Source organism: Pyrus communis, chromosome 6 (assembly GCF_963583255.1).
Source record: "Pyrus communis chromosome 6, drPyrComm1.1, whole genome shotgun sequence".
Classification (NCBI taxonomy): Eukaryota; Viridiplantae; Streptophyta; class Magnoliopsida; order Rosales; family Rosaceae; genus Pyrus; species Pyrus communis.
The window spans coordinates 28,987,102-29,127,342 of record NC_084808.1 but is presented as its reverse complement, the minus strand read 5'-3'; the positions used below and the strand labels follow the sequence as shown (position 1 = coordinate 29,127,342).

Below are 140,241 nucleotides of genomic sequence, written 5' to 3'. Positions count from 1 at the left end.
GTAAGAAAACGAACAGTCATTATTCGTCACACTGTAATTTTTTTTTTTTTTTGGATCGTCACACTGTAATTGCATGAGGTAATGCATACCCTCTCAGATTACCCTCTTCCACGTGAGCTCTCATCCTCCCCTCGCGTGACCCTCTCTCTCTCTCTCTCTCCCACTACAGAAACGAAAAACAAAAAACAAAAAAAAACAAGAGGTAAAGTCTGGGATAAAAAAGAAAAAGAAATAAGAAGTTACTGATTAACTGTTCACATGCTCTGGTTAAAATTTAAAAAAAAAAGGAAAAATTAGAATACTCTACATCTTTTCTATAGTTGTTAGATTAAACATTCATCCATTTTAAGGATTTGATTAAGGTGCTTTGATCAATTGTCACCTCAACAATTTTCTTTTTATTTAATTTTCATGTCATTAATTTAAATGCACTTATATAGAGGCATAAGGTAGCTTAGCAGTTAATTGCTTACAATATAGGAATTTAATTTCGTCGATCCCCTTCTATGCATTAAATGACATTTTTTTAATAAAATAAAATAAAAAATTAATTAACTAATTCCTTATTACCTTATTATCAGTATTAAAAAAAATTATCTTTCTATTAAAACTGTCTCAATAAAAAGTCCTCAATACATATTTTTTCACGTATAGATATATAAAAAAATATACTTAAAATTTATGATACATTTGAAAACAAAAATATCGGCTTTTGGTACGTTTAGATTTCAAATGTACCGAGAAACCAAATGTATCAAAATTTCAAATGTACCATAAAACCAAAGTGCCCATTGTCAGGTAACCCTTTTCGTACGTTTAGATTCCAAATGTACCAAATGACCAAATGAACAAAAAATCACAAATGTACCACAAAACCAAATGTCTCTATCTGATAACCCTTTTGGTACATTTACATTCCAAATGTACCGAGAAATACAAAAAATCAAATCCACTATAAAACTAAATGTGTCCATATTATAGGTAACTAGACATAGCTATATAATCAAACAAATTTTATTATGTGCTGGGTATTCTAAATAATAAAATTTGACAATTTTTTTATAAATATTCTACTATATTCACAAAAAAAAAAGTAAAATTATAACAAACAATAAAAAAATTCATAGAGATGGATAATAAATGCATAAATATAGGGATAAGAGGACAAAAAAAAAACAAAATGTCTAGGAAAAGTCGTGAAAAACTAAAATTTTAAACAAAATTGAACTTATGTAAAACTGAAATTAATAATCAAAATTTTAGAAAAATGTTTGATTAAATTTTCAGAAGAAATGTATGTTTAGTCTAAAATATTAAAAAACGAGGCCTCCTGTATCAAAATGCCCCTTTAAAAAATCATGATGCCTAAGTTAATCCGGATTAACATGTTTCTTGAAGCAGCTTTTGGAAAGGTAAAAAGTAGTAGCACGATTAGGGATTAGTCATTTTCAAGAGGGCTGCCAACTGCCGTAATCATTTCTCTAAGTTGTATTTAATTTCGGATTTTCCATCTTATGTAAATAATTATATATGTAAATTGTAATGGATTAGCATAATTAACAATATTTCTTTCATGTATTCATTATTCACTTTTTGAAAAATGCTCAGAAAACACATGTCAAATTAAAGTTTTCACCAGAGAAAGATGGGGGTTTTGATGAGTGAATAATATATGATGAAGGTGCAGTGCCGGGGTTTTAAGAACGAATAATTAGCAAAAGGAGAAGATGCTTTATTTACTTGTTGGGTTGGAAAGGATGGGGAGAAGGATTCTCATCACATGCTGGCATGCATTGCTGCGTCAAAAAAAAAAAAAGCAATCATCCCTCCCAAGTGTTTGTGATTCCAAATCTAATCAACTTTTCTTAAACTAATCCGTTTCCCACGCTGCAAAACAAAGCTTTAAAACTTTCTGTTGACTTAGCCCTAAAGTCCGATTAACTAATTAATTAATTATCATAAACTTAATTCTTAAGATTTAATTCATTTTTATTTGATTAACATATGGAGATCGAGTACCAGTACCACTCCCATATCTCCTTGTAATAGATTTGAAATTTTCTTGTTTATTGTGTCACCATGAATTGAACTATTTCAATTGAATTGAACTTGTGCTCTATTTACTATTTGGTGAACGTATAAATATTGGGACTAAATTATTGTATTGGACAACACTCCAGCATATTTTGTCATGTCCAATCCTTATCCCGTCACATCGACTAAACATTTTCCTAGTTCTTCGTTGGGAAGTGCTCGAAAACTCCGAATTGAAAAGCAATGCACGATCAAATCCAACAAATATCTGAGATTATATTAGCAATAGTACGGAGATGTGTTGGTTTTGTTCAATAATTTCATGATGGGTAGGGGCAAATAATCGTATGCTAAATTGTACTCAGCACGGCATACCACGAGGCCGAGGGCCTGAGGGATTTTGTCTGGTTTACTTTTGTTGGTATTCGAAGAACTGAACCAAAGTTGGCATCGATTCCATTCTTTACTGCTGCACTGAAAACAGAAACGGAGAAAACAACAAATTAAAAATAGTATTCATTTTAAAAGGGACAGGTTCGAGGGTGCATTTTTGTTCACCACCTTCAACTGGTGCTAAAGTTTTATACTCTATTTATTATTATTAAATGAGTTCAAGCTTGAAGATTTGTGTCTATTTAATATACTAATCTCAAAATTTAAATTTATTTAACAGTAATAAAATAAAATAAAAAAATAAAACATTACAGTTTATGAGTTCGAAATTCGAAACCACAGTCACAGTGCTAAACTATCATTGACATGCCCATCTACATATACATCATTTCTTTCCATTCAAGCCACAAAAACCGCATTGAATTGAAATGACATATTTGTTTGTTTTCTTTTTTCCACCTTCCAAGAACCTTCATCTTTTATTTCTTGCATTAATCTGCGTGTTTTGTTTTACAAGGCTACAGAGAGTATATAATACACCTGCATATCCCTCTGCTAATTTTCTGTAACTGTTTTTTTTTTTTTTCTTAACGTTGATGAATTATACGATAATGTTAGAAAGATACTATAATGCTTATCTAACTGTTTTCAAAAATGTAAATTATCATGGTAAAACTATCAGCTAATCCATCTTCAAAACAAAAAAGCTAAAAAAATTGGTGGTGTAGAGCTCTCCTATACTTTTATCTAAATTTTTGCTAAATGATATAAGTCAATGAAAAGTTGTTGCCGTTTCAAAGAAAATGATCCTTGTAAACGAAGGGAATGTTTCCCTTTTTAGGCGAGTATGCAACACGCCAATTACAACCAACCACAAACATAAATTTGGTCCGAAGATCATTTTCAACAAGTTTCTACTTTATAATATATATATTTTTTTAATTAAAACCGTTGCTTCTGCTTTATAATAAGCTCCTAATTTAGCGCTAAAGTGTAACTTAGCGATTTCGATATATAAACCAAACTCAATAATTAAGGCTTAATTAGTTGAACAATCACACATTTTTACTACTCTATTCTACATTAGCGGAAAAATAGAGAGTTTGAACTCGTAACACAATAAAATGAATAAAAGATCTTGTTCACCAAAGCAATCCACCGTCTGCATCGAACAATCACATTTGAGTTTACTAATTCAGGAATAATTCAGTAAGAATAGAGCCCATAAGTTTGTCATCAAGATCGAACTCTCTTGTTTGGCTAGGGCCCAAGGCCCAAAACAAAACAAAAAATCTTAACTAATTAGTAAGAATTCAGTACGGGCATTAACTCGTCCGTCTTCACACCTAAACAGGTCAAACCGCCCGATAAAATAACATCACCACAAATTGAAGAAGATGATACTACGGAGAAGGCAAAAGTATGATTTCTCGTTCACATCGGTTGCACAGAAATATATGAGGAACTTGTTCGCTGTTCAAAGCATATGCTGCCGAACTTCACAAATGTCACACGACACCATTCTTTCCCCGTCGTCTTCCTTTGCTCCACAGGGACAGTGCACGAGATAGTTGATTGCTCCACATTCAAACATCTCACTAACTCCACCCATCTCTTTGCTACACCTACCCTCAAGCACAATATTTTGACCCACCTCAACCATGCCAAATGCCAAATCTGTCCCCTTCGCATTGTTCAGGTGTGCAACTGAATCCACCACGAATCCCCTCAGCCCCCAGTAGATCTCCTTGAAATTCCTCTCCACTTCTTGCTTCAAATCATCAATTGTAGCACTGTTTTTCAAGGTCACGCACTCGTACGGTTGCAATATTATTGCATTGTTGTTTATAACATTCTTATGGTTATCGTCTTCTTCTTCGGAATTGTTTCTTAGCATTACTGTGCAGTAATGTTTGATTTTCCCTCCATGCCTTTCAAAGGCACCACCTCGCTGCAGTAATCCTTCACAAGGTACTTGGAATCGAGAATGATCCGTACAGCCATTGGAATCGCTGAAAAGATACCTGCATTACTCATCTTTTGGTCCTTGAGGACGTACTTGTACAAGTAGAAAATGTCCTTCATTAACTGAAACTTCGAAATCTTGTACCACGCAGCCTTTGCCTTCTGATTGTTCATGAGCAAACCGTCCTGATGGTTAGGGGAAGCATGATTTGAGATATCTTCTAAGCAGTACTCGAGAACTTTAGTCGCCAGATTCAACATGCGACAAACCAAGTAATTTCCTACAATGTGGTTTCCTAGTAACTTCAACACAAAATCTAGCAACCCTATGTCGCCTATATAGGCACGGGCGGCATCCCTAACTTCTTGTCTAGATACCCACCTAAACTGAGCCCTCAACAATCACTCGAGTCACCATCCCAACTCTTTTTGGAGACCATCTACAATTAGTTTCCGCCAACACTCCCGTATTATAGATTGAATCAATACATGGATTTTGATGATTTGTGGGTGGCAACCGCGACTTGAGCTCTAGCATGAAGTGGAAAAGGTCACCGATTGTGACCAAAGAATTGTCGGACAATGTGCTATACCTTGAGAAGATGAGAGGGATTTCATGGTTGGACGTGACGAGATGGTTAATGAGCAAGCATAAGGGCATGCCTTGTAGAGCTTCAATGGCTTTTTGGTACATTTGTTGAGTGACACAAGAAGTCCCGCGATCAAATTTGTAACCCCAACGACCAAACCATGGCTCGCTGTATGTTACTACGTGGATTAGCCTCAACTCCATCCCTCTTTTATGTGAATTGTCGTTCAAGCTCACTTTCCTACCAAATATGCAACAAACTGTTTCATGCAGGATATTTAACTACAACTTTTTTGTAATGTGAAAATACATTAATCACAAATTTCCTTAGTAAATTATGAGCACATAGTGGATTATTTGATATTACCTTGCATGCAATCCAGTGCATAAGCGGTCCCAAAAGTCGAGGATCTGGCGGCCAGCCAAGTCGAAACCGGTTTCCACCCCATTGACACACAGCAAATGCCCGAAACCGTTAGAGTGAAAGACACCATGCATCATATGACCCTCTAATTCCACTAAATTATTCGACGACTTACGCTCGTTAGGATTATTTGTTGTCGTCGGGTTCGGCAGTAGCAGGCCACCTTCGGAGGCGTTGCCACCTTTGCCATTCCAGCAAGCTGCCACCATTGTGTCCGAGGAAGGCAACACAAAATGGTACTTGTTATTGCATACCATATGCTGCCCCCAGCCTGAGCTATATACATATAATTTTAGTCATCATTTTGCATGGCCTTTATTAGTACACAAAGGCCGCCTCATGTTTCAGTAAGTGCGGTTCAAATAGCAGTATGCATTTTCAAATTAGAAAATGTAAATAAATTAGATGGAGGGACGTAATTGAAACTTTACCGACGTCTTGACATTCCTTGCAATGTCGATTCAGTGATGCCTCGATAGGTTCTTCGACGACAAGGAGCACGACATGGGCAGGAGCATGGCTATGAACTTGTAGCTGAAACGACCAGCAGTGCATGCCTTGGCCAGCTAGGTTACCCTCAACCTGCCCATATTCAAGGAGAGCCTTCACATTTTCCCTAAACGACGATCCAACTAACCCTACCGGATACTCGTTTTCGCCGAAACTCCTAAACCTAAACACCCTCTCTTCCTCTTCTTGCACCCACTTAAGTCCAAATGGGACGCCATTGATGTGCTAATCAGGATTAGGCAAGAAACGAAGTTTATATAGGCATATGTATATATGAAAACGAAGAAGAAGCATTACAGAGCAATCTCATTAACATATTATTATAGGAGGTCCTTGATCGTTTAAGGAAGTAATTAAACTAGTTTAGATGTACTGCAACTAGATTATGCACGAGATTTGTGCCTGGAAATAAAATTGGGGAATGGAGCAACCCAAAAGAGCCTTTTCATCAGCTCATCTGCATGATATATTTTCGAAATTAGGGTTGCCAATTCCGTCGCGGCGACATTTGCAATAAATTAAAGGAAGCATGCTTTCGACAACGCAAAGCGTTTCACCATTGGTGTATGACTTCCGCCAATTTCTATGCTCACCTGGGATTTATGCATGTGATTGTTATATATTAACTAGGGATCGGGACGAACGCAAAAGTTCTTTCCTAACTACCCTAACAATTATAATTCATAAATTAATTTGTTGGCTTGGTAATTTTTTTGTGTGCTTAAAACTCAATCGAGTGATATTATTTCAGTCAAATTATCGCCTACAATTATTATAACAAATAATAATACATTACGTGACTTATATTCTCAGTACCTGAAACAATTAATAGCAAGAGAGATGCCTAGGTGGGCAACATTTGACAAGGCATGCCGGTTAGTCCTACAGTAACAAATATGCTATCAAGGTGTGAGTTGCTGTCATTTTTTAAGAGCTTTCGCTACACTGGGCCCCTCCCTCGTCGTCTTCAGCTTAATGGTCTTCACTCTTCCGGGCTGCTAAGGCCCAATTATGTTCTGAGTTTGGTCTTGTGTGGTTTTGGGCTTCATTTTTGCCTATTTTTTAAGCCCAATATTATCTATATTGTTTATCGCAATGTTGTTATATATAAAATATTACATGCGTATTCGGTTCAAAATCTAATTAAATTTTTTCATACAATATATGAAAAGAAATGACTTGATTAGTTAACACATTTGAGTTCCTTTACTTACTAATAATGAGTATGTTGTGAATTGGTATCAGTCTTTTTTTTTTTTCCGATGTCATTGCTAAGTTGCTAACACATCGAAAAAAAAGTATCTCTCACATTAATCAATAATCTTATTCCTTTTTCTTCAAACAATATTATACTCGGTAGCTCGATATTAGACAAACCAAGTATTTTTCTAATTCATGACTTCTTTTATTTTAAATAAATCTATCACTAGAGTAGGTAATTAGTTTCCACCAAACTTTTTCCATATGTATGTCAACATTCCAAAGCTGTGGATATACCAAAAGAAAAGTTTGATTTTAAAAAAAAAATATATCTTTGAAAACTTTCAAAATTTTTTGCTAAATTGAACATATTAGTTAACTTCCTGTATTAGATAGGTTTGTAAATTTATAGCACAACTCAAACTTTTTATACAATTAATTGCTTTAATTTCCCTACTTAGTTACAAGTCCACCTCCTAAACTCGATAAAATATTTGTTTAAAAACAAAGCGAAAATAAGTAGAGAGAGGATAAGAATTGGGGCTGTTCAATTCAACATAAGATATAATATACATCATATTTATTATTTTTGACCGAACATAAAAAAGCATTATCAAATTTAATTAATTTATTTATTCATGAGGCCTTTCCTTATTTTAAAGTGACAGCTATAAGTTTGATGGATACCCCATTTCTAGGTTTTCTTTCTGTCTCTCTCTCCCCTCTCTCCTCTCTCCTCTCCTCTTTCCTCTTTCCTCTCTCTATCTCATAAGTTTCTCTCTCTCTCTCTCTCTCAGGTTTCTCTCTCCTCTCTCCTCTCTCTCTCTCTCCAGAAGGGCAAAACCCTAAAGAGCCGTTTACACCCACCTAAGTAAGTTTTCTCTCTCCTCTCTCCTCCCTCCTCTCTCCTCTCTCACTGTCTCTCTTTCTCTATCTAAAATTTGAATATATGGGTCCTTGTACTATTATCCTGCCATTTACATTCTTGTGCATGTTTGTATATTTAAAAGCTTCAAACTTTATTATGAATTTGTTATTTTTCTCCTTGTAATACCCAAATCTCAGATCCCAATTTCTCAGATTACGAAACCCTAATTTGTTGTATTTGATTTTGGATGGAAATTCAGATCTGGGTGTTGGTCTGTTTACTTGGGTTCTGTTTGGTTGCTGAGAAACTGTAGGAAATGCACAGAATTTTTTATCCTGGGATTCGCATGTTTATTGATTCGGATTGGAAGGATGTTTCAAATCTTTAGAACTAACCCATTGGATGAGAATATGTGCATACTCATTACCAATTGCATGTTTGCATCTTAAATTTTTGATCTTTTAGATCTGAGAGTATGGGGATTAGGAAGGATCGATAAGATTTGTGAATTTGTAATTTCCTTCTTGTTCTCAGCTGTCAAACAATTGCTTGATCTTTGATTTAATGTGAAGATCCAATATTTTGCAGATGATATTGTTTACAATTTTGCCTCATAGGCCCTCATTTGTGATTATCTTGAGCTATGCTTTGTTTCTCCCTTTGTATCTGTTTTGTTTTTATTGCTATCCTTTTGTTTTCGATTTCTATGGCCTCGGAGGGCTATCCGATGGTAAGATTTATTGCTGTTCATGCAGTTTCATTGGAGGGCCTAAACGATGTTTGTTTGTCTGCTGATTCTGTAGCTCTCATGGATGATGATGCATTGAACATGCGCAATTGGGGCTACTATGAGCCATCTTTTAAGGGTCATCTTAGCTTGCAGCTCATGTCAAGCATGGCAGAGCGCGACACTAAACCATTTGTCCCTGGGCGCGACCCTACAGTCATGGTTAGCGCCAATGGAGCCTATCACCCTCGGGATTGTGTTGTATCAGATGCTCAGCTTCCAATGAGCTATATGAGGGAGAGTTGGGTAAACCAGAGAGATAAGTTTCTCAATATGATGCCTGCCAATCCTAACTATGCTGCTGTTCTTCCAGAAACTTCAGGAGCCCATTCCTTGCAGATCTTACAGCCGCCGGAACCATCAAGGGATGAAAGGGTGGGTAGGATTGAAGAGCCAGTTGTCCCTAAGGAAGTTGGCACATCCAAGAAAAGACAGGGTGGGGGTGCACCAAAAGCCCCAAAAGTGAAAAAGCCCAGGAAGGCAAAGGATAATACCAATCCTTCAGTTCCTCGTGTGAAGCCAGCAAAGAAGAGTTTGGATGTTGTGATTAACGGGATTAATATGGATATCTCTGGTATTCCAATTCCCATCTGCTCATGCACTGGAGTTCCACAACAGTGTTATAGGTGGGGGTGTGGTGGTTGGCAATCTGCTTGTTGCACCACAAATGTATCTATGTATCCTCTGCCAATGAGTACTAAGCGACGCGGGGCACGAATAGCTGGAAGAAAAATGAGTCAGGGTGCTTTCAAGAAGGTGTTGGAGAAGCTTGCAGCTGAAGGTTATAATTTTACTAACCCAATTGATCTAAGGTATCATTGGGCAAAACATGGTACCAACAAGTTCGTCACTCTCAGGTAGAGTTACTGTGTTGGTGTGACTTCCATTGCATTTGGTCTATTTCACCTGTATATATTTATGTGGCCTCTTGCAGGAGATCTTTCAGATAATTTGTAGTCATTCAATTTTCAGTCAAGACGGATGATACTTGTTTTTAAAATCTGGACTTGTTCTTTTTGTTAATTTTTTTTCCTTTCGGCTTCTGTTTAAGGGCCGACTTTTCTGGCCACCAGGATTATGTGGATGAGTTGTTATTTATTGAATTGTTGTTGGATAGCATTCCATCTCCGTTTAATCTAATGCTCGCAATATTTTGCACTGAATGCTTGTTTTTTGTATTCCTCTGTTGTATTCAAAAGTAGTATGTTCAATGTGCATTGCTTCTCTGGCTTATAACGACCGAGGTCTATATCGTGTAGCATGCTACTTACTAGTTATGGCTATATAGAAAGATCGTGGCACCTTTTGATGCACATATGTATCTATGCTGTGAAAGTCATGCTTGTTCCGTTTTTTTGTTTATAATCTTGGGTTTGCCTTGTTTGAGAAGCTGCAGTACTTGTGTTTTCAAGTGTTGTACTCGTAGATTTGGTATGTTTTCGCTCCGAGAGGAACATACTTGATACAGGTTTTGTATGAAAGAAATAGTCATTAGAGAAATGACTAGATTTAGCATGGGGATTTAAGAATCTACATAGTTGCAGCATTTCTGTTTTCAAGTGTTGTACTCGTACATCCTTTATGTTTTCGCTTCGAGAGGAAAATGTTTGATATAGTTTTGTACGAGAGAAATAGTCATTAGAGAAGTGACGGTTGCTTAGGAAACGGATTTAGAGTCTAATACGGGAGGAATAATCATTAGAGAATTGACAGAAGCTAGGTGTCGAAAATCTTCGGAATGTTCTAAATTAATTTGTGTCGAAAATGTCTGGAGTGTCTTAAAATCAATCTTAGGAAACATGTGATGGGACGAGGATGACTCGAATTTTGGCTTGTAATGAATCTTGTATAAATTCTCATCAATTGGAAAATGTGGGCTATAACTTACAATTTATGTGCAAAAGTTGAAAATTTTAGTTTCAGCAATTTTTGCGGAGTTAAGGAAAATGTAGCAAGACCTGTGAATGTGATCATACCATGTATTAGTCCCTAAATTATTTTAATTAATTTTCAAATCTGCAAAAATAGAAAAAAAATAATGTAAACTAATAGTGGGCCTCCAAAGAGATTTGTAGGTGTCGAAAATCTTTAGAATGTCTTAAATTAAATTAGAAAACATGTGGTGCGATTAAAATAAATCGAATTTTGGCTTATTATGAATCTTGTTAAAATTCTCAAAATCGATTGCAAAACATGGGTTATAACTCATAATTTTTGTGAAAAAATTGAAACTTTCAGTTTTAGGAAATATTTTGTGAGGTGTAAAGGAAAATGTTCCACGACCTTTGGACGTGATCTTACAATTTATTAAGTCCCAAAATTATTTTTTATTGATTTTTAAAGTTGAAAAAATAATTAAAAAATAAACTAATAGGGGTCTCCCAAATATAATTTTATGTGTCCAAAATCTTCGGAATGCTAAATTAATTTTAAGAAACATGTGTTGTGATGAGAATGACTCAAATTTTGGCTTAAAATGAATCTTGTATAAATTCTCAAAATCAATTGGAAAACGTTGGTTATAATTCATAGTTTTTGTGAAACAAATTGAAACTTTTAGTTTTAAAAAATATTTTGCGGTGAAAAGTTTTAGGTTTGAATCTCGTGGATGACGAATTCGATACCTAATTAGGTTGTCTATTGTGTGGCTTAGCCGAATTCCCCCTCCCCTTAGTGTAAAATATATCATTGTACTAAAAAAAAGTAAAATGTTACAAGACCTTTAGATGTGATCATACCATTTATTAGGTGGGGAACTATTTTTTGTTGATTTTTAACATTGACAAATAGATAAAAATAATATGAACTAATAGCGGGGCGCCCAAAGAGATTTGTAGGTGTCGAAAATCTTCAGAATATCCTAAATTAATTTTGGAAAACATGTGGTGCGATTAGAATTGTAACATCCCACATCGCTTAGAAGAGTGAATCATCTATGCCTTACATGTATATTCCATTCTCTACCTAGCACGAAGCCTTTCGAGAGCTCACTGGCTTCGGGTTCCATCGGAACTCCGAAGTTAAGCGAGTAGCGCGCGAGAGCAATCCCATGATGGGTGACCCATTGGGAAGTTCTCATGTGAGTTCCCAGAAACAAAACCGTGAGGGCATGGTCGATGCCCAAAGCGGACAATATCATGCTATGGTGGAGTCGAGCCCGAGATGTGGTGGGGGCTCGGGCCGGGATGTGACAATTTGGTATCAGAGCCAATCCCTGGTCGGATGTGTGCCGACGAGGACGTTGGGCCCCTAAGGGGGGTGGATTGTAACATCCCACATCACTCAGGGGAGTAGATCATCTATGCCTTATATGTATATTCCCTTCTCTACCTAGCAAGAGGCATTTTGGGAGCTCACTGGCTTCGGGTTCCATCAAAACTCCGAAGTTAAGCGAGTAGCACGCGAGATCAATCCCATGATGGGTGACCCACTGGGAAGTTCTCGTGTGAGTTCCCAGAAACAAAACCGTGAAGGCGTGGTCGGGGCCCAAAGCGGACAATATCATGCTATGATGGAGTCGAGTTCGGGATGTGGTGGGGGCTTGGGCCAGGATGTGACAAGAATGACTCAAATTTTGGCTTATCATAAATCTTGTTAAAATTCTCACAATCGATTGGAAACGTAGGTTATATATATATATATATAACTCACAGTTTTTGTGTAAAAATACAAATTTTTAGTTTTAGGAAATATTTTGTGTGGGCATGATGGAAAACTTTGCAAGACATGTGGATGTGATCCTAACATTAATTAGGTCTCGAAATTATTTTTTATTGAATTTTAAAATTGATTTTTTTTAAATAATATAAACTAATAGGGGGTCTCCCAAATATAATCTTATGACACGAAAAATATTCGGAATGGTCTAAATTAATTTTAGGAAACATGTGATGCGACGATCGAATGACTCAAATTTTGCTTATAATGAATCTTGTATAAATTCTCAAAATCGAATGGAAAACCTGACCCACAGTTTTTGTGAAAAAAAATTGAAATTTTTAGTCTTAGGAAATATTTTGTGTGGAAGTTAAGAAAAATGTTACAAGAGCTTTGGATGTGATCCTACCATTTATTATATCCTAATTATTTTTTAAAACATGTGGTGCGATTAGAATGACTCAAAATTTTGCTTATGATAAGTAAAACTCACAGTTTTTGTGAAAAAATTCAAATTTTTAGTTTTAGGAAATATTTTGTGTGGGCGTGAAGGAAAACGTTGCGAGACGTGTGGATGTGATCCTACCATTAATTAGGTCCCGAAATTATCTTTTATTGATTTTTTAAATTTGAAAAATAAAAATAAATAATATAAACTAATAAGGGGTCTCCCAAATATATTTTATATGTTGAAAAATTTTAGAATGTCTTGAATTAATTTTAGGAAACATGCGTTACGATTAGAATGACTCAAATTTTGACTTCTAATGAATCTTGCAAAAATTCTTAAAATCAATTAGAAATTTTTAGTGTAGCAAATATGTCGCATCTTGGCCCAGACCCCCACCACATTCCGTGCTCGACTCCACCGTAACACGATATTGTCCACTTTGGGTCCCAACCACACCCTCACAGTTTTGTTTCTAGGAACTCACACGAGAACTTCCCAATGGGTCACCCATTATGGGATTGCTCTCATGTGAACTCGCTTAACTTCAGAATTCCTACGGAACCCGAAGCCAGTGAGCTACCAAAATGCCTCGTGCTATATGGAGGTGGGCATGTACATATAAGGCACATCACCCCCTCTCCGTTGGTCGATGTGGGATGTTACAATCCACCATTCTTAGGGGCCCGATGTCCTCGTCGACACACTCGCACTTCACGGCAAAGTGGCTCTGATACCAAATTGTCACATCTCGACCTGGACCCCCACCACATCTCGAGCTCGACTCTACCGTAGCACGATATTGTCCGCTTTGGGCCCCGAACACACCCTTACAATTTTGTTTCTAGGAATTCACATGAGAACTTCCCAATGGATCACCCATCCAAGGATTGCTTTCGCGCGAACTTGCTTAACTTCGGAGTTCCTACGGAACCCGAAGTCAGTGAGCTCCCAAAAGATCTTGTGCTATATGGAGGTGGGCATGTACATATAAGGCACATCACCCCCTCTCCGTTGGTCGATATGGGATGTTACAAAATATTTTGCATGGAAGTTAAAGAAAATATTGCAAGACATTTGGATGTGATCTTACCATTTATTAGGTCTCGAAATTGTTTTTTATTGATTTTTAACATTGAAAAATAGAAGAAATAATATGAACTAATAGAGGACACTCATAATATAAATTTTTGTGTTGAAAATATTCGGAATGTCGTAAAATTAATCTTAGGGTGTGACGAGAATGACTCAAATTTCTGATTATAATGAATCTTCCATAAATTTCGAAACTGATTGGAAAATGTGGGTTAAAATCACATTTGTTGTGAAAAGAATTAAAACTTTTAGTTTTACGAAATATTTTGCGTGGAAGTTAAGGAAAATGTTGCAAGACATTTGGGTGTGATCCTACAATTTATTAGGTCCCAAAATTAAACTATTTTGCTCGCAGTACTCTTCCGGGTGATCATCTCCTATACGGGAAATTATTACACTAATCACTAAACTAATAATAATTAGTGCACTAAACTTAATTTCCCCGAGTTTGCACAAGAATTGGATTTTTGTCAGAAAATTCTAAAATAACACAACCGAATCCTTTCTCAACCATTTTACGCACAAGAGGTATCAACACGAAGCTTGGGACGAGGAGAGCATTTTTATACCTCTTGGGGAACAAAACTAAAGTTAAAATATAAATATAAATATAAATATATATATATATATATATAAACTAATAAAGGGGGTCAATTACAACCTCATGCAAATTTTTTATAACATTTCAATATCATACATTTATTTCTATTTTTTTTTCAATTTCATACATTTGTTAAAGTACAGCACTAAGTTTTCTAAAGTTCGGAAAGTGAATTTCAATGACCCAAATTTGGTCAACAAAACCAAATCGAGATCAAATTTTGCCAATTCCTTCAGCTTCATTTTTTTTTTTCCCCTGTTGCAGATTGTTTTTTGAAAGGGTAAAACCATTGCACTCAAAAATCTCTCGCCCGGTCCTTCACACATTTTTTTTTAATTTTTTATCAATAATAGAAGCGCAACAAAATAAAAGAAAGAAACACAAGCAAAAATTGAAATTTGTATTTTCATAAATTCCGGCAAATGTCTGAATATAATAAAAACAACTCAGGAAGAAATTAGTGTAATATAGGATATATTCCAGCTAACAATTCACAGTTGGCATACTTGCACATACGTAATAGTAATTGATCAAATTAATATGATGATTAACAAGTAAAACAAAAAAGTAGTGACGAAGAAATCAAGCTCAAAAAATGAATATCAGTAAGGCCCAAGGGGGAAGAATATAAGATCCACAAAAATTGGGAGAATATGATGATGAATTAAGCTGCGCTGGGGAGCAAGGGAATTAATCAAACGCTGTCCAACATTTTTTTATTCCAACAAAAACATCAAAAACAATAATTATCGTCAGAAACTAATCAAATCTGGAAGAACTTGGTGGTTATATGCAGTAGGTACAGGATGATGATACGGTATTATATTTTTTGACGACGGCGCAAAAGGGTTTCTATATTGTCCTTGTCCCCCGACACCGATAGCACTACTGCTCGTAGTATTGTAGCTGTATCCGCTCACATCGGAAAATCCAGATGTATCTGCGCTCACCCAGCTGATCAAATCCTCTTCAAACACCTCCCATTTGTCCGTAATTATCGTCTTGGATTTCTTCGTCGGTTTCTGCATGGCCACGATCGCTTTGTCCTCCTCCATCTGCGCCGCCGCCATCCGGTCGCATTCCACGAAGCTTTCCTTCCTTTTCGACGCTTGGTTGATTATCCGTTCGAGGTCTCTGATATCCTCTTCCGGGATCTGTTCGACTTTAGGACAATCCGCCGCGCTGAGGATCCCCATATCCATGCAGTATTCGAGGTACAATGAGAGCTCCTCCCCTTGAACCCCCGCCTTCTGAACCACCCCGAGCGCCATCTGCGCCTCCTGCTTGCCTGGGGCCGTGTAAATCCTCAACAGCGCGCCGGCAATCGCTTTGCAGACTCTGCTGTACACGTCAAAGATCTCCGTCAGCAAACATATCATTGCTTCGGAAATAAGATAAACCTTGTTGTTATTGTATGTGTGATTATTAGTGCGATGCGGACTAATCGCTTCCGGCTTGATCTCGAGAAGCAAGTCGAGCAACGACTGCCACTTTTGCAGTCGCCCGAGCTCCTCCAGCAGCGGCGGCTCCTCCTGGTCGGACTTGCTGTTGTTCTTCTTCACCAACGTGCTCAAAAATGCGGATCTCTGATCCAAGTACGTAAAATAAGCGCGGACAAACGCGTCGTACGCCCACGTCTTGCTGGGCTTAGAATGTTTGTCGCAGAAGTTGGAAAGGTCGAACGGCAGCCGGCCGATCTTTTGGACGGAGAGGATTTTGCAGCAGAAAATGCCGTGCATGAGCATTAGGCCTTTGAGAGCGACGACCCAAGAGTGAGTTTTCTCCATGCGCGTGGAGAGCGCGTAAAGGAGGGGCTTGAGGTAGAGCGGAGAGGTGCGGACCCATTGGTACACCCTGTGGAAATTCTTGTAATCGACGGTGGCCTCGTCGTGGCTGGTGGCTTTGATGATGATGGCCTCCAAATCGGGGTTGCGGAACGACGTCCGCCGTGAGATGGTGGCCACCCAGATGCTGTTCCGGTCTTTGATTAGCCCGGCAGCCTTTTTCCACAGTTTCATTTCCCTCCTCTCTCTCTCTCTCTAATTCTAACTTGTCACCAGCACTTTCTCATGCAAACCCTCCTTTCCCTTATTTTAGCTCTCTAATTACATTGTTTTTGTTTGTTTTTCCAATTGGACAGACAGCCTGTGGCTATATTTGGGAGGTGAATAAATTGGGAATAAAATATTTTTTGAGTGATTTTCCAAATAAAACGAGTGATGGAATCTCAACGAACAGAAGAGCAGCACTGGCTGGCTGTTATTTTTTTCACCAGAATAAGAAAGATGCATACATCTAGATGTATTTGCTTTTTTTGGACTTGTTCCAAAGGTTTGTTATGCTTGCAACAAGTTAATTAACGCGTTTCTATTTTTAGGAGATATACTATATACACCAATATGCCAGAAAGGATCCATTAAGAGAGTTGTGTTCATATACTCAAACACCGAAAATTTTTAGAATGGCCGCTCAATAACGGGAGTCAATTATTCAATAATTAAAGATTTAACGGTCACAGATGTTGGTCTATATTGCGTCCATGCTAAACAAACTCACTTATAAACGATAATGTTGCTTATACATACCAAATTGACCACATCTCTCATATAGGTTAAGACAATGATTGTAGTTAGAGAGAGGAGGTTTCTAATATAATCAGTTTTGTTTGTCTACATGTTTTTTATGAGCCGCTTCATCATAAAAATTCAATAATACTTGTTGAAATCGACAAATTGTAAGATCTAAAAAAATTGAAAAATTAAATTTCTTTCAAGAACTGTAAGCAATATGACTTACAATTTTAGTTTGGCACGCATGTTGAAACAAGTCGTCAAAGCAATAATAACAACTTTTAAGCATATTTTGACAAACTATGTATGATATATGATTAAGACTACTAGATGAGACAACAAAATCTTCTAATGATCAGGTTGTAGATACGCTGTGTCTTGTGGAGAACAAATAGTAATTTTTTGGTAACTTTAGAAAACTACGGAGCATAATGCTGATTGCTTTTGTGTAGGGTACTGCATAAAGTATTATGTATTGCAATTTGCGTTGAATGAACAAATTAAGCACCTACAAAAATAAAGTGTCTTAAAATTTGGGTCAGTATGAATGTGTTTGTGAGTATGAGCCTGCATTCCTAGCTTTTCATTCCTCCTACTACTCTATAGCCACATCTCTCTCCTCTCTCTCTCTCTCTCTCTCTCTCTCTCTCTCATGCGTTTGCTGGCTAGCTGCTTAAGTTCTGCAAACCAATGAAAAGCAGAAAGTAAGGTTATATTTTTAATCAAGCAAGCTGCATAGAGTTACTACAGTAGAAAATGTCCCTAAAAGCAACAAAGTGAAAGGAAGAAAAAAAGAGAAAGATAGCTGCAATTAAGGGCAGGTCCCAAACCCAATAAAGAAAAGAAAAAAGGGTTCAACTAAAGTAGCTCAGTAAATCCAAAAAGACGAAAATGGTGGGAATCTTCATTCCACTGTGCAAAATCATCCCATACCGCCACCTCTCTCTCTCTTTTACTCCTCCTTTTCATGCCCCTCAGCTTTCTCTTTCCTATATTTTCCTCTCTCTCTCTCTCTCTCTCACTCTCTAAAATTTTCTCAGCTTCTGGCATGCAACAACACTACTATGAACTACATCTCTATGGGATTTTCATGTGAGGATGATTTTGTAAGTCCTCTCTTTCTCTAGCCACACATACACTTTTCCATGGGTAATGGTTTCGATCCGCACTCATTTTCTCCTCCTGCCCAGACTTGTTTAGTGTGCAGAAATCACTTCCCTTTTCTATCTTTTCCTTGAGTAGTACTCATTAACATGAATGTTTAATTAGGACGGAAGGGAAGGCGAAGCTCCACTTTTATATGAAACGAGGGAGAATCAACACAGAAGCAGCAGGTGCATGGATGTTCATAATCATGACCATCATATGCAGGTTGAAGTCGACTTCGAGTTTTGGCCGGTGGAACATCCTCTTGAGCCACCTGATGAGGATCGCCCTGTCAAATGCCCGATGCCCGACTCTTCTGTCATTAATGTGAGCAAGTAATCTGATAGATATTTCATTCCTTCTTACATGACATTTCACCTTATATATGCCTTTTGTGCTTTTGTCGGTAAAATTTCGTAATGAACACTTTCTCACCTCAGTCACTAGCATTACGATCGGGTAACATTTCTCCTCACTTGTAAGTGAGAGACGTTCCAAGCTAAAACGTTTCTTCCTCCAGTCATTGCCTTTTCATATATATATATATATATATATATATTATTTTGTGTGTGTGTGTGTGTGTATGTAGATCTTGATGTTATTTTGTTGCTCGAATACATGGACTGAATGGAATTTCAATACAATTAGTAGTAAAAACTTGAGGCGTATATTTAACCTCTGGCAGTGTTATATATGCAGATTGATTTTGTCTCACGTAAAATGCATTTACAGGGAGGAGGGAGGAAGGAAAAAAGGCTTTCAGAGAGCAATAGCATGCGTAAGAGGACAGAAGCATCATCTGCGCCTGGAGCAGCTTATAGCAATCAAGGATTAATGAATCCGACGGTAGCGGCAGTGGCAACGGCACCTCCTGTTCGAGCAGTGCGTAAGAGGCACCACCACACACTCACCCGCGGCGACCATATGATATCACCTCTGAGAAGGATGCCACCTCTTCCTTCTCTCCCAACGCAGAGCATCACCGTCTTTCAAATGCTCCAGCAGTTCGACAAGTTCGACTCTTGAACGAAATTAAACCCAGTTTTCGTTTTTATTCAGTGATGAGAAGATCCTCTTGATATCACATATGTTGTAGCTTATAGTTAGCCCAAGCTTGGACTTTTTATGATTTCATTGGCACGTTCATAGAATCGTCTAGTTTTTCTCACTTATTTTAGGAAAAGTGATTTCCGCACACTTGCTCACCTCTCTGAGAGACTCTTTTAACTTTCTCCATTGATTTTCTTTGGTTTTATTCAATCCGAGGACCAAACAAAACAGAAGGTGTGCAGGAGGAGAAAAGGGATTGCAGAAATCAGTTTCCTATTTTAAAGGAAGGGGCATAGCATATGATAACTTCTCTTTCATTGCAAAAATCACGTCCTATATATAGTATCTGAAAGGAAAAAGACATGAAGAAACTGTAATCTCCTAAACAGGGGAGTAAAAAAGAGCAAGTTCACCGTCTTCCTTGGAGAGTTGTCCGCTATGGTATCACCCTTGAGAGTTTCCAGAATAATACCGCGGCAAGGTTAACCACCTTCATCTTCTCTGTCTTCCCGTCCCTTATCCACATTCACCGCACAATTATCAGCTGTAAAACCCTGATGCCTGTGCAGTACATTTGGATGGTCGTGCTCCGGTTTCTAAACAAAGTTTCATTCAAAAAGTGATATACATAGGGCAACTCCCATGCCAAGTATCAATGCAGTTAACTGTAAAGCCGTGCTTTTCAATGATGAGCCGCCATTGTTGTTCGTTTCAGCAAGCACTCCAGCAACAGCAATGTATATAAATCCACCAGCTGTAAAACCCTGAAAACAGATTCAACAAAGTATAAAGATAACTACTTGGATCATGAAAGCCAAATATGAACCGAATATTTAACCAGAACATTCCCAGGCTACATTATTGTCACCTCAATCAAAGATGACTGTCCTGCATTCTGTCCCAAAATGAGAGCCTGCATCAATAGCAACGGATTACTCTCATTTCAATTATCGAAGATACTAACTAAAATGGAATAACCCTACAACAAAGACAATACTTTACCACTGCGGTTCCAAGTAGTGCCACAAGTGCTGAGAGAAAGTTGAAGAACAGAGCTTTAGATACGCTGAAACCAGACCTTACAAGAATACCAAAATCACCGACCTGAAACAAAGGTAAAACAAGCTATAAAGTTATATACCTCCAAGAACTAAGACAACAAGACTCAGATTGGATGTGACTGTTTAGCCAGCCCGCCTATCTAGACTACCTCATTAAATATTAACGAACAACAGAGAGAACTCAAACCTCTTGAGGAATCTCATGTGCGAGCAAGAACAGAGTTCTAGACCACCCACCAACAGATCCATGAAGCAGGAATGCACTTCCTAAAGCCATCCCATCCGTAAAATTGTGCTGCAGTGGCAATACAAATATTTCTGTAAATAATATCTATCATGAACCACATTTTGGTTAAAGATATACAAGCTTGAAAGTAAGCAATAAGTCACATACAACACCATCCGAGAAGAGATTGAGATAGCCGAACACAAGATTTGAGGGTGATTGAGTAGTTTTCCCTTTTGTGGACTTGGCCTCAGAAGTGGAATCATTTGTAGCATGTATATGTTGTTTATCATCGCTCCCACCAGTCCTAGTGTTTCTCTGCATGATGGAAATATGGCCATACTTAAATTGCAGTCCAGTATTAAAAGTTGATTAACAAAATTAGATTGGCCACAAAAATCAGATAATAGTAAGATTCATGCAAGATGCATATAACCATATAAGCCAGCAGATGTCAAGCCTGTGCCGACATTAAACAAAGATGAACACAAACTCTCTGAAAAACCAACAAGCCAACTAAACTGCTTGCCTTACGAATATGAGAGTCCTGTTGAGTATTTTCGATCAAAGAATCATTTAAATCATCAGCTGTAACTTCTCCGTCAGATGACTTCTTCAGTTTCCTTCCATCGTTTCCATTAGAAGATTCTGACAGCAAGTCATCATGAGAATCATTATCATCCTTCAATTTCTTGCTGTTCTTATGATGATGATGATGATGACCATGACTCCATGCATTAGTTCCTCCAGAGTTTTCCTCAACATACCTCACTGTCTTTTCTACCAGAAGAAATAATACAATTCCCACTGCAACAACCAATACAGTACTATTAAAATTCAACTAAAACCAATCAGGAAGAACCTTACAATAATCGGGTACAATAACAAGCTCAAGGAAACCAAAAACACTAGGAAACGAAAGAAGGGGTTACAGCCTATGGAGTTGTATGGAAGAAGTGATGTGCACGTAGAAACATACACCACATGCACCTGCTCTCGGACAACCACACAAACACAAATTCATGCAGACACGAAGCATGGTTAAGACAGCATGCAGAACACAGATTAGAACTAACCCAGGACAGATAATCCTACTGAAAGATCTTCCAAAGAATGCGAATGTGAATGCTTATGCAAATGGGAATGGGAATGGCCTTCATGGTGGTCATGCGAGTCGGAGTGCCCTCCTCCTGCAATTAATATAAGATTCTGGGTGAACTGCTGATAAATGTAAAAGACAAGCATCTTACACATTATCATTTATTAAGAAATTATACATTTTTAATTAAGGAAATTGAAGAGTTCACTTACACATTGTCATAATTTAAAACTACTTTTTTAAAGATGGATCGTTATATGCTCTTCGCAAATTAAGATATAAGAACTTAAGAAATAATTAAATACTTGAAACATCAGATTATATCAGGTGTAAGAAGATTATATGGTATAGATTTGTACAGTGTAAGGATGAACTAAAAGATGCAAATCAACGCAGGCTTCATAAACTAGTTCCAGATTATTGTCATACCAAAAGCATGTGGTAATTGATGAAGAAAAGCATCCCCCAACATTGCTCCAGCCTGCAAATGAAGTACAAATTAGATTGTCAAATTCCCATTCCCATCCACATGCTCCAACAATCTACTCCAATGGTCAAAGTTCTGTAAACTTAGAGGCATAATTCCTAAAGCCTAAATTGGGTATTTGAATTGATGACGATCTTAACACGGATACAAGAAAACTTAAGAGTATACATATCAAATTGGTACTAAAGAGATGCAAACCATATACAATTGGATTAGATTTTAAAACTAGATAAACAGGCCTGCAGAATCTGACCCCAAATAAAGCCAACGAATCAACAACTGCCTTGGATGGCTTCCCCTGCACTGCAATAAAGCAGTAAATTCAGTCCTGATCATCGGCATAGGCTTCTTGAAGCAAAAGTCATCGGCAGCGTCAATAAAAAGACAATGTAAGTAACAATTGAATCACTTACCAAATACCACTGGCAAGATAATCAGGCAAATGAGGGAGGCCATGCTCACCAAAAGCGAGCACCCCAAGGAATGAATCCAGAGACCTATAAAAGATAAATAAGAATGCGGTTACAGACTCACACATTCGAGATCAGCTTATTTTGTATGACACAAACTTTAGGTGCAGCGAAGAAGAAACACACAATCGGATTTGGAGCAAAATAAAACAAAGGATTTTTAAAAAGACTGAATCTTGTGTTATGGCTAATTCAGCAACACAGATTTCGCACTTTCGACGGTCAAATCAGATTACAAACCAAATAAGCATTGTGCTTTTCGCCAATTCTATCAATACCAAAACGAAAATTTCCCAGCTTTTGTACTCTCCAATTGGCCTCTTCAAAAATTTCAATTCGTTCAATCCACATTCGAAGCAATCAAGCAGTATAACGAAAATTAAACCAATAAAGTGCCTCACACATTATACACAATTTCGAAGAAATACCAAGAACCGAGAGCTGCGGAGCACCAAAATGCTCGTGATCGTGACCGTGATCGTGCTGATGAAATTCAAATCCGTACAACTTCATGTCCTCCTCCTCCGCCAATTCCTCGGGAAGCTTCGATGTCGCCAACAATCTGTCCTCTTGGTGGCCGTGGCTGTGGCTGTGGCTGTGGCTGTGGCCGCTGCTGTGACCGTGACCGTGGTCGTGCGCATGGCTGCAGCCGTGGTGGTGAGTGTGACGCTCGTGAGCGGCAGATGCAGAGAACCCAGAAACAAAACTCAGATCCGAACAGCGCCCAACAACCAAAGCAACAGCAACCAAGACGAAACCTTTCTTACAAAGCGCCATTTTCTGAGAAACCCCAGTTGTGAGTTAAGGTGGGGTTTTATTGTAATTATCGAATTTAAGGTCGGTGTTGGTGGAGGAGTTGAAGTCTGTTTTGTCGGGAGGGAGGGCTTAAGAAGGACGGCGCTTGCAAGTGCCTTCGATGGTCATGACAACAACAGCAACAAAAAAGAGGACGATTATGCCGATTATAATGCCGAATGTCACCACATCCATCCCGGACTCTCTCTCTCCCTCTCCTTTTTCGGGCTTTTTTTTTTTTATCCTCTTATTTTGTTCTCGGAATCCCCAAAAAGAAACTCTGACAGCCCGGTCGCTTTTCTCTCACTCCACACTCTTTGCTTCTCCCGCAAGTCCACAGTCGAGAGACTCGCCTTTCTGGATTGGATTGGCCGCTCAACAAATCCACTACTTTCTGTCATATCATCCAATAAGTCCAAAACTTTGCGTCGTATCATATTTGAGTTTTTTTGTCTGTTGGCATTCGAATCCAGATTCTCGTTGGATTTTCTTTGGAAAGATTTGTAAATCTTCATTATATATCGTGTGATCAGAAATTATTATAAATATTTTTATTTAAAATGAAACACAAACAGTACTTGACAAAAACTGACCGCACGATGCATGATAAACGACATGATTCACGAATCTCCAGAACCATCTCCGTCATTAAAAGGATCCGAAGAGGATCCTGTGGCATTGCACGTGACTTTTTTGTCAATAAAAAAAATTTATTTGAACAAAAATGCTCACATTTTTTTATTTTATTAGCACAAATATCGTCATAACGGAATACCCAAATTATATAAATTAATGGGAAATTGTTTGAGACTACTTACTAGAAGTGTTCCCATCCCTTAAATACTCCTATTGGTAATTTGGTATTGGATTCCAACACAAGAAATCTTCAAGTTTGTCAACCAGATGTAAATTGAAAGATTTACCAGCACAAGAATGGCATCCAAAGTGGTTTTGCATCTTGTTTGCACAAAGAAACGAAGAAAGCTTTCAATGAAATCGTACTTAACGTACCACACCATATTAGTTGCTCTGTTCAGAAGTCCTATCTAGCGAGAAGCGTCGAAAACGTGCTTAAGAATGCCTGTGACAGTATCAAGAATAAACTCTTCATCGCATCCTGTTACAAACTTAACTGCAATTAAAAGGAATAAACTGAATTAGTACCAGTGCTTTCTTTCAATTAACTGAGATGCTGCAATAGCGGTGTAACAACGCGAAATGGTGAATAAACAAAACCTCCACAAAGCACACCACGAAAGAAAAGAGCGTAAGGAAACTAGAAATCTTACCCCAAGGAAGAACAGGAAATTCCAACATCTGTTTAGGTACCGTGATGATATATGAAGCAACCTGCAAAACAACATAGAAACAAAATTAGAGAACAACAAACCAAAGTTAGCAACATTTACTAGTACTAAGATTCTGTTTTGTAAACATGCCAAGACTGATGCAGCGAGAGAGCGAGGATTGGTGTAGAGCATCGATGTCTCCTCCTTTTCGTAAAGAAGATCCATGATGTCCATGCCTGCTTCAAAGTTCACAAGTTCCCCAACTTTTGCCACCCCCCTGAACTCAAAACCCCACGAAAGATGTATCGAAAGGAGGCTAGTAATCCTCGAAAACAAGTCATGAAAGGAAGAAGCTAACACTAATAGTACAATGAAAGTAACGAAAACTCACTTAAATTGGAGCAGAAGCTCTTCGAAGTGTGCAAAAGCAATATTGTTGATGCCAATCTCAAAATTCACTTCCTTTGATAAGGAACATAGACAACTCTCAGCCGACTAGCACAATACAAAGCAAACAAAAGAAAGAACAGAAGAGAAATTCCAGAGCTTTAGAGTTTACCTTCATTAAAACCACCTCCTGTGACATGATAAACCAAAATGTAACGCACCCGATAAGAAAAAAAAGATCAAATTTTTATGTGGAATATAGCACAACATATTTATGGCTTACCGCTTCCAAGTAATCTCGAACGGTGTAGTGTTGCTCCTTGATGATGCTGTCCCCCAAAGACTTGAATATCTTCACAGACAAATGCAGAGAAGTGTGTATCTAGCGATAAAGCATCAAATGGACATAGATTAGGATGAAAAGTCCAAGAAAATTTGCAGAGAAAAAAGATCGAAAACCTACTTTCGTTGAAATCCACAGCGAAACAAGCGCAAACAGCTGCAAATTGCTTTCTCTCAAGGGATACAAAAGCCAGTTTGCCACATCATTTGCCCGTTCCTCCAACCTTCAAATGTACATCCAAGTCAAGTGAAGCCCTAATTTTACTTGAAGAAAAAACAGAAATTGAAAAAAAATTATATCGTATTACTTACCGGGATAAACATCGAGGGTAGAATCGATGAGCGAAGAGGGACAGTGCGGTGTATTTCACTATCGGAGCGAGTTGGAGTTGCTAAATTTTACATTCGGGTGTGAGACTTTAAGGAAATTGAGAATAAAATCGATTAAATTCACAGCGATAAAGTATTCGAAACCGGCGTACTTGGGCAGATTCGATGAGCAAGTGAAGGAGGCGCGCTCGCAGAGGCAGCGCCGCCGCAGCGAACTCCCTCTGCATCTCTCTACGCCGCCTTTGGAGTATCCAGTTTTAGGGCGCGCGTTTTTGAAACTGGATAGTTTTGCTTACTTCTGGAAGCTAACGACGGCGTTTTGGACATACGATTATTTGGGCCTAGTACACTAATTCCGCCCCGTTTCAGTTGGGTCTCAAGGCCCACGTTTTCTTGCTCTCTTGCTGGGCTTCGGCCCTCCATGTTATCCCTTTTTTTTTTTTTTTTTTTGGGTCAAGTTATCCCAATTAGTTTTGCTAATAATTGTGATCTTACGTCGGAATGGGAGGTGATGAGGAGAATGCTGCAGCGAATGGTTGACAAATATGAGTGTGCGTCTTAGTTTGTGTATAGGGGTGCAGGTTGGAATAATTCCGATTCTGAAAGTAAGGGTTTATCGTTAACATTTTGCGAAACAGTTTTTAATATTCTGAAAATTCCGAATTCGCTTATGAAATTTTAAAGTGAAAATTAAAAACGTTGTTTCTTCTCTGATCTATTCAAAAATCACCCGTATTTAGATCTAAAAACTCTATCTGGTGTGGTAGATATACTTTGACCCTTTCAGGTACTAAAGAAAACGATTGTTATATCATTGTTTTAATTTGTTTTCTTTAAATTGATCTTGTGAGTATGCCCTAACGCTGATGGTGAGAGTAGCTAATCTCTTACTAAACTTTTTTTTTAATCTAAAAGAAAAACGAATGAATTATGGTCGTGATTGGGGAACCATGATCCATGACAATTAAATACAACTTGCTAGTCCATGTATGGCTTTTCTTTTCAAATTTATCTCCTTCAAATGAACTGCATTATTTGTTTCAATTGAGACTTTGGATGCAGTCTCTAACTATAAATATTCTTTGACTGAAATCTTGTTGGTTTTCAATTTTTTATCGAAGTCCTTGAAATTAATGTGATAATTTATTTCTATGTATGTTACTATATTTTTTAAATTAAAATTTGAAATTTATAGTTGTTTATATTAATGAGATTTTAAATAAAAAACCATAATTTGTGGGATTAAAAATATTAAAATATAAATATACTATTGTGTGTGTATAAACATGGGTACATTCATCAAAATTCCAAACAATTATTGTACCAAAACATGGGTACATTCTTCAAAATCACAACAAAAAAAAAAATGATATTAGGCTTAATAACATTAGTAAATTTCTTTGATTAAACTTGATAGGGATACATTATCAAATCAAAGAAAAAAGAATGTACCCGTATAAGTTTAAAACTGAATAGATTTTATGTCACATCCCGGCCCAGGCCGCCACCACATCCCAGGTTCGACTCCACCATAGCATGATATTGTCCGCTTTGGGCCCCGACCACGCCCTCACGGTTTTGTTTCTGGGATCTCACACGGGAACTTCCCAGTGGGTCACCCATTATAGGATTGCTCCCGTGCGAACTTGCTTAACTTCGGAGTTCCGATGGAACCCGAAGCCAGTGAGCTCCCAAAAGGTCTCGTGCTAGGTAGAGATGGGAATATACATATACGACTTATATGATCCACTCTTCTGGGGCGATGTGGGATGTTACATTTTATATATAAAAAAAGGTACATTTTAAGATTAAAAATTTGAAAAAATTATATGAATGGGTACATATAAGATTAAAAAATTGAAAACATTTTTTAAAAAAGCTAATGGATACAAACTTATTCTAATTTTTTTATTTATTTTGGAAATGTTTTGAATTGAAAATTAGTTAATAGTTTAATAAAGGTGTGAATATTAAAGGGGCTTTTAAATTCAAGTCGAAAAACATAGATGGTTTTCAGGAGTGAGTCCAATTACCTAATTATATGTATTTATTTTTTTAATGCTCATTTTATATGTTCTAAAATATTAAAAATCAATTAAAATCTTCTAATATTATGAATTTTCAACCCCAAAAAATATAATTAATATCTTATAACAAAAAAAATAATATATTGACATAAATTTATCTGCAAATCATTCTACCCTAACTCAAGTAACAAATATATGAATGTATATCATACCTATAAGTAAGATATGAAGCTTAACTAAAAGGTAGAAAAAACATAATATATCTACAAGCAAGACTGACACACCCCGACCGAGATCGGAGCGTGCTGGCCGTCACTCAAAGGTGACGTAGCCATGTGCACGTGCGGAAGCTAGTAAGTAGTAATATAAAGGCACGAATAATTAAAAAAACTAGCATACAAGTACTAGAATAAGTGCTAGTTAGTGCGATACAAATTCAGAGCAGGTCTATAGCAGTCCAAATAAAACGACAACAGTAGTACGCCCGAAGGCGACCCTACAATGTGGAGTGTCTGTCAGAACGCCGGAAAGCTCTCAAGGGAAACCACCGCAACGGCTAAGCAACTAGAACCTGGAGGGGCGCAAAACAAAAGCGTGAGTGGGCAAAAACAAAGCTCTTTGAAAACCATTTCATAAAATACATTCTAACCCCTCACCGTAAAACCTGTATACTTCCCAGAAAATAACCATATGTACGTATGTATAGATATGCCCAACATGCTCAAGGGTATGCCAATCATGCTCAAGATATGCCATGTCAAAACCTCGTAATGAAATGTATGTGCTCAGGTATGAATCATATCAATAACATAACATCTGGCAGCCGGAGTCACCTAACGTGACCTGTACGGCTGCATATAGAGCTCAACCTCAAACTCAACAACTGAACCTGCCCACGAGTCGGAACCACTCTATGTGGTCTGTACGACAGGCCTGGGTGTAATACATATATACGCTCTAGTGCTACGATCACGTGAAGGCTGTGCGAATAATCGCGGGTCACCTACGAGTCGGAACCACCTAAAGTGGTCTGTACGACAGGCCTATGCACCTAGCTTGGATCCAAGCTGAGCGTATGGTGCGGGAGGTGAACAACACGTGAAGGACTGTGCCCTACTCTGGGCGGGAGCACTAACACCGGGGGTGCAGGTTATGAGCTCTCTAAGCATCTCTAAACACTATGTAATGCAATCGTTAATTAACGCTTACCTGGCACTTACCTATACCTCCACAGCACCCACATATAAATATATATGACATATGCATATGTATATGTATGCCACAAATAATGCATGCAAAGATGCATGAACGATAAATAATAAAGTGCATGGCATAAGGCAAATAACCCTTTTTAATTCAATTTCTGGGAATATAAATGTATATAGGTATATACGGAAAACAAAAGCCCACTCACTGGTATGTAGAAGGGTCGTAGCCCCCCTGTCTCGCGTGTGCACGCTCGTCCTTTGGGTACGTGTCACCTAGATGCGAAACAACTATAAAAACGTTAACTTTAAAGCACACAACCCGTTTCTCGTAATAACTTCGCATACATTGCTCAAAATGGACAAATGAATATACCCACGTGCTCTACACAACCTCAGGATCACAACCATATTTTTAGAAAAAATTTTGGACCCCGCACGCGCCCCCACGCGCCAGCACAGGCACGGACCTACGCGCCCCCCACGCGCGGCCACGTGCCAGGCACACTGACGGTGTCAACAGACGCCGTCAGGAATATTCCGTCAAACTGACGGAATATTCCGTTAAATCTAACTGGTTCCGTTAACGGCGTTAGGAATATTCCGTCAGAATTGACGGAATATTCCGTCGCCTTCTTCCTTCGATCGCCGGCAACGTCGCCGGCGCCGGAAACTGGGAAAACCTGCAACTCAGGTTTTCTCACTCATTTTTCAACCGTTTTTCGTGATTTTTGGACCAAATGAAAGCCCTAGACTAGAAGAACAAGTCCCAACAAGTTTTAAGGGCTAAAACTAAGAGATTATACCTGCCCAAAAACTCCAAGTTCGGCCAACTTCGAACCAGGCCTTCCCGACGTCCAAAATCGTCCAACGAGCTACTCCGACGCTCCTGGGAACCTCACAAACACAACCACGAGCTCAGAAAACCCAAAAACTTAATGTACAAACTTTGCATGAACAGTACCCAAATCGGCCATTGATGAATCGACGTGAAAATCAAGGATTCCTCACCTGAAAATGGTATGGCTGAGCTCGCCTCGACCTCACGAGTCGAATGGTGTAGTTGGTTCCTTCGATCTGTGATGGTTTGAAGGTCCTTGGTGTGTGTCCGTACTCTCACAGAAGGAAGAAGAAGAAATAAGGGAGAGAGAGACACGGGACAGGGATAGAGGGAGAGGGAGAGTGAGTCAGTGTGTGTGTGTGGCCCTCCACTTGCCACCACACACAAAATAACCCCACAACGTGACGAAAAACATACTAGGGGCAAAATCGTAATTTCATACATACGTTTTCTATAATTCCGGGACGGGATGTCACAAAGACACATGAATCGTACTTGATTATAAAAAAGAATATGTCATATAGGTAGATAAATATAATTAACCTATGATATAGGTTGATTATAAAAATAAAAACTAAAATCTATAAATGAGGTTTAAAACAGGATAAAGAACAAGAAGGAACAAAATAAATAAATAATCAAAGAGATAATTAGGAAGAAATTTGATTTTTATAATAAATCTTATCATTTAAGAGATAATTATTGATAATAAAATAATAAGATTTAAGGAATTGGACTTATTTTAATAAATTGGACTATTCCTACTATTGACTCAAAAAATTAGACCTATATCAAGTTTCCCCATATTAAAATTCTAAATCAATTATTAATTTTTATTTAAAAAAATTATATAACTAACATGTAAATTCATTATTATATTAATGCTAGGGACTTGGATCAAAATCTGAAAACTAATAAAATTTCAGTCAATGAACATTAGTAACTAGGAACCGAATACTAATTTTTCCTTGTTTCAAATTTATCTCCTTCAAATGAACTGCATTATTTGTGTTCCAAATTGATTCTCACGTGAGGAGTGGGTGTAGGCCACAAGGACAAGCAACCTGTAATAGTATTTTCTTTGAACAAGTTGTAGTTTTTCTTCTCGATCATATCTTTGGTATCTGGTATATATTCTTGTTTATTAAAAATGAAGATCAGATATGGATGATGGATCTTCCACTTAGCCATGCTCAAAGATATGCTGTTTTCACTACAAGCTAGGGATATTTCCAAACTTCCCAATCATATATATCATCATGTGTTCCATTTCCATCACTCCTTTCATTTTATCTTTTTCAATAATAAAATTGAATTTCCCGACAAATGATCATCTTTCAGTGCATTCATTTTAGAGAAACGTTAAGTGATTCTCTCAAAGTGAGACTCTCTGACACCTTACAATTTAATAACAATTTTCGTGCTAACATTATAAAATATTGTGTAAAATGTAACATCCCACATCGCCCAGGGGAGTGGATCCTGTAAGCCTTATATGCATATTCCCATCTCTACCTGGCACGAGACCTTTTGGGAGCTCACTGGCTTCGGAGTTCATCGGAACTCCAAAGTTAAGCGACTAGCGCGAGAGCAATTCCATGATGGGTGACCCACTGAGAAGTTCTCTCGTGAGTTCCTAGAAACAAAATCATGAGGGCATGGTCGGGGCCCAAAGCGGACAATATTGTGTTATGGTGGAGTTGAGCCCGAGATGTGGTGAGGGCCCGGGCCGAGATGTGTCACAAAAAATATGAGGTCGCGAATAGCGAAGGAGTCAGGATTTTAGCTTAAGAGGGGCTCAAAAGTCTCAATCCAAAACACTTTCTTACTCTTACAAAAATTACTTTGATGTATGGTGAGCAACCAACTATCCTCATTTGGGTCTGGTATGATATCATTCTCATCATATATCCTCTTCCTTAAACCTAAACCTGAAGCCTCTCTGACTTTCTTCCTCTCTCCCTCCACTAATCTCCATACCAAAGTTCACATCAAGGCTCAACAATAGGTTGTCTGAACTCCATAGGAGCTACCAACCTCAAATTAAACCCGATAAAAAAATTAAAATAAAAACATCTGATTAGGGCTCCGAACCTACGGAAAAACCTTGAAAATTATAAACATAACACTAAACATTTATGCGTGAGAAAAATGTCATGATGGGCTTGGGACCATCGATCTTAATCCCTTCATGGCTCCGCCTTTGGTAGCATAAAGTTCATGGAGAGTCCCACTTTTAAGAGTCTCCTTAGCATTTATCAGCATTTAATTTGTAAGAGACATTTTTATAGATATCTGAAACACAATTCATGCAATGTATTATTCACGTGTTATAATGAGAGTGGACAATAACTTTATACGTCTCGATTTTAGAACAACGTTACATGACTATATTTCAAATACAACGAAAAAAATTGCTCAATTCTTAAGCTGCACTAATCATTAGTAAGTTCGATTAAAATATCTGCCACGAGATGTATATGGGTGCATGATGGTTAGCACACAAGACCCTGGTCCCCGGTTGGGAGCATAACACACACACACACACACACACATACATGTATGTATATGTATATATGTAATTAAATTTGTATTATATATAATGATTGGACCAAAACAAAAACCTTCAATTTTATAATATTCGATCCAAATAGAAAGCGTGCTTCTTCACACCAACTTTTACTGTACATTCATCAGCCGAGTTATGTAAGCACAACTATATATTTATTATAATTATTACAAGCTTCTTAAGTAAACTAACATTTTTATGCTCAAAGTTTCAAGCTTGTTGATCTCCCTTTCCATACAAAATTATGGGTGGTGGATACTTGAAACTTGCTTGATACTCTGTCTAACTTGTCTGATAGAAAAAAACTATGATATCCTCTCAATGTTCTTAAAACCCCAACTTCGGCTGTAAATATTGCATTCACAGGTCTGTGATCAGACAATTTTGATTCACCTCTACTGTATACATGTTGCTTCAACCCTTCTCCGTGCCAAATTATCCGATCACACCTAAAAAAACCAATAATTAAAGACAATTAATTTTATATCACTTGTTATGATAACATCACGTGTCGGTATACATGTTGCATATTACATGTAATAGTTAAGCGAAACTTACCATGCAGGAGCACGCCTCTTTTCACCTTTCTTTCCCGGAGGACATCCATAATATACATCAGAATTTGGACAATATTTGTAAGTGGGAGCAAATTCAACAGCTCCTTCATTCCAACCTTCGAGTACTTGTCCCTCTTTGAGCTGCACCATCAGCTAATCCCAATGAAATTTGATGTCAAATTTTGAGTGAAAGAAATTAAATTCAAGTTTTTTAAATAAATATTTATATAAAGGGTACAGGACTAACGATTAAGTGGTCTACCTGATCATGTTTTAGTAAGATATTCCATGCTCTTATATCCACTAACGAACGCGTTGTTGCTTCCGGAAGGGAAATTCTATAATTCAAGTCTCCGAGGAAAATTACTCGACTGCAATATTTTTGAACCAAGCAATTAGTCGCCGCTGTTGAGGTATTTAATTTACAATAGTACTTCAAAACATATTATGTATATCTGTAATTAATTAGCTAGCCTTTATATGATATTAACTTTTGACTATATATATATATATATATGACAAATGCTAATTAGGAGACTCTCAAAATTGGGTTTCTTCATGGACTCTCTGCCACGTCATATTTTTTTGGCACAATGTTTTACAATGTCGACACGGTAATTAACCTTAAAATGTGAGGTGACAAAAAATTCATGAAGAATCTCACTTTTAAAAGAATTCCCTTTAACTCTCATATATACATATATGAAGTCAATGTTTTAAAAACCCCATAGTTTGAATGACATGATCATATGACCAATAGACCATTTACTGTTTACTGGTATAGAGAAGTCAAGCCTTTCATGTGGTTAACATAATTAGTCCAACATGGCCATATAAAATTTGGTTAACAGCTACTTAATTGTAAATAATATTATATAGAACAAGACAAGTAGTAATAAAGATCAACAACACTACAGGTTTGTCGGCTCTATTAATTAGTTATTTGTCACGACAATTAAAAGAAGAAAAATAAACAATAATGGTGCTTAAGCCTTAATTAAATATATATTAATTGTAGTTGTAGAATTGTGTTATTTTCATGCTACGTACATATATAGTGAAAAATAGATTGATTGATTAATGAGATTAATTATATATTATGTATAATAAACTAATGCAATAACGAATTGGTTTGGGCGGTTTCAAAGTTTAGTTAACATACTCATGATCTAAGATCCTTTGTGGCAAATCAAGCAAAGGGCCTCTGGGAAAACTTGTTCTGGAAAATATATCGGATATGTTAGAATTCCTCAGTTTCTTATCTCCTTCTCTACCCCCTGAAGCTAGATGAGTGCACACGAAGCAAAAGCTTGTTTCATGTAATCGAAATCTAACAGAAACCGAACCCTGCATGCATACCATAATTTTAATTAAGATAAAAAAAGTAATGTTCCTTTGATCATTATTATTATTTAGATCATGTATAATCTCAGGCTCTGGAATATCGATCATGAGGCTACAATATTACAAAATATCAATATTCTGCCACTTAAGAGTCTTTAAATTCAATTCAGCAGTTGTCTCTGTGTATTGTAAATTTTTTCAAAGCATAAAGTATGTAATAATGTTAAGTCCACGTACCTTATTTCCTAGGCATCCCATGATCCCACAGCCAACACAGGAGACACTTGGATTCCGAATAAATGGACGAAGATTACTTCGAATCCAAACTGATATTAGTATCCCCACCATTTGCTTACTTACAATACAGTGGAAGTCCGGTGGATTATTAATATTGTTGTGTCTTTTCTTGTTTAAAGCTTCTCTGATCAAGGAATTCCATATCATGCAGATCTTACTATTCTCAGATCCTAGAACATTGGAGGCTTTCAGAGGAACGATTTCTTGAAACCTGAACAACATGAAAATAACGTATGCATCGTGAGTAATTACAACTTTTTTTCTTTTAATTTTTTTTTTCTAATTTAGTATGGAATTATGTACGTACCCAAGAACATAGATGTCAGAGGATGTGTCAATCCAATCCTCCATATTCATATCTTCTTGTGGTTCCACCCCACCAACATTCCATGTACTAACAAAAACCCTAGATGAAGAGAAAACAAAACCATACGTATGAGATGTATAAAAATAGATTTTATTAAAAAAAGATACGTACTAATTGGAGTACTGATCATGGTGGACCAGGGAAAACAATATCGGGATCGAGTTGGTATATAAATACATACTTGTACTTGTGTGTGTTAGTGTCCTTGTGATGATTGAAGACGGTAGAGGTAAGGTTTGAAGACGGTTGATCAACACTTGGTGTTTCCAGTATTAATTCCTCCGAGACCTCGTTGCTTGGAAAATCTGCTACAAAATTGTTGCTTCCCAAATGCTTTCTCAGAATCTTGTTTGCCACTAATCTAGGCCACATCACCTGATTAAGGGAAACATAATATATTAATATTGTTATAAGCATTTTTATGCATGTATATATGCATATATATATATGTGTGTGTGTGTGTGTGTGTGTGTACATATACATACATATATATATGGAGGAGGAAAAATATCAACGGGATGCCTAAAAGGTAGAGAAGAAGGTGCTCACTTCTCCTTGCTTACTAGCCATGGACAGAGAGAAAGAGGCGAAGAGTTGAAGTATTTGATGCTAGAGAGGGAAGGAGAAAGTTCGGATAGAGGATGCCAAAACAAATAAAAATTAAAGAAATGCAGAGAGATAATCATGCATGCCGCGAGACCACTGCAAGTTGGGGTGGTTTGGAGGAGTTGCTCTTAACTAAAGCGACGTGGATGATTTCAAGGATAGAAAATGCAGCAACCGTTAAAAAGAAGTGGCTGCATTGCTTGTGTATATATATATATATATATATATATATAGAGAGAGAGAGAGAGAGAGAGAGTAAAGAGAAAACACGGGTCTCTGCAGGCATGAATTTTTTCTGTTGCCTTAAGGCATAACTTGAAGGACATGATATGCTTTCACAGAATTGTTTAAGCAAGGGGTGCATGCAAGTGGGCGTGCTCCGTCATCAACCATTATGGAACAGATGAGCATCAGTTAAAAAAAAAAAAAAAAACCTAATTTTTTTTCTAACGTGTCAACCGCTTACTGGTGATCAAAATGTCCTTACGTCATGGATGCCACCTCCTACTCCAACTCTGAAATTACCTTGCAGTCATCACTCTCTAGGCTCTAGATTGGTTTCTCATCCCGATCATCTGGTTAAAACGGCCAATTGCAGTCCCTCGCAGCCCCCTCCTTCAGCCTCGATCTGCTCCGGCTCTCTCTCCTTCAGCCCGTCTGTTCAATTCCCAATCACAAACCCGCAACGCACCAAGGGTATAGCGGTCTAGTTATTTTCTTTTTATTTAATATAATTTTTAATAAACTAGATGCCATTTTGTGTGATATTGGTTTGATATTAGGGTGATATTGGTTTTTTTTTTTTTTTGTCAAATATTGTTTTTATTTGTTTTCATTTTTCTAGAGATATAAGGAGTATATCTCTTTTTCTATTTTCTATTTTCTATTAGGGTTAGATTGCTTTCTTATTAGTTTGAGAATGAAGTCTTTATAAACACACCTTGTAACTTAATATTAAAGTTAAATCGTTATACGATGTAGTCCTTTTGTTATGTAGTCGTCTTGACCATATTGTGGTCTTATTCTTTATTGTAGTCAATTAAATTGGAATCAGAGTTTGTAATTAGTTTTTCTTCTTTTCTAGTCCTTTGTTTTGTTAACAGTTTGGCTGCTATCTAGTAGCCTTGGGGAGCAAGGCAGCTTTTGTTTTGTTTGCTGCGGGTAAAAACTAATTGGATTGAATTATAATTTTTGAAGATATATATAAGGAAAAATTAGGTTCTCATCCTTTTTTTTTTTTGCTATTCCATTGATTAAAATCCTATTCCTTTTCAATTTTTGATCAAGGTCTTGGGTATTAATAACATCATTAATTATTTCAATAATAAAATATTTTTTTATTTCTAAATATATTCATTTAATGTTAAAAATGTTATAATTAGTATATTTATATTTATGATTTATCATATATTTTTAGTTTTAGTTTTAGTTTTAGTTTGTACCCATTTTTAATTTGTAATTCTTTTTTAATTTGTACCAATTTTCTTTTCAGTTTAATTTGTACCCATATATTAATTACTTTTTGTGCCCATATTTTTAAAGTTTATTTGTATTTGTACCCATATATATATTTTTTATTTGTACTTTTTATTTTTGCTAAATGTACCCATGCTAATTATATGTACCTATTCATGTAAAACTTTTTATTTTGTTATATGTAGAATGTACCTTTATATATATATATATATATATAGATAATCTATTCAATTTTTTTTAATCCATTTTTAAACTTATATGGGCACATTATTTTTTCTTTGATTTTAAAATGTATCCATGTCAAGTTTAATCGAAGAAATTTACTAATGTTATTAAGCCTAATATCTTCTTTTTTTTTTTTTTTTTTTTTTTTTGTGATTTTGAAGAATGTACCCATGTTTTGATACAATAATTTTTTTGGTTAATTTTGATGAATGTACTCGTGTGTGTGTGTGTGTGTATAAACACACAATAGTATATTTATATTTTAATATTTTTAATCACACAAATTATGATTTTTTATTTAAAATCTCATTTATATAAACAACTAAAATTTCTAATTTTTAATTTAAAAAATATAGTAACGTATCGTATATAGAAATAAATTATCACATTGATTTCAGGAACCTCGATCAAAAATTAAAAACCAACAAGGTTTCAATCAAAGAATATTCATAACTAAAGACCACATCCAAAGTCTCCCTATATATAATTTAATTTGCAAGAAGTCAGATACATACTTTTTATTGTATCCAACTAGAAAAAAAATATATATATATATATATATGTATATATTTCACATATAGACACTGAGAAGACACATCCAAAAAAAGGGGCACTCAGTACTGTTGACTCTTCATTGATAGCACAAACATGTTTCCAAAAAGCTGATTTAACTAAAGGTATGGTCTGATGTATTCGGCTGGCTGGAATATCATATCAGGGATGGCCTCAGAGCATGCAATATGCAAGTCGTTTGTAGAATTGTAGTTTGAGTTTTTCCAGAGCCGCCGGCAGAAATTCACAAGTTGGTGTATAAAGAAATTAAATGGATTTAAAATTAATGGTACGTGACCATCGACCAGTATCTTAACCTAACATTGAAAGCCTTCCAAATTTTCAAGTATTTTTTTTAAGAAGTGTATACTACACTTTCCAATCACACTGCAACTTGTTCACAAGATTCCAATTTTAAATTATCCGGCAAAAACAGCAATTTTAACAACTCCAATCAAATAAAAAATTTGTATACTATCGTAATCAACCAATATTAATGAGTTTATAATTTACACACCATGCGTATTTTTGGGATTTGATAGGCACTAATGACAGCCACAAGAAGCAAACCACCAATCCAATTTTCTTATTTGGATGGATGGTGAGCCCAATGTTTCCAATAAAAATGTCATCTTTTTGTCATATTGAAAAAAACACAATATTTTACGCTGTGTTTTTTCTGAATGTTTGTGTGTGTGTTCTTGTACCTCCGCGATTTTGTATTAATTAATATGATCTCCTAATGATACATATTAATTATTAGCATATGTGCTCATAGTTGTTATTTAGGACATATATATTTGGTGCGATATTTGGGCAAATTGGGGCACAACAAGCTAGTCACGTCTGACCGGCCCGATCCTAGTTAACATTAAGTGATGCAGGCTTAGCTTCATCTCATCAGCTTGAAATCAGCAAATTACATGCACGTAACAATTACATATCATTGCAATGACGCGTTTCTTTACACAAAATCCCACATATTTTTTTTGTCTGAATAAAACCTATTTACTAGGTTACATATAAGCAAATTCATTAATTCTGTTTGTGCCACATCCCGGTCCGGGTGGAATCACTTCCCGGCCCCGACTCCACTGTAGCATGATATTGTCCAATTTGGGCCCCCAGCACACCCTCACGGTTTTGTTTCTGGGAACTCACACGAGAACTCGTGCTACTCGCTTAACTTCAGAGTTCCCATGGAACCCGAAGCCAATGAGCTCCCAAAAAGCATCGTGCTAGGTAGAGATGGGAATATACATATAAGGATCACTCCCCTGGGCGATGTGGGATGTCACAATCCACCCCCCTTAAGGGCCCGACATCCTCGTCAGCACGCACGCGACCAGGGTTAGGCTCTGATACCAAATTGTCACATCCCGGCCCGAGCGGGACCAGTTCCCAGGCTCGACTCCACCGTAGCACGATATTGTCAGCTTTGGGCCCCCAGCACACCCTCACGGTTTTGTTTCTGAGAACTCACACGAAAATTTCTCGATGGGTCACCCATCCTGGGAATGCTCTTGTACGCTACCCGCTTAACCTCGGAGTTCCCATGGAACCCGAAGCCAGTGAGCTCCCAAAAGGCCTCGTGCTAGGTAGAGATAGGAATATACATATAAGGATCACTCCCTTGGGCGATGTGGGATGTCACAGTTTGACTTTCCACATTTTTCATTTTTAGATGTCTAAAATACCCCTAATTACTTATTTGGTATCTACAATTCATTATATGGATATTATGTGTATTAATATCATGAATTATTTTTCAAACTATGCAAAATTTAAAAGGCGAATTAATGATTTTGCGAAAAAAAAAAAGAGAAGGTATTAATGCTATTCATCAGCACATAAAAAGGAAGACTGCATTTTTTTTAGGGAGACTTTGGATGCGGTCCCTAACTATGAATATTCTTTGATTGAAACCTTGTTGGTTTTCAATTTTTGATCTAAGTCCCTGAAATTAATGTGAAAATTTATTTCTATGTACGTTACTATATTTTTTAAATTAAAAATTAAAAATTTTAGTTGTTTATGTAAATGATATTTTAAATAAAAAACTATAATTTTTGGGATTAAAATATTAAATATAAATATACTGTTGTGTGTGTGTGTGTGTGTGACATCCCGTCCCGGGATTATTAACACGTACGCGTGGAACTACAATTTTGCCCTAATGTGTTTTTCGTCACGTTGTGGGGTTGTGTTATGTGTTGTGGCATGTGTTGGGCCACACACACACCTGCACACTCTCTGCCCTTCCCCTTTTCCCTCTGTCTCTCTCTCCCGTCTCTCTCTCTCTCTCTCTTCCCTTCTTCTTCTTCTTCCTTCGACGTACGGACAAACATCAAAAGCACCCAAACCATCACAGATCGAAGGAACCAAAGACACCATTCAACTCGTGAGGTCGAGGCGAGCACAACCATACCATTTTCAGGTGAGGAATACTTCGTTTTCACGTCGATTCAACAATGGCCGATTTAGGTACTGTTCATGCAAAGTTTATACATTGAGTTTTTGGACTTTTAAAGCTTGTAGATGTGTTCGTGAAGTCCTAAGGAGCGTCGGAGTAGCTCGTTGGACAAATTTGGACGTCGGGAAGGCCCGGTTCGAAGTTGGCCGAACTTGGAGTTTTTGGACAGGTATAATCTCTTAGTTTTAGCCCTTAAAACTTGTTGGGATATGTTCTACTAGTCTAGGGCTTTCATTTGGTCCAAGAATCACGAAAAACGGATGAAAAATGAGCGAGAAAACCTAAGTTGCAGGTTTTCCCAGTTTCCGGCGCCGGCGACGTCGCCGGCGATCGAATGAAGAAGGCGACGGAATATTCCGTCAATTCTGACGGAATATTCCTAACGCCGTTAACGGATCCGGTTAGATTTAACGGAATATTCCGTCAGTTTGACGGAATATTCCTGACGGCGTCTGTTGACACCGTCAGTGTGCCTGGCACGTGACCGCGCGTGGGGGGCGCGTAGGTCCGTGCCTGTGCTGGCGCGTGGGGGCGCGTGTGGGGTCCAAAATTTTTTCTAAAAATATGGTTGTGATCCTGAGGTTGTGTAGAGCACGTGGGTATATTCATTTGTCCATTTTGAGCAATGTATGAGAAGTTATTACGAGAAACGGGTTATGTGCTTTAAAGTTAACGTTTTTATAGTTGTTTCGCATTTAGGTGACACGTACCCAGAGGACGAGCGTGCACACGCGAGACAGGGGGGCTACGACCCTTCTACATACCAGTGAGTGGGCTTTTGTTTTCCGTATATACCTATATACATATTTATTTCCCAGAAATTAGTATAAATGCTTCGTTATATGCCATTTCTTTTATATAATTGGTGGTTATGCATGAGTAGTGGCATATACGTTTAATTACATATTCAAATATTGCATATGTCATATATATTTATATGTTGGTGCTGTGGAGGCATAGGTAAGTGTCAGGTAAACGTTATTTAACGATTGCATTAAATAGTGGTTAGAGATGCTTAGAGAGCTCATAACCTGCACCCCCGGTGTTAGTGCTCCCGCCCAGAGTAGGGCACAGTCCTTCACGTGATGTTCACCTCCCGCACCACACGCTCAGCTTGGATCCAAGTTAGGTGTATAGGCCTGTCGTACAGACCACATTAGGTGGTTCCGACTCGTAGGTGACCCGCGATTATTCGCACAGCCTTCACGTGATCGTAGCACTAGAGCGTATGGATATGTTACACCCAGGCCTGTCGTACAGACCACTTAGGGTGGTTCCGACTCGTGGGCAGGTTTAGATATTGAGATTGAGATTTGAGCTCTAGATGCAGCCGTACAGGTCACGTTAGGTGACTCCGGCTGCCAGATGTTATGATGTTGATATGATTTATACCTGGGCACTTACATTTTTATTAAGGCTTGGCATGGCATACCCTTGAGCATATTTGGCATACCTATACATACGTACATATGTTTATTTCTGGGAAGTATACAGGTTTTACGGCGAGGGGTTATAATGTATTTTGCTAAATGGTTTTCAAAGAGCTTTGTTTTTGCCCACTCACGCTTTTGTTTTGCGCCCCTCCAGGTTCTAGTTGCTTAGCCGTTGCGGTGGTTTCCTTTGAGGGCTCTTCGGCGTTCTGACAGACACTCCCTATTGTAGGGCCGCCTTCGGGCGTACTACTGTTATCGTTTTTGTTTGGACTGCTTTAGACCTGCTCTGATTTTGTATATCACTTACTAGCACATATTGGTACCTCGTATGCTAGTTTTGAACTATTCGTACTTTTATATTACTACTTTACTAGCTTCCGCACGTGCACATGGCTACGTCACCTTTGTGTGACGGCCAGCACGCTCCGATCTCGGTCGGGGTGTGTCAGTTTGGTATCAGAGCCTAGGTTTGGCAGTCCTGTGTCTGTGTGAGTATTCTAATAATTTTGGTGTCTTCTGTCAGAACTATGCCGCCTCGTCGGGAACCCCGTCGCTCTTCTGAGCCTAGTTTCCCCGATATTACTCAGTTGGGGGAAGCTTTTGCTACAGCCCTTCAGGCAGTGATGCGCCCTCCCCAGAGGACTCATCTGGAGACTATGTACAATTTGAAGCTGGATAAGTTTAAGGGCAGTGAGGGACCCGAAAGCGCAGAGCGCTGGCTAGAACACATAGAGAAGACTTTCCGGGTGCTGCATAATCAGGGGAACTTGCCTATGGAGAGGTGGGTCGAGACGACCGCTTGGTTTCTAGATACGGAGTCGGCAGCTTGGTGGGAGCAGGAGCTTCGTAGGTTGACTCCGGATCAGAGGGTTGATTGGAATGTTTTTACGAGGTTGTTTAGGAGAAGGTATGTTTCCCCTGAGTACATTGATCGTAAGAAACAGGAGTTTTCTGAACTGAAACAGCGGAAGATGTCAGCGAATGAGTACTATCGTAAGTTTACGGACTTGTCCCGTTATCACCCTGATGTCACTGGTAATCCGGCGGAGATGCTCCGTCTTTTCCGTCTGGGCACCAGGAAGAAGTGGCGTTCTATGGCGTCTACGGTCCACAGCGAGACTTACCGGGACTTCTATGAGATACTGTTGAGGATCGAGGACTCCGAGAATATGTCGAGCGATACTGATGAAGAGAAGGACGGCAACCAGAAGAAAGATGACAAAGGCAAAGGTCAGGCATCGCTCAGGCCCCGTCAGACTCAGAACTTCAAGAGAGGTGGAGCTAGTTCTAGTTCTTCGAGTGGTGGCTTCAGTGCCACTGGACAGGGTCGTGGAGGTAGATTTTCTGGTGGCGCTAGAGGCCAGAGACAGGGCGATGGTGGGCGAGGCAGAGCCCCTATTTGCCGCAGGTGTAACAACCGGCATTTCGGTGAGTGTAGACGTGGTAGCAACGGGTGCTTCACATGTGGACAGGTGGGACATAGAGCGGCGAATTGTCCCCAGGGTCAGCAGCAGCAGAAACCACATCAGACCTTTATGCCACCACCTGCACCACTCCAGCAGATTCAGGGTAGTAGTAGTTACAGCCAGACGGGTCGAGGTGGTGCTTACCACTATCAGGGTGATGCTGTCCCTTATGTTCCGGGGCAGTATCAGTACCCTCAGGATCCCTATCCCCAGGGTGGCTATCCCCAGTATTCGGGCGGCTATATGCCGTATCCTCCAGCTCCAGCGGGTGGTTCACAGTGGTATCAGGGAGGACAGTATCAGCAGGGAGAGATTGCCACTAGCAGTGCAGGGTCTTCGAGACAGTCAGGCCAGCCCAGTCAGGGGCGTGGTGCTCAGGGACGCGGTGTTTAGGTGAGCCGAGGCCGCGGTGGGCGTCAGCAGGGACAGGGGCGTCTTCACAATATTTCTCTGCAGGACGCTCAGAACAACCCAGACTTGATTATGGGTACGTTGAACATTCTTGGTTGTTTTGCTAGAGTCTTAATTGATTGTGGAGCTACACATTCCGTAATTTCTCATACTTTTGCTCAAGTAACGCAACCTCGCCCCACACCTCTAGGGTATGATTTAGAGGTCGTTATGCCTAGAGGAGAGAGTTGTGTCGTAGATTGTGTGTACCCAGGATGTCCAGTGATCGTAGAGGGAGTTGCTTTGTCAGCCGATCTTATCCCGTTAGATATTGTGGACTTTGATGTGATTCTGGGCACGGATCGGTTGCACTTCTATCGTGCCAACATTGACTGTTACGGGAAAGTAGTTACGTTTCACCGACCTGGACTACCTGTGGTTACTTTCGTGGGTGAGCAGAGTGGGGTGAGACATGGCGTTATTTCGGCGCTGCGAGCGAAAAAGTTGTTATCTAAAGGCTGTCAGGGGTATCTGGCTCACGTAGTGCTAGATGAAGCTGTTTCTAACAAAGTTGAGGATGTGAGAGTGGTCAGACACTTCCCAGATGTATTTCCCGAGGATTTACCTGGGTTACCCCCAGATCGAGACGTAGAGTTCACCATTGAGTTGATTCCAGGTACAAATCCTATTTCTTTAACTCCTTATCGTATGGCTCCCGCGGAGTTGAGGGAATTGAAAGTTCAGCTGCAAGAGTTAGTGGATAAGGGATTTATCCAGCCCAGTACTTCGCCTTGGGGCGCTCCAGTGTTGTTTGTGAGGAAGAAGGATGGAACTTTGAGGCTGTGCATTGACTACAGGCAACTCAATCGGGTGACGATTAAAAACCGTTATCCATTGCCTCGTATCGATGATTTGTTCGATCAGCTGAGAGGTGCTTGTGTGTTCTCTAAAATAGACTTGAGGTCTGGTTACTATCAGCTGAAGATCAGTAGGGATGATGTCCCTAAGACGGCGTTCAGGACTCGTTATGGTCATTACGAGTTTCTGGTTATGCCATTTGGGTTGACGAATGCACCAGCCGCCTTTATGGATTTGATGAACCGAGTATTCCAGCCTTACTTGGATAGATTTGTCATTGTCTTCATTGACGATATTCTGGTGTATTCTAAGTCGAAAGCGGAGCATGTTCGACATCTTACTTTGGTGTTGAAAAGGTTGAGGGAACACCAGTTATATGCTAAGTTTAGCAAGTGCCAGTTCTGGTTAGATCAAGTTGCATTCTTGGGGCACGTCATTTCTGCTCAGGGTATTTTGGTTGACCCTCAGAAGGTTGCAGCTGTGGAGAGTTGGGAACAGCCGCGAACCGTCACCGAGGTGAGAAGTTTCCTTGGTTTGGCAGGGTATTATCGGAGATTCGTTAAGGATTTTTCGGTGATTGCCTTACCACTGACGAGGTTAACGAGGAAGGATGTTAAATTTGAGTGGGATAATAGGTGTGAGCAGAGTTTCCAGCGGTTGAAGCATTGTCTCACTCATGCACCTGTTTTGGCACTCCCAGACGATAGTGGTGATTTCGAGGTTTACAGTGATGCTTCCTTAAATGGTTTGGGATGTGTATTGATGCAGCATGGTAGGGTGATTGCTTATGCTTCGCGGCAGTTGAAACCTCATGAGATGAATTACCCTACACATGACTTGGAGTTGGCTGCTATCATCTTTGCGTTGAAGTTGTGGAGACACTATCTTTATGGGGAAAAGTGCAGGATCTTTACAGATCACAAGAGTCTCCAGTATCTCTTTACTCAGAAAGAACTTAATCTTCGTCAGCGGAGGTGGTTGGAGTTGCTCAGCGATTACGATTGCACGATTGATTATCATCCTGGTCGTGCGAACGTAGTGGCTGATGCACTTAGCAGAAAGTCACAGGGCCGTATTAACGCGTTGTACGCTAGTCGTGCTCCTCTTTTGGTGGACTTGCGTACTACGGGAGTAAGGCTAGAAGCCGAAGATCGAGATGTGGCATTACTTGCTAATTTCCAAGTTAGGCCGATACTTGTTGATCGGGTGCTTGAAGCCCAAGTAGCTGATCATGAGACTCAAGAACTTATTCAAGCTCGAGATCAAGGAAAGAGGCGAGACCTCAGAGTTCGTGATTCGGATGGCATGTTGATGCTAGAAGGTAGAATGTTCGTGCCTAAGAGTGTGGAGTTGAAGAAAGAAATTCTCGATGAAGCACATATCTTGGCTTACGCTATGCATCCAGGAGCTACGAAAATGTATCATACCATTCGACCATTTTATTATTGGCCGGGTATGAAGAGGGAGATAGCCGAGTATGTGAGCAGATGTGCTGTTTGTCAGCAAGTTAAAGCAGAGAGGAAGAAGCCGTTTGGGTTGTTGCAGCCACTTCCCGTTCCGAAGTGGAAATGGGAAAATATCACCATGGATTTTGTGTACAAGCTCCCGCGTACACGTAATGGCTTTGACGGCATTTGGGTGATCGTTGATCGACTCACTAAGTCGGCTCATTTTATTCCGGTAAGAGAGAAGTATTCTTTGAGCCGTTTAGCGGAGCTGTTCATCTCGAAGGTTGTGAAGTACCACGGTGTCCCTGTGAGCATTATTTCGGATCGAGATCCACGATTTACATCGAAGTTTTGGGTAGCTTTCCAGGAAGCTTTGGGCACGAGATTACTTTATAGTACGGCATATCATCCACAGACCGACGGGCAGTCAGAGAGAACTATTCAGACCTTGGAGGATATGCTGCGAGCTTCGGTGTTGCAGTTTGGTGACGCTTGGCACCAGCGGTTAGATTTGATGGAATTTGCTTACAATAACAGTTTTCATTCAAGCATTGGCATGGCGCCATTTGAGGCCTTGTATGGCAGAGCTTGTCGCACACCGTTGTGTTGGTCAGAGGTTGGCGAGAGAGTTTTAGTAGGTCCAGAGATTGTTGAGGAGACTACTCAGAATGTTCAGGTGATTAAGTCTAACCTGAAAGCAGCTCAGGACAGGCAGAAGAGTCTAGCGGATCGGCGTGCTACGGACATAACATATGAGGTCGGAGATTGGGTATTCCTGAAGCTTTCACCGTGGAGAGGTGTTGTGCGGTTCGGAAAGAAGGGGAAGTTGAGCCCCAGGTACATCGGACCATACGTAGTCACAGAATGAGTTGGTGAGGTAGCTTACAGGTTGGAGTTGCCTCCAGAGTTGGCTAGAGTGCATAATGTTTTTCACGTGTCCATGCTCCGACACTATGTTGCTGATCCATCTCATGTGATACCTCCTCAACCGCTTGAGATTAACCCAGATCTGACGTACGATGAGGAACCGGTGACGATCATTGATTGGAAAGAGAAGGTTCTGAGGAACAAGACAGTAAATTTGGTGAAGGTTTTGTGGAGGAACCATTCAGTTGAGGAAGCAACGTGGGAGACGGAAGATCGAATGACGGATTTGTATCCTCGTTTGTTCTTTGACCACTAGGGGCTGTTACTTGGTTGTTTTGAATTTCGGGACGAAATTCTATTAAGGTGGGTAGGCTGTGACATCCCGTCCCGGGATTATTAACACGTACGCGTGGAACTACAATTTTGCCCTAATGTGTTTTTCGTCACGTTGTGGGGTTGTGTTGTGTGTTGTGGCATGTGTTGGGCCACACACACACCTGCACACTCTCTGCCCTTCCCCTTTCCCTCTGTCTCTCTCTCCCGTCTCTCTCTCTCTCTCTTCCCTTCTTCTTCTTCTTCCTTCGACGTACGGACAAACATCAAAAGCACCCAAACCATCACAGATCGAAGGAACCAAAGACACCATTCAACTCGTGAGGTCGAGGCGAGCACAACCATACCATTTTCAGGTGAGGAATACTTCGTTTTCACGTCGATTCAACAATGGCCGATTTAGGTACTGTTCATGCAAAGTTTATACATTGAGTTTTTGGACTTTTAAAGCTTGTAGATGTGTTCGTGAAGTCCTAAGGAGCGTCGGAGTAGCTCGTTGGACAAATTTGGACGTCGGGAAGGCCCGGTTCGAAGTTGGCCGAACTTGGAGTTTTTGGACAGGTATAATCTCTTAGTTTTAGCCCTTAAAACTTGTTGGGATATGTTCTACTAGTCTAGGGCTTTCATTTGGTCCAAGAATCACGAAAAACGGATGAAAAATGAGCGAGAAAACCTAAGTTGCAGGTTTTCCCAGTTTCCGGCGCCGGCGACGTCGCCGGCGATCGAATGAAGAAGGCGACGGAATATTCCGTCAATTCTGACGGAATATTCCTAACGCCGTTAACGGATCCGGTTAGATTTAACGGAATATTCCGTCAGTTTGACGGAATATTCCTGACGGCGTCTGTTGACACCGTCAGTGTGCCTGGCACGTGACCGCGCGTGGGGGGCGCGTAGGTCCGTGCCTGTGCTGGCGCGTGGGGGCGCGTGTGGGGTCCAAAATTTTTTCTAAAAATATGGTTGTGATCCTGAGGTTGTGTAGAGCACGTGGGTATATTCATTTGTCCATTTTGAGCAATGTATGAGAAGTTATTACGAGAAACGGGTTATGTGCTTTAAAGTTAACGTTTTTATAGTTGTTTCGCATTTAGGTGACACGTACCCAGAGGACGAGCGTGCACACGCGAGACAGGGGGGCTACGACCCTTCTACATACCAGTGAGTGGGCTTTTGTTTTCCGTATATACCTATATACATATTTATTTCCCAGAAATTAGTATAAATGCTTCGTTATATGCCATTTCTTTTATATAATTGGTGGTTATGCATGAGTAGTGGCATATACGTTTAATTACATATTCAAATATTGCATATGTCATATATATTTATATGTTGGTGCTGTGGAGGCATAGGTAAGTGTCAGGTAAACGTTATTTAACGATTGCATTAAATAGTGGTTAGAGATGCTTAGAGAGCTCATAACCTGCACCCCCGGTGTTAGTGCTCCCGCCCAGAGTAGGGCACAGTCCTTCACGTGATGTTCACCTCCCGCACCACACGCTCAGCTTGGATCCAAGTTAGGTGCATAGGCCTGTCGTACAGACCACATTAGGTGGTTCCGACTCGTAGGTGACCCGCGATTATTCGCACAGCCTTCACGTGATCGTAGCACTAGAGCGTATGGATATGTTACACCCAGGCCTGTCGTACAGACCACTTAGGGTGGTTCCGACTCGTGGGCAGGTTTAGATATTGAGATTGAGATTTGAGCTCTAGATGCAGCCGTACAGGTCACGTTAGGTGACTCCGGCTGCCAGATGTTATGATGTTGATATGATTTATACCTGGGCACTTACATTTTTATTAAGGCTTGGCATGGCATACCCTTGAGCATATTTGGCATACCTATACATACGTACATATGTTTATTTCTGGGAAGTATACAGGTTTTACGACGAGGGGTTATAATGTATTTTGCTAAATGGTTTTCAAAGAGCTTTGTTTTTGCCCACTCACGCTTTTGTTTTGCGCCCCTCCAGGTTCTAGTTGCTTAGCCGTTGCGGTGGTTTCCTTTGAGGGCTCTTCGGCGTTCTGACAGACACTCCCTATTGTAGGGCTGCCTTCGGGCGTACTACTGTTATCGTTTTTGTTTGGACTGCTTTAGACCTGCTCTGATTTTGTATATCACTTACTAGCACATATTGGTACCTCGTATGCTAGTTTTGAACTATTCGTACTTTTATATTACTACTTTACTAGCTTCCGCACGTGCACATGGCTACGTCACCTTTGTGTGACGGCCAGCACGCTCCGATCTCGGTCGGGGTGTGTCAGTGTGTGTGTGTGTGTGTGTGTATAAACATGGGTATATTCATCAAAATTAACCAAAAAATTATTGTATCAAAACATGGGTACATTTTTCAAAATCACAAAAAAAAAAAAAAAAAAAAGATATTAGGCTTAATAACATTAGTAAATTTCTTCGATTAAACTTGACATGGATACATTTTAAAATCAAAGAAAAAAGAATGTACCCATATAAGTTTTAAAATGGATTAGAAAAAAGATTGAATAGATTTTATATTAAAAAAGGGTACATTTTACATAAAACAAATTGGTATATTTAAGAATGAGTACGTTTTAAGATTAAAAATTTGAAAAAATTACATGAATGGATACATATAATTAGCATGGGTACATTTGGCAAAATAAAAAATGGGTACAAATAAATTAAAAAATATATATGGGTACAAATACAAATAAAACTTTAAAAAATATGGGCACAAAAAGAAATTAATATATGGTTACAAATTAAACTGAAAAGAAAATTGGTACAAATTAAAAAAGGGTTGCAAATTAAAAATGGGTACAAACTAAAACTAAAAATATATGATAAAAAATTTAGTCATAAATATAAATATACTAATTGTAACATTTTTAACATTAAATGAATATATTTAGAAATAAAAAATATTTTATTATTGAAATAATTAACGATGTTATTAATACCCAATGACCTTGATAAAAAATTGAAACGGAATAGGATTTTAATCAATGGAGTAGCAAAAGGAAGAATGAAAACCTAATTTCTCCTCTTTTTTTATCCTTTACTCTTGGTCTTCAACCTCTATTTATCTATTATAAACTTTTTTATTTATTATTTTCTTTGATAAATATAGGTAAATATGTAATATTTTATATTACTTTGTATTTCATTCATATTTTTTCCATGAAATATATTGTAATAACGTTGTATGGAAAAGGTATCTAAGTTAGAGAAATCAAAATATAGGTAAATTAATTTGTATTTTAGTTTACCTATTTGAATATTGGAAAAACAATATCCCCACTTACATACATAATAAGGAGTAGGTAAATATTTTCATTCCACGTCAGGCCAATTTGTAGATACACAAAAACCAATTACACTTGGGGTTTTTTGTACATTAATGTACCGACTATTATGTTGTGAGAATCCGTCCCTAATTTTACGACTTTATTATATTCTAAACATTTATAGCTTCGTCACCTTCCTGGTGTTGGCCAAACACACCATTCGTAATAACTACACTTTATGGCTTTGTCACCTTTCTGATGTCGGCCAGCACAGCTCGATTCAGAGTCCAGGTGGACATTCCGGGTCAGAGTGTGTCATATGTTATAGATAAATTACCAAAAGTATGAGAATATAACAGGTAAATTACTCAAAAATATGAAAATATTACATTATAGTTCCGTTATTTGTATAGGTAAATTAGTAGGCAAGTTTAACTATTATACATATGTAGAATAATTTAACATGAAAAAATGATGTATTTTTATTTTGATAAAAAAATGATTCCATCGAACAGTAGTAAACGATGCAGCTATTATATTTTATATACGGTAATGCATTAGATTGTCTGAGAAATAAAACGTTAATTGGCTAACCTAGGCCCTAATAGACCTAAGGGATTTTTCGAAATATAAAGTGGCCTAAAACATGTTATCTTATGAACCTTATAAAGGAATCGAATATGCACATATCAAACAGTTAGTTGGCTCTGAATTTGCCGTCTATCCAATACTTTGCGCATTTGAATGGATCACATAATTGAGATAGTTAATGGGATGAATAATATATTAATAATTATTAGGTAGAGAATAGATGTACGGCATATATATATTATATCAAGATTAATCAAGACTAAGATGCAATTAATTTAACAAACATGAGCCAGCAACTTGCCCCGGGGGGAGGAAACCTTGCAAATAAAAAAAAAGTTAAAAAAAATTGCCGCAAACTAAAGATTATTGGTCGATGCTAAGTACTTATTTAGATTTGAGGCCGACTTGATTTTTATCTCTTTAGTTTTCGACGTTACTTGATTGACTATGTTTACTTGATTTTAACCAATAATTAATTGTGGTAAATTTATTCATAGCTAACAAAAAAAGACGTCCACGAAATTGGATATCAAGTTTTTCATGCATACACGTTTTCTTTTTATTTTAGCTGTATTCTAATCTTTTTACTGTACAAAGATACGTTGTTTATTTCAATGATACTCAACGCTGATCGCTTCATGTTTGTATTACTTTCCTTCTCACACGGTACGTCAACCTAAAGGAAGGAATATAAATATTTGTGCCCAGAAAATTAAATTGTTCGTGGATCATAACAGGGACTACAGTGATTTGTGATTCTTTGTGGAATATATGAGATATCATGACATATGTGACACTTGTACTGTTGACACAAACCCAACTAGAACTCCAAATTATTAACACATTTAAGTATTAATTACTGTAGATTTGACCTTATTCTCTTTTCTTTATGAATGTCTATCCATCTTTTCTCATTTTCTTTTTCAGAAGAAAAAGAAACGATAACCCTAAAATGTATACATATCAGGCCCGTTTATTTTCTCGGTTCTTTGATATAAGGCCACAGTGGGGTCAATGCGTGGGCTAATTCACACTAAAATGTATACATATCAGGCCCGTTTGATTTTTTTAAGGGAATAATGTTAAAAATATACTTCTCCTCACAAGCAATTTTAGCAGAAGTGCATCTATTGTAAGCACTTTTTAATAAAAATGAAATACTTCTTGAAAAATAACTTAAAATCTAAAAGTTATATATTGTCAGAAACTCATTGGTGATCTAAAATCACTTCAAAACTTCCCATATCAAGTCCAAATCGAAGGGAGAGGGAGACAAAAAAATTGAATATATGATCTATGGTATGTATAAAAGGAAAAAGTCAATGAGTGCATTCAGTAAGTGGACTTGAAGAGAAAGGTTTAGGGTAGTTGTATGAATTACAGATGGACAAGTTTCCCTTTTTTTCTTTTTTCTTTTTTGGCTCAAAACATGGACGAGTTTCTTTTTGAGATTCGAGTTTCTTTTTGAGATTCAACTTAATAACCTACAAAAAAGGAGTTGTGAATAAATTAAGCTGAAAAACTATGAACTAAGGAGGAGGTGGTGATGGTGAGCTGTGTACGTATCTTTAATGCTCAACTGATCTCTCTTCTTTTGCATTCGATTAGCTTAACCCTTAGTAAATAAAAAATAAAAAATAAAAGCTTAACCCTTAATATATATATATATATATATATATATATATATGTGTGTGTGTGTGTGTGTGTGTATGTATGTATATAATGTTAGAGAGATCAAATTTTTAAACTAAATTTGTAAATCAAATGACATGACACAAATAATAAATAAGCACGTTAATGGACATTTAATTAAAAATTCAATTATAAACAATCACATCATATGGTTTATAAATTTGATCTATCTTACATTATATATATGTATGTGTATGTGTGTGTGTTACGATCAGAAACAGAATAAAGAGAGAAAAGAAAAGGAAGAACGGCATCTGTGATTATACCACCGATGCCACCTGCGGCCCGTGATTGTGCTCTCCATACCGTGCCTTCAAAGGTGTGATCACAATTCCCTTATTTTTTTTCAACCCTTCTGTTTTTCCCCCTTTTCTTTTCTATGCATGCATGCATATTTATGCGCACGTAAGTATTCTTGAAATTAATTTGTGCATAGTACTTGTTTTGATTGCTAAATTGATGATAACTAATCAATCCTTATTATTGAACCGGTTTATGTGATGGATCGATCGAGCTTCATTTTCTTTTTCGTTAAATGGGAGGGTTTCGAACTGTGGATCTAATCTTCTCCTACGTCATACCCATCATTCTACGCCCAACCTCACCACTGGGCTAACCATAGTTGGCTTTCGATCAAGTGTCATTTCAACATAGCCAGAAACATGATCAGTTTTTTAATTAATGTTGTTTCATTTAATTTTGTTTAAAGGATTTGGGTGCGACGCGGCAGCAGTAATCAACATTCTAGCATTCTAGCACAGAGGAACGCATTGCAGCGCGCTGCCATCGAAAAGAAATTTTTGATAGTCACGATACAGTTGCTGGTAGTATATATTAGGATGTGTTTATTGCATCGGACTATATCGGATTAGACTAGTTTAAGAGACTAAGTTGGATTAGCTTGGTTTAGACTAAACTAGATAAAAATTATGAAGCTTTTGGTGCAGCGCCGAACAATAAAAATGTTCATTTTATTTATTATTAAATTATTATTTTGTAGTTATTTCGATATCTAACACCTAATTAATTCTAAAAAATATTGTTTGACCATTTATTAAGTTATTTTTTTAGAAAGTCGGACTTAGTGTCATTTATGTTAGTCCCGTCTTACGCCAAACATGGGATTGCTGTCCCAGCTAAGCCAGTCCCCAGTAAGGAGGCCTAACAAACGGGGCCTTAAGGTACTGCGGTACGAAGGTCCGGAAGGGATGGTACGGAAGGATGCGGAAGCGCTGTATAAGGCCGGAGAGAAGAAATTGGGAACTTATGAAAAAAATATTGTCTCAAACAAATTACAATTGTCTCTTCTCATGTCCATCGCTTGTATGGGCAAAGTCATCATATGTAACGTTCCCAAATTTAAACCTAGACGATTATCAACCATTTCCTTCCTCATTACAGATTCCTACCAATCTATGAAGGAAATTACGAGATAACTAGCTCAGTTTGTAAAACAATTAATTTAGAAGTTGGCGATACTCTATACATGTACATGTCATTATTAATTTTTTGGCCGCATGTGTACACGATTGATTCTCTGCATTATTTGTAAGGGAATTCCAATTTTTCTTCTTCTGATATTCCACATGATTTCCAAGTTGTCCTTGATTCAATTAGATAACCAGAAAACAGCACATATATCCAAGGACGGATCCACATAGGGACCAGGGAGGTCCCAGGACCCGTTGGCAATCCTAAATCGTTGCTATAAATTTTCCGGGGACCCCTCATACTCGAGCATGAGGTCTGTGTAGGTTGCAGTGGCTGTCTTCTTCTCGGAGAAGATGACCGCGCACAGAGAAGAAAGAAATAGGGACCCTTCCTGCCTCTATCCTCCTTGCTTCTGCCATTGTCTCATCCGTCGGTGCCACCCACTTCTCCTCCAACCTTTCTCTGTCGTCTGGCGGGGGCAGTACATAAGCCCAAACTTTCCCAAATTATTTCAACCATCTTAGTAATTTTTCTTATGGGTGAAATTTCCTTCATAAGGTTAGTAAGATGGATATGATCTGTCATGGGTTGGTGAAATTTGGTGGTGGAGCTACCATGGCTTTGGGAGAATGGGGAGGGAGGCGGTTGGTGGAGGTATGGCAGCTTTGTTCTTAGTGAGAGAGAAGGTGGATGTTTGGAAACTAGTAAAAGAGAAAAATGGTGTGTTTGGTTAGAAAGATAGTGGGAGTTTGGGGAGAGTTTTATTTGACCGGTGTTTTAAATTGGGGTGTGCTATCCACACACCCTCTTAATTTGCGGCCGTCGGATCGACTGAATTAAAGAAGATCAAATGACAGAAATAAACAAAGGGTGTGTGAGAAGCAAAAAGGGGTGTGTGAATAGCACACCCCTTTAAATTTAGTGCTTCATATTAGATAATCAATAACTTAGGTACTCCCTAGTAACTTATGAAACCTCGTAATGGACACTTGAATTATGATTTTATAATTTGTAATATTGTTTTGCATATGATTTTTGAATGAAATGTATTATATTTAAATTTTCAATGTATTTTTGTCAATAATTTTTTTGACCTTTATAATTGGGACCCCCCGAGTTTAAAATCCTGGATCCGCCACTGCATATATCCTCATAATATTCATAGTCATAATGTGGATTCGATGCTTGTGCACATTAATTCTTCATAATATAAAAAAAATAAAAGATAGAATGATCATTGGATCGATCGTTCATTTGGTAAGTGGATATGGTCACAGGATCTGTCGGGGACCTTTGGATATGCAACATGCATGTGGCTGTTCTCGGATTAATTTGGATAGGCATGCACATGCTTGCAGTGGAATGATTTATGATGAGGATCCTCTGCACATGCAAATACTGCAGCTTCATCGATCGAGCAATTTCTATTGGTTTTGATTCCTCTATGTTTAATCAAGATTAATTAAACCTGTAACACGTATTCAGAAACCGTATGATCACAAATGACCTAATAATAAGTTGATTCATTCATCATATATCAATAAAATGGCCTTCATTTTCATCTAATAATCCAAAATTTCCCCATACATCCACAAAACTTATACAAAAATAATTAGATATGGGAACATGACATGTAGTCCCCCTTTGAGACGGTAAGAACTAGCTAGGCTGTGATGTGCCACTTTATATATTAAATGCCTTTTGGTTGATATAAATTAGGTTGCAAAGATAAGAAAAGTGAAGAGATATCGTTTGGTTGGGATTTTTCCACAAGTTGAGACCCATATCGGCATATAGCTGTTTTCAATCTCAAATTATTCACAAAATACGTAAACAGACTAGGCTTTTTAATCAATTATGAGACCTAAATTTTACGGCGTGAACCTACTTCTTCTCGTGCCAACATTATTATTTTTTTTATTCAAACAATAGAATTACATATTGTTGTGATTGACATTGTACATCATTCGGTGTTAGGGATAAAAGATTTTTCGTTCTCCTGTTTGTTTTTGCTTTCAGCCGTTGCAGTGCATACACTAGAATATACATTTTGTTAATTTTGACAGATAAAAGCGGATTTGTGGTTGTGGATGCAGTTCAGAAAACAAAAATTCATGTTCCATATATATAGTGTGGACGTCTGCGTCATTCATTTTGCATGCATACGCCTTGTGCATCTTATAAACTTCTCTGCATGTATATGAGTATATCACGTTTCCTTGAAACTTTCTGGGTCATTTCTAATATATATAATTCCATACTAGTAACTGACCCTTAATTTAAACACCATAAGATAGCCTAGAGCTACAAAAGGAAGAGATTCCTTGATCTACAAGAAAGCTAAGTAGTCATATAAAAGGAAATACAAACCGTATGAGGAGGACGCGTTGGTTGAACTTGGGGCAGTAACATTCCGGGGTCGATTATCCAAAGCTTTGTTAATTCTTTTTTATCCTTTCTTTTATTTGTTTACGAAACACTTATTGGAGTACTTAAGTTATATTTCACTTTAATTGTAAGTGTTTTTGGCGCCCCTTTTTTTTTTTTTTTGACGAAGCCGATGACTCTTCAAAAAGGAATCTGACTTAATAAAACTTAAAAATCCAACTGAAGCTATAGTCACCCATTCTCCCACATATCGTGCAGGAATGCGTTGAGGAATCCCTCCAAAAGATAGCGTTGGAACTCCCAAAAGAGAATATAACTTAAAAATTTAACAATTAGCTTCAAGTAGACTAATTTGAATTTAGAACTTGGTTTAGTCTAGATTGTATTCCTCATAGATAACTGAACTATGGATTATAATTGATATATTATGACCAAATTAGTAGCCTGCTTAATTTACATTATGTTTGAAACTGCATTAGCCAGTTGCCCATAACAGTGGCAAATAATTATAAGCTTATTTTTAGTTACACTCCTTAGAACTCTGTTTTGATAATCTTTGCCTCTTGAAATTCAAAAGTCGTCACTTTACTTCTTGAAACTCAAAAGTCGCCACTTTACTCTCCAAAACTCAATATTCGCTCCACTTTAGTTTAATTGTGTGTATTTCGTTAAATAACTGTTAAGTTTAGGCTTATTTGTAGCTAAGCTACTTGAAACTCGATTTTGATCATACTTTGTCCCCTTGAAACTCAAAAGTCACCACTTTACTCCTTGAAACCCAAAATTCGCTCCACATTGCCTTGTTTATGTTACTTCCAACTATGATGATGCCACACCCCCATCTCTTCATGATCTTCCGTCTCTCCTCATCTCCCTCTTCCTAAACGAAATCCAAATACCTCATCATGGCCCGTTTGACAGCCCTACTCTATGTCCAGGAATTGTTCTAAAAAAATACCCAGGGATTATTTATGTTATTTTTCCGATTAAGAATATAAGAAATCAAGAAATTAATGGAACTAATGATAAGGTAGATGGAGATGGATAAAGAAGGGATGAATGTAACGACAATGATTAAAGAGAGAGAGAGAGGGTTCGGAGAGTTACTTAACGGAATACACAGAAACAAGCCAAAGTGGAGCGACTATTGTGTTTTAGGAAGTAAAATGATGACTTTTGAGTTTTAAGGGGGAAGTGTGATCGAAATCGAGTTTCATGAAACGTAGCTATAAAAAAAACTTATTCTAGAAATGTACATTTTAATCTACATCGACATATTTGTTTGCTTTTTTAATAGAAATAACATAAAGAAGATAATGTAAAACGAATTTTAAGCTTCAAGAAGTAATGTAACAACTTTTAAATTTTAGAAAGAAAAATAGAATTAAAATCAAATTTCAGGAAGCGTAGAGCTAAAAATAAACCATAATTATGTGATGTGGGTGAGTGTCACGCCTTTACTAGTGGATCCCTTAGTGCGATGTACATAAGTGGAGGTTTCTTGTCCATTTGTGTATAATAAATCGTACAAGTCATGTGTGGCCTCGCGGACCTCATGCTGTCCATTACTCTTTTTGGTTCTATATTCCCTTTTTATCTATTATTCATTTTAAGCCACCCTATTGTGCAGTACTGCTTAAACCACACACATCGTCATCGATAACTTTCTGTGTAATATATCTATTTATATGTTAATTAATTAGTATGCAACGTTAACCCAACTCGTCAACCATATAAATAGATAGCTTGCCTTGCTTTGCTTTGCTCACCATTCCTCTACTCTTACTTTTGCTCCCACCTAGATGCTAGATATGGAAAACATGACCATGATGAGGTCAAGTATTCTGTTCTCTGGTCTAATAATTCTATGCACCTTGTCATCTTTTACATCTTCTGCAGCGGAGCTACAACGATTCCCGCACGCATCGAAAGCCGATGGGTCTATCAGCTTTTTGGTTCTGGGGGATTGGGGAAGAAGAGGAGCCTACAACCAATCTCAAGTTGCTAATCAGGTACATTACTTCCTTATAATACTTGATTTCTACGTCGATGTACATACAGTTTGATTATTGTGTTTTCTTAATCTTAATCTTTGACCTGTTTCTAGTATCTATCATGTAAACAATAACTAGTGTAAGGAAAGTATATACAGGTGTCAGAAGTTCAATGAGTGTCGTAGACTCGTAGCTTAAATAGTTGCTTGTTTCCAACAAAATTGCTCAATCTCAATATATATCCGATATCGGAGAATGTAAGCTTTTCCAAATTATTACGTAATGTTAAAGCCTCTTCACCATTTGTCATGAATGAAGTGAAGAAAGGTGAGTTAGATAAGTTAGGTGCGCTCTAATTCTAGTGAGATGTATCATAATAACATAGTAATGTTCTTAAACTCATACTCTTACGATATATATATATAAGGAATTGTTATTAGCACTGCAAAAATCTCATTCTATACTCCTCATAAGTGTATTTTTTCTTTCTAATTATAGAAAGTTTGAAGTGTAAAATAAGATTTTTGGAGTGCTAATAACGATTCCCTATATATATATATATATATATACATATATATATATATATGTATATATCGTCCCATAGAATCCTTTTGGTGTCTAAGTGATTTTGGGCATCTTTACAGATAACAATTAATTGGTTTTGAGATGGATGCTCTAATTCTTTCTTCTTACAACTGGTGGCAAGCTATCTACTCCTTTCTAGCATAATATGTAACGTTGTACACTTTTAAATGAGAAATGAAATACCTTGTCTTAGTAAATTAAATTATTTAGACTCTTCAATTATATCCAGATTTTGAATTGATGTTCAATTAATTAATTATATAGAAAAGTTGATTTTAGCCCAATTCTTAGAACGTGTTACAATTCAAAATTGTATATTTTCAAATTTAACCATTTGACTAGCTTTCCAATCAAACTTTTTCTTTTTAAAGTGATGAGTCAGATTAGGGTTTAGAAAAACTCTGAGCGAATTTTTCATACCTATTTGAACTATGAACTTGAGACTATATATTTGATAGGGTAATGCTAGGTATGTAGATCAGATTTTATAAATCATATGATGTGATTGTTGACGATTTGGTTTAAATAGTTGATCTCCTTAGCATTACTCTATCAAACATATAGTCTTGTGTTGATAGTTGTACAAAGGTAGGGCAGTAGCATGCTAAAAACACAACTGAAGAGAGATCAAAACGTGAGAAAGCAATGATTCAAACAAAAATATTAAAACGGCAGCTGAATCCTTGGGATGTTGTCTACCGAACTTCATTTTCTTTCAATGGCAGTTTTTGTAATTTGTAAACGAAAACTATGGCTATATTTCACTTACATGGATTATTTTTCTAACTTATACGAATTATATTTAAAGCTATAAATATATATTGGTTTGATCTGGAGGAGAATATTATCACTACTTCAGTGGCAATGAGAAGGATATCTAATATTCTGAGACCGAACACCATGATTTGTCTACTTCAAAGTATGAAAGATATTGGATTGGATTGAACACAACAATATATTGGGTGCTACTTAAATGTATTTATATTATTGTAGCATACAACCCCATTCCACTTTTGCTAGCATGGACAGCTAAATTGCGGATATATTGGCCATAACTCTTTTGGTCCTGTATTATTCTCATCCCAATGTTTTGCTTGCACTGCATGCGCAAAAGGAGAATGGCCCCCTTTTTGCCGATAAAATAATGCTTTATACTCATTTAATTATATACATCTCTACTAATTAGTTAATAAAACACTCATTCTCAACCAAAATTATATGAAATTATTAGTTTAACCATCTAATGAAAGTAGAACATGAATAAGAAATATGGGACATAAATGTAATTTCACACAACCAAATTTTGCTTTTTTTTTTTCAAAGTCTCACATACATGTAATCTTAACATATCTCTAATTAAAAAAATTAAAAAATTAAAAAAAATCCCACTCCCACATTCTCTATCACTCTCTTCCTATCTCCTTCTATTTCAAAAACAAAAATAAAAAAAAATTTCACACTTTGTGTGTGTGCCCATATGCTAGTATATATAGGGAACTGTTATTCAAAAAATCTCATTCTACACTTCTTACAAGTGTATTTTTCTTTCTAAATATAAAAAGTTTGGAATGCAAAATAAGAATTTTGGAGTACCAATAACAATTCCTTATATATATATATATATATATATATATATAGTCCTACTTATTGCCAATAAATAATGCGTTCATGAGTTTCTTTTATTTTTTTTACTTTTCTATATATTTTTGTTTATTTTTGTCTGTTAATTTTTTTTTCTTTATTCGATTTAGAAGATAGATATATAAAAGGAAGTTTTAACGAAAAACTCACTATTCACTTTAAAGAAAAATCACATTTTTACACTAAAAAGTCAATCATGGTACTATTCACTTAACCCTTTATTTTGTTCTTATCATTAAAACTCAAAGTTTTCAGGCCCTTTCCATTAGTTTTTCTTATACAAAAAGAAGTGTCTATCAGGAATGATTTAACTTTACTAACCTACTTTTATACACTTAATTTCTAGATGGGAATAATTGGAGAGAAGTTGGATATTGACTTTGTAATATCCACCGGCGATAATTTTTACGAAAATGGATTGACGGGCATCGATGATCCACAATTTGAAGACTCATTTAGCAAAATCTACACAGCACCAAGCTTGCAAAAGCAGTGGTACAGTGGTAAGTATTCCCAAACCCTAATTATATATTCACTTATAAAACAATAAGGAATTTTCTTTAAATTAAAAAAATTAATTCATTTTTTTTTTTAATTATTGTATTGCAGTTCTGGGTAACCATGATTATAGAGGTGATGTTGAGGCACAGTTGAGTCCTGTCCTTAGGAAATCGGATAGCAAATGGCTTTGCTTGAGATCCTTCATAGTTGATGCCGGTAAGGCTAAGGCCATACTACATAATTATTATCAATAATTAATTATAATCTAAACAGGAGATTTAGTTTTTTAATAAGGATTTTTTTTTTTTGGTTATTTATCTCAATGTTATTTGTCTATTTTGGCAGAAATTGTGGAAATCTTCTTTGTGGATACAACTCCCTTTGTTGATAAATACTTCACTAATCCGAAGGGCTCTGTCTATGACTGGAGTGGCATATTACCCCGAAATTATTACCTATCAATTATTCTCAAGGTAATTTGTTTTCTCATCAAACATAATTAAGACTTACGACTAAATAAATTAACTTTAAAATATCTCCAAACAATTTTTAGAAACCCAAAAAATTAGCTCTATGCCTGCGGTTGTCTCTATAAATTAGAGATCATATCTGTAATTAAGAAGTTTAATTTTTTTCTTTGTGAAAGGATGTGGATTCAGCATTAAAAGATTCTAATGCAAAGTGGAAGATTGTGGTTGGTCACCACACAATTAGAACCGCTGGATATCATGGTGAAACTAAGGAGCTTGTAACACAGCTTCTCCCAATTCTTCTGGTAGAGACTCATGCTAAAACTAGGAAGGAAAAACAAAACGCTCGCCTTTTTCCCTTGTTTTTCTTTTTTGTTCTCTTTTTGCTCAAATGTCTATAAATTTTCAGGAAAACAATGTCGATCTTTACGTCAATGGCCACGACCATTGCTTAGAACACATAAGCAGTCCCAACAGGTACTAGCATTTTGTAACTCTTTAATACGCATGAATTTAACAAATGAATCGATTTTATGTGTCTAAATAAAATTATTGTTCTATTAGTATATAACTACTTTTATGCATGGGATCTAATTTGAAGCATTTCTGTGCAGCCCACTACAATTTCTAACAAGTGGTGGTGGTTCAAAGGCATGGAGGGGTGTAGTTAGCCCGTACAGTCCAAGCGAAATGAAGTTGTACTACGATGGGCAGGGTTTCATGTCAGTGCAAATCACTCAAACCGAATTGGATATTGCATTCTATGATGTTTTTGGCAATGTCTTGCACAAATGGGGGACATCAAAGCAGCACTACTCTTTCATGTAGAGAGGTGGACATGCAGAAGTATATGCAATCTGTTTAAGGTTCTTAGTCTAGTATGTATGTATGTGTATATATATGTATATATATATATATATATATATTGTAATGCAAGTAACAAGAGGCAATATTTTATAAGTGCCTATGTGATTAATGGAAATTATTTTGCTTAATCTTCCCAGCTGATCTGCTTAAACATAATTAAACTATTAATAGCTAGGAAGAAAACTGATCGCTTGTTCCTTTTCGGAAAGTAGCCCATCATTTTGCAGGACGAAGTAAATTCCGGCCTAGTCCATGAAAACCTAGCAGATGTTTGAATTATGGGATATGGGAATGCAATTCAAATTTGGGGAAAAGTTCACTCTCCTTTAATTTGTAATTTATGTTCCTTTTCTTTTTCATATATTTTTTTATCTTTTTTTTGTTTTGTATTATGAGAGGTTAAATCTATGTCTTTTTGGACTAGATATACTATTTTTTTTTCGATGTCAATAAAATTCTCTTCTTACCGTTGAATTTTCTAACAATAAAAAATAAAAACAATTCGAACATAAATGAAAATATGAGTAATTGAAGCGAATGGTTGAAAATTAATAAAAGGAAGATTTGATGTTAATGGTGCTGTACCAAAGTGTATACGTACGTTAAGTATAAGCCGTTCATTTATAGGGTTTTTGATAAACTTTTTTCTTTGTGGAAGATTAGGTGAGTTAGAATGACGTGGAGAGAGATTGAGACAAGGGGGGTTCGAAAAGAGAGTTATGAGTATGGAAATGATAAATGCACATATTTTTTTTGTATAGGCATTCTTTTAACAGCTATCTCTCTACCAAATTACGAGCTTTGAGATTATAAAAAACAAAGAAAAATGTTATGAATATTGCATTTCATACTACATTGACATATCATCTAATGTGACAAGTGATGCACACATATTACGTCAATTAATTAGTTGATCTCATTGTATGTTGGTTTTACACATTATTAGTACATTAGTATAAATATTTGGTTTCACGAGTATCACTCAAAAAGAAATTATAAGATAAATTCTACAAGATCTGATGTGATTTTTCTATAAAAATTAAATAAAAAGGAATAAATGAGGGTTCTTTTAGAAAAGCTGGTACTATTGGGAACTTCAGGTAGTATATATATATAGCTCTTCCTCAAAGCCACTTGACTCAATTCTCTCACAATTTTCGACGGAAAACTCAAACTCTCGTGGCTTCTTTGTCTAATACTTCTAATAATCATAAAGCCATGATTTCCTCCCTTCACTTCAGGGGATGCCTCCTGTCACTTTGTTTGGTTGCTTGCGCAGCTGAGCTTCAACGTTTTAAGCAGGCACCAAAACCAGATGGCTCTCTCAGCTTCCTGGTTGTCGGAGATTGGGGAAGACGGGGACAATACAACCAATCTCAAGTTGCTCTCCAGGTACGTTCTACATATGTATCATTTCATTTGAAATTTTCATTGTTATCATCTCTCTGTATTTTACATTTAAATGTTTGCATGCTTTTGCATGCATATGATGTCGTTAATTTCATTGATTTAAGCTGATACACTTACCTCATTTACATGCCTAATTATATTACTACGCTTCTTTCAAAAAATTTCACCATCTTTTGACAAAATTAAGCAATACTGAAATTTCATGAAACTGAAAATTTACGCAAATAAAGGAAGAATATAAACGGTATTTGGGCCTTACAGACACTTAATTTTTAGGCGGACAACTAAAATATGGATAATGCTAAAGAGATTAAGTTTTATAAATTAAATGACATACAAATTGATATTTAGATTATTACTTAAATTTTAATTCACGTGTTTATTTCTTATTAGTAACATATCTTTTAATTTGCGTATTTAATCTACATTGCATTACTTTTAATATATAAATTGTGGATATAAATAAATGAAAAGGTACCATAAATTAATGTGCGGCCAAGTTCTTTGAATTTGAAGGTACAATTCCAAGCATATCCCATATTAGTATCAATCACAACAGATAAGTTTTACAAGCATTATTTAGGAATAGGATTCTCTCCCTTCTTTTTTTCCCTCCTCTTCCCTCCCCTCCGATTAAGTTACGTTAACATCTTATATTAATTTTTTATAGAAAGAAAAAGACAAAATAGAGAATGTGAGAGGAGAGGATGGAAGGGGATAGAAATAGGAGGGAAAAGAATCATAATCCCATTATTTATCTAGTTGGGTATCAATCTACTTTTCTGAAGAAAAAAAAATATTGAATTATCCTCTTCAATTTGCTCTTAGTTAATTATTCATGTTGAATAATTGACATTGAAGTTAGTTAAGTGAACTTCTTTCCTCAATCGATTTTAAAAGTCTAGGAGGGTGATCGGTATTATTGTTGGGAGTAAACTGTAGTAATAGCCTTTTAACTTTAACTCAATTGGAACAATGATCTCTCAACTAAAAATTCATTAATATTGGTCCATCAACTCATCAAAACGTGTAGCTATGGTCTCTCAACTAAAAATCCATTATCATTGGTCTCTCAACTTTAACTCAATTGTAGCAATGGTCATTTCAGTATAACTCATTTTGACAAAATTCTGACGAAGTTGACGAAAATGACCATAACTACACATTTTGATGAGTTGAGGGACCAATGGTAATGGATTTTTAGTTGATGGACCATTGCTTCAATTTGATTAAAATTGAGGAACCATTACTATAATTTACTCTTATTGTTTGAGTGGGGTTTAGTCCTTTGCTAGGGTTTTACTCATATACAAAATCATGAATTAGTCTCAGTGAACAAGAGCACATATTTCAGTTTTATGTGTCAGAATAACATCACTCTTTACATAAGCCGTGTTTGGGAGGGTATATTTCCAAGCATATCCTCTAGTACAAGCTAAGGCCAGAATTTGATACTCCATGCATATTCCAAATGGGTCGTTTTCTGTCTCTTTAGTCTAGCAGTTTTCTTTCAATTTGGCGACCATTCCAATCACTCACAGTATCCTTACTTATTTGGTGCGTACCTGTGACTTTCAGCTCAAGAAAGATCAAGACTGGTTGTTTTGACTATTAGAGATGTTCATTCGGCAATGCATGTGGTTTAACTTAAGCAGATTTTATTAACTTTAATCCCTATTTAATTATTACTGACTTTACGTTGAAATTACTTGCGGATCAGTATCCTTACTTATTTGGTACGTACCTGTGACTTTCAGCTCAAGAAAGATCAAGACTGGTTGTTTTTGACTATTAGAGATGTTCATTCGGCAATGCATGTGGTTTAACTTAAGCAGATTTTATTAACTTTAATCCCTATTTAATTATTACTGACTTTATGTTGAAATTACTTGCGGATTGTAGATGGGGTTAATTGGAGAGAAATCAGACATAGACTTTGTCATCTCCACTGGTGATAATTTCTACGAAGATGGTTTGACAGGCGTCGATGATCCAGCATTTAACGAATCGTTTTCCAATATTTATACTGCTCCCAGCTTAAAGAAGCAATGGTACAATGGTAAATTACTTACTTAATCAGTTAATTATACCACACGTAATAGTATCCTTAATGGTACAATTAAGTGGTTAATTTGTTTCATGCAGTGTTGGGCAACCATGACTATCGGGGTGATGTCGAAGCACAATTGAGTCCCGTTCTCAGAGCAATTGACAGTAGATGGCTTTGCTTAAGATCATTCATTTTAGATGCAGGTAGTATTTATTCGCACTCATTAATTAGTCACTAATAAGCCTTTTACCGATTTTATTATGTGCAACTAATATGTTTTGCTATTTTGTCGATACTCCAGAAATCGTAGAATTTTACTTTGTGGACACAACCCCATTTGTGGATGATTACTTTACAAATCCAAAGGAGCATACTTATGATTGGAGAGGTGTGACTCCTCGGGCGGAATACCTTTCAAATCTCTTGAAGGATGAGGATTCGGCACTGAAAATTTCCACAGCAAAATGGAAAATTGTGGTCGGTCACCATACTATTTTAAGTGCAGGACATCATGGTGTCACCGAAGAACTTGTAACCCATCTTCTCCCAATCCTTAAGGTAACCTAGATGTTCCTAAACAATGCATTGACCCTTATCTCTCGAGGTCTTACGTTTGACTTCTTCTTTTTAATATCGCTTGTTTGTTTCTAATTTTTTATTTTCACTCCCACTTTTCTCCAGTCAAATAATATCGATTTTTACGTGAACGGACATGACCATTGCTTGGAGCACATCAGTGATTCTGATAGGTAAATTTGTACACACAAAAACTTGATATTAACTTGGTATTACATACGTAAACACAAATCAATTTGGTTTAACTGGTTGTTAATTATGCAGTCAAATTCAGTTCTTTACAAGTGGAGGTGGGTCCAAGGCATGGAGAGGTGATATAAAGTCGTGGAGTCCAGAGGAGTTGAAGTTGTATTACGACGGACAAGGTTTCATGTCGTTTCACATGACCAAGGCCAGTGCTGATGTTGCATACTATGATGTTTCTGGCAATGTCTTACACAAATGGAGCATTTCCAAAGAGATCGACTCAGCCACTCACAGAACATTCACCTACTCTTAAAATAGTAACTCTGCTAGTTTAGTTATTGGAAAATAAAACTTACTCGTGTATACGGCGTCGTGAACATCTGTTACACAAAAATTTCAGTAATTGCAATATAAATTCTCTAGTAATCTAGTTTAATCTGGTCTAAACTACGGTGTGGAGAATTCAAATGTTGGGGCAAAGAGGGAGGTACACTGCCTTGGCCAACTTAGCTACGCCTTATACCAACAGAAAATGACAGTCAGCATTGGTAGGAATATCCGAGGTGCATGCAGTATGTTGAAGAAACTCGTGGTCAAACAACTCATCCCCCCTTGCTAATCGCAGTGGCTCCATCGTTAACTCGGCAATGTTGTAACAGTGGCTCTTGTATTGACGGACAAGTCGATCATATCCAAGAACATGCAGTCTTGCCTGACATATACCAAAACCCAACTGGTGATCAGAAGAAGTTTGGTCAGGTGAAAACCAGTACATTTTACTAGATGCTGGCAAAGGTAGACGTAATTTATGAACATTATCATGCAGCAGACTCTGAGAGAGAAAGATACAAGTTAATTATCCTCGTCATAAGTAGCATCACGACTGAACCATAATGCCAGCGTGTCTTTCGCCATCAGTTGTCTGCCAAATGATATCAGACAGCAAATCAGACCCACCAAGGAAAAAAGGATGTTGTGGCTGTCAGCTGTGTATATCACAACATCCTGACAAATATGTTCTGATTAATTTTGGTGGCGACGAGGTGCGCGACAGTGGTCGAGAAAACATTGGGTCTGTAGCCAGCCGAAATGGGTGAGCCAGCTCCTTGCATTCTTGGAGGGAAAGGAATTCATGGAGGATGAGGCGGCGGCAACTGCCTTCTTCTGCTGCTTCTGGCTCACTCATTTTCGGCTCTCCGGTGCTGGGTGTAAAACAGACGACGCAACAAATTGACTCAGACGAATAAGTGACTGGGAAATAGTTTTTAACTGCCACCTTACTTTTACCCTTGTTACAATTTACCACTCGAATCCTACTGAACCAGTTTAGATTTTCCCTACGATTAAAAATAATAATTAAGAAAAAAAATTACCTGAAAAGACTAATATACTCTTGAAACCGATTAGATGTATTACAGGTGCGTCATCTTCTACGAAAATTAACTGAATAATTAAACGTAGGGTTTCGGGGTTCCCGAAACGCATGGGTTAAAAGAGGAAGCCAGTTGCAACCGGAGTCAGAAGTTCATGTGGCTACAATGTTTGTAGCAGTAATTTCTGTAAACAAACTGGCTCTGATGCCAAACTAACACACCCCGACCCGATTAGCCTTCCAGCTAAGGGTTGAAATGTGTTGGCTGACACTAGATTGACAATAAAACACCACCGTAAAGGTGCCCAAATACTATCAACTTGATGACAAAGGCACAAGCAAGGAAATTGTGATGTGAATTATTTCAAACTGCTGCATTGCATGACATGACCGGATATGTGGAGCAATGACATCAGATGGAGAGAGAAGCATCAAAATTTGAGGAAAGATACGAAGGAAGAAGAGCAAAAGATGGATTCATAATGTGCTTTGCTTTGCACATACTAATGTAAGAGTTGATGGAATAAGATTAACCAAAAAACAAAAAGAGGACAAGGGATCTCAATCCATCCTCCCAAAGAGAATCGATAACTTCTTCCGCCTGTTCCTCTTGCTACTATGATTTTAGATCTTCACTCTCGCCGCTCTTTACATTTGCTTCCAACTCTCATTGCAGTTTGCAGCCTCTACTCTGTTTCTCCTTAAGAACCTCTCTCTCTCCCCCACCCCCTCCTAAACTGCTCCAGCCTGATCGCTTGTTGTCATGCTGTCGGAGTGCTGATCTTCTTCTTCCTTAACGGCTGCTCTTCCACTGCCAGTTCCATCCAGACTTCCATTGCACCCATGGCTCTGAGCTTTCCCATCCGATTTTCCTTTTGAAGGAGTTGTGCTATGGTTGGATTTTGCAGACCCGTTCTCTCTCTCTGTCTGGGGAGGAATCTCAACAGAAGGGCTCATTTGAGTTGCAGTATTAGGCAGCTGTTGAGGAGCTGATGAGTTACCCGAACCTGGGGGAGGGAGGAAAACTCCAGTGCCAGGAGGAGGGATGCGAGGTGGAGGATGCCTGGGAGCTGCTGCCCATCCAGCTGAAACAGGTGGGATGGAAACTGCTCCGGCAAAAGGTATTGCCGGTGGTCCTACCGGAGGTGGCACAAACAATGGCTGCATGCCATTTGGAGGTGGAAGTTGGGACCGAATTGGTGGGGCCGGCAACACACCAGTTGTTGGAACTGCTGCATAGTGCTTGGGACCAGCAGGATGCCGAATGTGGCTTGGAGACCTACCTGATGGTTGACCCCAGTAGGATGACTGAGCTGGAGTAGGTGCAAGAAAACGTTGACCTTCGCTCATCGTATTTTTCTTTGGTTGAGACTTTGTGAAGGTAACAAGTATGCGTTGCTTCCGTATAGAAGGTATTGCATGTTTAGCAAAGTCTGTGGATTTCCCTTGCAGCAAAAGGAGGGATCTGCAGTGTTATGACCAAAGACCTTATGTCAGGAATCTCAAACGAAAGTAGCAGGCTTTAAGTGAAACGATGACATGATTTCAAATGCAGGTAAAGAGAAAGGATAGGACAATTTCATATGAATGTGAGAATACTATGTCATGATCCTGAATTATGCAACTCATATTCTTCCGGCATGCAAAAGCAACAAGAAAAATTGTGTTCTATTAGTATAAATAATGTAATGATCTCTAATGGATGTGATACAGCCAACTTCTGGAAAAGCTACAAGTGTTGCTAGGCCCTCAAAATTCAATATTTCACTACTAAGTAACCTTAACTTGATTCCAATATGTTTAAAACAATACTACTCGGCCTACCATACTTTATTTAGAAATACGACAATAGAGTACATGACAGAGAAGCGGCAGCAAACCAAATAAAAGTCACACTGAAGAAGATAAATATTATCAAATGAGAGCAGTCAGAAAGGCTACCCAGGTGTAAGAGAGAGCTTGAGTGAGCCTCTATAATCCCCAGGATGGTCTGATACTAGTACTCTCCCAAAAGTCATGTCACATTCTGTCAGGAACAGGACGCAAATAGGCCTTCCAAACCAAGGTGGCCACGTGTGAGGGTGTGAATGATCTCCCTACAAATAATCGCCACAAAATTTCATAAAATTATGATTCTTAGAAAATTGTACAATTATAGAAACCTAGAACAAGAAAAACAAAAACAGTAAACCAATAACAACCTCATTATAGAAATCAATGATACAAGAGTCTGGCTTCACAGTCGTAACTTGCATCCCAGCTATGCGATCAATAACATCCTGCAGCAAGGAAGGGATAGCTTCTATTCTCCGATCTACAGATATAGGAAATCAACAAATGGCATTTGAATAAAATGTGAGTAGCCATTTCCTTATATTGGCAAAAAAAATTAATAAAACAAAATTTCAAAATTTCTATCAAAAGACCATTGTGAATTGCAACATGCCTTTGGAGGTTCCTGAAGAAATTTCATCTTCAGATGGAGCATCAATAACAGGTAGGCCCAATTGAATCATTTCTCTTCCATGTCCCCTCATGGGCCTCTTTGAGACCACATATGTCTGACCTGCTTTGCATAAACAAAGAGATTATATATTATTGTCTGATAGAACATCACACTTTACCGCAAAACACTTCGAAATCAATGCTTCACAGAAAAACCCAACTTACTTCGTAACACCAAAGGAATTCACAACTACAATCAGTTAGAACATGACAAGTGGATAGATGAGGGAGTTTTCTCCAATTGTGCTCTTGAAGTGTTTTTCTTTAAAACTTAAAGTTGTTTGGGTGTTCTTTCTAGTTTACTTAAAATAATACTCTACTAAGAGTTAATGAAACACAAACTTACCAAAATTTGATTAGTAATTAACACAAAAGTATTTCCCTGGCATGGTGTCCACACAGATAACATAGACCATAGCGTACAAACAGTAATACCAAACACAAGTGATAATGGCATCGCTAACACTTACTTGTACTAGCATTGTGAAAACTTTCCTCAACAGGTTTCAGGGGTAAAACAACCAATAATCTTGCAGGTTAGGATAGCAAGGATCTAAGGAAAATATAAGAACAACGATCATAATAAAGGAATAAGTATTAAACTATGTGAGCTACTTCCATGAAAAATATAGACATTAATCATCATATCCACCAGATAAAACTTGGATAACAAAACAACAATCAAAATGGTAAAACCAAGCCACCCAAACCCTCCCTCATAAAAAGAAAAGGGAACAAAAAATGTTTACATGGGAAAGAGAAATACTCAACAAAGATTTAAAAAACAATTTAAGTTCAGGCAATTAGTTATTCGATCGCTTATTGAACCCTTTGCTTTGAGCTAAACAGTGACACAATTTTTTTTTTTAATGATCACTTCTTAAAGCAAAGTGTTCAAAAACAAATTATTCAAGCAGCCCTAAGAAGTAACAGGTGGAGTAGGTTTTAGGTAGTTTGAAAATATAATACAAAAACCACTAGATACACCTATAACCTCAGACTAGTTTAATTGGAAGGTACATGACAAAGATGTTGACCAAAACTAACATGGGACAAATGGATTAAATATTTTGAATTTATATTAACAGCGTAATAAAAGGGCAAGAATATATGTGGCAGATTAAATACGCTTAGCACATGGGTAAGGATGGTGGTGATGATTTGATCAGCTCAAACAGTGCTTAAATATCAAATTTTATGACAACCACATGGCGGATTTATGTTTAGTACTGGAATCAACCACAAGTTTTTCATATCTTCTGCTTATTTCTATACACAAAGGATTATTAAACTCGCCTTGAAATTGTCCTCTTTTCCCTGCAACCCTTAAATCATTAGCCAAAGCAACAAGTTTGGAGACTTCTGTGTCACCAAGCAATCCTTCATACAATTTCAGTCCATCGACCACGTTAACCTGAAAAATAAACGTTAGAAAATCCATAACATACTTCAAGTTAAAAAAAACAGTATCAAATGAGGTAACTACCGTCTTTCCATCTAATAACTCGTTGCCAACAAAAGTTTTAGGAACAACAGAAAGGTTCTGCTTCGCATTCTGAATTTGGATAGAAAGTGATTCATTCTCTGGAAAAGATCAAAGAATCCCAAGTTTAAACACAATAGTAGAAGAAATAGAATCAAATAAAACCACATTTTGAATCCATGTTATGATAGACAGAGTTGATGTATGCAACACCACCCCCCCCCCCCCCCCACACACACACGCACGCAAAGACTAAAACCCCCAAAGGAATGAAAGAAAGATAAACTACAAAATTGTGTTACCCTTGGAGCTTGAGGTGCATCCATCTCCTACCGCAACTTCAGGTTCTGAATTGCCACATATGGTCAGTTGTGAATTCTCAGAACTCCTTAATCTACTATCTTCTTGAGGTTCTGTAAGTGCATTTGTAACATCAATCATAACTAAGTATTACAATAGGTATTACTTCCAAGCATCTTTCTTAGTTTGAACAACTGAAGATTATCCGAATCTGTATAGTGCAGATAGTACACAGGCATATTAAAATGAATTTTGCATGCGTATGCAATGCATATAGTTCAGAGACGGGCTACTACTTTTTTACAACTTTTCATACAGCACATTTACGCTTTGGTGATTTCCTAGTTTTCAGGTCACCTGGTGAAACACATTCCTTTTCATGTCACAACCTATGAATTTCAAAATTACTACAAGATAATTTCTTAACCTTTTGTGAACACCAACTTAGAAAAATCCCTAACATATTCAAGACATGCTTGATTTTCTTCAAAAGATTGGACCTTTTCATTCAGCTTTAAAGTTTGGATTTGATTACCATCAAACCAGTATTTATTATATTTGTTCAAATGAGCATGAAACCACCAATCTTGATCCCAAGAGTTACCTGTTTTCTCTCCAGCAGCTGCTAAACCGTTACCATCCAACTTCCCAACCTCTCCACCGGGCTTGAGTTCCTCAGCTACCTCGCTTCCCCGCTCAACTTTCTCCGAAGCAACAAGCCCCGAAGAATTCCCATCATAACTATGAACCTCTGTACTAAATTTATGTCCTTCCTTGAAATGCTCAGCCCTATGTTGGCCCTTGTTAAACCCCGAACCGGATCTCTTATACTCCTTGGCCCCCACTTTTACAGGATCATATTGCCTCTGCTGCCTCCTCCAGGCAACATGTTGCAGTGCATATATCACCTCCGCAACCGAAAAGTACTGCTGCATATGAAGCACAGGAGTCCAATTGCACCTCCTCTGCTGAATACAGCTGATAACGACGTCGTACTCGCCTGGCTCACCAACTGCACGTAAATGGTGGCAAAGGGAGTCTATAATCGCATTAGCTGCCGCGAATTCTCCGCGCAACCACGAGATGAACCCATCACGCTCATCCGGGAACCACTGACGGGGGAGCTGGGGGATCTCGCCGCCTCCAACGGCCGCAGCACCACCACCACTAGGAAACTGCATTTTGTCCGATAAAACCACATTCCCCGACGGCATTGTCATCAGAACCCACTTCACCAAACTCACTACTATGATACTATCACTCTCAAAGCATGCCTCAGTACCTTCCAGATCCAATAAATCAAACCTATGGCTCTATCCCAAATCCCACAAAATTCAAGCAGATCCCACCAAATTAAACCCTTAATCTAGCAGGAATCAGCTTAAAGACCACAACTTTCTTAAATTTTACCACATTTAGAATACTAAACCCTGAAAATTTCTCAATAACAATGCAAAAGCCGAGATGGGTTCCCCTTAAATAGTTCAAATAACGCACCGATCCAACGAAACAGCTGGGTTCAAGCGAATTGAGGTGAAAAAACGGAGCTTGGTGATGCACTAGTCAGATCTGGGAAATGGGTTTTGTGGGAATTGAAAGCAGAATCAAAGGGGGTGTGGTCGTCTATGCGTGTATATTCATTTGGGGGCTGACGAGTGAGTCTCTCAGTGGCGTACAGATTGGGGAAGTGGGGTTGGAACTTGGAAAAGGAAGAAGAAGAAGAAGATCTAGGGTTTGGCGAAAAATGTTAGTCTGTGGGCGTGTGAAGTGAGGGCCTGAGGGGGAAGGCGACGACTGGCTTATTGAGCACGCATTTGGTCCTAAATGGTGGCTAAGGAAAACCCTCCCTCCCTCTCGTCAGTGTGGAAGGGACCAAGAGAAGAGGAGAGAGCATATTCTTGAATGTAAGGGTAGTTTGGTCATTGTATTAGGGTTTTATGAAACTGAGGAGTGGGGATTATGGTTAATTAATCCTGTGGCTTGATTAATCACCTGCTTACAAACCCACAGAGTCCAAATTTTCTCTCTTTTTTTAGGTCAATTCAGTCCCCACAGATTTCAGTTTCGTCACTTTTGCAGCAACTATTTGTTCCTAAACTAATTTTTGAAGTTCTATTTTTGGTACCTGCAATTCTGGTATTCTGCGTTGCTTATCAAATCACTCGTTCAATTTTTAATTTTTAATTTTTTTTTATACAAACTAGTTTGAACTACAAGCCTCTCTTCGCCTTTGCCCTTGAGGGCAGCGGCAATCTCTCGGTCTCTTTCTTTATCTTCTTATGTGTTTTTTTTTTTTTTTTTTCTGATTATGATCGCTTTTTCGTTGTGGCAATAAGAGTTTTTATGATTACGGTTTCTCTCTTGCTTTGTCAAGGTGAGTTTTTGTGATGGCTATAACTTACGGAGCAAATTTAGATCTTTAGGCAACGACTATTACTCAAAATTAATGTTGGTTCTTTGTTTTTCGTTTGGTTGTTGTTATACATAACAAAGAACTATGAGAAGTAAACTCGACATTTATTAGAGGTGACCATAACAGTGCTTCTTTGTTAACAATTGCAAAATCATTAGGTGGTGCAGTCTTTTCCTTGTGAAGTTTGTTACGTTGGTTCTACGCCTCATAGGGTTGTTATCTTTCTACATACTTTTTTTAATGACCATGCCAAATTACTAGTGTTACAATTTTGAAAGTAGCAAAATCGACAATACATGTGACTTATCGATCGTTGTCAAGTTGTTATCATCCACAATCTTGTAATACATAGCTTTTAACTTTTTGGTTGTTGGTACGATCGGCGAGTGTTGTCTTTCGTTTGCATCATGATCAACAATGTCGTTTTCATTTTATTGTACACTACATGCATGATATACGCAACAAAGATGTCATACATGGGAATATATTTCGTAAGGTGATACTTTCACACATCAATTTTATTTGTTACACTCTTTCAATTTACGATCATATGATAAAATGAATTGAAGAAAATTAATAGACAAAAATTAACAAAAGTGTGTGAGAGATAAAAAAAAAATATGATTAATATCACTCTATTTTACATTATATATGTACGAGATCTTTTAAATTTGTCACGCTTATCAGTTAATTATGCTATTTTAATATGTATATTGGTGTGGGTTGTCTTATGGGGTACAAGGTCTTTTCTTATTTTTGCTCCATCTTGCTTAAAGGGTTAAAGGGAGATGGTAAGTCCAGTTGTTCGCAATGGCTAACTTGCTCATCTTTTTAAAAGATTATTCATGTTTTATTTGATCAACACTCCATTCTAACTCCTTTAAGTTTTGACAACTCATCTTTGTATCAACAGAAGTTGAATCGAATAAAATTGCAATTATAATCATTGTCGAAAGAAAAATAACTAAATTCAAAATTGTAGTATGGTCATATGAATATTGGACTCGAATCTTGTTATAGAAAACTAAGAAATTAAAAAACGCAACATTATGGGTATCATCATAGAAGGCAAAAATAAAAAATCAGAACGAAAAATTATCAATTAGTACTACGGTCTAATGATATTCCTCTTCACTTGTAGGTGAGAGGTTTAGGTTCGATTTTCACCAAAGACAAATTTGAACCACATTATTGCTAGCTCATTATAGCCTACTCATCTTCCTTAAGGTAGATAATATTGTTTAATAAAAAAAAAACAACAATGAAAATTTTATATCACTTAGTACTACGATCTAGTGGTATTCCTCTTTACGAAAGGTCTTAGATTCAATTATCGTCAAAGACAAATTTGAACCACATATTACTAGCCCATATGAGGCTAAGCTTACTCCTATTATTTAACGTAAATAATATTGTTTAAAAAAAAAAAAAACAATGACAAATTTATAAAGTAAAGGAAAAATAAAATCAAAGAAAGCAATATCATAATTATCATTAATCAAGAAATCCCATTTTCCTAATCATACGCTCAAAGTATGGTAAAAATATTTTGGACATTAGACAGGCAGATCCCTATTAGTTTTTTCTAAATATAAAAAGGCTAAAAAAATTACCAGCGAGGCATCTCTCTCTCTCTCTCTCTCTCTCTCTCTCTCTCTCTCTATCAATGGCGGCCACAGTGACCTCTCAGTCCTCAATCATACAGTCAAAACCCGCTTTCTCTTCAAAAACCCTGCAAAACCCTCGTCCTGCCTCCATTGCCGTGCCCTCCACCTTCCTTTCACGTACCTCTCTCAAACACACACCCGCTTTCTCTCTCATTCTCATGTCAGCTATCTGAAATTGACACAAAGATGTGATTTTTGGGTGCAGGACTGCGATTTGGCGTGAAATTGGGAAATGGGTTCGCCGCAAAAGCTTCAATGGCTGTCGCTGAAACGAATTCGAAGCCCCCTGTTGCCGAAAAGAACAATCCCATCATTGTCATTGACAATTATGATAGCTTTACCTACAATCTCTGCCAGGTTACCAATTTGATTAATTTTCTCTTCGAAGTTTCTTCTTTTCATGAACAACAATGAATTTAAATTTCCCCCTTTTTTTCTTCCACTTTGCTAGTTAGTTTGCACAGATTTTTTGTTTTCTCTTCTGTATTCATGGGGACTGCCCTTTTCGAACAGAGGAGGTTTGAGCTTCTAGAGCCAAAACTTCAGTATAACTGTTACAAAAACCATGCATTGTTACTGTTTTAGCTTTGTGACTACTGCACTAGAGAGAAGATATGAAAATGAGACACCTTGATTTTCTTTTTTTAGTAGAGTGCAACGAGATTTTGTATGACCATTCATGGAATGCTCCCCGAAACATGCGTTTGATTTGAATTCATGTGCTTTAAGTACTCTGAATTTTTCAGAAGCCCTCTTCCAGAATCAGGTGGGAGTTCCTGAAACAGTTTGACGCGATTAGTCTATCTGTCCTTTTATTTATTGATGGTTCTTGCAAATCAAGAAGACATTGTACTAACACCTTTCTTTTGATGCGAAGTATATGGGAGAGTTAGGATGTCTCTTTGAAGTCTATCGGAACGATGAACTAAGTGTTGATGAACTGAAAAGGTAAGTAGCTGTACTTAACCTATTTAATCATTGTTTTCTGATCCGCAAGTGCAATGTATTGGGTGGCGAAGCAATTATGATATAAACATACATTGTCTGCAAGGAATCTGACTTAACTAACTGGTTCTTCTTTCCATTCTTACAGGAAAAATCCCAGAGGAGTGTTAATCTCTCCGGGGCCAGGTTAGTTCTGGACCTTTTGGTGATGTTTCATCTATAGGTAGATGTTTGGGAAAGGAAGCAAGTGCCAATTTTTAGATCTTGACACATAGTATTTCCTTTTTGTAGGCGCTCCCCAAGATTCTGGAATATCATTGCAAACTGTGTTGGAGCTAGGGCCCATTGTACCCTTATTTGGCGTATGTATGGGTTTGCAGTGCATCGGGGAGGCATTTGGTGGTAAGTCTTCTTACATATGATAAAGTCTTTTTAAATCTTTGTATTTGGTTTATGCAATTGACTATTAGATGGTATCTTTTCATTGTACCCTTATTTATTGTGGTGTTTTGTCATAATCCACATGGTCTTGCAGGGAAAATTGTTCGTTCTCCTTTTGGCGTCATGCATGGGAAGAGCTCTCCTGTATATTATGATGAGAAGGAGGAAGATAGCTTGTTTTCGGGATTGTCAAAGTACGAATTTCTCTATCCTTTTGTGATCCCTATTTCTGTTTTTGTCTTCCTAGTTTAAATTTTACCCTGGCCGTCAGCAAATATTAAAAATCCTATTTATTATTTAACCGTTTCCAAACATTATTCACATTTTACATTTGTTTTCTTTTTTAACGTTATGAATGATTGCACTACCTTGTTGTAAACTGCTATTTGTACCTTTCTTGATTGTTTGTTAACTATAGTTCCTTGTGGCTTTTGTCTAAGCAGGCTTTAATGTTGACCAATTGCATTTTATTATCAGCCATTTCTAGAACGGCAATGTTGTGTAAGCTTAGTAGCAAATGCTAAGTTGTATTTGAAATTTCTTGATTGTATATGTAAACCTTACTATAAATCCTACTACTTTGGCCAGATATTATTGGAAAGTAACATTTCGGGGCTGGCATGTGGTTGACAGTAGCATATTAGGGGTTGGATTAGTTGCCAAAGGAAATGTTTCATTTATTGTTTGAGGTTTCTGCTATTGTTTGCAACGTAATGAAAATAATAAACTAGTTTGAGAAAACCTTGCTTAGGTTACTTTTTAAACTTTCAACCATCCTGTGCGTTAATGGGATCTCAAATAACAACTAAACTTTCTTTTTGTCTTTTCAGCCCTTTCACTGCTGGCAGATATCACAGTCTTGTAATCGATAAGGAGAGCTTTCCTGGTGAAGAACTTGAGATTACAGCATGGACAGAGGATGGACTGATAATGGCTGCTCGTCACAAGAAATACAGGCATCTTCAAGTAAGAAACGGTTTCCTTGGACTTTTCTTTTTTTTCAAAACTATTATGCAGTGGGAGAATGTTGTGCTGTTTAGGTAATATAAATCATAAGTTGCTTTGGATACAGAAAATGCACTTTCCTGGACAGGTTGTGTACCATATAAAGAAGAGTCATGAGATTTTGACAGGCAGTTTCCGTGATTCATTTCTGATCCTAGGATTCCTTTATTAGGTTACGGAGAGATTTAATGACAATGCTTTGCCTTGAAAATTCGTAGCTTTAAAAGTAATTTTTGGCACTTATTGAACTTGAGGCATGGAGTAGATAGGTAGTAGGTACTGTTGGAGAGAGTCCTGTGGAGATTATGGTTGCTTTTTTTTTGTGGGCAATAGATGATTTGGCCAATTAGTAGATCAGTCATGGGGTATATGAAAAAGGGTCGAGGAATGTTTGAAGTAGCGTAGACACAGAAGTTATCGCACGCTAAAAATACCATGCTGGAAGAAGTATTCTTTGTTCGGTTGTTGCATGATATAAAATTGTTAATCATGTAGCATAAAAGTTGATGAAGTTGCGTCGATTCAGTTAGTTGATGTTCTTCATTTCCTTGACATGCATTGCCATGCGATACATCCACGAAACAGAAAATCTGCCACGATGTAGCGTTGGATTGCAGTTGTTTCGCCTCAAACAAACTAATTTTAATCTCATTAGATCTTAAATTGTTGAATCTGACTTCTATGCCTTCTTTCTAACCAAATGTATTTGAAATTTGCAGGGGGTTCAGTTCCATCCTGAAAGTATCATAACTTCCGAAGGGAAGACAATTGTGCGTAACTTTATAAAGTCGATAGAGAGAAAAGAGTCTGAATCTGAGAACTAGAGGCTTGACTGATCTGCAGATTCTGCACAATGTTATGTGACATGGTGATAAATATAAATATCCTTATCGTCAAACTCATCCCGTGTACTCGCTTTCAAATAATAGACAACAAAAATTGAAAGCCACATGTATTATTAGTCAAGTGTATTATTATAATTCTCAGTTTCTTGAACATGGATCTTGCTCAGATAGCTTCGTCTCCCGATTGTTAGTGAGTTGCTTGTTTCTCCAGTCATACTTGGGACCAAAAAATTATTCAAATGAGTCTTTTTCACTAGTAGTTTCGTGTAGTATCATTAGACCTGACAAGCAGGTTGTGTTTGTCGTGTTCGTGTCATATTCGTTATCGTGTTATGTCAAATCCATTATCTTACCCGATAATGAAACGATTAGTTAACGAGTCGTGTTGCGTCGGATTAATGGGTCATGCAAAAAATTGTCTCTAATGTCTAGACTTTGCAAATGGGTGTGTTTGTGTCGTTTGTGTGTCATACCCGTTATCTTAACGGGTTTTTAATGGTTGACTTAATAACGATCTAATTTGTTAACGCGTATTTAGCGAAGACCTGATAATGACCTGATTCGTTAACGGGTTGATCCGAAACTTGTTATTTTTATACCATGTCGTTTCGTGTCAAGTTGACATGTTGTGCAAGAAGTTATTAGGCCTAATTATCATTTTTACAATAGCGTTTAGTTTAATTTGCGAACCAAACGGGTCCTAGGATCTCTTGAAGCCTAAGATTTATCCATTTTTGTTATAATATGCGAAACCAAACAGGCCGTAAGATTATGTAAAGGCAAAGGCAACAACCCTCTATGCAAACTGCATAGGCAAAAGCAAGCAGAATGGTTTATGCCGAATACATCCAATAAAGTCCACAAAGCTATAAAAACAGCAGATCTGCTTCTTGTAAATGTTGAAAGTAACTTTAAAATTTAAAAACTTAGAGCCAGCCTAATCCCATTTATTAGAAAAACAACCAGCACCATCACAACCTAATTTTTTTGTTTTTTTATTCGAGTGATTTTCTAATTTAATTTAAACTACTAAGCGGGAGACTTGAATGAACTTGGGTATCGAAACGAGGCACACTACGTTAGCTATTTGGCTGCACCCAGGTTTGTCACAACAACCTAATTCTTATACATAGTTTGTTAGTAATTATGTTATATTTTCTTATATGTTGTTATTTTATTTCTTGTATTCGTTTTACAAGGTTTTGTTTCATGTCCGGCTAGCTTTCTATCAACGGACTAGTCTAATTTGGTCATAATGTGTTTTGCTTGGACTTTTTTGTCATTTCGACCTAATTGCAGCTTATTTTTATGTTTATCTCGTTTAACGTTTGTAACATTTTCTTCTATCAATGAAGTTCATGTTTGACCAAAAAAATAAAATCAAGGGCTAGCTTTGCAAATGGAGGGTAGACAACTATAGTTGCTCTATGTGGTGTGCAGTTACGCTCGCCTAATCTTTTTATTACCTCTCCTACTATGGTTAAAAAATCTGCATTAAGACATTTTGACCTACCAAATCTAAGAAAAGCTAGCAACCACCAATATAAAACTGTAAATTTACTGCTTTTGGTTGAGGATATAACCATATATATATATATATATATATATATATATATATATATATATAAACCAATATTATAACATAAAGTTTGGTAAAGATTCCTTAATTTTATGGATATTGTATTAGGGCTAGTGAATAATGCTGCGGACAAGATTGGCTGTGCCAGATGGATTTTATCGTTCAGCAGATGTCAAAGCGATTCGCGACAATAAGGTTCTAACCTCGTATTTGTTTTCTAATTACGACCTTAATATTTATTTAGTTTGGCAAAAACATGCACCAAACTCACCCAAAGTGGTCGGTTCTGAATGTTTTTGTTTTTGTTACACTAGAATCTTGACCATTTTATTTATCTAACTTATATTTTTCTGCAGATGTTAAAATAGTAACTTGATATGAAGAAATTAATAATTAATTAAAGGACATAAAAGAGGATTACAGGTCGGAATTTACCATCGCAAAAAGAAAACTGAATTTGCATGAAGCTTATACTTACTGTAATTTCTTTTCTCTGTGATAAGTCTGTTCAATTGAACTATTTAAAAAAAAAAAAAAAAAAAAAAAAAATCAGCTAGTGGCTTTGCAAAGACAATTCATCATCTTGGGGCCGAGAAAACTCGCAGAGATATTTCAGCCTCCCCTTGGCCACCATATTCACCAGTACCAATAATCAACAAAATACATATACCGTGTAGATATGTTTTGTTTGCGACACTGATCAACAATATCGATGACACATCAGTACTTGCTCATTTGTAAAAAACAAAACGGACGTCTGTTTCATAGTTGAACTATTTAGTTATATATTTGTAACCGTTTGCTTGGCAATTGTACTCGTTCACCCTGTTTAAGCATGCCATCATGTTTTTTACCCTTTTCATCTTCCCTTCCGTTAAAGACCAACAGAAATCAAGTGGATAAGAGGACCGCAAAGCTGCAAAACCTCATTTTTTTATGTCAGCAAGGGTGGGTTACCTTACCACTTACCCAATGAGCCTCATGCCAAACCAATTTTCTACCGCTCATTTCTCATCTCTAGTGGTCCAAAGGATTTCCAGGAAAACAAATTCCATTAGAAATTCAAATTATTTTTCACCTCAAGAAAAAAAAAAATTAAAAAGGAAAGAACAAAAGTGGTTCATGAATGATGGAAAACTTTCAATAGAGTTGTCTGACTAAGGTAGTTTTAGCATTGAATGTGACAACCCGTCCTTGATTTTACACTTTTATTAATTTTAAAAGAGTAAATTGATGAAAATGCCCCTTGATGCGAGATTGCTGATTTCCGTTGACCGTAATATTGATAACTTATTTGTTGGATTTGTTAAGCAAGTGGACAATTAGGCCGTTTACGTTAGTTTATTTATTTATTGTTTGGGTTTGACCCAAAGTTACTACACACATATCTTCGGAGTACGTGACCCGACGAGTGCGTAGGCGGTTATCTCCGAGGATATAATTCTCATCTTACTTTACTATACTTTACTTATGTTTTGACATCACGTGTGAAATATGTTCATTCCCGCTCACAAACGCACTCTTATATTTAGGCACTTTTAGGTTTTAATTTATTCACATTTTCCACATCATTACACTTATGGCTCTGTCACCCTCCTGGTATTGGTCAGCATAGCTCGATTCAAAATCCAGGTAGACATTCCAGGTCGAGGTGTGTCACTGAATAAGTAAAAGGTGGAGTCGAATGAGATCAAAGCATAAGAGATTCTGCATTTTCTTGTAAAATTAACTTGCAAATGACACACTCATACTAATTTTCTCTATAAAGTCAGTTTTTTTGGGTCAATTTCTGCCAGGGCCACCATGTGTAGGCTAGCAGGTTTTGTTTCCTCATGTTTACTTGGTTTTACTTTTACCTCTCCCCCTTCCAAGTCACGGACCCAGCTTTGAAGCCTTGAAGAATCCAACCTGCAGCATTCCCATTTCACCATGAAGGTAAAGAACAACATACTGAACCCATTTTACATCTCTTGTCACATCCTACTGACCTTGGATTCCAATTCACCATTGACAAACTACCATCCAACCATTTATTGGTCAGCTATGACTTTTGAAGATAAAACGACATTGGCTCAAATTTTTTGACATTAATAAAAAGTTATAAATTAAATTAATTTAAAAAAATGAAAATCCTACAAGCAATGCACCGGTGCAGTGGACGGCTGAATTGTAACGGCCAAAATCTAGCCATACAAACTCTGGCGCATCCATACACTGGTTTACCGTAGAAATGTACACAACAAATAGAAAATCCATGCCTACTACATATTACAGAAACTTCCATATGCTCAAATATTTATTGAACCCATGAGGGTGAGTCAAAAGTACAGAGAAAATCTCAATTCGTAAAGCCAAAAGAAAAGCATGAATGGAAACCTGGGAAGGAGACATTCTAAAAGTTGTACAAACTATACACAAACCACCCCCCCCCCCCCAAAACACCCTGTAAAACTCCATCCACCTTCAATAAATCTATGCTTCTCCGCTCTCTCTATACACCGAAGAACTGACCCAGCGCGGATATATATCGACCAAATACCAATGGAGTGACTGTAGTGCTCATTCATACCAGAATCCATACATTGCTTGCAGCCCTCATCAAACAGAAGTTGCCACTTCTGCCTGGCTTCCTCTGCTCCGGTGGTGATGCTTTCCATGGCGGCGCCTCCCTTTTCCGAATGTGACGGGGTCAAACATACGCAGTCTTTCAGCTTCTTGGGGACTGATCACACACTCTGAGGGAGGAGACTTGTATCGGATTCTGTCGTAGCAGTAGGAGTATGTCATGTGCTTCATCCTTAAACTCTCCATCTTCATTCTTTGGAGACGGGTGACACCAGTAGGGACTGATTCTGAATTTTGGGTCTTTTCGCACTTCTTTGATAATTGTTCGATTGGATCGACTGCACAGCCGTGTAGAACAAGGTCGGAGAACTCAGCCAAATAGGGAGCATACTTGTAATTCACTCGGTATTTGCCCCCATTGGTAGCCCAATCAGATCCATCCCATATTGTGGCATACAATGACATTGGCTTAGCAGGGAAGTCACCACCCATTGATTCTGTTTTCTTGAACTCTCTAATGGGAACATTGTCAACATAAAAGCTGCAAGTAATTGACATTGGAAACAAGTACGCCGATCAAAATCTGAATTACAGAACTCATAAAAAATGAGGTGAACAATAAAAGGCGAGAAATCGCTACGAACAAAATTTTCGCTTGAATTACAAAAATTCTATTTTCATCCAGTTTCCCTAAAATGAAAACGTGCACCAAAATTCCCATCCTTTTCTTTTCTACTTTTCTCACAAACCAACCACAGTTGGTTTTGACAAAACAAGAGGCGGTATTAAAACAACGAAAAGAACAAGTTATGTGCTGTATTTTCCTAAAAGGAGAAACCCCGCCTCTGCATTTTCCCTACACAGAGGCATCACATCAAACCCCCCACCCCAAAACAGTAAACTCCAGACTTCAAAGAACATGACATTATTGGTGACAATATGGAAAAATATGCCTCACGAAAAGTTGATATGCTAACAGATAGATTTAGCATACTAATCCGAATTTAGAGTGGAGAGTTTTGATTGATGCTCACATGATCTGAGAGTCAGTCCAGAGAATGCTGTACTGATGGTAATCGTCGGACGGATCAAACCAGAGATTGTATCTCTCTTCCCTGCCGGTGTTGGTGCTTCCGTTGCCGTAAATATTGGTCTGAACCCTCCATTCTTTGCCCCGTATATTCCCCAAAAACTCGAAATCAATTTCATCATGGTACTTCGGAAACATGTCACCGTTCGACATCTGTTAACATTAAACAGATTAGAACGTGTATTCCTATTCATTTAACAGCTTAATGAGAAAATAAAAAGGAAAACACCAGCAAACATCAGTGTGGAGTATTTAGTCATCCGATTGATAACGAAAATTGTTCGTTTAACAGGACCGAAATCTTGAACACAATAAATGAAAGTAAAAACTCATCTGGGTGTGAATTTCAGGTGACAAAATGGACATTTAAAATGTAAAAAGTTAAAAGCAGCCTATCTGGGTTATCTCAGAAGGTTGAGAAAACAAGTTTTTAATTGGATATTGGTAGAATTAGATCCACAACATTTTCTGGGCTCCACACCACCAAATTTAAAGGAAAAACTGTTCAGATTAATCAGCTAACCATAAAGATTGAATCTTTACTGAACTGTTAAATTGAGAAGTAAAAATCTGGGTCATATTATTTTGTACAACGTAAGATACAATCAAACAACAAACAAAGAGGGAAACAAAATAAATTAAAACCCTTAATCAGATAGAAAAACAGGATTAACTCACATAAAACGCAACAACAACTCCAGCAGTGTAATCAGCAGGCAGCTTAATGGAAGCACTGAAAAACCCATGCTGGTAGAGGTCCTGAGAAACAAATCCAGACCCTGCAAACAGACATAGCCACCAAAAACCAAACAAAGACAACAACTTCAAGGTAAAGAAAAAAAAAAACTCATGAAACGTCGCCACCTCAAAAACCCAGAAACCAAAATATCAAAACCCTTTCACATGATTCTCGAGACAGAAACCCAAAAGGGAAACAGATTACAGACCTGTCCGTTCGTCTAGTGAGAGATGGACGGATTTCCCATCTCTAAGGATCATCAAATTGTCATCCCCAAAAAGCTTGGTGTACCCTTCATCGAAGGGTATGATTGGTAAATTTCCAGAGGGTGCAGAAGCAACAACTCCAAGAACAAGCACTTGGCAGGCACACAGAAACAATCCCAGATGAAAAAACCCCATCTTTTCACCTAAAAAATAAATAGTTTTTCTTTCTTGCTTTCTTTTGAGTTTTTTTTATTTGTTTTGAGAATTCAGAGTGTATATATAAGAAGGTGAAGAACTAGAAGATAGCAAGAGCAGAGAGAGAGGGGAAGAGAGAGAAAGAGAGACGCTTGTAAGAATACCCCTATCTCTCAACAGCGATGGAGAGAGAGAGAGAGAGCCGAAAAGGCTAATGGGGGGAATGAAGGAAGACAAGGCCAAGGGCAAGTCATTTTATTGCCGAGTGTCAGTGGAAGCTGTTGAGCTGTTTTCCGTTCATATGCACATCGCTCCACGCCTTTCTTTTCGTTTCTTTCTTTTTTATTTCACCAATTATTTTATTACTTTTATATTTATATTTATAGAGTAAATTTCTTTTTAAAAAATTCTAAAAAAAATTCTGAAATGTCATGAATTTATACATTTTTTAAAATTTATAATATAAAATAAATTTTTGGACGATTTGTCATATTAATTTTTCAAAATTTGTTGTAATGCAATCTCTTTAATTAAGGGACAATATAATTATCCTTAATAAGACCAACTCCAATGGTGGGCTAAAAGCCAAATTACCCCCCAAATTTTTCCCCCAAACACACTCCAACCCAAGGGGAAATTTTGGGCTAAATGCTAAATGCTAAACCAATGTCAAATTCCGCCCAAAATCTAGCCCAGAAATCGGAGTGAAATCCACCCAATATTTATCAGAATTTAAATTTTTTTAGATTAAAATGTTCATAAAATTAATTTACGATAGTCTACATATTTATTTATTTTTTTTAAATTTAATTTAACAAAAAAAAAAGCCTAAATTCATTCTTTAATAATTCCGGGCTAAAATTTTAGACTAGAACGGTTGGAGCAGAAAAGCTGTTTCTGAGTTAAAAGCTAAATTTTTCGGGCTAAAAAAATTTGGCTTTTAGCCCAACCATTTAGAGATGATCTAAGGGGATTTTTTTTCGAAATTGTTCAATTCAAATTAAGTAATCAAATTTGCATTGCGCACAATACAAATTAAGAGTTATTTTATTTTTTTATAAATGAATGGATAGTTGCGTATTTTTTTGTCATTCAAGATATGCAATCACAAAATTATAGGTTACGATTAGGTATGCAACTCAGATAAATACCGTGTTTGTCATCTACTTTTAGTCAAACTTGAATCATTCTTTAACCAAGTAAAACCAAATATCGTTATACAAACGACTAGCTGGTAATACAACGAGTGAAATGGATGATCCGTCTTGTTACCAATCAAACACCACATAAGCGACATGCGTATGAATGAACTACTTAATAAACCGTATCAATATTATAATGATTTTTCAAATTATATGGAATATATCAGAAGAATTTATAACATAGTATGGATGTTGTATGTTGCAGGGGTTGGTGAATGTTTTAAATGAAATTATAATTACACGTTTACTAGTTTGGTAAAGAAAAGATCTAATGCTCATAAATACCTTCCAAACAGTATTACGTAGAACTCCTGTATTAGAGAGTTTGTCAACAATATGATCAATATATGTTTGGACTGAACACATGACTTATCATCATACTTCGCAATAAGACATGCACAGCATGCGGTTTACTATTGCATTGAGAAGAATTATGAACTCATATGGGACACATTTTATTGTTCTATTCAACGAGAAGTGCCTCCCACTTTTTCATTAAGAATATCTAAGAACTTGGTGGACCGTTGAAAATGAGTTATTTGTTCTTTCTCATCTTCACTTTCTTTCTGTTGTCTATACTACTATGGCATTGATATATATAATTATACCTTTCGGTTATATAACATCTTAACGTGCTTTGAATTTTACACTGCCATCGCAATTTAGATATATGCTAAAGTCGTCGGAAACACGCATTAACTAATTCTTAATTCCATTATTCCTTATACAGTGATTTCGAACACTTTATCCCACCTTCAAGACTTTGAAATAGAGTACTCATAGCTTGAATGTTAATCTTTGAAGAAGTCTACATTCTTCAAAGAGGTATAAAGTGCTCAAATAATAATTCCATTAAAAGTAAAAATATAAAATAAAAATAGACAGAATTGAGAAAGCATGAATCATTACGGGTAAAAAAATTATTATTAAGACTTTTGGGGCAAAAAAAAAAGTTCACCTTTAAACTCTTTTTATCCTTTTTAAAAACTTAATTAAAAAAAGGAAAAGCAGCTCAATCAGGCAACCGCCCAAGGCGCCGTCCCTTTTCAAGTTTATTTGTGCAGCTTGCTTTCCTAAACTACCCCCATATTACGCCATATATTTACGGATTTGCCACAATCAGCATTTAAAATTGAACCATATTTGACTACTCAAAGATGATTAGAAATTCCTACTTAAAACTCTTAATATTTTAATCACAAAACTTTGTGTTTATAATCAAAACAATTCAAACTATGAATCACACTGTAAATATCATCTCTACAAAAAATAAATTAAAACTAAGATCGTTTAGTCAATCTATTGTAGCAAATACATAGACGGTTCGTAATGCTTTTATCAATTTCGTTCATTTGTTTTTAAACAGTTTGATGACTAAACAACATTAATTTTAATTGATTTTTTGCGATCATTATATGGTGATTTATAATATGAACGGTTCTGATTATAAACATGAAATTCTATAAATTGACAACGAACAATTTTGAGAAATTTTAAGTAGGAGTTCCTACTCATCTTTGAGTAGCCAATTATTGTCGTTTAAAATTTCTTTTATGGTCAATATTTCCATAAAAATATTCAAAAAATTAGAGAACAATAGGGAAATAGGAGGTGAAGTTTAAACTTTACCTTATATCGGAGAAACTATCAAGTCTAGGCTAAATCCGATAGATATTGTCGAATATCAATATTTCTAACATATTCGTTAAATATCAAAAAAAAAACTTTTATATTTCATTCATACCAATGTTTAATATTCCTAAAATTTCATTTTAAATTTCATAATTAGATTGTAAGCAACCTATATTTATATACAATATATCTGTGGATGAAAATATTGATATGGATATTTTAAACATTAAACAAAACAAGCGGGCTGTGATACCAATCTGGTAATTTAAGTCGAGCATCTAGGCAATTTAATCCAATCTGGGGGAAGCGTCTAATTTCGGCGCGTGGAGGAATTGACACGTGGTCCAAATCACCGGACACCGGCTGAGCGGACGAATATGCAAATTACTCACAATTTATCAAAGAATATTGGTTTTTTTTCCAACTTTAGTAAATTCCACTTGGCAAACGGTGCTGCACTGCTGACGTGACACCTTGTCTCCCTTACACCTCAAATCCCAAGTAGCCGTTGAGGGGACCCACCCAGAATCCACAAAAAAGAAGCCGAGTTCCGAAGAAATGGATTTGGACCGTAATTCATGGGCCTCCTTAAGGAACCCGCTCCTAACGCCGTTAATCACGGGGTCAATCCCGTCAAAGGAAATTAAAGCACAGTCCCCTGGGCCATGAGTCCGTGACCCCCCCTAATCATAAGCTTGCTTAACGTCCGTGTCAGTTGAAAACGGCGTCACCTCCCCTGATTAGGAGAGCATTTTTTTTCATCACCATTTAGTATGATGTATACTTTCCACTCTATTTATTACCATTAAATGAGTTTGAATTTCAATATTTGAGCACAAATTTCAAAATTCGAACTTATCTAACGATAATAAATAAAGTGATAATCATACATCACATTAAATGGTGATTAACAAAAATGCACTCCTGATTAGGCCCCACATTTCACGCAAAACAGATAACAACATTATGTTAGTTGCTAATTTTGGTTAATTAACAGAATTAATAGAGTAGTATTTATTAATCAATCCAATAATTACGTGAATTCGATTTGAAGTGAATTTGCATATAACAGAAATTGGGTAAAATTCTTATGATAACTACCACAACGGTAGCCATTTAGTACCATAATCTGATGATATATTTTTTTATTTGTAAATGAAAGGTCTTAGGTTCGAATCTCTTGAATAACGAATTCGATACCAAATTAAGTTGTCCATTGTGTAGTTTAGCCAAACTTTCCCCTCCTCCTAATGTAAAATATATTGTTGTACTAAAATTAAAAATAAAAAATAAAAAAATAAAACCCTACGACAACGGTATAATTGGCATCACTACAGATTTCGCCGTAAATGATAGACTTCAACAATTAAGTAGCCCAAACTAGACTGTGCTAATATACGCCGTTTGCATGGCATTATACCACGTGGCACCGTGGCATTTGCCCCGCATGGGAAATAACATATGGGGATCTAGCATATTATATATATGAGAGTTGAGATCATCCCGATGTTGCATGGAGGATGATGCTGCCTATGGCAATGATGGTTGCCATGCAGGCACATGTTTGCAAGATCTATAGCCGTCCACTACCCAAGATCATCAGATCGACGGTTGATGTTTGTCTCGGAGTTGTGAAATATGTTTTTGCCAATCACTATGCAACATGTGAATTTTTGTGGATTTCTTGGCAGTCGATGACTATCAACGGTTAGGATTTCTTATTGGAGAACAAGCGACATAGAGCACAACACGTTTTAAGGCTATTTCCAGCAAAAAAGAAAAGAACGTAAAAGTAATATTTGATGCCAAAAGTGGAGATAGGATCCTCGTCGAATTCTTTTTGTGAGAATTTCAAAAATCTCTTAATCATGTATATTTATCGTACATCGTGTGATCAGTTTTTGTTAGGTACTATTTGTGTTTAATTTTAAATAATATAATTTTAAATGATTTATAACTGCACGATGTACGATTAAAGTACATGACTAACGGATCTCCGAAATTCTCACAAAGAGAATCCGACGAGAATCCTATCTCCCAAAATTGAGTATTGGAATGGTGCAAGTCACCATATTATCAACGCTTACGTTTAATTTTATTTTATGCATTAGAAAGAGATTTGAGTCAAATAAATACTTTGCAAAGTTATATTGATTCCCAGCTCTTTTAGTGTACTAAGTTTAACACCAGAATGCTGAAAATTATTATAGAAGGCATCAGATTACTTACACGATTATTTTCTTTTAGATTTTGGATTTATGTCTTTCGAGGACTTCATTCATAATATTTTTAGTACTTTATCCATTTTTGCTAAAAATGTTTTTTTCTTCGATTGTATTGAAAGTGCTTGCAATCGAGATTTCTCTTTTCAAATGAATTTATTTTAAAAAAAAATCAATACAAATACGACACCTAAAAATAATGGATAAATAATACCGACCAAAACAAATACACCTAAAAATAATTGTTTCTCGAGTTCCCGGGGGGATGTTTGCCTGCGGTCTAAGAAATCGAGCTTTTTCTTTCGTTTCTTCTCTCGCACTCTTTTATATTTAAGATTTTTAATGGTGGGGTGGGGTCCGATCAATAGCTCTCAACCACGTGTACGCGGTCAGGAAAATAGCGACTTTTATTCGCCTAGGTATTTCCACGTCAGCCATCGAGGAGGAGGAGGACCTGACCTTCTCTGCTTTTGGCTTCTGGTGGGCGTTGGGCGCTGGATGGTGGGTGGTGGGTGGTGGTTCTTTTGTTCCTTCTTCCCGCGCCGATTTTTGGTTGTCCTTTTCCTTATGTGGCAAACCCTACCATGTACTGTCTATTCTCTATCACATTTCAAAACACGCCCACAAGAGAATGGCTTATCCATATATCGATATATTTGTCTTACAATATTATGTGACTAATTTTTTTTTTATAGATCTTATCATCTTAATTCAGATCATAAGATACAATCTTTAACAAAAAATAATAGCCCAACCATATTTAGATTATTTACAACTATGATCCGTGATGAGATATGTATTCAATTGAAGGTATTACTTTTGACGTGTTCTAGATGATGAAAACTTCTGTACGTATAATATTTCGTAATATATAACATGTTACATACACTTATTCTTCACGTAAATTTTCTATATAGTACCAAAAATAATATAAAAATTCAAAATTTTCTTAAAATTATACCAGACAGAGATATATAAATTCTGACAGAACAAATAGAAAAGATACAACGGAAAAAACAATTGATGGGTCTGTTTTTATAGCCGTTGGCTGTCCAGAATAAGCTTTAAAATTGAAAGCTTCCACTGTGAAACCATGGTGCATGGAAGAAATAAAACAGATAATTTAGGAAAAATAATCATTACATAAATGGCCGTGTATGTATACAAAATCATTTAGATTCCACCGAACGCAGCATGAAGCCAAAAATAATAATTATGAACACTCTGGTGGGCACCTCCTCCTCCAACAACTACTGCATCGCATCCTATAAATTTGTATATACAGAAGTATTTGTGGTCAAATATATATATATATATATATATATATATATATATATATATATATATATATATCTGTATGCCCGTTTCACATCATTTATTCCCGACATGTTAAACCCAACGAACCCTTTTTTTTTTTTTTTTAAACAAATGATGTTATCTACATTAAGAGAAATTAACTTATTTAGCTTCATAATAGAATAATAATAATATGATTTAAATTCGTCTTTGACGAGAATTGAATCTAAGATCTCTCACTTACAAATGAAGAGGAATATTACTAAACTGTAGTATTAAGCGGCTCCACAAATCGAATTCTAGATGCAATCAACCAAGCTCCAATCCCTTACTCCTTTGCCCATCTCTTTCTCTCTCTCTCTCTCTCTCTATTACGAGTGTTGACACGTCAGGACTCAGGAGGCTAATTTCCAATGTGTCATTGCTTACATTACAAGAAAAAGATGTAAATCATGACTATTATTTGTCGTGATGAATAAATATATCATCAACCGGTCAAATGGTGTTGTTTGATTTGACAATTTTTTCTTTCCGTTTGATGTTCAAAGTTTTGTCAAATTATTGATGTTTGAATTTATAAATCAATTTATACTCACAGTTTTCCTTTAAGCTTTCAGTTTTTTAAACCTCAAAATTTGTTTAGTTAAATTTAATTTTCGTTTAAAAAATAAAAATTAACAACTGAAAACTAAAATAATTACTAAAAGGATCCTTAATTTGTTGTAACAAACGAAAGTGGTGGACACACGCAAATTAAAGCACGAGTGCCGTTGAGTTGAAAAATATGGTTTGGAGATAGAGGGGGAGCGTTGGAAAGCTAGCCCCATCAAATGAGGAAATTTTGTAGTGTGCTAAAGACATAGTCTGATACACAAAGTGTCATAATATAAATATTTATAATTTTTTAAAAATATTCAATCATTTAAATTATGACACTTTATATATTGGAACGTGTTAATAAGTACATCTTAAAATCTCCCCATTTGACACATTTGCCACTCCCCTTCAAGGACGGATCCACATAGGGACTAGGGAGGTCCCAGGACCCGTTGGCAATCCTAAATCGTTGCTATAAATTTTCCGGGGACCCCTCGTACTCGAGCATGAGGTCTGTGTAGGTTGCAGTGGCTGTCTTCTTCTTGGAGAAGATGACCGCGCACGGAGAAGAAAGAAATAGGGACCCTTCCTGCGTCTCTCCTCCTTGCTTCTGCCATAGTCTCATCCCTCGGTGCCACCCACTTCTCCTCCAACCTTTCTCTGTCGTCTGGCGGGGGCAGTACATAAGCCCAAACTTTCCCAAATTATTTCAACCATCTTAGTAATTTTTCTTATGGGTGAAATTTCCTTCATAAGGTTAGTAAGATGGATATGATCTGTCATGGGTTGGTGAAATTTGGTGGTGGAGCTACCATGGCTTCGAGAGAATGGGGAGGGAGGTGGTTAGTGGAGGTATGGCAGCTTTGTTCTTAGTGAGAGAGAAGGTGGATGTTTGGAAACTAGTAAAAGAGAAAAATGGTGTGTTTGGTTAGAAAGATAGTGGGAGTTTGGGGAGAGTTTTATTTGACCGGTGTTTTAAATTGGGGTGTGCTATCCACACACCCTCTTAATTTGCGGCCGTCGGATCGACTGAATTAAAGAAGATCAAATGACAGAAATAAACAAAGGATGTGTGAGAAGCAAAAAGGGGTGTGTGAATAGCACACCCCTTTAAATTTAGTGCTTCATATTAGATAATCAATAACTTAGGTACTCCCTAGTAACTTATGAAACCTCGTAATGGACACTTGAATTATGATTTTATAATTTGTAATATTGTTTTGCATATGATTTTTGAATGAAATGTATTATATTTAAATTTTCAATGTTATTTTTGTCTATAATTTTTTTGACCTTTATAATTAGGACCCCCCCGAGTTTAAAATCCTAGATCCGCCACTGCTCCCCTGGTTACTTCTGAATCATTTCATATTTGCATGTATATCTTTTCATTCATGTGTAACAGACACCTATCCTATGATTGAACATCTGAACTAAGTTTTTCAAAGTTGGAGTCACCACCACTAATTTATTTTATTTATGTTTGTTTGTTGGTGGTTAACATAATAAATAAAGGCGTTTTGATTGAGGACGCAATGTACAGTTGCTTTCGTCTTTCAAGCTCATTTCTCATCGATGGAACCCTAATACATATCTCTTAGTAAGATTAATCAAATATCCCAACCACTTTGTTTCGTTGCTTAATCATGTCCATCCATCTTTATATAAATAGCCAGCTAGCTACATGGTCACGGCCTAAACCCTAGCATAAGGTAGTTGATTTTAACCTTTTTCTAGACGAGGTCAAGATTAATCGATAACGATATCAATGTCTTTTATAAAAATGATGGAAATTTGCTTAAAGACGTGAAAATTAAATTGAAACTTTAGGGAATGTTAATATGTCAGAAGTATCGACGAAATCTGTCAATTTTAGTTGAAACTTAAGAGTTTCTCCAGTATAGAGTGAAGTCTAATTTTCATATCTTCTCTAATTTTTCCATATTTCCACTAAAATGTAAAAAAAATGAACATATATATACACACACACACACACACACACATCACAACAGTGGCGAAGCTACATGAGGGTGAGGAGTGGCGGCCGCCCCTCCCCTTGCTGGAAAACATGTCTAGGAGCGCTAGTTCAGCCCCTTCGTTGTTTGGGTGGAATTTGCAGAGGAAGGGCGATAATTTGGTTGGATTTGTAATAAGGGTTCTGTTTGGTATTGTAAGATCCCACATCGCCCAAGGATGAAGATCCTATAAGCCTTATATGTATATTTCCATCTCCAATTAACACGAGGCCTTTTGGGAGCTCATTGACTTCAGGTTCCATTGGAACTTCGAAGTTAAGCAAGTTCGTACGAGAGCATTCCCAGGATGGGTGACCCACTGGGAAGTTCTCGTGTAAGTTCCCAGAAACAAAACCGTGAGGGCGTGGTCGGGGCTCAAAGCGGACAATATCGTGCTATGGTGGAGTTGAGCCCGGGATATGGTGGGGGCCCGGGCCGGGATGTGACAGGTATTGGGTTTAAAGGGGTTGGTTTGCATTTGGTTACGAAGATAGCAAAATTTGAGATTGTTTTAAATTTGGTATTGGGTTTAAATGGGTTGGCTTGCGTCTGGCCCCATATATATATATATATATATATATATATATATATATATATATATATATATATTTTTTTTTTTGTGGTTTATTAACCCACTTTTTCATTTATTATTATTATTATTATTATTATTATTATTATTATTATTATTATTCTTGTATGTATTTTTATTTTCTCTTTTAAGACTCCCACCGTATTTATCTTAAACTTTCACATTATTTATAAATATTGTATTACTTTTTAAAAACAATGTAAATATTGTTTAATGCTTATTTTACGATAATTTAAATCCATCTAAGCTCCTGCCTAGATCTCGCCTAGGCACCTAGCTACTAGGTTCCAATCCGTTGTTTGACTACTGCCTAATATTTTAAGAGGATCTAATCCTAGCCAATTTAAGCTTCCTACATTGGCTTTGATATTATTGCTTACAACCGTTTTGATGGAAAAACTATTTTTTGTTATGAATATTGACTCAAAACTTTACACTCTCCAATGTGAAAGCAACCGCTTCGATTAAACTTTGCATTCTTTTGAATTTCGCCCCTCCCCTCGGCAAATCCTGGCTTCGCCACTGTATCGCAACTAGAAAATTTAGTTGATATATCATATATAGGAATTTGTCTAAACTATGAGTTCTAATTTAATATATCTTCATTAGGAAGTCTTTTTCTTGGACAACTGTAAGAATGAATATTTAGAAACGAAATCAATATCATCCACCACTCAACTTTGACATGGCTTTTAATTAGTGCACATCTGATGGATATATACGGGCCAAATATGTGCCTGCCAACTAGTCGATGTATGCATATTAACGAAAGACATTCACAGGAAATACACGCCACTCATGTTAACTCGATCCAAATCCCTTCGTGTTATTGTCATGCATCTAAATTTTTCGCATGATCCCAAAATGTCTACATATATGTTGTAGTTTATATGGCAAAATAAATCTAAAATCAATTTAAAAGATATAAATTCGACAATACTTGAAAAACTTTGAATTTGGTCTGATTTGAGCCCGCGACTCATTGTTTCGAAGAGAACGTTATCATGAATCCAACATAATGCTTTGCTGTGACATGAGCTTTTTCAACCGAATTCTATCAATTAAAATGTGTAATAGGATTCTAAGTTTTTAGGATATTTTCGAGATTTTGTTATTTGTTTAATTCATTTCTTATTTGAACTCTTATAAAGTTGAGGACTAAAAGACACCATACAAACCTCCTTTAGGGTACTAGGGTTTGTTATCTACCATATTATCAATCAATAAACTTTGACCCTCTTTCTCTAATGATTTCCAATTTCCTCATCCTTAAAGTTTTAATTTGATACTTTTTTTGTCGTTGAGTCTCCTTTGCTCTTGCTGCATGAAAGTAGTAATAATATCATAGCCCATCGAGACAATTGAGAAATTGGATACAGCTTGATCCTTTTACTTGCTACATCCACATGCTTCACACAAAACTAAATTATTTGAAAATAGCGTAATTACTAGTTAAGAATCGATATTATATGGTATCAAACATTTACGTGCAACACAAGTTTGTCCATCAGCTCCCTATACCTTCCTGGATTCGATAGTATAATTAATAAACTAATATATTGGTTAAAAAACTAAATTTTCCAGTAAGCAAGCATAATCCAAGAAGATTAAAATAATGCGGATAAAATTTTAAAGAATAAAAGTTCAAATGAAGAAAGTGTTGAAAGGGTGATGGAACTGGAAGGAAGCGAGAGATTTTCAATGTGCTCGGAACGCAGGACGGTACATTACATGTCTTTATACAATTAGAATGATACTTCAAGAAACAAAAAAACTTTCCTCCACTTATAAAAAGACATATATAGTATCGTTTCGTGTTCTAATTACATTAAAAAATCTAAGCATCAGTCTCCATCAAGTAGTTATGCTGAGAAACCTAACTCGGAAATTAAAGAAGCTTATCTGACAACCACTAGGACTCCGTGATGATTATTTATCTGTATATTATGAATGCTAATCCCACAAATAGATAATTAAAAATGATGGCCTTGAGTATGCAGTCATGATTAGGAACAATCAAAAACATTTAAATGGTAGGAAATGCTTGCATCAATGATAGCAAATCCATTGTCATTTTCCCATTCCTCAAATTCATCATCCTTCCTCCATAACCCTAGCTGTACAACTAGTGTTTAGTTCATCATAGCTATGAGGGTAGGAATAATTTGTAAAAGTAGAGTCTACATGTATTGGATTGGTGTTGCTGTGGCCGTAAATTCTAAAATGGACTGGCTTCATGCTATGATTCAAGATTCTTAGTTGTTGTGTCGTTGATTAAAAATTCTGAATCATGATATGAGCCGTCCATTTATAAAATCCCTACTATGGCTAGCAAGTATGTAGTAACTTGGGATTGAAAAAGTAATCACTTTGAAGCGTGGTCCTAAACATGAAATTCCAAGTGCATGCAAGCTCATGAACATAATCACTACCAGCAGTACTCTTTGTTGCCTTTTGTAGCAGGGTCCAAGGGAGGAATTTGTGGGAAATGTCTCTAGATTTTTTATTGTGCGGCCAATTCTTAAGAAAGGGATTGGTCTTTTGCATATAACTAGTCAACGTCATATATCCAATTCAAGTTTATAAGTTTGTGTTTGTTAAGAGTATACAATTATTTGAAAGTAACATATGAGAGTTTTGGCATTCCTGATTCCTCCAATCCAACAGTACACAATTATTTCTGAAAGTAACACATGAGAGTTTAGGGTTTTCATTTTTGCTACGTGTCCCCATAGCCTATTGCAGGCCGGTCCTGTATTCTATCTGATGGACAGTAATGACTTCAAGGTTGGTCTGTAAGTCCTAATCCAGTTCAGAAATATGGGTCAGGCTAACCCAATTGTAAAAACCAAACCTTTGAGGTCTGACTTTTTCTTCCGTAGATCGATCAAACCTCAGGGGGTTCTTGTGCCACCAACATCGTTACTAAGATTGAGCTCTCAAGCAATGATGGAGCTAACATGGGGTTATTGGCTGCTCATTAAATTGTCATATTCTTTGTACACTGAAAAATTGTTTGTGAGTAACATAACAAAGGTTGGAATAACCTCTCATGGATTTATTTGTTTGAAAAAGGCTAACCTTTACCTTTTCAGTCTATTCTGCAACCACATTTTTCTCTTTGGAAAAATAGAATTCCTCAAGGGGTGATGCTCAAACAGCTAGATAGCTAGGACGCCTCTACAAAGTGTAACATTAAGAAAGCGGATATATACTTGGATCATTCATATATATGAACTTGTGATGCTTTGGTTTTCCTTTTTCTTATAATAATTGGGCAGACTAAATACCTTAGTAGAAAAATGAGAGTCTGATGCTTAGCTAAAGTTCAAAGTTTCCCCAGGAGAGATTCCCAAAACCAACACAGCAAGCAATCCCAAGAACAATGCATGCATTTTTAATCACAACCTCTTTAGCTTAACACTCGCACATCAAAATTAAAGGAACGAAGTAGAAGATATTAATCCATCAACACTCATCCTTAATTCCCAATATTAATTAACTTCACCGTCATCTGTCCTTTGATCACTTAATTGCAATGCAAACTACTATAAACTATAGGTACGAACGATCAGCCTCTAGGTTGACAGTAGGTGCACACTTGTTTGGCATCTTAGCACTCATACTCTTGCTTGTTTGGCTCCTGTATTACCGTGGTGGCATCGACTATGATTCTGATAATTCAGATCGAGTTTTCAATGTAAGTGATCATTAAACCATCACATGCCCAGCCAGTACCATTTGCTTGCTTAATAGTGGCTCAAGTTAAAGTTAAAGTCGTTTCCTCAATTTGGCAGGTTCATCCGTTTCTTATGTTCTTCGGATTTTTTTCTTTGCTGGTGAAGGTACGTACATATTAGGGTACTAGGGTTTAATTTCTTATGCTTAACTACTAGTATCTGAACGAAATATTATTGCATGTATTTGATACACCAGCGATGATGGCATACAAGACCGTAATGTCGGGACACAAGGTGCAGAAGTACGTTCACGCCCTCTTACATCTGGTAGCTCCATGTTCCGGGATATTTGGGATCTGCGCTACTTTCAGATACCATGACATGAGGGACATAGATAAATGACATGTATTCCCTGCATTCATGGATTGGCTTGACCACCTTTATCTTGTACGGTTTGCAGGTACGTACGTATAAGTGATAACGATAACTTCATTAATTAGTTAATTAAAGTAAATATATTGTTCCTTAATTACTTAATTAAGCATGTATGCATGGTTTGATTTGGCATGCAGTGGCTGTTTGGAGCTGCTACGTTCTTGTTTTCAAGAGGTATGTCAGAGTCGTCGAGGCTCAGAAGAGTTCCATGGCATATGAGTATAGGTTGGGCACTGCTGTACTAGTCGATCTGTGCTGCCCTAACTGGTCTGATGGAGAAATTCACATTCCTTAGAATTTCGAATGTGCTGGGTCGCAGGGAATCACACTTGATCAATTTCACTGGACTATCAATCCTCCTGTTTGGCATCTTCGTCGATCTCTCTGTCGCTCTTGCCCGTTATGTGTGATATATAGTTTCTTAATTTAATATCAATCCTTTTTTTTTTTCAGCTGGATTATTCAGTTGAAGACATTGGTTTGGTGTTATATATAATGTTAATTATTTCATATGTATAATCCTTTTTTCTTTTGGTGTGATTAATTTGAGCGAATTTATGTATTCGAGGGTTCATGTGTAAGACCAATATATTCATTATGATATGAATTCAATTATTTTTCTATTAAGGATCAGGTAATGTGTTGATTCCTTAATCGGTTAAGTTTGTAAATTGTATCAGTCCCTAATATCTGGAATCTTTTCTAACACAATTTACTTAGAGCATCACCCCCTAATAGTCCGCATCTTCAATGATGATGTGATATGATTTTATCGTACAAACATCATGATTAGAATCATTTATTTTCTTAATCATATTCTAAAGATAATTTTTATAAAAGTTTATTCAACTTAGAGACCCTATACCTAGAAAATGTACCTGCTTGATTGGGGTGCTTTGTAAATGTGATTGACGACGACTTAATTTAGCCGTACGTGACACACAGAAACAGAATGCAAAACAGACATATTCGAAGCTTTTGGCCTGGCCACCTAAAAAGATCAGCCGGCTAGACGGTTTTCCATATTCCAAATGCTTGGCGGCATCGATCCTTCCATATTCCAAACATTGTTTAGTTTGGGCAAATAAAATTCTAAATCTTTACTTTGATTTCATCCAAACTTCCATGCTTTTCTCGTCGACACCGTTTCTCTTGTGATTTAAATACAGTCATAGTAAAGCTTGTAGCTCTTGAGAGGATTACGCTCACACGTTACAACAATGGCAGCTAAGAGTCGTAGCTACCAAATATCAGCAATCCCAGCTACAATATTTGGGCATTTGCTAGCTATAGCCATAACAATCCTGGTTCTTGTTTGGACCCTAAAGTTCCGCGGTGGCTTCGCTCTCGAAACCCTCATCAAAGAGAAAATTATAAATGTACGTTAAGTAAATTTTTAAATCTTGCATACGTATAATATATGTTCATATCATAAGTGAAGTTTATATGATCATATCCTTCATCTCATCATATTCTTCCTCTCATCTTTCACAGGTTCATACGTTTCTAATGGTGGTTGGTTTTATATTGATCGGTGGAGAAGGTAATCATATTGGAGCTCACTAGGTCAAAAAAATGTGTCTATAACCTTGCTAGCACAAATGTGCCCTCTTCGCAGTTCATATTAGTTTAAACTAGACTATCGTTTATATAAAAAAACATTGCTAAACATCCCTAGAATATTAAGGACTGATCTGATGGGGTAGCAATTGATTGGTGCAGCAATCATGGCATACAAGACAGTCCAAGGGGAAAGGAACACGCAAAAAGGGGCGCACCTGATATTGCATCTTCTAGCTCTGGTGGCTATAATTTTTGGGCTTTACTGTGCCATCAAGTTTGGTCACGAATCCGGAGTTCAACATTTTCTTACTTTACATTCCTGGCTCGGCATAATCACCATCTCGTTATTTGGTCTTCAGGTAATACCGACACCTTATGATACTTAAAATATGTCAACACCTTATGGTGTCATGCCACTTTTGAGGGAGAAGTGCCTCTTAACTAAATGATCATACACTTATATTGTTGCTTGTTTTCCAGTATTTGTTTGGCTTCGTTCTGTATGTGTTTCCGGGTGGCGACAAGTCGTCGAGGGGAAATTTTATGCCATGGCACACATTTTTCGGGATGCTGATATTTCTTCTAGCTGTGTGCACGGCTGAGACGGGGTTGCTGGAGAGGTTCTTTTTCTTGGGCGTAATAAAAATGAATGAACAAGTACTTATAGTCAACTTCATTGGCCTTTTGCTCTTTCTCTTTGCAGCCACCGTCAGCCTCACCGTCCTCCTCCCTGGGTCTTACTAATTGATCATACCAATTATTCATCTTTACCTGAGTATTTTCTCTTGTCAATATGTTGTTTTGAGACGAATTAGTTTTGTTGTGTTATTTTTATACAACGTTATATTTACGCTAAGAAGTGGAAAATAACAGTGAATAGTAGTCTTGAATAGTAGTCTTAGGGCTCGTTGGAAATGGTTTTAAAATAACTTCTAAACGAGCTCTTAAATATTAGTTCATTTCCACATTCATAAAAATTTGTTAAGCCAGATGGACAGCCTATTTGTATACTTAAATTAATAAAGCAATGAACATTCAAGAAAGATTATTCTCATCTTACTTTACATCGTAAAAGTATAGACGATTTATTAAAAAAAAATTGAAAGTAGATCAGTACCATTTTACTTTTAGCATAAGTTTCTCATTCTTTTCAACATTTGTATATGTTATATTTTGCAAATCTACAATCGCAAAGTAAGATGCTTGTAATTTAAGTGATCACCAATATTTGCTTTTATATTCGAGATCTGTGTTTGAATCTGCTTCCAATATAAAAGCAAAACCTGAAATCACTAAGTAATGATGGTGTTTCTGAACCCACAACATTATTAGTTTTAACAATGGCGGAAGTGGTGGCACCAATGCAGTTTTTCTTGGCGCAAGCGGAGTTTGCATACAGACTTTTTTCTCACCGTGTGATTTGATCAAGCGGCTGAAACTGAGTGATTTGGTGACCGGTTTTGATACAAAGTGGGAAGTTTTTGTGTAAAAAAATAGGCGGTTGTGATGCAAAATAGGATGTTTTGTGTAAAAAAATAGAGGTGATTCAGGTGTTTTTGAATAAGATGGAGCAAATCTTTGCATTAGAAAACAAAGGCTCTATACAATGCCTTGCACTAGAAGATATGTCCTTGCATTGTTTATATAAGGTTGTGCACACATAGGTGCTATGTAATGTGCCACCGTTGAGCGCTATAATATATATATATATATATTTTTTTTTTTGTCGTTATGGAGAAATTCTTGTGTTCACCAGTGGACAACCTCATTCGTACGGCCACACGTGGAATTTTGTAATGGACTACAATGCAGAGGGTCTCACTTAATTGTGTGTATGAGCATATGAAAGACGATCTTCCTCCAGACGGACACAAGAATCTCTTGTTGCTATGGCAAAGAGGGAGGTAGAGGGAGGCCGTGTGCAGCGTTGCTCTGCTCAACCACTGTTATCCAGGAGAAATTTTTTAATGTGCTTGAAACGCGGCCCGTACACTACATGTCATAAACTACCTTGTAATATGACACTTGATATACCAAACTGTGTTCCTAGCACACTGGAAAATCTCTCGTTATCCAGGCAGAGCATATGTAGATGGAATGATGCCAGCACTAGCTATATAATCAATTGAAGAATAAAGTTTGAATTCCACAACTGCGAGACAATCTTTCACTTTGATTAAAATAACAAGCAGAATCCAAAACTGAATAACACTCATCAATATACTTAACACAGTCAGCACCATTGTTAAAAAAGAATTAAATACAGAAACTAGACCCGTTGCTGCTTTGTTGCTTCCATTCTCTCCAACAAGCCAGCAATCTCAGCTTGCATTCTAGTTTTCATGTTGTAGTAATCGCAATGTGAACTTTCCAAAATTTTCAGCTCCTCCAGTTTCTTCCTTCGCTTTTCCTCCGTCTCTTTCAGACAGAATTTGGAAAACTTTCCGGCGTACTCTTCCTCCAGCTTCTCTGTCTTCGTCTGTATCATCTGATGGTACCCTTCTGCCTCTCTCCGAGCTTCATCAGCCTTGCTCTGGAACATTCTAGCTTCCGCTTCCTTTATCCTCACTATGCTTTCCAAGCTCTCAAACCCGTCTATTTTTGGAAATGTTCCAAACTGGAACTCATCCTCATTGCTTATATGGGACGATTTGAGGGGGTTCTGACGGGTATCATTAGACAGTGAATCACATTGCATACTAGAACTTGTTTTGTAAACAGCATATTTCGGAGGTACAGAAACAGATTGTGAAAAAGGGGTCGAATCTTTTCTCAGGCAGGCTTGAGAAGCAGCCAACTCTTTTGTGGATAAGGTAGAAGCAGGATATTCTGACACTCCATCTGTATCTATTTAAAAGGAAAAGCAAATCCAGATTTAGGCATGAACAGATACTGAATAACACAGATATCTAAGTCGAGGAAGAAACATTTAGAATGAGTATATAAGCAAACATTTCAACTCAAGCTGCATCGAGGACATTCAAATCAAAAGTGAAATGAAAAGGAAAGAAGAAAATAGGCCAACACAACAAAAAAGTAAGCTGTAGAGATTAAAATGGTTTTTAACAGCCACAGGCATATGATCCTCACTGTAGCTATGCAGACAGCCAGTCACAAGCCTCAAGTAATCAACTCAGAGTATTCTATTTGACATAGTTCATATTACGCTAGCCTCCAATAAGTGCATAGAATACCCAATCAAGTTCCTTCAGTAATTGTTTTCTAATTTGATAAAGTAACATTTGCTACAGTAGAATACGGCGAGCTGAAGATTATATAGAATTATCATCTCTATGGTTTTATATTCAACATGTGAAGAAATAAAAGGTTGTGTGGTGTTTCTAATACAAAGATTGCTAGTTACGTTTTCTCCAAGACACTCTTTATCATCTACCTTAACATTCCACTCTGGTACATCAATACATTGCCCTTGTTTTACATTAATGCCCAAAATTTGTCCCATAAATAGTAGCTGACCAAATGGCAATTCGTAGAATTTTTCGTTTACATCTATTTAGTATGTTTTTTTGTCACAACAGTTATAAGTCATTCTTAACATGCAAGGAATAAGCCACACTTATGCATAAGCAGTTCATACTCCGCCACGGGACTAGCAGAAGACAAACAAATTGAACGTAACAGAATAACATACAAGTTGAAACAGAAAACCGAAGAGGGTGACTTACAGTTAAAGAACTGAATAATGAAACTGCAGGCATCTGAAGGAGACATCAATTGGCTTCCAAGCTTGGAGATGATCTCCTCAGCCTTAATATGCAGTTCCCGGCCTATAAAATCATCACTTCTCCTAAAAATCTTCTTAACACAGTCAAGCTCCTTGATAAGGGTCTCTAGTCCCCAGTCTTTTGCACAGCACAGAAACACATCCTTAACAAAACCAAACATTTCTGAAGCATGGCCGCATCCTATGCAATGAAATTGCATCTCAGTTGTCCCAGAGGGACCTTTCAAGCTAGGACCTGGTTTGATGAGGTTCCTCTGAATACCACAAGCAGCATGACACCAATGCGAACAAACATCACAGCCAACCCAACCACAAGTATTATTGGCACAGTCGAAATTCAAACACACAGGACACATACAGGAACTACAAAACCCCTTATTGGCAGAGCAAATTTTGCAGTCACAATCATCAACAGGCAATAAGCTCTTGCAATTCACATTCTTACACCTCATAAACGAGAAAATCTCCACCAGCTCGGTTGCTGGAAGGCGGGTTTTCCCAGATACAAAGTTCCCGAGTCCCATTTTCACAGCAACCAACATCTCCAACTGATCCTTCTGACATTTAGAAAGATTCTCCTTTGTAAGATCAGACCTTCTCTGAAGCCGGTTTTGAAGGCTTACCAATTCTTCCTTCTTCTCCGGCGTGGATATCAGATTCTTCAAGTATTCCTTAGTTGATAAGAGCATTTCCTCAGGAAGCTCTTGAACTGTCTGAGCCATGACAGTAACAGATTCCGAAACAATTTCGCGAAGAATTCTCTCCGGTCTAGAAAGTTTCCTGGCTCTCCCACCAACATCCATACCCTCCAATCCTCTCAAACTTTCAGAACCTCTCCCTCTAGAATCCCCAGAAAGGGTATCGATTGTCGGCTTAGCAGGCAATTCAGATGGAAAAAAGGAAAGGTTATCAGAGCTAGTTGTCCTATAAACACTGTTATTATTACAAGAATCCTTTCGATTACTCAGCATCATTGACAAAATCCCGCCCCCATGATTCGACAAACCAACTCCATCTCCAATCGGCTTAAACCTGCTATGAACAGACCCATTAGTGCCCTCCCCACAGTTCCCAATTTGATCATCTTTCCCAACAGAATATTCGAAATCCGTCGAATTTCGGGTAAGCGAGCAACTGGGGTTGTGGGAAAATGGGTGGGAGTAAGAGTACGACAATGAAGCTGCTGTGAAATCATTGGAGCAAGTTGTCTGTGTGTTGTTAGCAGACGGCGCCAACGACTGTATGCTTCTGCTCGGCCGCGGCATCGCCGGAGGATCGCCATTCTGCAAGGCGTTTGAGGCGGTGAGAGAGAAAGATACCTCCGGCAAGGCTAGAGAGAGATTCAAAGTCTCGAGCTTTGGCTTCTTGTCGTCCCTGCTTTCTCTCCCCGCCTCCTCAGCAAGCTCTCTCTTTGAGCAATTCAACCTGGTTTCGTTCAAATTAAGGAAATCTCTCTCTACCCATTTGTTAGAATTCTCCGAAACCATGGCTTCTTTGCCTTTGAAACTCTCTTTCTCCAACGAAGTCAGCAAATTTGCGCCGGCGAACTCCTTCTCGAGAAAACCCAGTTTGGTACTGTCGCAGAGGTAGCTGAGAGTCAGCTCCTGGGAACTTAAATTTCCAGTCTTTGAGGGTTTTGATTGGAACCCATCAGAACCCATGTCTGATTCTCTGAGAAACCCGAACCCCTTTTCGGAGAATCCCAATTTATCTTCTGGCTCGTGTTTGTTTTGCTTGGAGATATGGCGAGTGACCTTGCTCTGAGACGCCTCGTCGGCGGCAAGATTCCCATTCGCTCGATCCATGTCACCAAATACGGCCTTATTCACACAGAGAGGGAGAGAGGGAGAGAGGGAGAGAGTGAGAGGACTTACCAGGTAAGAGAGAGATATATAAAGAGTGTCTGTGAAGACGAGAGGAAGTGAAAGAGACACAGAGAGGAAAAGGTCTACAGGGGCTGTTTGGAAATTAGTAAAGAATCTGGGGGTGTGTTTGTCAACTGATTCCTTCAGCACACCATTACTGAAATCTCAGTCTCTGTAAATCTGCAACGGGAGGCGCCCCAGCGGCTGGATTTTTCAAGCGTTTACACCAGAAAACGGCGATACGTTTTTCTGGCCTTGATCTGAAATTACCGAACTGGCCATCTGAATTTGGTGGAATTACTCTACCGCAATGCTTTGAGTCATCTTTTTCTTGGTAAATACCTTGACTGGAGTCCGGGGATGGTGCTGCAGGAAGGGGACGACTTTTTGTATTTTTGGAGAAAAATATGAATTAACATTTAATTAGAGCATAATTAACGTTCACCATCCTTAAAAAGGTGCTTAATTGCTTTCAATTATGAGTCAAAGTTTAGCTAGTATTTTCTAGCGACAGATATTCAAACGGTGCTTCATATGTCATAATATAAGTATAGATAACTTATTTTTCTGTATTCTTATTCTTATATTATGACACATGGAGTACTTCTTGAATATTATACACTTTGAAAGTTTTCTCCTTTCCTTCCTGGTAAAGGGTCACAAGTTCAAGAAATTTTCATTTGTACTTGAAACTCTTGTCACGTAAATGTTATAATGAATTAAGAACATTGTTAATAAATTTTACTTTTAAGATAGTACCACAGTCTAATAATATTTTTCTCCATTTATAAAGTTATGGCTCTCATAAACGATGAGTTATATACCCTCCATTATATAAATGTTGTTACAAAGTAAACTGACAATATCAACATACCTCAATTGCCATTTTTCATCGAAAGGAAAGTGTGAAATAAGGAAAATGTCATGGACTTTCTGAAATTTTGGGGACATTAATAATGCAGCTTAACTGCTATCTGAATTCGGAGCTAAGATGTTTTTGGTCAAATGAAATCAAGTTTAACTGTCATGGACTATTTTATGGCAATATTCTGAGACAAATTAAATGCATCAAATCAAAATATATCCCCCGTTTTGGGGTGATTAATCACATTAATGATTGAGATTAACAAAAATTAGGTGCTTCATCGTGTGTTAATTAATCTCAAAGTCAGTTGGAGAACCATATATTCTAGTCACTAATCAAGAATATGGCTTCTGTCAAATCGGAAAACAACTTTGCTCAAAAAGATTGCAAGAATTATTCTTTTGACTTGGAGATGGAATTATAAAATGAGTCACACAATCGCATGAAATTTTATAAGCATATCCTGAAGGTAGTCAACAACATGATTTTGGTATATTGGTGAACTTCTCGAATTCAAAGAATATTAACCAAAGCACATAATCCTTTTTTTTTTTTTATATGAAGGAACAAACTATTATCCTTAAAGACTTCCATTTTATATGACCTTTGATTCTAAACTAAGTGACATACGTTGAAGTTTTATGTTTAAAGTGTTATCTGAACTATCTATTAACATAATAGTCTTTGTGTATGATAACCAATTAGCCTTTTATTTAGTGGTATATTTTTGGCACAGTTGCATCGCTTTCGTGGGCACTGAATATAGACACATAAATTTAGCATCTGTGCATAAGAAATGGTGTATATTGTGATTTTTAAATTTTTTTTAGTGGTGTCGACACATGTTGGCAACCAAGAACAATATTGTTGTAATGAATGTGATATATAATTAATCGGGATAACTTTCGTAAATATCATATCGTCCTAAAAAAGAATAACCAGTATACACGCTAGTGTATCGTAGTTTAATGCCAAAAATATGAGTTGAATTTGCAGAAACTTCACCGATAAAAAGTTTTCAATTTGTTTAGCAGTAGCTACTAGCAAGCTGGCATGAGAAACCCAAACAGTCTAATACTCTAGTGTCGAAGGAGTTGAGATTCTCTCCTGATCATTGTCCTGAGTCCAATGATCAAGAAATTTAGATCATTCAAATTAAATCTAACGGTTGTCATTAACCAATTTCATTAGTCCACCTCACATAAAATAAGGGCCCGAATCCTCCTCTCTTGAACGGTCTGAATTTCTTGATCTTAAGTTCCGGACCGTGAGATCCGGAGTGTATCCCAACTCGTGCAATCTAATACTGAAGTGCTCATTATCCATATATTTTTTTTTTCAGGTTTAGAGTTATGAAAATGATAAAAAGTTTTAGTTTATTTGAATTGAATATGTGCAAGAAAAGTTGACATTTTGTTTCTTTTAAACGTTGCTGTTATCCAGTTAACAGTTTATTGCAGCTGACCAACAACATCATATGCATGCCGTGTCCAAGAGGCAACAAAGTTAGACTTGGTCGATCTGTTGACTCAGTCGACCGTTCTCCTCTCTTGCTAATCCAACATATGTAATGGATTTGGTCATCCACTGTTCTTTTACTTTTGACACCAACAAATACTGTTTTTGTAGGATTATATTCGAACTGTGTTATTCACCACCGCCGGTGAATTCTTACACATTGTTCAGTGATAAAAAATGATTAATCAGATGTTTTTCCTTATTTTTTGCATGAGTTTGTTGACGTAAGTTACTAGGAAGAGGGTGGGAGGGATTCAAAAATTCAAGTGTGCGCTTTAACAATTACTTGATGATTACGATTGCCACGCAGAAAAGTGATTAATAAATATTAAGGACGGGCAAGACATGATTAATTAACTGTTAATTGTAGGACATGATTCCATGAATACATCATCTTAGTACTGATTCATTGTTCGCAAAGAAAGTCATGATATCTTAATTAATTAATCACATGGGCCATGGGAATCTTACAGCAATTAGTGGTTTGGTTAATTTGGTAATTAGCGGTGTAAACCATGTAACGTGGGTTGCTTTTGGTCTAGACACGAAAACGACGTCGAACAGGTAAAACGCGTCCGGCAATCCCATTACCTCATGTCTAGCCATTAACTTTGAATGAAATGATTATAACTTTGTTTTTTTAAAGAGAAGAAATATTAAACTTGAGGAATGACTTGTAGCTTAAGTAGCTAACTATTTTTATCTTGACATGTATTCGAGGCATTGTTTCGTTTTTGCCATTCTTAATATCCTCTCTCTCTCTCTCTCTCTCTCTCTCTCTCTCTCTCTATATATATATAATATTCAAACATTAATTCACGTAATTAATTAACGGTAGAATTTTCATATTTTGTTCTAAAAATAACAGAATTTTCTATGCTACTTTGAAAAATGAGATACTCTAAGTGTTTTAACTGTTAAATTTTTATATAAAAATACAAAAACGAATGATCAAAATACACATAATATCTTATACTCCGAATCATCCTAAATTTTTTTTGAAAAGAAAATATCCATATTGTGCAATCTGAAAGAAAGTGAATGGTTTGACCCTAGATAAAAGTGAGTGAAAGAGTACTGGAAGGAAGGATACGTTATATTGATTGTTTGGCCAAGTTGCATGCATGAGGGAGGGAGGGGGAGAGGGACAAAGTCAACACGGTATTGACTTGTGCGGCTGCGGCTTTCTAAACCCTTTCGTTGTCTGTTTTTATTTTGTCCAAAAAAAAATAATAATCATTTGACATTAATATTCACTTCACACCTTATATCCAAAATTGAATATTGAGATCGGTCACTTAGTATTATGTTGTAGTAATATTTTTTTTTATCTGTAAGTAAAAAGTCTTATGTTAGATTTTCGTTAAAAGATAAATTTGAACATATTATTGATAGCTTATTGTGAGGCTTAACTTACTCCCACACCTTATAGTACAGATAATATCATTTGTTAAAAAAAAAAAAAAAAAAAAAAAGGAATTTTGCAAAGATTGAACGTTGAGATTAAGATTAAAAAGCGTAGCTCTTGGGATCATTTGAACCCGATGACCCCACCTTATCTCCACCATTGGGAACAATTCAACGAAAACTTAATTTCTTGTCAAATTATATTGAGCGTTGCATGAGACTTATAGCTCAAATTGTCAAGAGCATTTACCTGTGCATCTGAGGGGGTTGTTGACCCTTCTTATAATAATTTAAGTGAAGAAAAAGAAGAAAAACATCCTTAATTATGAAGTTAAGAACAAATACAGCCTTAAAACAATTTTTGCATCACGTAAAATTCTCACTGTACAAAGCTAATATTAATACTATTCGATTAATGGCAGCATGCATGCTTAATTAATAGGAAACATACCTCTAATTAAACAGAAGTAACAAAAATCTCAAAGCTTTAGAGATAGATCGGGTGAAGACGAACTTGTACTATTTCTTGGTTCCATGCTTGTTCCTGTATTCATATTTGGATTTTGGGCTAATTGATGACCTCCAGCTTCCTCACCCACCTGTCGGAAACTCCCGGGCCAAAACATGCCCACATCATCCTCGTCCATGAACATCGGCACTCCAAAATAGTCCTGATGAAACCTTGCTACGCCTCTTGTGTCGGGGACAGGGAACCTCTGATGATCTGATGTTATCATTGTGTTTTGGTGCACTGCAGAATGAGCTTGGATACCAAGAGACCGGAACGCTGAAGCGGCAGAACCATGTAAGGGGAGAGATGCCAGGCTAGTATACCTATCTGGAAACATTCCCATACGCATAGCACGCTTGGCCATTGTCCTCTCCCTCTTATGAGCATTCTGATGGCCACCGAGTGCCTGTGAGCTATAGAACTTACGCTTACAGTAGTTGCATGAGAATACCCTTGGGATTGTTCCTTCTGAAGTAGGGGGTGCAACTGCTTCACTGCTAGTCTCCCCCGTGCCCTTCAATTCAGTGTCGCCTGAGCTAAACTGGAGTGTCAAGTCAAGGGAAACAGGTCCGGGATCTTGTTGTTGATGGTTCTGATTTGTGAGGCACGAAGAAGTGGTTGTGCTGTCCTTAGAGGGGTCAGGAGATTCTTCATGCAGAGGTATGCTCGAAGTTACTTGGCCCGTGACTTCTGAATCATTTTCAAATTCCAAGTTCAAGTTTTGTGTTAACATGTTTCAGCAGGACAATGAAGTCAAGGACTTCGTTTCTTCTATATGAGCGTAATCACACGAAGAGTTCAATAAACTTTTCTTAGAGTGTCGTTGTTAGCTTGCCCTTCACCTGCAATCCTGAATGCCAAAATGAGTCATTTTCCATGACATAGTGGGATTCTTTCTTCTTCTCTATTTCATAGCGACAGAATTTGAAATGGAGGATCAATGATGTTAGAAATTGAGGACTCGAGCTCCTTCCTTTTGAGCCGGTTACACGTGTGCCCTAAATGAGAGAAACCAAATGGAAATTATGGAACCACCAAATAATTGAAACCCCTTCGATCTCCACCGTCGATTCCCCACCTCCACAATCGTGACCGTTCCGAGAACATGATGCAGGCAAAATCATGTCTCTTTTCACAGCCACTTGCCACGTAGCGTGAGTGATTGTCAATGGAGCTGCGCTGGTATCTCATTTAGGGCACACGTGTAACCGGCTCAAAAGGAAGGAGCAGGATGCATGTCAAAACACAAAAGAAAACATTTCATGTCGTCTAATAAAGACCAATTAATCGATCATCAACTTAATTATCACAGTCTTGAGAACATTTTAACATACAAAACACATTCCATTGTATCTGCAACTAGGAAATTCGATAGTTGAACATTTTCACATAAAAAATATGATCGACAATGTTCCATCTGCATACTACATAACTGAAACTCATAAAACAATTTTATCAAACACAGTACACAGCTTCCTAGTTCCTATAGAATATGGGGTTTTGCAAGCTCTGAACGTATGAACATTCTCTAAAAGTAATATATTATGACTTGGAAACAGATACGTGGTTTTGGAAACTGAACGGAGCTTGGAAGGCATTGGGATTCAAACGCACAAGGTGTCCAAGAACATATTTGTCACACTGAAGTTATACAAAGATAATTGTGCTCTGGGGTGCCTTTGTGTCTCTTTGGTCAAAGAGGATATCCGTCCTCTAAAAGGCGGGGGAATCATCAGTTATCTCTAAGTAGTCTGAAGCTATAGTGAGGAATCAGTAAACCAACGGCTATTAGTTATCTCTAAGTGGCATTTAAATGGAAAGACGGAACAACAATCCACCAAGTATTGAAGACGAGAGGTTCAAATAATTGGAGAACATGATGAAAATCTAAACCTCCAGGAGCATCACTAAGAATGGAAGAGGAAAGTCAACAAATTAGGAAATCGATATGTTCATATATGCTTCAACAAGTTACCTTAAAACGCAAAGCAAGAACAAATTAACAACGCAATCGCTATTGTTCAGTGTGATTGTAAGTGATAATCACATCATTGGAGTATAACATGTGTGGCCATACATTACAAAAGCTCCGATCGAGGAGACATCCATACTTTCAAGTTGTCAATAATACATAATTCTTCAACATGACAATACTAGTTAGCATATATGAATTTTGTTATCATTGCTTGTCACCTTTCACTTTTGGTAATCTACCACAAACAGTTTAGTTTCCTGTAATAATATGCATCCAAACCAAAAGGTCCAACTTCAGAAAAAAGCATAATCCTTTCTTTATTTTGGGGAAGAGAGAAAAGCCACCAGGAAAATCACAATACAAAGAAAACCAGAAAGCATGGACTGGATGGGTATATACAAAAAAATAAATGAGAAGCACAAAATCAACCAGAACTCACCAGGTATGTACAATTGAATACCAACATGAAATTGGAGACGCGGGGTTAGGCCAGTATGCTTCCCCTTGCACCAAGTTCGAATCGTCCTCTTCGTAGATTAGAGTAGTTTAAAATTTTGTGAGGAAAAATACTAACAAAACTAGAAATTTAGAAAAGATAGCATGTAGTATGTTGAATTGCAGTGATTAAACAGTCAAAAGCCAATAAAAGGAAATCGGATTAAATTATGAGCAGCAACTAACCTTGGACTAAACTGACAGAATTCAAAAGCACACAAAAGCTGCTATAAAAATCAAATCTAGAGAGAGAGAGAGAGAGAAAGAGAGAGTTGATACCTGTATAGTATTGAAGGTGCAGGCGGGCAGGCTAGCTATCAGCTATGGGTTAGGGACATGGGTACTGCCTGTGCGTTCATGTCACTTGGGAAAGTGCAAGCGAAGTACCACCAGCACCACCACAAAGAAAGGACTAAAAACAGGCATCTGGGTTTTTTATTGTGTATTTTGATTTTTACCAGAATAGTAGTGGGTAAAAGAAATTAAAAGAGAAATAAATGAGGATAAGATGAGGGAAGGAAGAGAAAGACACAGAGAAAAGCTGTACAGTTAAGGAAATGGAGTGCCGGATATTTTTGCGAAGGTTTTGAGAATTTGTAAATTATGTTTATTTATTGTATATCGTGTGTTTAGAAATTATTTTAAATATTTTTATTTAAAAATAATATAAATAATATTTTAAAAAAACAAATTACACAATATACGATAAATAAACACAATTTATGAATTTTTAAAATTCTCAACAGTTGTGGTTACTGTTGGGAAAAGAAGGGCTGTGGTTACTGTGGTAGGAGAGAGAGATGGGGACGATGATGGTGTCAAGTCAGACAATTTTACAGAGAGAGAGAGAGTGATAATTCAGATAATATATTGTTAATCACTCTATTTTTGTTGAATTTTGAGCTGCTCTTCCTTCCGGTCCCCAACAGCTGACCTATTAATCAATCAATGAGATGAGATGAGAGAGAAAGACCGAGAGGAGAGAGAGAGAGAAGCAACCAAAGAGACAGAAACAGCAAAGGGGTACTTGGGGTACTTCAAGTCCCGCATAAAAGATATTTGCAGAGACCAGTGTCTCTTTGCTGTTTCTTCTCTTTCTTCTCTTTCAGTTTTAAAACAAGGAAAATATTAAGAAGGTGAAATTTTTTATGAACTTTTTATAAATTATTCGATGCTTTATGTTTTTACACAATTTTCGTATTAATGTTATAAAATTTTATGTAAAAAATATGAAGTGACTAAAAATTCATAAAGAATTTTGTTTTAAAAAAGTCTGATTATTATTTATCTTCAAACAAAATAGGCAGATAGTTATAAGTTCATATCATCGACACATACATGGATATTTCTTATTTTTATCCCATTTGCCTGTTTTTTTATTTAATTTGTTTTTATCATTTTATAAATACATGTACTTACCTTAAATGTGGGTCCACAAATATCTTGCAAGATCTCATCTTGATTTGTGAAATGACCGAACTAGATCACAAAAATGATTAAAAAAAAAAGGCGATGTTTTTCTTGAAATTCGATAACAACATTGTCGGAAGATAGATTTTTCAGTGTGATCAAAACACGTATATTATGTATTCTGATACATATGATGAGATATATGTGCTAAAAGGTTAATCGTTTAAAAAATAAAATTTCCCATCATTTATATAAAAACACATGATGTATTACTCATGAACCGATCATAATAAAAATTTTCTCCCGTTAGGATAGTAAGTTTTAAATGAATCAAATTTTCATCACTGCTCGTTGTTTCTTAATTATTTATGACACATGATGTATTACTTTGTGTTAGGTTTATATTGAAAAATATCTCCAACTTAACTGCTCACCCCTTTCACTAACTCCAAAACCTTTAAAAAATACCAAATAATAAAGAAATGGCCGACCACTTGAACGTGGCGCTGACACGTGTAATCCACGACAAGAAAAGTTGTAATAGTCTCCACTTCCTGTAGAGAAATTTTTTAATATACCAAAACACATTCTTATACAATAATTGTGTAATACAATTGGTTGAAGTTTTTTTATTTAATTACTTGTATCATTTTGATGACGATAAAAAAAAAAAAAAATTATATCATGACATTTAATGTAACGATCATGTTCCCACAAAATATCTCCTCCCTTAGGTTGGCGGTAGAAACCAGAAAGAGCACTGAGCACCATAATTTAAATATAATAATTGTGAGATTAAAGCACGTTACTGTTTGTTTAGTGTGTGATTTCGATTTGTATTATTTTTTTAATATGCTTCGAGCTCTTAACCATTATTCTAATATCTGCTTCCTGTTTGATTTATACTTTTATGTTCTATGATTAACAATTTAACACATGGGTTTTTGGCAAAACAAAACGTTACTCAAAACTCTGGCCTAGGAAGAAAAAAGCACTTTGGGCTTTTACAAAAAGTATTTTATCACTGGGCTCATAATTGAGGTGACAGAAACTAAGGCTAAGTATCATGTACATTATGCGTTTGCAAAAAAATAAATAAATAATTGTTTGGTTGGATGAGATTATCGTCAAGATTACAAAGTTGGGCTAGTGGCTCAATACTGTACTAATTTAACCACTTACATAGTTCGAGAAATGTAGATTTTATCATAATAGTTTTATGTGCAATTAACAGTAGAACCATTCAAATATAAGTAATTTTATTCTATCAAGTTTTTATGTGCGGTTGCATGCTTCAACAAACATGAAGACTAACATGCCATTGACGAGCTACATATAATGGTCAACAAACTTCTTCGGTGTATCCTACTAATGTGGCACTTATGTTAGGAATGATCAACGTGAGCTAAATGAGATCAAAATACAGAAAAATATTATATTTATACTAAAAATGCTCTACAAGTGGTATAGCAGATATTTTCGACCTGATAACTCTTCAGACCAGCATGAAACGAGTGAGATACACTTAAACTTTTGTCTATGAGGGTCGTGTACGGTGTCCCTATCCCAAGTTTTATGTGTTCCTACCCTAAGTTTTAAGAGATTTTAACGAAAAAATTATGATACAGTGTATTTTAACAAAAAATCATATTTTTATATTAAAAAATCAATTTTTATATTATTTATTTTATTTTTATCGTTAAAACTTAAAATTTTCAAGTATTTTTAATTAATTTCCCTCTAGTTTTACTGAAACGGTGAGTGGAATATTTAGTCATGACTTTTATCATCAAACTTTTGGGTACTAGTGAGTAGTGATAGAGCCAAGTACACAACAGAACACTGCAATTCTGAAATCTCCAGATGCACTAATTGCAAATCTCCTGGTCAAGGTCAAGCCACCCGTCACCTGCCATCCCCACATCCACTTGCGTGTGAAGCAGAGCAGGAAAATGGCAGAGATGACAAATTTAAAAGCCACGGCTGACGCATTCACATCTGTCCATTTCGGTGCAAGAAATGTGCTATCTACACAATTCTATTTATTTCTCATATATTTTTTTATTAATTTTTATTATTTAATTTTCTTTTATTTATTCGATTGGACAGTTGAAAATTACAAAGATATGTTAAAAGTAAAAAATAATGTAGATATCATACCCCTTCGTGTAAATGAAACCCCAAAGAGTTACAGTAATGATCTAGAAAGAATGTGTTGAGAAATATTATAAAAATTGAATTAAAAACATAAGATAACAAAAAATATACAAATAATCATATTTCGAAAGAGTCTAATTAGCATTTCTGCCATGGATTCAGAAATGTGGTGAACCTCCTTCGTGCAGATTCTTATCTTGTGGCCATGACTTGCGCTGCAGTCTACAGTAGTGTGTCTGGTCAAATACTGCATGCAACCCACTGACTTACAGGCCGAAAATTGCAACTCGTGACTCTAAAATATGCAAGTTCAACTAAGTCATCTAATTAATCACTAATTTAACAAGCCAACATTAATTTAATAATTTCAAGCCCAACCAATATGATAATAAATTTTTAATTATAACATAAATACGAATGATATATTATGTGTTTTATGTAAATAAGAGTAAATTTTATTTTTTAAGTTATTCATTTTTTTAACACACATATCTCATCATTTATATAATAACACATGATATATCATCTCGTGTGCCGATCACATTGAAAAATCTTTCCAACATGACAAAGATGTGAAAAAGAACGTAAATTTAAAGCTTTATTTACATATTCCGGTGCAAATAAATTTACATCCCATAATTAAAAAAAAATAAATATAAGTACTCATTTCAAGGCATTTTGCTTGCCCTTGTACAGGCCGACAAGCTTCTATTTAGCCCAACCACTAATTATCACTTGATCTTAATTACGAAAGTCACAAATGGAAAATGCAAGTACTCAACTCAAGCGATATGTTATTTTCAACTCTCATCTTGATAGATTTTTTAGTGTACTTGGAACATAATGTTGTACACTATGTGTTATAAATATTGAGAAACATATTTTAAAATATGACATAATCAATCTTATCGTTCACTTATAATATAACACGTGTTGTATAGTTATACCATCATATATTTCGGATACACAAATATTTCCCATCATGTATCTCAGCTAGTTTCTTGGACATATTCTTACAATCTCACAAGAATGCCAATTAATTAATTTGGTTACTTAAAGACTTTGATATTCTTGCTTTGACTAGCTATATGCTTTTGCCCCACTAATTAATGGGGTATCTTCTTGTCGCAATACTAATCATTTTTATCTTGCTTTGGCAGTTGACTATGAGATTTGCTACGTTAATATTCCTAATCTTTTCATCTAGAATCTCTTATCTCGTTATTATTCTAAGATCATAAACAATAAGATGAGATTAATTAACAGCCACCCTTAACTATATACCACAATTAATTATCATTTTGAGCCGGAATAGTTATTTAATACTTTAGCATTTGAGGTAAACATTTTCGTTCAAATTTAATAAAATTTCTTATCTTTTGACACATTTTTTAAATAGAACACCTTATTGTACTAGGTATAAAACGTCAATAATGATTGGTTAAGTTGATAAGGATTGTTCTATTTGATAGATCAAGACCTTAGGTTCAAATTCCGTTGCTGATAATTTCTCTTGATGAGTGATTTGTAAACACAAAAAAGAGAAACTAAGACTTGGGGTATGCTCTTGTCTAAAAATTGAGTAACCTCCCTTCCCCTAAGCTTTTTGTAATAATAAAGAAAAAAGATGATAACGTCCGAGATCGATAAAGTGATTGAATTGCATATGGGGAATATCTATATATCACTAGCTACAAAACTGTTAAGAAATGTGGGAACAATTTGCATTTCAATTATATAACAAGCTAACAACTGTGACATCTTCTACAAAAATAAAAAATAAAAAAGCTAATTTACTTGGACAAAACTGAGTTTATCAAGAGTTAGATGCATGCATAATAAACAAACAGTTGCAGTAGTAGTAGTATCATTGCACATGCAAATCCAGGGTTTAACGATTTAAATATATTGGTGTGCAGGAGTCCCAGATGCAATGAACCTTTGAAGCACTAAATCTTTGCCAGATTTTGTGTTGTTTGATCATGTGCAGCGCCCATCAGTATTAACATTTAGAAATCATTTCTATTTAGATTGAAAAATTAGCTTGGGAAATCAAGCGAATGTTGTTATACCAAATAAATATCAAAGTCACTATAAATATGTATCATCGTCGCACAATCAGCGAAATCATTCAGACTCTCAAGGCTACCTACAATTCACAAAATAAAATTTGATTAGCAAAAAATGATTTAGAAGTAAGTTTAACTAGTTTGCTTGCATATATAATTCCTTTTTCTTAACTTTCTCGGTCATCCTAGAAAATCATGGGCAATATGAAACATGAATTTTCACCTAGTTAAAAAAAATACAAAAATCAAGATCTAATGGTTAAAACATTGAATTTCATACTCTTTTAACTTTTTATACGAAACATAATGCATCTGGCTAGCTAGCTGGGGACCTGAAATGAAAGCATCAAATGGCTCAGTGAAACCAAATTTAGGGCACCACGTACAACAACACATGCAGAAGGCAGAAGTAGTACTCCAGTAATGCGTACGGTACCAGTACTTGTTAGTGCTAGCTGCAGCATGCAAGGCATGGCATGGGACTCGACTCGACTCCCATTGGGATGCAAATGCAAATGGAAATGGAAATGAAATGCTTTTATTAGGTCGATTATCTACCTAGATCGGGAATCAGGCGAGGTGGATAGATAGAGCCTAGAGAGAGGAAAGCCAAGAAAAAAGAGCACTCAGAGTCCACCATAAAGAAGAAGAAGCACCTGACAGGACTGGACTGGCCTGGCCTTGGGAGGGTGAGGGACGGGGATGGCATGGCATGCATGGCATTGGCAGGACTCAGGAGTGGGGAGGGAGGGACACGATATGATCATTTAATTGAACAAAGAAAGAAAATTAGACTGTTTTGTTTGGGATAGAAAGTGATGGGTGTGGGCTTCACGTTCACTACCAGACCACATGACATGGCCGACAGACACACACACACTTTGAGTGGCAGAAAAAGATAGATTATGGCCTCAAAGGACAAGCACGTTTTATGTTAATAATTTATAAATTTTGTTCTAATTATTATTATATTACAAGTACGAAACATCACAATGACAATATATTCATATTAGGAATATTGCTTTCAACTGTAAAACCTTTGTTAACTTATTTAACTATATTTTTCACACGTTATTAATATTATTTATAAATTCGAAATCTCAAATTTAACGGAGTTTCATACCTAATAGTAATAGCCATTGACGATTGCTAGAGGACAAACCAAAGCCCCGACCTCTCGTCTTAAAATATTTCAAACATAGAATATAAGTGTAAATGGAAAGGGTCCCCGTGCAAAAACCAGCATCGACTACTATTTAAGTATCATTTCAAATCAGAAACGTGTGTGAGGACTTTTGTTTCATTCCAAAAACAATTCTCATATCAATTAACAACTGAATCTAATAACAAAACATTCATCTCCAAAACTTACAATTTTTTTTTTACTTCCAAAACTTACAATTATGATCTTGAAGAAAAAACTATGACTTGAGAAATAAAAATATCATTTAAAAATATAATTTAGGAAATTATTTATAAAACTCCAAAAAATCATTGTGAGCTTTTATTTACATGAAAGTTTTATTGTATATTTTTTGTTTGAATAGAAAATTTATAATATATTAGAAAATATAAAACACGTTGAATTTAGAGACCGTTAGAGCATCTCCAACAACCAAGCGAAATGAGGTTGGTTGGCTACTTTAACAAAAAATGCAGAAAAATCAAACTTCAACACTCTAGCTAAATGACTAGCTATCTTAACTTTGTGAACAATAACTAGATAAATTTAGTTAGGAGGATAGAGAAATTTAAATTTTTGCTACACATTAAAAATTATAAAATTTCATTGTTTATAAGCTTCAAAAAAAGAAAAAGTGTGACATCCCGTCCCGGGATTATTAAACGCACGTGTGAAATTACCTTTTTGCCCTTAGGTTGTTTTGTCACGTTGTGGGTTGTTTTGTGTGGTGTGGCATGTGTTGGACCACACACACACACACTCACACACACAGCCACTCTTCCCCTCCCTCTGTCTCTCTTCCCCGTGCCTCTCTCTTCCTTCCCGTTATCACCATACGTACGGACAAACACCAAAACCACCCAAACCATCACGGATCGAGGAAACCAAGGACACCATTCAACTCGTGAGGACAAGGGGAGCACGACCATAGCATTTTCAGGTAAGAACTTCGACGTTTTCACGTCGATATCGCGAGGTCCGTTTTGAGCACTGTTCATGCAACATTAATTTACTTAGTTTTTGGACATTTGAAGCTTGTAGGTGTGTTGGTGAGGTCCTAAGGAGCGTCGGAGTAGCTCGTTGGACGAATTTGGACGTCGGGAAGGCCTAGTTCGAAGTTGGCCGGTTTTTGAGTTTTGAGACAGGTATGATCGCGTAACTTTTAGCCTTTAAAAGTGGTCCATCGTGATTCTACTAGTTTAGGGCTTTCTTTTGGTCCAAGAATCATAGAAAACGGTTGAGAAACGAAGGAGAATAGTTAGTTTAAAGTTTTTCCCAGTTTCCGGCGACCGGAGTCCGGCGAGGGTAGGCCGGAGAAGAAAGGGGAATATTCCGTCAAGTTTGACGGAATATTCCTAACGGCAGTGACGGTATCCGGTTAGATTTGACGGAATATTCCGTCAGTTTAACGGAATATTCCTGACGGCGTCTGTTGACACCGTCAGTGTGCCTGGCACGTGGCCGCGCGTGGGGGGCGCGTAGGTCCGTGCCTGTGCTGGCGCGTGGGGGCGCGTGCGGGGTCCAAAATTTTTTCTAAAAATATGGTTGTGACCCTGAGGTTGTGTAGAGCACGTGGGTATATTCATTTGTCCATTTTGAGCAATGTATGAGAAGTTATTACGAGAAACGGGTTATGTGCTTTAAAGTTAACGTTTTTATAGTTGTTTCGCATTTAGGTGACACGTACCCAGAGGACGAGCGTGCACACGCGAGGCAGGGGGGCTACGACCCTTCTACATACCAGTGAGTGGGCTTTTGTTTTCCGTATATACCTATATACATTTATATTCCCAGAAATTGATTTAAAAAGGGTTATTTGCCTTATGCCATGCATATTATTATTATCGTTTATGCATCATCACATTTATTAGTAGTGGCATGCATATACATATTTATATGTGGGTGCTGTGGAGGCATAGGTAAGTGCCAGGTAAGCGTTAATTAACGATTGCATTAATTAGTGGTTAAAGATGCTTAGAGAGCTCATAACCTGCACCCCCGGTGTTAGTGCTCCCGCCCAGAGTAGGGCACAGTCCTTCACGTGTTGTTCACCTCCCGCACCATACGCTCAGCTTGGATCCAAGCTAGGTGCATAGGCCTGTCGTACAGACCACAATAGGTGGTTCCGACTCGTAGGTGACCCGCGATTATTCGCACAGCCTTCACGTGATCGTAGCACTAGAGCGTATATATATGTTACACCCAGGCTTGTCGTACAGACCACTTTAGGTGGTTCCGACTCGTGGGCAGGTTTAGATATTGAGATTGAGATTTGAGCTCTAGATGCAGCCGTACAGGTCACGTTAGGTGACTCCGGCTGCCGGATTACATGATATTGATATGGTTATACCTGGGCACTTGCATATCACTTTGAGATTGTGGCATGGCATATTTTGAGCATGATTGGTATACCCTTGAGCATGTTTTGCATGTTTACACATACGTATATATGTTTATTTTCTGGGAAGTATACAGGTTTTACGGCGAGGGGTTAGAAAGTATTTTGTAAATGGTTTTAGAAAGAATTGTTTTTGCCCACTCACGCTTTTGTTTTGCGCCCCTCCAGGTTCTAGTTGCTTAGCCGTTGCGGTGGTTTCCCTTGTGAGCTTTTCGGCGTTCTGACAGACACTCCACATCGTAGGGTCGCCTTCGGGCGTACTATTGTTGTCGTTTTATTTGGACTGCTATAAACCTGCTCTGAATTTGTATCGCACTAACTAGCACTCATTTTAGTACTTGTATGCTAGTTTTTAATTATTCGTACTTTTATATTACTACTTACTAGCTTCCGCACGTGCACATGGCTACGTCACCTTTGTGCGACGGCCAGCACGCTCCGATCTCGGTCGGAGTGTGTCAGTTTGGTATCAGAGCCTAACCCTGGCCGCGTGTGTGCCGACGAGGATGTCGGGCCCCCAAGGGGGGTGGATTGTGACATCCCACATCGCCCAGGGCAGTGATCCTTAAATGTATATTCCCATCCTTACCTAGCACGAGGCCTTTTGGGAGCTCACTGGCTTCAGGTTCTGTAGGAACTCCGAAGTTAAGCGAGAAGGGGGCTAGAGCAATCCCATGATGGGTGATCCACTGGGAAGTTGCTCATGAGTTCCCAAAAACAAAACCGTGAGGGAATGGTAAGCCCAAAGCGGACAATATCGTGCTACGGTGGAGTCGGGCCCGGGAAGTGGTCCGCCCCAGGCCGGGATGTGACAGTTTGGTATCAGAGCCTAGGTTTGGCAGTCCTGTGTCCTTGTGAGTATTCTAATAATTTTGGTGTCTTCTGTCAGAACTATGCCGCCTCGTCGGGAACCCCGTCGCTCTTCTGAGCCTATGTTCCCCGATATTACTCAGTTGGGGGAAGCTTTTGCTACAGCCCTTCAGGCAGTGATGCGCCCTCCCCAGAGGACTCCTCTGGAGACCATGTACAATCTGAAGTTGGATAAGTTTAAGGGCAGTGAGGGACCCGAGAGCGCAGAGCGCTGGCTAGAACACATAGAGAAGACTTTCCGGGTGCTACATAATCAGGGGAACTTGCCTATGGAGAGGTGGGTCGAGACGACCGCTTGGTTTCTGGATACGGAGTCGGCAGCTTGGTGGGAGCAGGAGCTTCGTAGGTTGACTCCGGATCAGAGGATTGATTGGAACGTGTTTACGGGGTTGTTTAGGAGAAGATATGTACCCCCTGAGTACATTGACCGCAAGAAGCAGGAGTTTTCCGAACTGAAACAGCGGAAGATGTCAGCGAATGAGTACTACCGTAAGTTTACGGACTTGTCCCGTTATCACCCTGATGTCGCTGGTAATCCGGCGGAGATGCTCCATCTTTTCCGTCTGGGCACCAGGAAGAAGTGGCGTTCTATGGCGTCTACGGTCCACAGCGAGACTTATCGGGACTTCTATGAGATACTGTTGAGGATCGAGGATTCCGAGAATATGTCGAGCGATACTGATGAAGAGAAGGACGGCAACCAGAAGAAAGATGACAAAGGCAAAGGTCAGGCATCGCTCGGGGCCCGTCAGACTCAGAGCTTCAAGAGAGGTGGAGCTAGTTCTAGTTCTTCGAGTGGTGGCTTCAGTGCCACTGGGCAGGGTCGTGGGGGTAGATTTTCTGGTGGCGCTAGAGGCCAGAGGCAGGGCGATGGTGGGCGAGGCAGAGCCCCTATTTACCGCAGGTGTAACAACCGACATTTCGGTGAGTGTAGACGTGGTAGCAACGGTTGTTTCACATGTGGACAGGTGGGACATAGAGCGGCAAATTGTCCCCAGGGTCAGCAGCAGCAGAAACCACAGCAGACCTTTATGCCACCGCCTGCACCACTCCAGCAGATCCAGGGTCCTAGTAGTTACAGCCAGACGGGTCGAGGTGGTGCTTACCACTATCAGGGTGATGCTGTCCCTTATGCTCCGGGGCAGTATCAGTACCCTCAGGATCCCTATTCCCAGGGTGGCTATCCCCAGTATTCGGGCGGCTATGTGCCGTATCCTCCAGCCCCAGCGGGTGGTTCACAGTGGTATCAGGGAAGACAGTATCAGCAGGGGGAGATTGCCACTAGCAGTGCAGGATCTTCGAGACAGTCGGGCCAGCCCAGTCAGGGGCGTGGTGCTCAGGGACGCGGTGTTCAGGCGAGCCGAGGCCGCGGTGGGCGTCAGCAGGGACAGGGGCGTCTTCACAATATTTCTCTGCAGGACGCTCAGAACAACCCAGACTTGATTATGGGTACGTTGAACATTCTTGGTTGTTTTGCTAGAGTCTTAATTGATTGTGGAGCTACACATTCCGTAATTTCTCATACATTTGCTCAAGCGACGCAACCTCGCCCCACACCCCTAGGGTATGATTTAGAGTTGGTTATGCCTAGGGGAGAAAGTTGCGTTGTAGATTGTGTGTACCCGGGGTGTCCAGTGATCGTAGAGGGTGTTGCTTTGTCAGCCGATCTTATCCCGTTAGATATTGTGGACTTTGATGTGATTCTGGGCACGGATTGGTTGCACTTCTATCGTGCCAACATTGACTGTTATGGAAAAGTGGTTACGTTTCACCGACCTGGACTACCTGTGGTTACCTTCGTGGGTGAGCAGAGTGGGGTGAAATATGGCGTTATTTCGGCGCTACGAGCGAAAAAGTTGTTAACTAAGGGTTGTCAGGGGTATCTGGCTCATGTGGTGCTGGATGAGGTTGTTACTAGCAGAATAGAGGATGTGAGAGTGGTCAGACACTTCCCTGATGTATTTCCTGAGGATTTACCTGGGTTACCCCCATATCGAGACGTAGAGTTCACCATTGAGTTGATTCCAGGTACCAATCCTATTTCTTTAACTCCTTATCGTATGGCTCCTGCGGAGTTAAGGGAATTGAAAGTTCAGCTGCAAGAGTTAGTAGATAAAGGATTTATCCAGCCTAGTACTTCGCCTTGGGGTGCTCCAGTGTTGTTTGTGAGAAAGAAGGATGGAACTTTGAGACTGTGCATCGACTACAGGCAACTCAATCGGGTGACGATTAAAAACCGTTATCCATTGCCTCGTATCGATGATTTGTTCGATCAGCTGAGAGGTGCTTGCGTGTTCTCTAAGATAGACTTGAGGTCTGGTTACTATCAGCTGAAGATCAATAGGGATGATGTCCCTAAGACGGCGTTCAGGACTCGTTACGGTCATTACGAGTTTCTGATTATGCCATTTGGGTTGACGAATGCACCAGCCGCCTTTATGGATTTGATGAACCGAGTATTCCAGCCTTACTTGGATAGATTCGTCATTGTCTTCATTGACGATATTCTGGTGTATTCTAAGTCGAAATCGGAGCATGTTCGACATCTTACTTTGGTGTTGAAAAGGTTGAGGGAACACCAGTTATATGCTAAGTTTAGCAAGTGCCAGTTCTGGTTAGACCAAGTTGCGTTCTTGGGGCACGTCATTTCTGCTCAGGGTATTTTGGTTGACCCTCAGAAGGTTGCAGCGGTAGAGAGTTGGGAGCAACCGAGAACCGTCACCGAGGTGAGAAGTTTCCTTGGTTTGGCAGGGTATTATCGGAGATTCGTTAAGGATTTTTCGGTGATTGCCTTACCACTGACGAGGTTAACGAGGAAGGATGTCAAATTCGAGTGGGATGATAAGTGTGAGCAGAGTTTCCAACGGTTGAAGCATTATCTCACTCATGCACCCGTTTTGGCACTCCCAGACGATAGTGGTGATTTCGAGGTTTACAGCGATGCTTCCTTGAATGGTTTGGGATGTGTATTGATGCAGCATGGTAGGGTGATTGCTTATGCTTCGCGGCAGTTGAAACCTCATGAGAGGAATTACCCTACACATGATTTGGAGTTGGCTGCTATCATTTTTGCGTTAAAGTTGTGGAGGCACTATCTTTACGGAGAAAAGTGCAGGATCTTTACGGATCACAAGAGTCTCCAGTATCTCTTTACTCAGAAGGAACTCAATCTTCGTCAGCGGAGGTGGTTGGAGTTGCTCAGCGATTACGATTGCACGATTGATTATCATCCTGGTCGTGCGAACGTAGTGGCTGATGCACTTAGCAGGAAGTCACAGGGCCGTATTAATGCGTTGTACGCTAGTCGTGCTCCTCTTTTGGTGGACTTGCGTACTACGGGGGTAAGGCTAGAAGCCGAAGATCGAGATGTGGCATTACTTGCTAATTTCCAAGTTAGGCCGATACTTGTTGATCGGGTACTTGAAGCCCAAGTAACTGATCAGGAGACTCAAGAACTTATTCAAGCTCGAGAGCAAGGAAGGAGGCGAGACCTCAGAGTTCGGGATTCGGATGTCATGTTGATGCTAGAAGGTAGAATGTTCGTGCCTAAGAGTGTGGAGTTGAAGAAAGAAATTCTCGATGAAGCACATATCTCGGCTTATGCCATGCACCCAGGAGCTACTAAAATGTATCATACCATTCGACCGTTTTATTATTGGCCGGGTATGAAGAGGGAGATAGCCGAGTATGTGAGCAGGTGTGCTGTTTGTCAGCAAGTTAAAGCAGAAAGGAAGAAGCCGTTTGGGTTGTTGCAGCCGCTTCCCGTTCCAGAGTGGAAATGGGAAAATATCACCATGGATTTTGTGTACAAGCTCCCGCGTACACATAATGGCTTTGACGGCATTTGGGTGATCGTCGATCGACTCACTAAGTCGGCTCATTTTATTCCTGTGAGAGAGAAGTATTCTCTGAGCCGTTTAGCGGAGTTGTTCATTTCGAAGGTTGTAAAGTACCACGGTGTTCCAGTGAGTATTGTCTCGGATCGTGATCCACGATTCACATCGAAGTTTTGGGTAGCTTTCCAGGAAGCTTTGGGCACGAGATTACTTTATAGTACGGCATATCATCCACAGACCGACGGGCAGTCAGAGAGAACTATTCAGACCTTGGAGGATATGCTGCGAGCTTCGGTGTTGCAGTTTGGTGACGCTTGGCACCAAAGATTGGATTTGATGGAATTTGCTTACAACAACAGTTTTCATTCGAGCATTGGCATGGCGCCATTTGAGGCCTTGTATGGTAGAGCTTGTCGCACACCGTTGTGTTGGTCAGAGGTTGGCGAAAGAGTTTTAGTGGGTCCAGAGATTGTCGAGGAGACTACTCAGAATGTTCAGGTGATTAAGTCTAACCTGAAAGCAGCTCAGGACAGGCAGAAGAGTCTAGCGGATCGGCGTGCTACGGACAGAACATATGAGGTCGGAGATTGGGTATTTCTAAAGCTTTCACCGTGGAGAGGTGTTGTGCGGTTCGGAAAGAAAGGGAAGTTGAGTCCCAGGTACATCGGACCATACGTGGTCACAGAACGAGTTGGCGAGGTAGCTTACAGGTTGGAGTTGCCCCCGGAGTTGGCTAGAGTGCATAATGTTTTTCACGTGTCTATGCTCCGACACTATGTTGCTGATCCATCTCACGTGATACCTCCTCAACCGCTTGAGATTAACCCAGATTTGACGTACGATGAGGAACCGGTGACGATCATTGATTGGAAAGAGAAGGTTTTGAGGAACAAGACAGTGAATTTGGTGAAGGTTTTGTGGAGGAACCATTCAGTCGAAGAAGCTACGTGGGAGACAGAGAATCGGATGAGGGATTTGTACCCTCGATTGTTCTTTGACTACTAGGGGGTTGCTGCGTTGTTGTTTTGAATTTCGGGACGAAATTCTATTAAGGTGGGAAGGTTGTGACATCCCGTCCCGGGATTATTAAACGCACGTGTGAAATTACCTTTTTGCCCTTAGGTTGTTTTTTCACGTTGTGGGTTGTTTTGTGTGGTGTGGCATGTGTTGGACCACACACACACACACTCACACACACAGCCACTCTTCCCCTCCCTCTGTCTCTCTCCCCCGTGCCTCTCTCTTCCTTCCCGTTATCACCATACGTACGGACAAACACCAAAACCACCCAAACCATCACGGATCGAGGAAACCAAGGACACCATTCAACTCGTGAGGACAAGGGGAGCACGACCATAGCATTTTCAGGTAAGAACTTCGACGTTTTCACGTCGATATCGCGAGGTCCGTTTTGAGCACTGTTCATGCAACATTAATTTACTTAGTTTTTGGACATTTGAAGCTTGTAGGTGTGTTGGTGAGGTCCTAAGGAGCGTCGGAGTAGCTCGTTGGACGAATTTGGACGTCGGGAAGGCCTAGTTCGAAGTTGGCCGGTTTTTGAGTTTTGAGACAGGTATGATCGCGTAACTTTTAGCCTTTAAAAGTGGTCCATCGTGATTCTACTAGTTTAGGGCTTTCTTTTGGTCCAAGAATCATAGAAAACGGTTGAGAAACGAAGGAGAATAGTTAGTTTAAAGTTTTTCCCAGTTTCCGGCGACCGGAGTCCGGCGAGGGTAGGCCGGAGAAGAAAGGGGAATATTCCGTCAAGTTTGACGGAATATTCCTAACGGCAGTGACGGTATCCGGTTAGATTTGACGGAATATTCCGTCAGTTTAACGGAATATTCCTGACGGCGTCTGTTGACACCGTCAGTGTGCCTGGCACGTGGCCGCGCGTGGGGGGCGCGTAGGTCCGTGCCTGTGCTGGCGCGTGGGGGCGCGTGCGGGGTCCAAAATTTTTTCTAAAAATATGGTTGTGACCCTGAGGTTGTGTAGAGCACGTGGGTATATTCATTTGTCCATTTTGAGCAATGTATGAGAAGTTATTACGAGAAACGGGTTATGTGCTTTAAAGTTAACGTTTTTATAGTTGTTTCGCATTTAGGTGACACGTACCCAGAGGACGAGCGTGCACACGCGAGGCAGGGGGGCTACGACCCTTCTACATACCAGTGAGTGGGCTTTTGTTTTCCGTATATACCTATATACATTTATATTCCCAGAAATTGATTTAAAAAGGGTTATTTGCCTTATGCCATGCATATTATTATTATCGTTTATGCATCATCACATTTATTAGTAGTGGCATGCATATACATATTTATATGTGGGTGCTGTGGAGGCATAGGTAAGTGCCAGGTAAGCGTTAATTAACGATTGCATTAATTAGTGGTTAAAGATGCTTAGAGAGCTCATAACCTGCACCCCCGGTGTTAGTGCTCCCGCCCAGAGTAGGGCACAGTCCTTCACGTGTTGTTCACCTCCCGCACCATACACTCAGCTTGGATCCAAGCTAGGTGCATAGGCCTGTCGTACAGACCACAATAGGTGGTTCCGACTCGTAGGTGACCCGCGATTATTCGCACAGCCTTCACGTGATCGTAGCACTAGAGCGTATATATATGTTACACCCAGGCTTGTCGTACAGACCACTTTAGGTGGTTCCGACTCGTGGGCAGGTTTAGATATTGAGATTGAGATTTGAGCTCTAGATGCAGCCGTACAGGTCACGTTAGGTGACTCCGGCTGCCGGATTACATGATATTGATATGGTTATACCTGGGCACTTGCATATCACTTTGAGATTGTGGCATGGCATATTTTGAGCATGATTGGTATACCCTTGAGCATGTTTTGCATGTTTACACATACGTATATATGTTTATTTTCTGGGAAGTATACAGGTTTTACGGCGAGGGGTTAGAAAGTATTTTGTAAATGGTTTTAGAAAGAATTGTTTTTGCCCACTCACGCTTTTGTTTTGCGCCCCTCCAGGTTCTAGTTGCTTAGCCGTTGCGGTGGTTTCCCTTGTGAGCTTTTCGGCGTTCTGACAGACACTCCACATCGTAGGGTCGCCTTCGGGCGTACTATTGTTGTCGTTTTATTTGGACTGCTATAGACCTGCTCTGAATTTGTATCGCACTAACTAGCACTCATTTTAGTACTTGTATGCTAGTTTTTAATTATTCGTACTTTTATATTACTACTTACTAGCTTCCGCACGTGCACATGGCTACGTCACCTTTGTGCGACGGCCAGCACGCTCCGATCTCGGTCGGAGTGTGTCAAAAAGGCCTTGGGTTGTTAAGTTTAGAAAAAAAAAAATAATACTAAAGTAGCTAGGGGCTCCTTGTGGAGGTTGCCAATTTGCCATCCTCGGGGGACCGTAACAAATTAACCTTGAAACTGGTGGATAGCCAAATTAACAATTAAATTATTTAGCTAAATTAATATTTGGATCATTTAACGAGTATTGTTGGAGATGCTCTAACGTGATGGATACTCATCTTCCAGTACCCGCCGGCCAAATTTTCTTATCCAAGCCAAATCTGCCTCAAACCGGTGGGGTATTTTCGGAATTCAGTTTAGAAGTTCGGGGCTTTATGTAATTTACAGGGAATGAGATCCGGGGCTTGTCGTAATGTCATTTTCCCAAAGATTTGTGATTGCGATTTTTGGACTTCCATCTGCCCAATTGGTTGGATTAATCCCATAACACATCGCACACGTCTGGAAAGAATAACAAAACTGACCAATTTGAAGAAACAATAATACGGCCAAGTATTATTTCCGTCATCTGATTTTTTTTAATTTATTCAATTTAAATGTTAAAAATAAACAATAATACGACCAAGTAAATAAAAGAAAAACAGACCGCAGAAATCACTCTTTGAGAATCACAATTTAGTTGTAGTTAAGGTGTCCAAATATTTATAGGATGATTTAACACTCACACAAGAAATTAAAAGAAAACTAGAAAAGGCAGACATCATATCAGACTGTTTCTGATGTTTAAATGGGCAATTATGTTTCCATTGAGAGTCTTTAGGGCTGGTTTGATATTGTTGTACTTTGAAAAAAAATTACTTTTGCTATGCTGTAAGAATATACTCATTTTTGCTGCTTCATGTTTTTAGCTTTTTTTTTTAAGTGTTTACTAAACATCTTTTTAAGCTCATCTTTTTTGATACACACTTTTTATAAAAGTATTTCAGTACCAAATCATTACTTAATCCATCCCTTTTTCACTGGTTAAAACTTAAAAGCACCAAAAAAAGGTAAAACCCATTTGGGGTGTTTCCTTCCTAAAGGGTCAGGATCATCAAACCGGGACTCAGGTGCTGGGTTGGTACTGATGTACTTTTATAAAAAATAGGTATAAAAAAAGTTGAGCTAAAAAATATGTTTAGTAAATATTTAAAAACATCTTTTCACAATTTTGAATGAAAAAAAGTTGAAAACATAAAACAGTAAAAATAACTTATTTTCACAACACAACAGAAATCATATTTTTTTTATATCACAACAGTAGCAAATCAGCCCTAACTTAAAAGCACCAAAAAAAGGTAAAACCCATGTAGGGTGTTTCCTTCCTAAAGGGTCAGGATCATCAGACCCCTGATAATTTCTCAGTTGAATTCATATGGTTGAACCATATTTTTTCATTTTAAAAAATTAGCAAAGCAAACAACAGAAAGAGAACATAGGGAAGAGAGAGAGGGAGAGTAGTGCAAAATGCAATATTATAAGAAAGTAGACACAGGAGAGAGAGAGAGAGAAATTAGTTTATAAAGTGGGATGGTAGAGAAAGGGAGACGAGCGTATCTCTGAAAATCCAAAAAAATCGATTCAGTTTGCTTGCTTTAAAAAACAGAGTATAAAAAGCCATAAAAATTACTATTTCACACTGAAAAGAAAAAAATAATTTAAAAACTTTTAAGTTTTACAAAAAACTTTTCGTTAAAGTTAAAAAAACACACTATCATAAATAATGAAAAAAAATCCTCAGATCAGGACGACCCAAAACTCCTTTTCTACTATACATTCATTGTACTGCATCAATCCACCATCTTTGTATAATTGTAGAGGTAAAGATCGTTTCTTTCAGCAACCCCATTTCTTTATTTCTTTTGTTTCTCTCTCTACAACTCTCCATCTTTCTCTCTCTGAAACTCTCGTTGGTGTGCATTTCTGTGTTGTGTGCTGAGCTTAGCTGTGTGTGTTTTTGATTATTATATGGAGGCAAAACAGTGAACGTGCTTCTACTTTGTCTGGATGCCTCTAACTAAGCTTCACGCTTTGAGATGGCATGATTGGAGCTCTCTGTGTTTTTTTATTCCTTGAAAAAATTTGTTTAGCATTCACAGCCTGAGACAGACCATTTTCTAGGGAGAGAGAGAGTGAGTGAGAGAAATAGACTACTTTGGAATTTGAGCTTTATTTTCATTTCCCCATCTTTTGAGAACCATGCTGTGTCTGAATTGAGAAATAATTCTTCTTTTCGAGCTCTGGGTCTCTCTCTCTCTCTCTCTCTCTCTCTCTCTACTTTTTGCAATAGTACAATGGGGTTTCAGTGAGAGAGGGGAGAAGAAAGTCCACACCCCACGGAGGAGATATTTATTTGCTCATATTTTGCTTATGCTTTCGGAAAAAAAGTGTGAAAAATAAGCACTTTTAAGAAAGTGGGTTCCTTTGTTTCAGATAAGATATGAGATGGGTAAAGAGGAAACAAGAAGGAAAATCAAAGAAATTGGTTTAATGCTGATGGCTGGGAAGATGAAGAGCCACCACTCGGTGGCTGTGAGGTTGAATGAGCAACTGGGGGCCAAAAAAGGCTACACCTTTGTGCAGGCTCTCAGGGCTTGGTTCCCAAAACTTTTCCTTCTTTGGGTTGGTGTGATGCTTCTCTTGGGCTGGTTAACCTACAGATACATGGATGCTGATAACAAAGTGAGAAGGGTAGAACTTCTTGGTAGCATGTGTGATCAGAGGGCAAGAATGCTGCAGGATCAGTTCAGTGTTAGTGTTAATCATGTGCATGCCCTTGCAATCCTTGTTTCCACCTTCCATTACTACAAGAACCCTTCAGCAATTGATCAGGTATGTTTTATTCTTTAATTTTGATCAAAACCCTTTTTTTGCTATAATATCTTTTACTAATTGTACAATTTGGTTGATATAAGACAAGTAGTTTCTCTATTTTTATGATGGTTGAATGTGGTAATGCTGGTTTGTCATTTGGGTTTTGTTTTTTTGGGGAAAATGCAGGAAACATTTGCTGAATACACTGCCAGAACCGCCTTCGAGAGGCCTCTTTTAAGTGGGGTGGCTTATGCACAAAGAGTGCTTGATTCGGATAGGGAAAAGTTTGAAAACCAACATGGTTGGACAATAAAGACGATGGAGAGGGAACCATCGCCCATCCGAGATGAGTATGCGCCTGTAATTTTTTCCCAGGAAACCGTCTCTTACATCGAGTCACTTGATATGATGTCTGGGGAGGTAATGAAAGGATTGTTTACTTTCACTTTGCTTATCTTGTTGAACTCCATGGCATTAATTGGAGCATTCGTTAGGCGTTTCGTTTAACCTATAATTTTTCCACTACATGATGCAGGAGGACAGAGAAAACATTTTGAGGGCCAGAGCTACTGGAAAAGCTGTTCTAACAAGTCCATTTAGGCTGCTGGGTTCTCATCATCTTGGTGTTGTATTGACTTTCCCCGTTTACAAATCGAAGCTCCCTCCAAACCCAACTGTGGAGCAGCGCATCCAGGCGGCCGTTGGGTAAGTCGGCATACAACTATAGAACTATGAAAACGCTCTTCAGATGCTTTTTGCATGCTGTTGTTATTACCTGCATATACTTTCACTGGTTCCATGTGCATCTGCCACAGAAGTTAGCAACCTATGGGGTGGTGCATTTGATTCTGTATAAAATGCAGGTACCTTGGTGGTGCCTTTGATGTTGAGTCCCTAGTGGAGAATTTGCTTGGACAACTTGCTGGGAATCAAGTCATTCAGGTTTATGTGTATGATGTTACAAACACTTCTGATCCCCTAATCATGTATGGTCACCAATATCAAGATGGTGACACATCTCTTCTGCATGAAAGCAAGCTGGATTTTGGAGATCCATTCCGAAGGCATCAGATGATATGTAGGTAAGGGCAACCATTCAATAACTAATGATACAAGGAATAATTGAGTGGTTATGTCGTGCTAAAACACATACTTGGTTTCTTGAGCAGATATCATCAGACGGCACCTACGTCATGGACAGCGGTTAACACTGCATTCTTGTTCTTTGTGATTGGTTTATTGGTTGGCTATATCTTATATGGAGCAGCAATGCACATTGTTAAGGTTGAGGATGATTTCCGTGAAATGGAGGAACTAAAAGTTCGAGCAGAAGCTGCTGATGTTGCCAAGTCCCAGGTACTGTTTTCAACATTCCCCAAACATTGCTCATTCCTCAATGGCATGTTTTTTGATATGTTGCCTTCTTTTTTTGTGCAAGTTTCTTGCTACTGTTTCTCATGAAATAAGAACGCCCATGAACGGAATCCTAGGTATGCTAACAGATCTCCCTATTTTTAAGATTTTATTTTCAGAATTACATTATTTATCAGTCCGAAAATGCACTCTTGTAGGAGGTACAATCTTTATTTTTCTATGATTGCAGGAATGCTTGCCTTGCTTTTAGATACAGCTTTAAGTTCGACCCAGATGGATTATGCTCGAACTGCTCAAGCTTGTGGAAAGGCGTTGATAACATTAATTAACGAGGTGCTTGACCGTGCAAAGATTGACGCTGGCAAGTTAGAGCTGGAAGAAGTTCCATTTGGTATTCGATCCATACTAGATGATGTCCTGTCTTTATTTTCTGAAAAAACTAGAAATAAGGGTATAGAGGTAAGCCTCAATGACTTCAGCTCAGAGTTACTGCAATGTTTTTGTAGTTCTTAAATTGTGTGGTGGTGATGGTGATACTTCTTAAATTGTGAATTTGAACTGTCATAACTAATAGTATCATGTTACATCTGCAAATCTCCTAATTCCGATTTAAATTTGGGATGTGAAGCTGGCAGTATTTGTTTCCGGTAAAGTCCCAGAAATTTTTATGGGAGATCCAGGGAGATTCAGACAGATAATTACAAATCTAGTGGGTAACTCTATTAAAGTAAGTGGAAGTTTTCATTCTTTATTAGCAACAGGCAGTAATAGGATTCAATAAAATCTTCGGTTTGTCCTGCTCAGGTTAGTGATCATAGAAAACTTACGTTTGTGCTATACATTTGGCAGTTCACTGAACGAGGACATATATTTGTCAAAGTCCATCTAGCTGAGCCCTCAAAGGTGATGATAAATGGGAAGTCAGAGACTTACTTGAATGGAGGACCAGATGAAGGTGTGCTGACATCCGATGGCCATCAGTTTAAAACTTTAAGTGGGTGTGAAGCAGCTAATGACTGGAATAGTTGGGATATGTTTAAGCATCTGGTATCTGATGAAGAATACAGAGCTGATGTTGATGAAGCTTCTGAGAAGGTCACGTTGATGGTTTCTGTGGAGGATACGGGGATTGGTATACCAGTAGGTGCGCAGGAACGTGTTTTTATGCCCTTCATGCAGGCAGACAGTTCAACTTCTAGACATTATGGAGGAACTGGTATTGGCTTGAGTATCAGTAAGTGTCTGGTTGAACTGATGGGTGGTCAGATAAAATTCGTAAGTCGACCACATGTTGGAAGTACATTTTCTTTCACAGCTAATTTTAGGAGGTGCAAGAAAAACGCATTTAGTGACATGAAAAAACCTAATCCTGAGGATCTACCTTCTAGTTTGAGAGGATTGCGAGCAATAGTAGTTGATAGAAAACTTGTGAGAGCTGCTGTAACCAAATACCACTTGAAGAGACTTGGAATCCTTGTGGAAGTTGCGAGCAGCATCAAGATGGCCGTTGCTTCATGTGGAAGAAATGGTTCTGTGGCATCCGGGTACGTTTACTCTTGCTATGTCTTTAAAGTTTTTAAGGGGTTCAATATTTACTGCACTAAAACTAAAACAATATGACGATTCAATGTTATCTTTATTAACTGCCAATGAAAAGGTGGACTGGAAAACCAAAAAAAGGGTAGACTTAGAAATAAGTAGGATGTGATTAGCTGAATTGAACTACTTCGTTATATATGACAGGAATACTATCCAGCCAGATATAGTTCTAGTTGAGAAGGATTCATGGATTTCTGGTGAAGAACATGATCTTAATGCGCAGAAATTGGACTGGAAACAGAACGGTCATGCGTTTAAGCTGCCAAAAATGATTCTTCTTGCAACCAAAAATCTTAGTCAAGCTGAATCTGATAATGTAAGGGCAGCAGGTTTTGCGGATACTGTAATCATGAAACCTTTGAGGGCTAGTATGGTGGCTGCGTGTCTTCAAGAGGTCCTGGGCATAGGAAAGAAGGGGCAACCAGGGAGAGTGGTGCTGCATGGATCTAACGTTCTCCAAAGTCTGCTCTGTGGGAAGAATATTTTGGTGGTTGATGACAATTTGGTAAACAGGAGAGTTGCTGCAGGTGCACTAAAGAAGTTTGGAGCTAATGTAGAGTGTGTTGATAGTGGCAAAGCTGCATTGGCGTTGCTTCAATTACCGCACAATTTTGATGCTTGCTTCATGGATATTCAAATGCCTGAAATGGATGGGTATGTTTCGGTGTTTCAGTTATTACATTCTAGATTCGAAATGCCCTTATTTTGATGCTTTCCCGTTCGTTATGTTTTTTTAGCAAAAGTCTCTCAAACTCTTTCTTAGGAAGTGAGAAACGCATTGGCTAGCCATTGTGCTTGACCAAATTGGAATTGTTATTTATAAATGCGACTTTTGATTGCAGGTTTGAGGCAACTCGCAGAATCCGGCAGATGGAGAGCAAGGCAAATGTTGAGATTGGAGGATTTGAAGGACTAACAAGTAAGGGTGACTGGCATTTGCCTGTATTAGCTATGACGGCGGATGTTATTCATGCCACCTATGATGAGTGCCTGAAGTGTGGGATGGATGGGTACGTCTCAAAGCCCTTCGAGGAAGAGAATCTCTATCAAGCAGTGGCCAAGTTCTTCAAAACTTAAACAAGCAGTGACTCATAACAAGAATCTTCAAACCCAAAACCTGTAGACATCTTCGTTGGTCGGATGTTACAAGCAATTTTTTGATATTCCCGGAGAGAACGCTGAGAGTTGGTCCTAGAACTTTCATGATTCTTAATGGCTTGAATGCAGGTTCGAGGAATCATTTCTAACCAAATTTTTAACTCTGATTCGGTATCCACGTACATGTATACTAATGCAAACCTCCATATCCCACTTTGTATGTATAGTAGGGTGATCCTTAGAAAAGGGGGAGGAGCAAAATGTGTAAATGTTATAATTTTGTATGCCTTGTTTGAATCTTTCTTATGAGGAAAGAGGTTTCAAAAACGCCTTTGTTTTTCGGGTCCGGCAGCGGTACACATGCATTTACTTAATATATTCACCGTCTAGCGCTCAGATATGTAATCAGAAAGAGAGAATATCATGTTCGATCATATTAGATTGTTAGATGGTAAATGAGTTAAGTAAATGCATGTACGCTGGCCGCGTCCTTGTTTTTTTTCTTCTGTTTTGGTGTTTTTGAAGGCACTGCATTGCTGCAGGATTTCTCATTGGGCATATAGACTTTTCATTATTTTGGACTTGAGGGCTTGTAAGAATTTCAATTGGGCTTATGCCGACACCCTCTCAAAGATTCTCTTGAATGATTTAATTAGAGAAAATATCTGAAATAATTAAATTTTAAAATCTCAAATTGTTAAATTGTCAATGTTTAGTATGTCATCGACATCTGATCTCTATGTCGTAAATATTTAACCTATAAGGAAGAGCATGATACACACTACTCAAGCCGATTGAACTAGGTTCACGTCAACCAGAATAGACACGCATGAGCAATCATTTGGGTTAAATGGGGTTGAGTGATTTTCTAAGTTTGGCAATTCAATATATAGTGTTTTCAATTGGAAAAACCAACGCAAATATTTTATGTGGCGTACACACAATTTATATGTAAGATTTGCCAAGTTGAAGTTTTCAACAGACTTCAAGTATTAGCGTTATATTATAATAAATAAATATATAATATTGGCTTTTACCAGAATATCAATTTCTGTATGGTGCCAAGTGGCGAAAGGGAACAAAAGTAGGACCCATGCTATGTGTTTCACCAATGTCCCACCTTTGGATGGTCCACACAACAGAAGCATTCGACGTTGTCTTGTTGAACGCCATCTACTTGACCAAAATACAAATACATCTCTATCACAAAGTCGTTTATGCACCCGACCCGACACAACCGAATGTTGTCGCGATATTCCAATGGTTAGATAGGGTCTTCGCACTCGAGCGACGATGCTAGCGGTCTAGCATCTCAATGATGATTTTATGTAGTCTTTTTTCTGTATGGCCTCTTTATTCGGCGATAGACTAGTTATAGTTGTAGATACGAATTTATTGCGTCAATTATTCATGTGACAAATTTATTTTCGTTGCGTTTGTGATAGTCGTGTAGAGGTTTACTTGAGTTGTTTATTTGAGTATGTTCACTTTAGATAATTTATTGATCATTGGAGCAACGTACCCAATTAGCTTTGTTGTTTTTTTTTTTTTTTTTGTAATGTTGAAAATATCAGGCATCAAGGCATATATAGTAGAGGCCCTGAGGCTCTATTTGTAATGTTGAAAATCTGTTGTAAATTGTAACACCTTAAAAGTATTTAAAATTCTACCTTAAAATCAATTGACAATAAGAAGAGTAATCTAACTCCTTACAAATTATTGAAATTTTTTTTAACTTTTCATTTTTCAACATGAAAAATCTACAAATTATAGCATTAGCTATAATGTTACATGATTTACCAAAATTGCTGGATTATGAACCAGATATGGACGAATAATATTGAACAAATGAATTTGCTGCAAATTGCTATATTATTTTTCTTCTAGCGCTTGAAATTTGGAAGGTTGAATCTTTGTGCAAAAAATAGTAAAAAAAAATTGAAGGGGGAAATTAAAAAAAAAAAAAAATTCTACCTTCTGTCAGTAGTGTCCAATGGAGGCCATGCAAAAGATCATTTGGAGATTTGGGCCCAATGGACCTTCTTATTTTAATCTTTGGGTCGTCCAAGAGTTGACCCTCCATGAATTAAAAATAATTATTAAGAAACTTGTTCAGCATTAAGGAAATTAATTAAGGTAATTAGAAATTTCAGTCCCCGTTTAATGCCGATTTCTCATAAAAGGGTTGATCCGTACTCGGTACACAAATACAAAGATTACAGATAGAAAAGGCCAAAAAAATGGCACAATTATTTACTCCAAAATCCAAATCATCCTTATTTTACTTTGATATCATTCACACCACGTATTTGTCAATTAACAAATCCACTAGGATTTAATTCCAAATAACATTACTCTTGCAGATCACAAATCATGATCGTATTTCTGA

The 140,241-nt window shown here is 37.6% G+C and overlaps 15 protein-coding genes and 2 pseudogenes across 22 annotated transcripts; 8 read left to right on the top strand and 9 right to left on the bottom strand.

Annotated features, from left to right (window-relative positions):
* Positions 1 to 3,830: 3,830 nt before the first annotated feature.
* On the bottom strand, positions 3,831 to 6,523 carry LOC137736401 (PHD finger protein MALE STERILITY 1-like; annotated as a pseudogene).
* A 1,329-nt stretch (positions 6,524 to 7,852) lies between these two features.
* LOC137737137 (protein BASIC PENTACYSTEINE2-like) lies at positions 7,853 to 9,933 on the top strand. 2 transcript variants are annotated; one of them, XM_068476525.1, is made up of 2 exons: positions 7,853 to 7,986; positions 8,787 to 9,933. In XM_068476525.1, the coding sequence occupies exon 2, from the start codon at positions 8,792 to 8,794 to the stop codon at positions 9,629 to 9,631; it is 840 nt and encodes a 279-aa protein (XP_068332626.1). In that variant the 5' UTR covers positions 7,853 to 7,986; positions 8,787 to 8,791; the 3' UTR covers positions 9,632 to 9,933. The 2 variants fall into 2 exon arrangements, with proteins under 2 accessions (XP_068332626.1, XP_068332625.1); XM_068476524.1 differs by lacking the exon at positions 7,853 to 7,986 and having other exon boundaries at positions 8,493 to 9,933.
* A 5,219-nt stretch (positions 9,934 to 15,152) lies between these two features.
* Positions 15,153 to 16,717, bottom strand: LOC137738437 (putative clathrin assembly protein At1g25240). The gene has a single exon (XM_068478072.1). It carries the CDS (start codon positions 16,587 to 16,589, stop codon positions 15,324 to 15,326), a length of 1,266 nt encoding a protein of 421 aa, XP_068334173.1. The 5' UTR covers positions 16,590 to 16,717; the 3' UTR covers positions 15,153 to 15,323.
* Positions 16,718 to 17,968: 1,251 nt separating this feature from the next.
* Positions 17,969 to 19,558, top strand: LOC137737365 (uncharacterized). 2 transcript variants are annotated; one of them, XM_068476816.1, is made up of 3 exons: positions 17,969 to 18,247; positions 18,411 to 18,614; positions 18,987 to 19,558. In XM_068476816.1, the coding sequence occupies exons 1-3, from the start codon at positions 18,206 to 18,208 to the stop codon at positions 19,311 to 19,313; spliced, it is 573 nt and encodes a 190-aa protein (XP_068332917.1). In that variant the 5' UTR covers positions 17,969 to 18,205; the 3' UTR covers positions 19,314 to 19,558. The 2 variants fall into 2 exon arrangements, with proteins under 2 accessions (XP_068332917.1, XP_068332918.1); XM_068476817.1 differs by having other exon boundaries at positions 19,020 to 19,550.
* Positions 19,559 to 19,640: 82 nt separating this feature from the next.
* On the bottom strand, positions 19,641 to 23,835 carry LOC137737364 (IAA-alanine resistance protein 1-like). The gene is made up of 11 exons (XM_068476815.1): positions 23,109 to 23,835; positions 22,624 to 22,707; positions 22,464 to 22,513; positions 22,153 to 22,204; positions 21,701 to 21,814; positions 21,154 to 21,431; positions 20,793 to 20,942; positions 20,586 to 20,693; positions 20,340 to 20,441; positions 20,206 to 20,250; positions 19,641 to 20,101 (listed from the first exon to the last, which is right to left on the bottom strand). Exons 1-11 carry the CDS (start codon positions 23,455 to 23,457, stop codon positions 19,946 to 19,948), a joined length of 1,488 nt encoding a protein of 495 aa, XP_068332916.1. The 5' UTR covers positions 23,458 to 23,835; the 3' UTR covers positions 19,641 to 19,945.
* Positions 23,836 to 24,208: 373 nt separating this feature from the next.
* Positions 24,209 to 26,072, bottom strand: LOC137736354 (cyclin-J18). Its single transcript, XM_068475637.1, has 8 exons — positions 25,976 to 26,072; positions 25,806 to 25,885; positions 25,615 to 25,717; positions 25,435 to 25,533; positions 25,324 to 25,341; positions 25,156 to 25,226; positions 24,765 to 25,041; positions 24,209 to 24,607 (listed from the first exon to the last, which is right to left on the bottom strand). Exons 1-8 carry the CDS (start codon positions 26,048 to 26,050, stop codon positions 24,596 to 24,598), a joined length of 735 nt encoding a protein of 244 aa, XP_068331738.1. The 5' UTR covers positions 26,051 to 26,072; the 3' UTR covers positions 24,209 to 24,595.
* Positions 26,073 to 32,667: 6,595 nt separating this feature from the next.
* On the bottom strand, positions 32,668 to 35,600 carry LOC137736574 (type IV inositol polyphosphate 5-phosphatase 9-like). Its single transcript, XM_068475822.1, has 8 exons — positions 35,580 to 35,600; positions 35,212 to 35,405; positions 34,971 to 35,069; positions 34,604 to 34,874; positions 34,185 to 34,369; positions 33,285 to 33,393; positions 33,024 to 33,175; positions 32,668 to 32,914 (listed from the first exon to the last, which is right to left on the bottom strand). Exons 1-8 carry the CDS (start codon positions 35,598 to 35,600, stop codon positions 32,668 to 32,670), a joined length of 1,278 nt encoding a protein of 425 aa, XP_068331923.1.
* Positions 35,601 to 58,322: 22,722 nt separating this feature from the next.
* Positions 58,323 to 62,581, top strand: LOC137738103 (purple acid phosphatase 3-like). Its single transcript, XM_068477711.1, has 7 exons — positions 58,323 to 58,547; positions 61,102 to 61,258; positions 61,365 to 61,472; positions 61,602 to 61,729; positions 61,903 to 62,031; positions 62,136 to 62,203; positions 62,341 to 62,581. The coding sequence occupies exons 1-7, from the start codon at positions 58,338 to 58,340 to the stop codon at positions 62,552 to 62,554; spliced, it is 1,014 nt and encodes a 337-aa protein (XP_068333812.1). The 5' UTR covers positions 58,323 to 58,337; the 3' UTR covers positions 62,555 to 62,581.
* Positions 62,582 to 63,723: 1,142 nt separating this feature from the next.
* LOC137737578 (purple acid phosphatase 3-like) lies at positions 63,724 to 67,262 on the top strand. Its single transcript, XM_068477108.1, has 6 exons — positions 63,724 to 63,985; positions 65,906 to 66,062; positions 66,149 to 66,256; positions 66,355 to 66,611; positions 66,735 to 66,802; positions 66,894 to 67,262. Exons 1-6 carry the CDS (start codon positions 63,812 to 63,814, stop codon positions 67,126 to 67,128), a joined length of 999 nt encoding a protein of 332 aa, XP_068333209.1. The 5' UTR covers positions 63,724 to 63,811; the 3' UTR covers positions 67,129 to 67,262.
* Positions 67,263 to 68,646: 1,384 nt separating this feature from the next.
* Positions 68,647 to 74,351, bottom strand: LOC137737753 (RNA demethylase ALKBH10B-like). Its single transcript, XM_068477306.1, has 8 exons — positions 73,080 to 74,351; positions 72,478 to 72,588; positions 72,179 to 72,276; positions 71,989 to 72,106; positions 70,634 to 70,753; positions 70,389 to 70,501; positions 70,129 to 70,283; positions 68,647 to 69,652 (listed from the first exon to the last, which is right to left on the bottom strand). The coding sequence occupies exons 1-8, from the start codon at positions 73,693 to 73,695 to the stop codon at positions 68,920 to 68,922; spliced, it is 2,064 nt and encodes a 687-aa protein (XP_068333407.1). The 5' UTR covers positions 73,696 to 74,351; the 3' UTR covers positions 68,647 to 68,919.
* A 2,180-nt stretch (positions 74,352 to 76,531) lies between these two features.
* On the top strand, positions 76,532 to 80,032 carry LOC137737959 (anthranilate synthase beta subunit 2, chloroplastic-like). The gene is made up of 8 exons (XM_068477549.1): positions 76,532 to 76,672; positions 76,761 to 76,912; positions 77,433 to 77,503; positions 77,649 to 77,686; positions 77,792 to 77,902; positions 78,036 to 78,135; positions 78,772 to 78,907; positions 79,666 to 80,032. Exons 1-8 carry the CDS (start codon positions 76,555 to 76,557, stop codon positions 79,768 to 79,770), a joined length of 831 nt encoding a protein of 276 aa, XP_068333650.1. The 5' UTR covers positions 76,532 to 76,554; the 3' UTR covers positions 79,771 to 80,032.
* A 3,589-nt stretch (positions 80,033 to 83,621) lies between these two features.
* On the bottom strand, positions 83,622 to 86,393 carry LOC137736956 (probable xyloglucan endotransglucosylase/hydrolase protein 28). Its single transcript, XM_068476283.1, has 4 exons — positions 85,973 to 86,393; positions 85,704 to 85,804; positions 84,970 to 85,178; positions 83,622 to 84,476 (listed from the first exon to the last, which is right to left on the bottom strand). Exons 1-4 carry the CDS (start codon positions 86,163 to 86,165, stop codon positions 83,969 to 83,971), a joined length of 1,011 nt encoding a protein of 336 aa, XP_068332384.1. The 5' UTR covers positions 86,166 to 86,393; the 3' UTR covers positions 83,622 to 83,968.
* Positions 86,394 to 99,124: 12,731 nt separating this feature from the next.
* Positions 99,125 to 100,383, top strand: LOC137736561 (probable transmembrane ascorbate ferrireductase 3; annotated as a pseudogene).
* Positions 100,384 to 101,053: 670 nt separating this feature from the next.
* On the top strand, positions 101,054 to 102,140 carry LOC137736788 (probable ascorbate-specific transmembrane electron transporter 2). Its single transcript, XM_068476058.1, has 4 exons — positions 101,054 to 101,212; positions 101,328 to 101,376; positions 101,556 to 101,755; positions 101,877 to 102,140. The coding sequence occupies exons 1-4, from the start codon at positions 101,054 to 101,056 to the stop codon at positions 102,138 to 102,140; spliced, it is 672 nt and encodes a 223-aa protein (XP_068332159.1).
* Positions 102,141 to 103,534: 1,394 nt separating this feature from the next.
* On the bottom strand, positions 103,535 to 107,089 carry LOC137736906 (protein OBERON 3-like). Its single transcript, XM_068476220.1, has 2 exons — positions 105,083 to 107,089; positions 103,535 to 104,243 (listed from the first exon to the last, which is right to left on the bottom strand). The coding sequence occupies exons 1-2, from the start codon at positions 106,944 to 106,946 to the stop codon at positions 103,666 to 103,668; spliced, it is 2,442 nt and encodes an 813-aa protein (XP_068332321.1). The 5' UTR covers positions 106,947 to 107,089; the 3' UTR covers positions 103,535 to 103,665.
* Positions 107,090 to 110,467: 3,378 nt separating this feature from the next.
* On the bottom strand, positions 110,468 to 114,341 carry LOC137737633 (zinc finger protein 4-like). Of its 6 annotated transcripts, XM_068477174.1 has the most exons (4): positions 114,057 to 114,341; positions 113,722 to 113,809; positions 111,248 to 112,149; positions 110,468 to 110,593 (listed from the first exon to the last, which is right to left on the bottom strand). In XM_068477174.1, exon 3 carries the CDS (start codon positions 112,038 to 112,040, stop codon positions 111,276 to 111,278), a length of 765 nt encoding a protein of 254 aa, XP_068333275.1. In that variant the 5' UTR covers positions 112,041 to 112,149; positions 113,722 to 113,809; positions 114,057 to 114,341; the 3' UTR covers positions 110,468 to 110,593; positions 111,248 to 111,275. The 6 variants fall into 6 exon arrangements, with proteins under 6 accessions (XP_068333275.1, XP_068333274.1, XP_068333272.1 ...); XM_068477173.1 differs by lacking the exon at positions 110,468 to 110,593 and having other exon boundaries at positions 111,094 to 112,157; positions 113,722 to 113,851; positions 114,057 to 114,339; XM_068477171.1 differs by lacking the exon at positions 110,468 to 110,593 and having other exon boundaries at positions 111,094 to 112,157; positions 114,057 to 114,339.
* An 18,302-nt stretch (positions 114,342 to 132,643) lies between these two features.
* On the top strand, positions 132,644 to 138,417 carry LOC137736866 (histidine kinase 4-like). Its single transcript, XM_068476169.1, has 11 exons — positions 132,644 to 133,799; positions 133,968 to 134,201; positions 134,317 to 134,486; positions 134,645 to 134,863; positions 134,951 to 135,137; positions 135,220 to 135,271; positions 135,385 to 135,614; positions 135,784 to 135,882; positions 136,005 to 136,699; positions 136,899 to 137,408; positions 137,597 to 138,417. Exons 1-11 carry the CDS (start codon positions 133,413 to 133,415, stop codon positions 137,829 to 137,831), a joined length of 3,018 nt encoding a protein of 1,005 aa, XP_068332270.1. The 5' UTR covers positions 132,644 to 133,412; the 3' UTR covers positions 137,832 to 138,417.
* The last annotated feature ends 1,824 nt before the right edge of the window (positions 138,418 to 140,241 follow it).

What these genes read in the sequence shown, in the direction of transcription:
- LOC137737137 (XM_068476524.1), top strand. Translation starts at nt 8,627, where the DNA reads ATGCTTTGTTTCTCCCTTTGTATCTGTTTTGTTTTTATTGCTATCCTT.
- LOC137738437 (XM_068478072.1), bottom strand. Translation starts at nt 16,589, where the DNA reads ATGAAACTGTGGAAAAAGGCTGCCGGGCTAATCAAAGACCGGAACAGC.
- LOC137737365 (XM_068476816.1), top strand. Translation starts at nt 18,206, where the DNA reads ATGAACTACATCTCTATGGGATTTTCATGTGAGGATGATTTT. An exon ending in TTTCATGTGAGGATGATTTT is followed by an intron (nt 18,248 to 18,410) that starts GTAAGTCCTCTC and finishes ATGTTTAATTAG; the next exon opens with GACGGAAGGGAAGGCGAAGC. An exon ending in CCGACTCTTCTGTCATTAAT is followed by an intron (nt 18,615 to 18,986) that starts GTGAGCAAGTAA and finishes TTATATATGCAG; the next exon opens with ATTGATTTTGTCTCACGTAA.
- LOC137737364 (XM_068476815.1), bottom strand. Translation starts at nt 23,457, where the DNA reads ATGGCGCTTTGTAAGAAAGGTTTCGTCTTGGTTGCTGTTGCTTTGGTT. An exon ending in TCCGCAGCTCTCGGTTCTTG is followed by an intron (nt 22,708 to 23,108) that starts GTATTTCTTCGA and finishes TATCTTTTATAG; the next exon opens with GTCTCTGGATTCATTCCTTG. An exon ending in ATTCGTTGGCTTTATTTGGG is followed by an intron (nt 22,205 to 22,463) that starts GTCAGATTCTGC and finishes CTTCATTTGCAG; the next exon opens with GCTGGAGCAATGTTGGGGGA.
- LOC137736354 (XM_068475637.1), bottom strand. Translation starts at nt 26,050, where the DNA reads ATGCAGAGGGAGTTCGCTGCGGCGGCGCTGCCTCTGCGAGCGCGCCTC. An exon ending in TACCCTCGATGTTTATCCCG is followed by an intron (nt 25,718 to 25,805) that starts GTAAGTAATACG and finishes GTACATTTGAAG; the next exon opens with GTTGGAGGAACGGGCAAATG. An exon ending in CGCTGTGGATTTCAACGAAA is followed by an intron (nt 25,534 to 25,614) that starts GTAGGTTTTCGA and finishes CTTTATCGCTAG; the next exon opens with ATACACACTTCTCTGCATTT.
- LOC137736574 (XM_068475822.1), bottom strand. Translation starts at nt 35,600, where the DNA reads ATGGCTAGTAAGCAAGGAGAA. An exon ending in ACTAACACACACAAGTACAA is followed by an intron (nt 35,070 to 35,211) that starts GTATGTATTTAT and finishes CTCTTCATCTAG; the next exon opens with GGTTTTTGTTAGTACATGGA. An exon ending in TCTTACTAAAACATGATCAG is followed by an intron (nt 33,176 to 33,284) that starts GTAGACCACTTA and finishes CATTGGGATTAG; the next exon opens with CTGATGGTGCAGCTCAAAGA.
- LOC137738103 (XM_068477711.1), top strand. Translation starts at nt 58,338, where the DNA reads ATGCTAGATATGGAAAACATGACCATGATGAGGTCAAGTATTCTGTTC. An exon ending in ACCTATCAATTATTCTCAAG is followed by an intron (nt 61,730 to 61,902) that starts GTAATTTGTTTT and finishes TCTTTGTGAAAG; the next exon opens with GATGTGGATTCAGCATTAAA. An exon ending in CACATAAGCAGTCCCAACAG is followed by an intron (nt 62,204 to 62,340) that starts GTACTAGCATTT and finishes ATTTCTGTGCAG; the next exon opens with CCCACTACAATTTCTAACAA.
- LOC137737578 (XM_068477108.1), top strand. Translation starts at nt 63,812, where the DNA reads ATGATTTCCTCCCTTCACTTCAGGGGATGCCTCCTGTCACTTTGTTTG. An exon ending in ATCATTCATTTTAGATGCAG is followed by an intron (nt 66,257 to 66,354) that starts GTAGTATTTATT and finishes TCGATACTCCAG; the next exon opens with AAATCGTAGAATTTTACTTT. An exon ending in ATCTTCTCCCAATCCTTAAG is followed by an intron (nt 66,612 to 66,734) that starts GTAACCTAGATG and finishes ACTTTTCTCCAG; the next exon opens with TCAAATAATATCGATTTTTA.
- LOC137737753 (XM_068477306.1), bottom strand. Translation starts at nt 73,695, where the DNA reads ATGACAATGCCGTCGGGGAATGTGGTTTTATCGGACAAAATGCAGTTT. An exon ending in AGTTATTAGATGGAAAGACG is followed by an intron (nt 72,107 to 72,178) that starts GTAGTTACCTCA and finishes TTTATTTTTCAG; the next exon opens with GTTAACGTGGTCGATGGACT. An exon ending in AAGCTCTCTCTTACACCTGG is followed by an intron (nt 69,653 to 70,128) that starts GTAGCCTTTCTG and finishes ATAACACTGCAG; the next exon opens with ATCCCTCCTTTTGCTGCAAG.
- LOC137737959 (XM_068477549.1), top strand. Translation starts at nt 76,555, where the DNA reads ATGGCGGCCACAGTGACCTCTCAGTCCTCAATCATACAGTCAAAACCC. An exon ending in TTACCTACAATCTCTGCCAG is followed by an intron (nt 76,913 to 77,432) that starts GTTACCAATTTG and finishes TTTGATGCGAAG; the next exon opens with TATATGGGAGAGTTAGGATG. An exon ending in CATCGGGGAGGCATTTGGTG is followed by an intron (nt 77,903 to 78,035) that starts GTAAGTCTTCTT and finishes ATGGTCTTGCAG; the next exon opens with GGAAAATTGTTCGTTCTCCT.
- LOC137736956 (XM_068476283.1), bottom strand. Translation starts at nt 86,165, where the DNA reads ATGGGGTTTTTTCATCTGGGATTGTTTCTGTGTGCCTGCCAAGTGCTT. An exon ending in GAGTTGTTGTTGCGTTTTAT is followed by an intron (nt 85,179 to 85,703) that starts GTGAGTTAATCC and finishes TAATGTTAACAG; the next exon opens with ATGTCGAACGGTGACATGTT. An exon ending in TGGACTGACTCTCAGATCAT is followed by an intron (nt 84,477 to 84,969) that starts GTGAGCATCAAT and finishes AATTACTTGCAG; the next exon opens with CTTTTATGTTGACAATGTTC.
- LOC137736788 (XM_068476058.1), top strand. Translation starts at nt 101,054, where the DNA reads ATGGCAGCTAAGAGTCGTAGCTACCAAATATCAGCAATCCCAGCTACA. An exon ending in TATATTGATCGGTGGAGAAG is followed by an intron (nt 101,377 to 101,555) that starts GTAATCATATTG and finishes TGATTGGTGCAG; the next exon opens with CAATCATGGCATACAAGACA. An exon ending in TCTCGTTATTTGGTCTTCAG is followed by an intron (nt 101,756 to 101,876) that starts GTAATACCGACA and finishes CTTGTTTTCCAG; the next exon opens with TATTTGTTTGGCTTCGTTCT.
- LOC137736906 (XM_068476220.1), bottom strand. Translation starts at nt 106,946, where the DNA reads ATGGATCGAGCGAATGGGAATCTTGCCGCCGACGAGGCGTCTCAGAGC. An exon ending in CATTATTCAGTTCTTTAACT is followed by an intron (nt 104,244 to 105,082) that starts GTAAGTCACCCT and finishes CCTTTTAAATAG; the next exon opens with ATACAGATGGAGTGTCAGAA.
- LOC137737633 (XM_068477174.1), bottom strand. Translation starts at nt 112,040, where the DNA reads ATGTTAACACAAAACTTGAACTTGGAATTTGAAAATGATTCAGAAGTC.
- LOC137736866 (XM_068476169.1), top strand. Translation starts at nt 133,413, where the DNA reads ATGGGTAAAGAGGAAACAAGAAGGAAAATCAAAGAAATTGGTTTAATG. An exon ending in AGGCATCAGATGATATGTAG is followed by an intron (nt 134,864 to 134,950) that starts GTAAGGGCAACC and finishes TTTCTTGAGCAG; the next exon opens with ATATCATCAGACGGCACCTA. An exon ending in CTAGAAATAAGGGTATAGAG is followed by an intron (nt 135,615 to 135,783) that starts GTAAGCCTCAAT and finishes TGGGATGTGAAG; the next exon opens with CTGGCAGTATTTGTTTCCGG.